General features: G+C 45.4%; 1 protein-coding gene across 2 annotated transcripts; it reads left to right on the top strand.

Moving 5' to 3' along the window:
* Window positions 1-15,914: 15,914 nt before the first annotated feature.
* On the top strand, window positions 15,915-83,297 carry NEURL2 (neuralized E3 ubiquitin protein ligase 2). 2 transcript variants are annotated; one of them, XR_011205469.1, is made up of 4 exons: window positions 15,915-16,713; window positions 45,841-46,347; window positions 51,968-52,046; window positions 83,153-83,297. XR_011205469.1 is itself a non-coding variant. In XM_069243507.1 (2 exons), exons 1-2 carry the CDS (start codon window positions 16,026-16,028, stop codon window positions 45,954-45,956), a joined length of 804 nt encoding a protein of 267 aa, XP_069099608.1. In that variant the 5' UTR covers window positions 15,915-16,025; the 3' UTR covers window positions 45,957-46,423. The 2 variants fall into 2 exon arrangements, 1 of the variants encoding a protein (XP_069099608.1); XM_069243507.1 differs by lacking the exons at window positions 51,968-52,046; window positions 83,153-83,297 and having other exon boundaries at window positions 45,841-46,423.
* The last annotated feature ends 49,735 nt before the right edge of the window (window positions 83,298-133,032 follow it).

Below are 133,032 nucleotides of genomic sequence, written 5' to 3'. Positions count from 1 at the left end.
CTGTAAATCAAATGCTACTAATGGGCCTACAGTACTGATTATGCCAGCTACATGAGTAGCCCTGTAGACATGTCTAAGACCTGCCATTGCCATTTTGATCTGGCAAGTGTGCGCTCACTTGCCAGGCCAAAACTTTCCCTTCTACTGCATGTAAGTCACCCTAAGATTGGCCCAAGGCAGCCCCCTGGGCAGGTTGCAGTGTATTTCAAGGTAGGACATGTACTGGTGTGGTTTACATGTCCTGAGAGTGAGATACTGCTAAATTCGGTTTTCACAATTGAAAGGACTGCCTCCCTCATAGGGTAACATGGGGATTGCCTTGAAATATCTTTTAAGTGTAATTTCCTGTTGGGAGCAGAATTAGATGTGGGGTTTGGGGTCTCCGAAATTACAATTTAAAATACAACTTTTGGTGAATTTGGTTTTCGAATTGTACGGTTGAAAATGCCACTTCTAGAAAGTGGCCATTTTCTTGCTGAACCATTCAGTGCTTTTGCCTTTCTGTGGAATACACGTCTGGGTCAGGATGACAGTTCGTCTGTTTGTGAGTTCACTCTAGGTAGTCACATAAAGAGGACTGAAGTGTGCTCCGTATTTCCTGATGGGTCTTCCTGAGCTAGAGTGGTGGGAGAAGATGACACTTGCATCTGATTAGGGCTGTGCCTGTCCTCACACAAACAGTCTCCAAACCCCTAGAAGTACTGGACCTTTGACACCACAAAGTTAGAACAGTTCTGGACTGAGGACGTTCTGCCATGAAGAAGGGCTGGATGCTGTAGGAGGGACTGTTACTCTGCCTGTTGATCTGTTGTGCTGTCCTGCTGCTTCTGTCCTGGGAATGAAAGGACTGGACATTGCTTTCTACGTCCTACTTTCTGAGGTTCTCCAAGACCTTCTACTGAGCCTGCCTCCCGTTAGAAGTCTCTGAGACCTCAAAGACTTCATCTCAAGCACCTGGGCTCTCTTGCTGAGAATCCTGACTTGCCATGTGCTGCCAAATTTAGTCCCTGGGCCTTTGGAAATTAGTTCTAATGCATCCCAAAAGGAACTTACCACATCGACTCCACAGCAACTTCAGAACCGGCGTCGCTGTGGTGAATCCATGTCCGATTCTGTGCCACTGCCTGCACTGGAGCCATGGTCCCTGCTGAGTGCAACAACCGCAACCTCCAACACAGATCTGATGCAACAGCAGCGCCTCCAATGTCCTGCCACGGAGAGAGCTCCGTGTCACCGACGTTTGTGACACCCGACTCCTCAGCACACCCATTGTGTGATCGAAACACTGCAATGTCGACACCTTGCTTCTTGACCTGCTGGATTCATCGACTCTGCCTGGTCATAAGGAACTAATGCCTCACCCTGACACCGCTTTAGCTCCCCTGCAACCGTAATGAACCAACCCCTCACCTTCCCGGTAGCAGTAAGGTATAGACGCAACACCGCCTCCAGTGATGCCTCACCTCCCAGACTCCATTCAAGGCCATTGTTTCTGCATCATGTTCCAAGGTACTGTACCTGGGATCCGTGTGACTCCGGGACCAGCCCGCACTTCCTTGTGAGTGGCATCAGACTGTTGGGAATGACTCCATTAAGATGCCGTGATAGCCCCAGTCTGAGCTATGGTGTTTACAGGCGCTATACTAAGATTTAATATTTGAAAATTTGTATCTTTACTTGTGTGTTTTGGAGTTTTGTTTTTGTTTTACTCAGATAAATATTGGCTATATGGGTGTAGAGTACTTTTGTGGTGTTTTCACTGTGTTACTGTGTGTGGGTACAAATACTTTACATATTTCCTCTGAGAAAAGCCTGACTGCTCATGCCAAGCGATCGAGAGGCGAGCAGGGACTATCTTAGCTCTGTGACTCCTTTCTCTGAGTAGAGTGAGGGTCCCTACTTGGACAGGGTGCAAACCACTGCCAACTAGGGACCCCATTTCTACCAGGTACTTACCGTCAATCTGGTAATCAGTATTTGTAATATCTTTGTGGTTATTCACCTCAGAAGCAAAATAACGTAACATTTGGAGAAACAAAGCGAAGAAAATACTTCTTTTAGGTGATGAGACTGTTTAATATGGACCAATAATAAGAGACTTTGTATAGTAACATTGTTTTGATACCTCGAAAAAGCAACATTTGTTTAATCTTTTTTAGTTAGTCTTCCCTTGTATAGGATGAGGGAAGATTTTTCATGGTAGTCATTTGTTAAGTGGTGGGCTTGCAGAGAAAAAAACAATGATTATATTTGTGTATATATATTTTTATATTTGGACTAAACTCAACCTTTATTCCTTAAGGTCCTCACCCTTGAGTGTTAAGGACATAGTACTTGTTGGGTGCTGTGTTGTTAGCAGGGATTATAAGAATTCTGGGTAAGAGTTCATAATTATGTGTGAATCATTTGTTAGCTGAGTACAGAAGTAACTTGGAAAGAATAATAGTGTAATTTCATATTCTTTCAGATTACTGTTGCTAAGGTGGTTGTGAATTAATGCAGGGTTCCTGGACTCTATCCACGGAGCTGGATTGTTCATAAGTGTCTCTACTACCCTCTAATTCCCTCTTCCCCCTGAGGGCTGTTGTAACTTAGAGAATGACATAATCCTCTTGGTTACAGCAGGGCTAGGGAGATGGGAGAAGATGGCTTCTGGAGACTTGTCTTGCTCCTACAAGATTTCAACGAGGCCATTCATCTGTTGTGGGTTACATCTTAATGTTACAGTACTACTGAATTAGAGTAGCACACCAGTGTCATGTATTCAATGGAGGTAGTGGGATCTGACACTACCTTGCACTTGAATTGCTGGTGCTGCTACTCAGTAATACAAACTTTTACTCAACTCCAGCTTCCACCTTGACATGTTTTTAAAAACATATATTTATTGAGTTTTGCAGCAATACAAAATATGAGTTGTACTGTACTTGCATACATTGGACCACAGTGCAACATATATTCAGCAAGCAGTACATATAAACTCAGTACAGATTAGAAACCCAGGGACTTTGTAATAGTCCAAAAATATAAAAACAACAACATTGTGCCTGTGTCCTTGATGTTGACTAGTGTGCGTTAGGAGTTTCATTTGGCTTGTGACTACACGGGTGGAAGCACTGCTACCTTGATGAGTGTTTGAGTTGGAGAGTATCCCATGGGAAGCACCATACTATAGCCTACGCCATGCTGGTAGCCTCATCAGCCGTTATGGTGGTCGGGTATCACCATTCTGCCTTGAGTGCATAAATGAGCTAGTTCTGGTTGCTACTATGGAGCGCCTGCATAGGAGATGCAGTTCCTCCCGCCTCAGTGCTACTGAATGTATCTCTGCCCTTTAGTCAAATTATCTGAGGGTGCGAGGCCCTGGGAAGTACCATTGCTTCCCACCACATCGCAATTACTTGTCGAGCTAGTAACACCACCAAATCAATGAAGTGGGTGGTGGCTGCCATCACTCGTTTCCACTTATAAACACTCAAGACACAACTGTCTACGTTGTTGAGATCCTGCCAACCTGTCACTCATGGGAGCATCAAGCAGTGTGCCAGACGTTTCTTGCAGCGTGACAGTGCCAAAGCTAATGTAGCATGTCAGCATGGGTGAGCAGCAGAGGCAAGCAGGTGATGTCTCAGGATAAATTCTTTGGAGTCTGGCCGGTGTTAGATAAGCTCTGTAGAGGATATTATGTGGAAAAGTTTGAAAATGGGCATTGCGGGACACCTTTTGTGGATGTATAAGTTCCCTTTGCCAGGGAATGTCTCTCACTATCCAATATACAAGCCTTGGTCCCATGATTTATAACAAGAGTGTTTGTATGAGCGGGTGTGTGGCCCGTTCGTTCACTGATTCCCCAGATCCGTTCTAGAATAAGGACAAGGCATCTGTGTGTCAAGAACTGTCCTACCAGAAGGCCATTTTGTTCTGATAACAAATCAAAAGGGGTTAGGCTGCCTCTTGAAATAGATCACCCAGTGTGCACAGACCCATTCCACCTTCACATGTTATGTTATGTCAAACGCCTCTTAGAGGAATTTGACACAGTCTCTCGTGCCATTGTTCTGCACCACCTCTCAAATACTGGAATGCTGGGCTCAGGTATTGGAATGAATTCGCTCCATCTTGACAACGGACGGCAAAATGTCTGGATTGTTACTTATTCATCTGCTACCAATGCTATGAACCTGGGAGTACCTCTGAGCTTATCTCCTAGTCTGACATTATTTAACATATATATGTATTCTCTATTGGCCTCACTAGTTGAGTTCCTTAGTATTAAGATAATCTTGTGTGCAGATGAAAGTCAGCTCCTCCTTTCATGTGAGAATGGCACTCCCGCTGTTTAGGAATCCTTTAAAGTGTGTTTAGGAGCAGTTAATAACTGGATGAGGACCAAAACTTGCAGTGTAATTTTGACAAAAGAGCAGTATTTCTTTTTTGGTCCCTCGCCTACCTCGTGGTGGGAGAACTGTGGTCAATGCCTCCTCCATTTCCTACGGTGGCCAGGAACTTGGGAGTCAAGTTTAACCAAAACTTCTCCTTTCAGCCCCAAGTGGCGGCTGTGGTGGTCTCTTGTTTTGCATTAATGAGTGCTTTAAAACATTTCAATTACCATTGGACTCTCAGGGAAAGGTGGTCCTAGCTTTGATTACTTTGCAGGCTGCACTATGCTAATGCATTCTATATGTGCCCGGAGAGCTTTCTTGTCAAGGACTTGCAACTGGTTCAGACTGTGGCTGCAAGTCTTTTATTCAAATTACCTCATCAGGCATCCACCTTTGCCCCACATATGGAGTTGCATTAGACAGCAATTAAAAAGAGAATACTATTTAAATAATTGGTGCTGGTTCACTGTGCTTTCTATGAGTCAAGTCCTCAGTACGTATTTGACAGAATTAGTCCTTATTGCCCAGCAAGAGCTCTTTGTTTAGATGATGCACCTTTGGCAGCAGTTTCCAGAATTAAATGATCTAGGAAATGTAGTTCTTCCTTCTCCTTGCTAGGTTATCACTGGTCAGAGGGATCATGTAAGCGCTGAAAGGGGTAGGGCTGAGCGATGAACCTTTAAGCATTCTGTAGATGTGTTTGAGAGCTTCTTAGGAGTAGGATGCCAGGCTGACATCTTGTGTTCTATCTGTTGAGAAGAATCAGATCCAGCACAGAGCTGCCAATCTCGTGCAGCCGCTTGATGATAATGATAGGGTGTGAGAATGTGTCAAATGCAACAGAGAGATCAAGGAGGATTAGGGCTTCTGGGCCTCTTCTGCCAAGGGTCATGCGGATATCATCTGCGCTGGTTCTGTACTGCTGCTGGTCCTGAACCTGAACTGAATGGAGTTGAGGAGATGGTAGTTGCTGAAGCTGCAGGTGAGGTGTCAGATGAATAGTTGCTCTAAGACCTTGGTCAGGTATAGTAGGAAGGAGATGGGTCTGTAGAGGCTGGGTCAGTGAATGGTTTCTTGAGCCGGGGTTTGATTGATGGTGGGTATCCAGGTATCTGGGACTACGGATTAGTCGATGGTGGTGTTGAAGATGAGTGTTAGTGCTTTATTGATCATTAAAAGCCCTTTGGTGAAGGTATGGTGGGTCAAAGGTCAGATGGGTCTCCCAAGTGGATGGTCTTTATGGTAGTGGTAGTTTCATTAGGGGTGATGGCAGGCCTCAAGGTCAGGGTTCATTTTTGGGCCATGATGGGATGGTGAGTTGCGATGATGATGGGGTCTGGTTGGGGATTGAAGCTGCCGTATAAAAAGGTGATTCTGTTACAGTAGAATTCCAAGAGCCTTTTGCAAAGGTCTTGTGAGGGAGTGAAAGGAGCAGGAGACGTTGTGAAATCTTTGATGATGGAGAAGATTTCTTTGCTGCTGTTTGTGCTGGCGTTGATGTGATCTTGCTGTGCACTTGGTGTTCTGTATCTTCTAGTGGTAGCACCTTCTTTGCCCATGGTGTCTTGACTTGCAATAGCATTTCATCAGCCTGAGTTCCTCTGTATACCAGGTGGCCTGTGGATGGGCTCTCAGCATTGGGTTCACTTGGGGGAAGACATGGTGTCGGCCAATACATTTTCTAGCTTTTAAGTTTCTTAATGACTTTCAGCAAACAGCTGGTGTGCTCCGTCTGGTGCGAGGAGATGATAGAAGCCCAGTCCTGAGATGCCTTTCCAGTTGCAGCAGACAGGTCCGGCAGTGGTGCAGGATGGGTATGCTTAAACTGACATGGGTATGGTCTGTACAGGTAATAGTTGCTGGCTTGTTGACTGTGATGTTGCTGCTTGAGGAGAAAATCAATTACAATAGGTGTCCAGCTGTGTGGGTTGGTTCAGTAATGTGCTGAGGAAGGCTGAGATTTCCTAGAAGGGCCGTAGAGTTTGAGTCAATGCAGTCTCCTTAGTGAAAGTTAAGGTCTCCAAGAAGGATGAAGGTGCTGCGTTGATAAGGGGTCTGAAGAAATGTTTAATATCACTGGGAAAATTGGTGCAGGTTCCTCATGATATGTATACAAGATTCTGCACAAGAAGTTTTCTTGGATGTGTATCTTGAATGTGAGGCATTCCGGGTAGTGAGGGTGGCAGCTGATGAGGTCTTTATATATGATGTCAACTCAATCTCCAGGTTTCTACTCCGAGCTTGCCCTCTTGCTCTGTAATTTTTGTGGTCAGCTAGGATGGCTCAATAATGTTTTGTGCAGTAGTTGGGTTTAACCATGTTTCTGTGAGGAAGAGATCGTCAGAGCTTGGTCGTGGATTAGCTCCTATATTTCTGTGGAATTTTAGAGAGAGATTAGGCATTCAGAAGCATGCACGGGATAACAGTGTAAAGGTTCTTGCCTTAGTGAAACTCACCCATCCACCATTTCCTGTGTTGTGGCCAGCTCCTTTGACAGCAGGACCAGCTGAATACCCCAGTCTGAGGTGACTACATAAAACACCTTGATCTGAAAGAGCAAATCTCACTGGAGACTCTGGGCTTTGAAGCCAATGACATCTGGCCAGCCACTCACAGTATCTTCATCCAGGTTTGGAAGAGCAGATAAATATTTTAATTTTTTAGATGCTCTGGTCGGCTTTGGCATCATGCCTTGAGCACTAGAGGTTTAAGCATTGAACTCATCAGCCAGTACACATTCAAAGCCATTATCTTTGCAACTGAGAGGCATGGACAGCATATGAGAAGAAGAGACAATGGGTCGGGAGTACTTACTCTGTAAGGTTGCTCTCACTAACCCAGCAAGACTGGGCCCAAGTCTGAGAAAGCCTGTGGGGATACATTGTTGCACTGACCCAGGAATAGAAATAACTTAGGAGCTGAAAGCTTCCTGCCAGAATCAGTGACCTAATCACACACAAAATCTGCATGCTGTGCAGCTGACTGAAAGGACCAACATGAGGACAGCCCCAAAGACTGAGCTTGCTAAGAAGCCCCAAGGTCACCCAAGACAAGCTACCTAGGAGGAAGAAATAATGCCACTTGGGTAAAAGAGCTGGCATACTCTAATCACACTTTGAGAAGAATGAGCCTGTTTGTCTCCCACCCATCACATTCCTGTAGGTTGCTTATGTCCCCCTTCCTTCAGCCTCAGAGGACACAGGATAGAGCCAGTTTTCATAGCCCAGGTATAGGTTCCAGTTGCTGGGTGAAGTCTTGATTGAAGAACAATTTTAAGTAACTTCCAAGCCTGCACAGTTACACAAATATCAATGGTTGAAGCTGATCAAAGTCAATCCTGAACTGACCAGTTAATACCCAGTGGGTAAAGTCACAAGTGAACACAGCAGTTTGCTACTGGCACCACGAGTGTCCCTGCCAACCATATTCGTGATAATGACATCCTAAGATATAAGTGTTATAGACTGCTACTTCAGGCCCAGGGTTTGTGACCGATTAACTTTGTCCTCTGCCCTTAGTAGGGTACCATAACAAGGATTTTATTGCATTATTTATTTGCCCTGGAATAGTATTTATGTACCTAATGTTGATTTGTTGAGCAATGTATGTATAAGCTATTTAGAAAGCAGAATTCTCTTTGTGTTGTGTTTTATGTGTGTGTAATTCTCAAACTTAATCTCACAAACTTTTTGGGAAATAAATGCAATCTGCTCATACATTTTTATTAAGTGTAGCACAGTATAAAAGCCCAGACATTAGCTTGTAGGCAGAGGTGTTAATACAGGACAATCTGAAAGAAAAGCACTAGATTAATTTCCTTAAGGACCTGCGGCAAATGTGAGGATGCACTCACAGAAGGAAGCTGGTCAGGTTTTTGTGTATTGGTTGATCTGTTTAAAATCAGAATGTACAATGCTACGTTGGGGACATTTCTTTCGTTCTCAATTGGTAACGTGACCAGACAACTTCCTTATGCCACAGATGCAATTAATTTATCTTGGGCCTTTTTGACCATGGCATTCAGGTGTCTTGGTTCAACTAGAATGAACGAGGACTTCAACTTACACAATTAATCAAGTGTGATAACCTCTGACAGGAATATTGCGTCCTTGGTGGCATGAATTTATTTGTCAACCTCAATGGCTGTTGCCACCTCTGGCATCCCTTGTAAACAAAAGATGCTTATGGAGAATCTGGGGCTCAACACAAAAGACAAAAGTAGACTGTCATATCACGTAATTAGTAGCAGCAGTGGACTGGGGACTGGTTAGTGGAATGTCAAGTGAAGCCTCAGTCTGAGAAGATTTGAGCGGCCATAGCATAAAACAGGGGCAGATTTGTTTTTTAAAAATTCCTGGCTTCAGCAAAACAAATATACAGCTGTGCTGCCAACCTCATTCTTTGAAGTGAAAGATACACTAATCTTTTGACAGGCAAAGCAGATGCTCGCAGTGAGGCATACATCAACAGACTCAAGAATAATGAGGTGGAAATTCTGTGCCTCATCGTGCTCAGAGGTGGGTGCTTACAAGTGATAGTATGCCTGTGGTGCTGCAGTCACTTTTGGATTGCACGAGAATTGCAACCTATGCCCTTTTATATGTCAAACTACCACACATAGTCGACTCTGTATGAAGTATAACAACATATACGGATCCAGAGGACAGAATATACTTCCCGCTGGCAGCTGCTAAACGTAATTTGCCCTTCCGGTTAAGATTGAAGAGCCATATGAAGAATCGTGCAAGACTAGGCCTTCTCCCCCATATCAGACTGTACTGGAGTGGTGGATGGGTGGTGATGCATGCAGCGATGGAGAATTGAAAGGTAGTTACTGTAGCAGTTAGACTGGAGGACACTCGAGCACAAAGGAGCATGGGCATGGCATAACATCCTGGTCGGAGACAGAGAAGTTAGGCACTTAAGAGACTAGCACGCATTAAATAGCAATGGCAGCACAAGCCTAACCACGGACCTCAATGAGAGAGACTGCTGAGGGAGTATGGGGCACAGGCTGGGGAGGCACCGATATGCCTTGAAAATAGACCATGGGGTGAAAAGTGTCAGTGGGTCAAGAATGGCTTCGTCCCTGGTGACTAGAAGCAAAGCGCAAGATCGCTCCCACCACATACAGTGACTGAGCTGGTTGCCCAGGGGACACAAGAAAGACTGTGGTTGCGGCAGCCTTTGTGGCTAAAGTATATATCTTCTGGCAAGCTAGTGCAAGCCAGGCTGCTCAAAGAACCTCAATCCCGGGAGCACAAAGTATGCCTACATGTGGGCACAAAGAAAATCACACCAAAGCAGGGTCATGAATGGTAGTAATCCTTAGAACAGAAAAGGGACCTTAAAATGTGGATCACGTTCAGTTTTTGGCCAAAGCCAAACTTTTTCCCCTACGAGGTAATTAGGTTTGGGAGTGGATCCATGTTGACCTTACTGTTTTTTTCTTCCTAATCTTGCCTGTCTACAGACTTGTTTTAACACTGGCCCTCATAGTTTCTAGATGCTGCAAAAATACAGAAGCTGAAGGTAGAGTCATGTAAAAAGAGTACACTGTTCCTAAAGAAAGACACACAGGTTCAAGAAGAGGCACTTCTTTTGTCAGAAGCAAGGGCCCTCACACACCCAATGGGTGTCATTCTTCATCATAGGGCAGCTCCTTGTTAGGCCGGCGATGCAATACCTAACGGGCCCCACAAGGGGGAACTTTACTGGAGATCTTTTCAAATTGAAGGTGTACGGCGTGAAAAAAAGTAGAACTACATTGAAGTCTACTCTCAAGAGAAAAGCTGGAGAAAAAGAAAACTTAAAATTGTCTTTTAAGGCTCCAAACAACTGATTAAATTGGTGTAGAGACTCTAGGTCAATAGTAAAAACAAGGGGGAGTGGGAACGGAACAAGGGGCCAGATGTAGCAACGGGTTTTTCCCATTCTGTGTCAATGGGAAAATGTGTTCGTACATATGGCCCAAGGTTCCACCACTCTGCAACCAATAACAGCCTACACAGGGAAAATATCCTGTGAACATGGCAAAGAGACAGATACAATACCATTTTTGTGACTGGGAGCATAATGAATAAGTCCATAAACTACTCAACTTAGAAATTTGGAGGGTAAGGTAGTTGTTTTCTACAAAAATAAGTGAATATTTAGCATTTATTCAAATAACCCGATTGCCAGCTGAATGAGTTTAATGGGAAAACTGACTGAATCCAAGGGGATATTGCCGATTAATTTGGGTCTATAACTGAACATGGCCCCGGGTCCAGATAGCCTCATCACCCAATTATGGAAAACCATTGCTACTAGCACAGTAAATGCAATGCTCATCCTGTGCAATTCTTTGCACATAAGTCCGGAGCGGCAAGCTCAAACCTGAGGTAGAAATAACTTTTGTTCTCAAACTGCAGAAAGACTTTGAAGATTGTAGGTCATACAGAGCTATACCTCTCCTTAAAGTTGTTGCTGAAATCATACAGGATCCTCAGGCTCTGGTTTAACAAGGTGTTACCCTACCTAATTCCACTTGACCAGATGGGATTCCAAAAGAGCAGTGAAGCTCAGAATAACATTAGGAAAATGGCTCCCCTGATTGAGAAAGCCAGGAGAAGGGGATTCCCTCTCTTCTAAAGTGACTGGGTGCCGAAAATGCATTTGATTGGAAAAGAGCTAACTATCAAGCTTTGGAAATGTGCATACAAATTAAAAGTGGTCTTCCTTGCAGAGTGAACCTGCAGCAGAGTTGTGCTGTTTGTCTTAGATAAGGGGCCTCACATACATGTCCTGGCACACCATGGGATTACGTGTAATACAATTTTGGATGGCAGATCGTATAATTAGCTTGTTCACAGACAATGTTCACATCCTCTTTCTGCACCTAATATTTTGATCTCAGCCGAGCTAGCAACACTGAATCAGTCCGAATGGCTTCAAGATTAATAGAGGCAATAAATTCTTAACATTTCAATTCCATGTGAAAGGAAAGCATCCTTTGCAGAGCTCACGACCCTCTCCCTAAAACATCTCAGGGTCACACTCACGAATGATGTGTGTGGCTGCAGTGTAGCTAACTGTCCGTCACTGAAAATCAGATGGTAGTGGATACAGGGACGTGGCATTCTTATTTAAATTTGAAAATGACTGCTTTAACTTGAGAAAAATAAATGTGGTACAACATCGGTCATATTTGCTCCAAGCTTTAGCACCTGCAGCACGAATGCTGAACTTCGGGGATTATGAGATTTAAGTTTGTCTTGGGATAAATGGGGTCAGGAGTAGATTACCAGAATACTGATGACATCGAGGACTGCACTGGTGCCAGGTGACCCGGACCTCCTCAATTACTATCAAGCTTCTCAATTTTACTGTGGAGTTGTGGCATCGTGATCTAGAGAAACAATGGCTTTTCCTGGGGTAAGCATCTGTTGGTAAAACCACTGGAAGACACACCGGTGCTTCTGAAATGTTAAGAGAATTAGTAATCTCTATTTGTCTGATGTCATGAAGTCATTCTAAAAGAAGCACGACCATCTTTGGGCTAGAGGTGGCCTCCAGACATCTTCCTCGCCACACGTACAAGCACACTTCAACAATGCAATGGAGAGGAATTTAGCACATGGTGGAAGGGTGAGAGCCTTATACTAATGGTCATGTTCCTGAAAAGTCATATCAGGACCTTCAAAGAATGTAAAAGGAATCTAAAGCAGTGGAGCTTTATAGGATGCAGTACCTTCACCAGAGATTTGGGGTTTTCCATTCCAACCCACCCAATAAGAAAGCAGGTTTGAGATCTGTTACTCCATTTGGGAAACTAATGACCACTTTTGATAGAATGTGGGATCTAATATCGCACTTACATCTTAACTGACAGAGAGGAAGCCACGACGACCTCATTCCGAGTAGTGGATAAGTGTAGATTAAATGATTTTGGGGTAGAGAACCCCAAGACAGCTTAAGAGGGTGCACCAAAGAGTGGGTTTCTTATTGTATTTATGCCTTTGCCTTTTTATCTGATGTATTTAAGTCGGGCACATTTAACAACGCCATATATATTTAATTGAGTACAGGAATACTATAAAAATTCTAATAAATGTTGAAATATAAAACTTACTTTCTAAGTTGCCCACCACTGACACACTCTGACGGGACCAATGCCAGTGGTTCTTAACCTGTTGTATGGGGACCCTGCGGGACTGCAACGCAGACCCAAAGGCTCCACAGCTGCTTAGAAAATTAAATAATGGTAATAAATTAAGTGTACATACATATAGAAGGAAAATGCGAAAATATTTTTTTTTTAATGTTCTGTAAATGTTACAGAATTTTACATTTGAGGCTAAAAATTAAGAAGGGATACTCAGAATTATTTGTGGTTGTAATGCAAGTGCATATAATAGACTGCTGTATGGACGATGGGTAACCTCAATTAAAATCAGAAAAGTGCCAATCCTCCTATCAATGTTAACAATTGTTTTTTTGTATTTGTTTGTCAATTAAAATAAAATATTTCATCATTTGTACATTTGTTTGATGAATGCTTGTTTCCCTATGTTTGTGTATTGTTTTTGAGGTTCAATTAATCTGAACTGGTTAGACCGGGGTTCCCGGATTCCAATAATGACTCAGTGAGGGTATCCAGCTTAAAATATTGATTCAATGGAGGTCCCTAAATTTAAAAAACGATTAAGTGGGGAACCACTGGGAAGTCAAAATGTTAAGAACCACTGCGTATGCCGTTCAGTTACAAGAATTTTGGCAGCACCAGGCAAAGCAACATTTTGCTGTTAATGTGCTCCTTCTCCCCAGCAACAAGAACAATATTTAGCCTTTTGATGAAATGTGACAGCCTACTGTAAAGTCGTAAAACAGCTGCCTAGAATGGCATTAATGTATCAACAGCCCTGCCCCTAATCTTTTAAAGGGGTGAAACTATTTAACTAATACGAACATCTTCTTACATATATTAGCTACTAAGTCAAAAGTTTTACAGGCAGCCCTGAAGATATCCATGAACAGCACAATCAACACTGACTCTTGAAAGATAGCTTTTTTCATATTTCAACAATAGTATACCAGTTATTATTGGACTAATGGTATTTTACCACATTTCATTTTAGTAGAATAATTTCAAAAGTATCAGACGCTTTAGGAAATAAAATCAATATGCACCATTCCTATACCACAGAACTGTGTGAACATGAACAAAACTGTGTCTACATACAATTGTTTGGAAGTGATGGCCATTGTGTAAATAGTCCACATTGTGTGGTGCGTCATTCAAGTAGTCCATGATAGACAGACCAATTGCCTTCTATCCAAGTTATCTCACACGTGCTGTGGATTTCAGGATGATATTCTTCCTGTTCTCTTATGCTTTGTGGTATCTCGAGGACACTTTGCAGAAGAAAATATGTTGATGCATTTCGGCCTAATTATTGCTAGAATCTTCAGGGCTATCTGTATAAGGAGTGTGTATCCTTTACTGATGCTTTATGTAACACCAGTCATTGAGAACAGAAGCCATATGTCGTCAAGGTGAGACCAGCCCATTCTCACTATGTCCACACTCAAGTGCTCTGTAGAATTTGCGGTCCGTCCGCTGGGATGAGAAAGTGTCTAAATCCCAATTCATGGCGGCGGTGTCTCCCTGTTGGATGCGCGACCACAAAGGATGCTGGATACATGCTGTGTGGTAAATCTTGCTTGGGCATATTTCCTTCTACAAGGAGTCCTCAACAAACCACAAAGCGTAAGAGAACAGTAAGACCATCACCTTGAAATCCACAGCACGTGTGAGATAACTTGGATACAAGGCGATTGGTCTATCTACCATGGACTAACTGAATGACCGAAGACACAATATGGACTATTTACATAATGGCTGAAACGTAATAAACCATTATATATAAGGACAGTGTGCAATGAATTAAACACTGCATACTAAATTATTTTATTTTGGTGATATGGTTATTTGTAGACACAAATAGTTAGTGTTGTGTTGTTCACTGATATCCCCAAGACTCAAGAGGGTTAAGCTGTGCAACCCCGCTCTTTTCTTCTCTGCAGAAGCAATTATTCTGTGTGCTTATGAGTGTCAGTCGTTCACTGAGTGCTTCTTTCAAATGAATTGTACAATGTGAAACCAGGAAACATTTGCAAACACCCCACTGTCCACACTAGACAAAAACTGTGCTATCCTATTTTAAGTTTACAGTGCCTCTTTTCCCTTGAGTGAACAGTTTTAGAGTATTTTAATTCAGTTCAGCATGTGTGCTACAAAAATGCCTTGTCTTTCATGATTAACCAAGCATTATGGTTGGTTCCACTGAACAACAGAGGCTTATAAGGTGTCTATTTAACAGTGAAATGTTCACTTGTTGACTCATGACAACAATGACAAGGTACATGTATGTACATACCTATAACTGAACCAAACAGGCTTGTATATTGACTTCTGCTCTTGTGCTTGGGAATTCTAAGGTTTCGCCAGATAGCGAATGTGGTTGCTTGCAAGACATTTTGTTTACCAACAGGGGGCTTATATTCCATTTACAGCATTCCATTGGTTGGCTTTTTTGTAACACTCATTTCCTTGCTTCTCTTCAGCGAGTGCCTGCTTCCCTTCCTCCTGGTTTTCATGTCCCTAACCTGGCCCATTGCCCGAGTACAGCTTCCTTGTTCAGAGTACCATCCTTCCACTGTTTGCACTTTCTCAGAGGCAATTGTTTCTTTTTTACTTGCAGCATGCCATAACAGTACGTGTATTTGCAGGCCATCTCCCCCTTCTTGTGTCGTTGTTTGCCCTTGTTTTCTTACTTGCAACATCCCCCATTGTTGCTTGACTTATCCCCTGACCTCACTTGTTGTCATTTGCGCCGTTTTCCCAACCTCCACCCCCCCCCCAATTATCTCTTGGCACCTGCCCACTCACACCAAAATAAAAGAGCGCTATGACGCCCAGCACTAGCACGGCGCTTTTTGGTTCCTAACTTTTAGAAGCAGAGCTCTGTACAACGTGGCTATTGGTTTTGTCAGTGCTTGTTTTCAACCATGTCACGGCCCCACGTTACTTCTCCTGTGCTACACCACTCTCCGCAGTTCCGATAGTTCATTTTTTTGTAAAGTATTTCCAAAATATGGATTTTGAAAAGTTAAAGAGAAGTAGAATCTTATTTGTGATACAACTTTAGTCTTTTCCAATCGCTCACCCGATGTCCCTCGAGTTATAAAATGTTGTTTTTCATTGTGAGGCCTTTCTTATAAATTAAGTAACCATTGCCCTACAACTTCACAGCAGCAGCTGTTCACAATTGTGGAATCTGATCAGCTTGTAGTGACTAATCGTTTCCAGTAAAATCACCCGTTCAAGAACACAAAGTTGCAAACGCGTGGGTATCAGTTTCATCATCTGAATAAGATTAGTGTCTGTACGAACTACAACTCTTTACTTGCTCCAGTGTAAACATCACTGAGAGCCTGGCACTAAGACCCTGCAGAGCGTGGACAGAAGCCTAGCTTCACTAATGTCAGCTTTCTCCCCTCACCAGCTGTCCCGGCCTGCGCTTCATGTTAACCAGACAACTTTAAAAATAGCCCCACCGAGGTTGGCACACGAGCAGGCGTTTCAAGAAACTAGCCTCCATGGCGGCCTTCTGGCAGCCGGCGTCCCGCTTCCACAGGGTGCACGGAACCAATGTCAGGATTGACCCCACGGGGACGCAGGCCACCAGGGTAGACAGCTTCGCCAATGGTCTGTGCTTCAGCCAGGATCCGCTGCAACCGGGCCAGGTATTCCTGGTGGAGATAGAAGAGAAGGAGCTGGGCTGGTGCGGCCACCTCAGGGTAGGCCTTACCGCCCGAGACCCCCGCAGCCTGGAGGTGGTGCCCGAGTACTCTCTCCCGGACATGGTGAATACTGGCGACAGCTGGGTGTTTGCCATCACCAGGAATCACAATCGGGTCACCGCGGAGGGCGAGGAGCCCCCGAGTCCGGAACCGGGCAGGGGAATTCTGTCCGACCCCTACCTGCACGTGGAGAAGTACAAGATCCCCAAAGACAAGCTGGTGGGCAGGAGTCGGCCGAACAGGTACAGCCACATCCTCGACAACTTGTACAAGACAAACGTGCTGCCCCCCACGGCCCGCCGCAGCAGGATCGGGGTGCTGTACACGCCGCAGGCGGACGGGACCGGCGACATGCACATTATCATAAACGGGGAAGACATGGGCGCGAGCGCGAGGGCCCTGCCCGCCCAGCAGCCGCTCTACGCCGTCGTCGACGTCTTTGCGTCAACCAAGAGCGTGCGCGTGGTGCAGGTGGAGTATGGCTGTGAGTATCTGTTGAGAACTCTTTCCCTCTCGTCCGAAAATCATGTCATCAGAGGCCTAGCAATCTAGACAATGAAACAAGCAAAAAAAATAGTTGTTCTGTACCCCACTTGTAGGTTAGTAAAAAAACACCAGTTTGGGGTGCAGTGGGCTCCTTTTATCCAGGGTCCCGGGTGTCACTATTCCTGCAGCACCAATAGTAGCTATGCCGCTCAGTACCGTCTATTTGTACATAACACCGTTCATAGATGCCAAGATTTCAGATGGCTATGTCTGACATTTTTATAATCTTAGTGTAATTATGTGCGACATTTCAACAACTGTTAGTGACACTTTCTCGTGAGCAAAATCAAGCAATGAAGACGCGGGAAACATAAAAATATCAGAAATTGCACCCATTTGAGCAACGAGAAACAGTTAAATCCTGAAAGCACCCAGAAATGGAACGCATCAACCTAGTGCTCTTGTTACCTGATCAAACTGTTAAACATTAAATTAGCACCAGGGCCACTGAAATTATGAGTCACTAGAGGGCCAAATTATGTGGCAGTGTTAAGTAATTATGTGGCAAGAACAGCCAAATTATGGGCCATAGCACAACAAATTGTAGTAGTATTACTATTTCATTTTTAAACTTAGTAACACTATCTGCGCATTGGGTGCACCTCAGTACTAGTTTAATACCCAAATATAGCAATAAGCATTAGAAAGGTGATCAGTCCAGCTTTGCAAAGGGGTTTCCACCGTACAGCAAACTATGCAAGACCATACCATACCATACAATGGCAGGTCATAGCATACCAATAACAGGCCTTATCATGCCACAGCATAGAATGACGGAACATAACATACCATACTGTACAGTGACCGGGGCCATACCATGCCATACTGTACAACATAACTAAAAAAAACATTGCCAAAGCCCATAGATCTCTCCAAGGCGAGACCTATTGGCTTTGCCAATGCTTTATTTATCTTTTTTAAACTTTGTAGTCTGCAGAATTAAGATTATTTTCTACAGAAGGTGCCTTGACTCACTTGGATATCATCAGTGCTTTAAATGGAAATACAGAAGTTTGGGTACTCACTCTTTAGAGTACCTGTTTGTCCCTTAGATGTGCCAGTGCGCTCCCATTCAATGTATTGCAGCAGAGATGAAAAGTGCAGGTACTCAGTACCAGAGACTACCTACCCATTTAATGCACTGGCTATCGTGCCAGTTTGCTAGCAGTTATAGCCAGACAGCTCAGTGTATTAATGTTCATAATATTGATATTTTGGGGTGAATGATAAAGGTTCAGATCTCATTGAAGCCTTCTCGGAATTTTGGCCTATTAAGGTCAAGGGATACTACTGAGTTAAATAATGACAAGGGTCGCATTAGGAAGGCGGGCAGTCAGGAACTGTCCGATGGGCGGTACCTTAGGGTCACATGTGGGCCGGTTTTATTAGGGCTCAGTTAATCAGCCCACAGAGCCTAACAGTCTTGCAGCCCCTCTGCCAGACCACTGTAATGTGTAGTCATCTTGGCCACAGCACCCCCCCCCCTACCCGGGGCCCTATCAATGCTGGGGGTCAGGTGAGAAAAATACCACTTGGGGCATTCTTACCTCAGACCACCACCCCACCCTATGTGTATGACCCGGCCCAGCAGCAGTTTTTTCCCTGATGCCTCCCCGCTGGGTCACCATGTTCTGGCCTTGGAGACCAGGGAAGAAGGGAGTTTGCAGAGGCCTCGCTGAGGGCAAGATGTTGTCACCTGGCTCCAGTGTCTTTTGGGCCTTGGAGGGGGTGTGCTTTTGCACAGGCCTCACTGTGACACCTTTCCCAGAGATAAAAAAAGAGAGGCTGTGAAGTACTTTCTATTCCCAGCATCAGCTCAGCATCCTGTGATTGTGTGCAAATAAATAATTTTCCCAAGGCCTAAATAAAAATGAGTTTGATCATGTGCAGTTTAACTAGTGCTCATGCAAATCACTCCAATGCCTTTAGGCTGGGTTCACCCTATATAAAACTACACAAACAAAAAATAAACGGCTCGATTCTCCAAAAAGCCCGAGCCATGATAATTAATGAGGATTCGGTTTACATTACAACATCCAAATTGCTTTTTAAAATTGTTTTTTTTGCCGTTGTCTAGGCTTAACTCACCTTTAAGAAAACATTTTAATCTACTATTGCATTACTTTTGCTTTTAAAATATGTAATGACCAGAACAAAAAATACCTGCTGTGGGTGATTTTCTTTTTTTTTTCGTACCAGCTAGGACATTAAAATACCGGTCATGCTGGTAAAAAAACAATACAGCCAGGTGGGAAGCATAGCCAGATATGTGGTTGTGGCCATTTTATTTCACCTCACCAGTCTGTTCAAACTGCAGTGCTTCTAGTTTTTTTTATTTTTTATTAATTATTGCATGCGTACAGAACAAATACAACGCAACCGGCCCTCCATTTACAACAACAAGGAAAAACTCAAAGCAGGCCCCCTCGTCCTCAGAATGAGTCCAGCTCGACAGGGCTCCAAGTTCCCAGCAATGTGCTTCAAATTCTGTAGCATTACCGCCGGCCCTGGTCATCAGCCATCAAAAACCAGGACAGCCCACATGTAAAGTCCAGGAAGGATATCATAACCAATATCAAGGCCAGTACAACAACAAGAAAAGAGTAGCAAAGAAGAGAGACAAAGAAGGCAGGCAAAGCGCGCAAATCAGAGTGCACCAGCCAGCATCAGCCACGCACAGACCACAGTACGAACGGGGGGAGTAAGGGAGGCCACATAGCGCGAGCAAACACACATCATTCCTCCTGCTCATTTAAGGACGCCAGGTATGCACCAAGGAGAGCCCAGATATCCTTCGGTCTAGAGCCTTCAGGCATAAGTTCCCAGAAAATCATCAGCTGATCTTGGCAAAAGGCTGCATCACGTAGCCATTCAGACCTCCACGGCGCTCGTCTCCTACCCCAACACATGGGAACCCTATGCTTAGCTAGCAACAGAAGCAGTCCCACCAACCTTCTGTGAGGCCCATTAATCTCGTTCACATACCCAAGCAGCGCAAACCTGGGGGCGACGGGTATCTCTGATCCCGTGATCTCAGCAATTATATGCAAAACCTCCACCCAGAAGGCATAGACCTCGGCGCAGTCCCATGCAAGATGCAGAAAACCAGCGTCCGGGGCACAACAGCGCTCACAGACCCCTTTGAATGAAGCCCACTAGGTGTGTAGTACAGTCGGTGCAGGAACTTAAAATGCAGCAGCCGCAGCCTATAATTCGGGGACAGCGCTCTCATGTGCGCGCAGCAACTCCGCCACATTTCCTCCGTAATAGGTTCACCCACATCCCTCTCCCATCGGGCCCTGGAAGACGCCCCAATGCCACCCCGCTGCTCCTGAATGCAATTATATAGCTTGGGGCCAGATGTAGCAAGAAAACATTTTGCGAGTTGCAAATTGCGAGTACTAAATGTAATGCAGAAAGGTGTCTCAGACACCTTCTGCGACTCGCTATGGGGTCGCAAAGACCCACCTCACGAATATTAATGAGGTGGGTCGCAGTTTGCGACCCCATAGCGATTCTAGGCACTCACAAGGATGGTGGCCTGCTGGAGACAGCAGACCACCATGTCTGTGACTGCTTTTTGAATAAAGCAGTTTTTTTTTTCTTTTTGCAGCCCATTTTCATTAAAGGAAAACGAGTTGCAAAAAGAAAAAATCCTGAAACCATTTGGTTTCGTTTTTTTCAGAGTAGGCAGTGGTCCATAGGAACCATCTGAAAAAATATTTTTATTTGCATTCACAAAGGGGAAGGGGTCCCTTTTGCGAATGAGTTCCCATCCACTTCAAGTGGATGGTAACTGCGAGTTGGTTTGCGACCGCATTCGCGGTCCCAAAGCAACTCTGCATGGCGATGCGGTCACAAATAGGAAGGGAACACCCCTTCCTATTTGCGAGTCGCAGCCTCAAATTGCGAGTCGGTACCGACTCGCAATTTGCGGTTGTGCATCGCGTTTGGCCGTTTGCGCCTCGCAAACTGCGTTTTTTCGCACTTTGCGAGGCGCAAAAGGCTTGCTACATCTGGCCCTTGGTAACTAGTTTCTGCGGCGACTGCACGCAGCACAGCACCTCCAACACACGACATTCCGGTGGAGCCGTTGGTGCACCAGGGTACCGAGCCCGCAGCATAGCACCAACCCTGAGAGCGTACATCCGCTGCAGCGCAGTGACGCTCCCACCACGAGTGCCTCAGAAGGAGTAATCAATCGACCATCCACAAACCAATCTCCCGGCTCCGTTAAGCCGGCATCCCAAAGAAAACCACGCACTCCCCCATCCCGGAACATCTGGGCATCAGCAACCGCCATAACAGGCAAAGAGGGAGCAAACGGTGTGTCAACTCCAGAACACTACATCAGCATCCCCCACGCCCTCGCCGTACATGCCAACGTGTCAACACCCCTGGGACGAGGCCGAGCCGACCTCCCGAGCACACGCACCAATCTATCCGGCCACACCGCGTCGCTCTCAGGTGCCAAGTGCGGCAGATATCGAATCGGGCGCAACCAGTAATGAGCAAAGTGTGCTTGCGCACAGTCCAAATCTGGAGCAGCAAGCCCACCCAACTCAAACGGCAGCGTCAGCCTCTCCCAGGAAACACGAGGCTGGCTACCCGCCCACATCCAAACAGATCAGGGCGGAGCGCAGTCGCCGCAGGAAACCTCTCGTAAGCGGAAGCGGGAGGTTGACAAACAAGTGCAAAAACATGGGGAGAACCACCATCTTCAGAATAGCAATATGCCCAATCAACAAGAGTGGTAAGGCACGCCATACCTCAACCTTCTCTTCCAGCCACGACATTGCAGCACCGTAATTAGCTTGCCAAAGAGTGTTGACGTCACAACTCAACTGGACCCCCAGATATCGCACCGGACCCTCCCGGGCAACAGGAAATGGGGCCAACACCCTCTCATTTAATCGTAGCCGGGCAGTGGGCAGGGTGTACAATAATCTAATCAGCTTCACAAATCACGTGCTGAGGCCTACCCAGGCCAGCAGTGCGAACATATACTCCCATGCTAAGGAATCAAAAGCTTTGGTGGCATCTAAAAAAAACAGCGCTGCACTGTCAGCCACCTCCAACAAGCCAGATACCGCAAAAAACCTACGCAAGTTATGACTTGTAGACCTCCCGGGAACAAATCCCGACTGATCCGGAAGCACCAATCGCGGAAGCAGCGGCTGCAAGCGTGCCACGATAATTTTGGCCAGAATTGTATTGTCGACATTGATCATGGAGAGCGGGCGGTACGAATCACAGCAAGTCGGGTCCCTCCCGGGTTTGAGGATCGTAACTATCAGTGCTTCCCGGAGCGACGCTGGGAGGATCCCTGCCTCCAATGACTCCGCATATACCTCCAAAATGTGTGGAGAAAGAATATCCGCGTACTCTTTATAAAACGCAGGGGTCAGACAATCTGTACCAGGGGATTTGTCGCCAGGCAGGCCGCGAATTGCCGCGGTCACCTCCTCCACAGAGAACAGAGCATCCAAGTACATCCGATGAGCCTCATCAAACCACACCAGCGCGATATCAGCAAAATACGCCTGCGCAGCCGCTGCGTCCAAACCCACCGGGGCCGCATATAGCTGCGTAAAATACTCTGTAAAAACTTGCATGACGCCGCTCATCCTCAACCCCCACAATCTCAGTGACGTAGTTACTTGCCCAGGGCCTGCGCAACATATCTGCGAGTGTGCGCCCAGCCCTCTCTCCCTTACCGTAATGACGGGCCCGGGCGTGCCTCCCCATAAAACAAACTTCTCTGAGGGAGGCCTCCTCATACAAGGACACCTCTTGTCAGAGCTCCGCCAGCACCTGGCCCGACCAATTCACCACCAGACGCCGCTCCAGCACTGCAATCCTCTCCTCCATAGCAACCAATTCCCACCGCAGGGTCCTCAGCATTCCATTTTGTTTCGAGAGGCATATCCCCCGAATGACCACTTTGAATGCCTCCCATAATGTACCCGCCGACCTCACAGAGCCACCATTTTCAGCAAAGAACAGCTCAATAGCCTCACGCACCTCCTTTCGAAAGGCCGGATTCCGAAGTGCCCCGCAAGGCAACCGCCACATAAGCAAACAGCCCATTTCGCTGGGTATCTCCAGCACCAGCTTAACCAGCGTGTGGTCAGGCAAAGTGCGAGGGAGGTGCTCCAAAGAGCCCGTCCAGTCCTCCACGTCTCTGGTGCCCAGCCAACGATCGATACGGGACCAGCTGCAGTGGGCGTAATTCACACACGTGCCCTCTCTAACATTCCTATGCCTCTGCCTCCACAATTCCACTAGAGCACCTCCCTGCATCACCTCCGCCAGTGCCCTCGCTGCTGCAACATGCTGCACTCTAGTCGCACTCTCGCAATCCATCCTCAAATCTAGGATCACATTAAAATCGCCGCCCCAAATCACCGCACTGGCTCCCATAGACTCCACCAAGCACCACAGTTCACGGAAAAACTTTGGGTTGTCCACATTGGGACCATAAACAGCAACAAGCCGGCAGGCTCTATCTGACAGCGTGCCACTCAGCAAGACATATCTGCCTTTGGGGTCGACAACCACCCTGCGGGTACGCCACTGTAAGCCCCTGCGCATCAAAATTGCTACACCGCGCTCCTAGCTCGCGTAGTTCGAGCAGTGCAACTCGCCAATCCATCCAGCCCTCAGCCTGCCCAGCGTTGACTCCACCAGGTGAGTCCCCTGTAGCATACAAATATCTATTTCATGCCGTTTAATGTACGCTGCCACCAGCCGCGCCTTCCGCCTATCATTTAGCCCACGCACATTCCACGTCGAGCAACGAACCGGAGTCATACTTTTCATTCCCGCCTCTCCCCCCACGGACCCACTGCACATCTCCATAGGGCACAGCCCGCCTGCCAAAAGCTTGAGAGAAGATAATAGAAATAACATAAAAAACAGAAAACAAGCAACACAACTGAGCCCACCTCAAACCCCTCCAATGCCGACTCCCCAATTGGGTCATAGCCGATACCCACCCTCCCATACCCCAACACCGCCCGTTAAAACATAAACACAGTGATCAGGACTCATCCTCGGGCGATAACCGACCTATCAGCTCTCCGCCCAGTTCTATCTGGGGGAGAGGGGCACAAGGGCCTAACAGCGAGTAAGCAACAGGGCAATCCGATGGGCAGAAGAGGAGCTCCATATTCCATCATCCTCAGCCGCCGCCACCATCTCTGCAATGCGTTGACTAGTCATTATCACTCAAGGCGGCTCTCTCAGATCTGGAGCCGTCCGGACCTGCAGCCTCCGGCCTCCTAGGCAGACGTCTAGCAAACTTGGCAGCTTGTTTTGGATCCGTAAAATACAGTACCTTTCCTTCATGCCGCACCCTTAACTTAGCGGAATACAGCAGGGTGAACCTAACGCCCGCCAGATTCAACAAGCGCTTAGTCGTCAAGAAGGCAGGTCGCAACGCCTGCACGCCTGGGGTATAATCAGGAAAGAAGCTGAGTTCAGAGTTTTTATACACCAGCGGCTTCCTCTCCCTCGCCAACCGGAGAACAGTGTCTCGATAGTTCAGCAGGCACGCTATAATTGGGTGAGGTGGGGTACCCGGCGGGGGCCGAGGCCCCAGAGACCTATGGGCCCTTTTGACCACCAGCATTTGGGAGAGGTCGCCCGCAAAAAGGTCTGACAGCATGCTCTCCACAAAGTCCTCCATGCGACCCATATCAGTGGCCTCCTGCAGCCCAACGATGCGAATATTGTTGCGTCGCGACCGCACCTCATTTTTATTCCGTATCACCTCCAAAATGCGCTCCATTTGCACGATCTGATCTCTGTCCCCCCGGCAGGCATCCTCCATCTCCGATGTCCGCGTCTCCAGACCCTCAAATCTGGAATCGTTATCGTCAACACGAGCTTAAATGCGGTCCAGCTGCTCAGTCACATGGTCCAACTTCGCCTCAATACCAGCCAGGCTGTTCTTGAGCTCTAAGAACATGGACCTAACTGACGCCTCCGAGCTTCCCTCCTCAGCTCCATCGCAACTGGACATCAACGCAGGAGCCCCACTTCTCTTGTTCCCATCATCAAAGGTGAGCTTTGCCTGCCGCTGGTCAGCCTTACCCATGATCTCAGCCCAATCTTCGGCTGACTCCACCACAAGAAGAATGAGACAAGGCGACGTCCAGTCCAAGAATCTCCCACCAGCGAGGAGCTCCCCCGCAGCCACCCAGATCTCACCTCTCCTGCCAGCTGGACAACGTACGGGACACCGGGCGGGCACTTATACACCTCGCGCGACAGTCCATTCAGCTCCAGCGCAGCGGGTCCTCCGGGCATTAACCAGGGCTGGTTCGGCCCAAGGCCAGCGCAACAGCACGGGGCTTCTCCTGCAGACACCAGGCCCCCGCCAAGCCACCACCAGCTCAGTCCGACTCACTCGCGACAGGCCGCCTCCTCTGTCTTTCTAGTGCCCCGCCGCCACTGCTATGCCCAGCTGCATTCCGGCAGCCCGCACATGCCAGCAAGTCCTCCAGGCCAGCCAAGGGATCCAACGGCACCTCGCTCCTCGAGGTGCTCTATGACGCAGCTCCTCCGATCTCCTTCGCGCCAATAGCGCGTCCCCTACATACAGCAGCACCCGGCGAAAGCCTCCTGGACCCCAAAGGCGGTCCGTCATCCCAGCAGTGACCGCCCGCCGCCGTCCCTCCGCCCCTCAGGCCCAACGCCGCCCCCGCCGGCGCTCGTCCACTCCACCAGGCTTCGGGGCCGATAAGGCCACAGGGACGGCAAGGGCCGCAGGAGCTGCGGCCCGATCCAGCCGCCGGGGGCTCCGTCACCAAGGGGGGGGAACCCCCCGGATTATCCACCTGCTCCCGGCGCTAACCAGCCACCAGGAGCGTCTCTGCTCAGGGGAGCTCGAACCACCAGAGCGCGTGTGCGTCTTTCCGCACCGCACGGCCCCTTCTGCCGCGCGGGGAGCTCCGGCGCCAGCAGCAGACCGCTGCCGCAACCAACGCGTCGCCGCGGTCCTCAGGAGCCCGCGCTCCAGTCCTCTGCCACCTGCATCGCCCGTCAGGGGTAATAATCGAAGAAACGGCTTGCGGCCCGGCAGAGCCTCACAGAGTGACAGCCATCCTGCCCGGCGGCCAGGCCACGCCCGTGCTTCTAGTTTTTGCCAACTTTACCGGCTCTATATGCTTTCAAATGCTTCATTTAACACAATTTCTCTAAAAAATGAGTCCAATGGACTAAGCAAATGGTGATCAATGGAAAGGATGCTCCGGGAATGTGGGCCACTTTTTGGGGGAGTGCCCAGGCCTAATTCCGATCTTAATCCGACCCTGTTAAAGAACCTTTAATTTTTTGGGGTACTTAACTGAAAGACCATGGTTAAAATGTGTACATTCCAATACCACACCGCTAGTGTCCAAACGGTCAAAACATCCAACATTTCTAAATGTTTATCAGTGATTGTTGGCAGGAATAAGAGGTATTTTTTAAACTTGATGGCCTTTGTAATGCATATTGTGCCTCACTCTCAGCACACTTACTTCTTTCGAGGGAGGCAACAGGCTTGCGACAAGCGAGCAAGCGCTGCAGCAATTGGTAGGTCCGCACTGGCCACAAGCAACGGCTGAGTGACTTGTGCCGTGGACTGTCGCCCGCGACTGAATCCCATCTCCGAGTCCTGCAATTCTGCTGTGCTCAGCCTCAGCCATGAGCTGCACACATGTTGGTGGCGCTGGTGGGGCCAGGTCCGGATACCAAGGGCGTGTGAGAAGCGAGCTCTGCCAGTTATGCCAACTAGACTGAGTTCCCCAGCCAGCAAGTTCTCACAACGAGGCCCGGAAAGGGGGTTGGATCTGTGACCATCGCAGAATCACACACCACGAGCACTGCCATCATAATACATTTGCCCAGCAGCACAACAGTCAGGGCAGCCACAAATTAAACGACAGAACAATTGCGTAGACTGCGACCATCTATTACTTGTGCAACCAACACTCTACTCACAATTAGTAGCCATTGGGCGCACTGACTCCTACCCATCCTCCTGACCCATATTGTGGGGTGCGGTTTCGGGTGTCCTTAACTAAGTCAGTGTTACACTGTAGCACCACTGTGGAGCTCAGCTCCAGCAGATGAGCTACAGAGCCCCCGAGCCGACCAGAAGCAGCATGAATCATGCGCTGCCACTGCAGCTTGTATGGTGCTTATTATAGCAGTCTTGACAGCGGAGGAGATGCTATAATGTGTGATATTGCATTTCAATGCGGTGATGCAGACGACCACATTGAAATGAGCTAGTCTAACGCCTGATGCGTGGTACTTGGCAGGGCTCACCATAGAAAGCATATATACAAACATTTTCAAAGTGGGAGATTTTGATAAAAGAATCTGGAGAATATATTTTCCCAAATGCCTTATATTGCAACAGAAGCAATATAGGCAGTGGGAGACTCCTAAAATAAAGCCACTTTTGGCTTTAAACAACGGGAGTTTCCTGTCTGAATAGGGACTATTAACATGTATGAGAATGCATGACTTAGGCTAGGCTTACCAGATGACTTCATGTCAGTCACCTTGTTTCTAATTATTGGCACTTAATGAATAAACACTCCTCGCTGGTATTTGTAGAGTCTGTTCTGTTAAAGGTTCCACAGTTCAAACAAGAGACCTGAAAACAGTCATGTGTAAAATGAAATACGAGGATTAGAAGAGGTCTCTCCCTGTTGAATCCAATTATCTGGTAACAGTACCTGAGAATTAAAAGGTTATCTTGCAAGGGGCAGGGAAAGTATTATCAAATGACCCATATCAGAATGAAATTAAAAGTCTATGGGTACAAGTCAATGGCATACGGGGGTGGTATTGCTCTTGACATAGAAAAGTGTGTTCATGCCATGTATGGACATGTGTTATCTAAGAACAAAGGTGTAATCATATAACACAGGAAAATCTGTGATCAAGACAAAACCATGGACAGTGATAACTGATTAACAAATGGATTTGTGATATAACATTATGTAGGGTAACAGGATCAAGTGAAAAATAAATATGCACTCACCAGACGTGAAGATACGAGTTAACTTGCAAGATGTACACATGCAGTCATGTAATGTAAGGAGACGCAGCACTTGGGCCAATAATTTGACATCCGGGCTCGAAAAATACACTCGACCACTCGCATTGTCTTATTTGATCAGGTCGAGTGATTTTTAAAACTTACGGGCAGTGGCGGCCCGTCCTTTAGGGCGAAGGGGCCATGCCCCCACAACCTTTTGCCCCTCACGAAGAGTGTCTGTAAGGCTGAACAAAGGTCAGCCTGAAAGACACTCTTTATGTTCAGGTCAGGCAGCCAGGAGCAGACATGCGCGATTTGCGCAGACTACTGGCTGCCTGAGCTGAACTTTGCTGGGCTGAGGAGGTCACAGCTCCTATGGGCGTGACATCCTCGGCCCAGCAAAGGTGCCTCAAGGCCCTCCCCTGGGTAATGAGGACAGCGTCACCCATTGACACTCACCCTGGGTGCTTCAGGTTTAAGCCCTGAATCGCCCAGGGCGAGTGTCAATCAGTGACACTTCATCACAGAGTGTGGTGGGGTCAGCAGTCTCACTGACCCCATCCCACTCTGTGACGAGGCTGGGACTGCTGCCTTCCCTCACTGGCTGACCTCAGGCCAGTCAATGAGGGAAGGCAGCAATCCCAACCCTCCTGGGACCTGGAGGCTGAAGGTAAGTGTGTGTGTGTGATGTTTTAAATTGAATGTTTGGTGCGCGCGTGCATGTTTGAGTGTTATGAGTGTTGTTAATGGATGTGCGTGCATGCATGTGTGTGTGAAAGAATGAGTGTTTGCGATCTTTTAAAATGAATGATTGTTGCATGCGTGCATGTTTGAATGGTATAAATGTTGTTAATGGATGTGCATGCATGCACGTGCGTGTGTGAAAGAATGAGTGTGTGTGATGTTTTAAAATGAATGTTTGGTGCGTGCATGCATGTTTGAATGGTATGAGTGTTGTTAATGGATGTGCGTGCGTGCATGTCTGTGTGTGAAAGAATGAGTGCGTGTGTGTGCCCCGCCCACCCCCCTCCCTCCTAAAGCTGCCAGCTGACACTGCTTACTGGTCCCTTCTGGTAGCTGACACAGAACAGGTGTTCTGTTCAGTTGAAAAGTGGAGGGGCAGTAAAAGATGCCTTTAAATCTTGTTCTTGTGTCACATTTGCTGTGTGTTCACAGACAGAGGTCAAAAGTCAGTTTTTCTTACAATTAATTTTCCTTCTGACTGTAGAGTTCCTGACCTTTGTAAGGTGAACTCTGTGAACTGCTGCGTAGAATGTAAAATAAAAGAATATGGGGTGTCAGGTTTTTCCTAACACACAGCATTTAATTAACCAAGTCACTGTGCAAACATTTCAAAATCTATTTCAGTAGTTGTGAAAGCCCTGTTTATATTTCTGTGTGATGAAACAAATATTTTAATAGGTTGAAAACAAATCAGAGTACTTTAAGTGACGATGTGCAAAGGATATATTTTCTGAAACCAACATAAATTTTCAAAGATTGTTAATACACTAGATAGGTTTATCAGTAAAGCTACTGTGTGTAGAGGACAATATGTTACCACATCATGGTTTAGTAATATATTTATTAAAATTGAGTGTTTAAACAAACTGAGAAACACTCCTGCCCTGATGGCAATGTTGTTAGCAAACTAAAAGAAGCCCTAGGTTATGTGGCCTAGACGTCATGGGTATGTGGGCTAGATTCTTGTGATGCATGCAGCAAACATTAGCCTACTTAATCAAACAAAATAGTTTTTTTGTACTGCCGAAATGCTGAGCTTGCATATTTGAAGGTGCAATCATGTGTCAGAATGAAGAAAAAGGCGACTCTGTAAACTATTTCCCTAGGATCACACAATTTGAGACCAGTTTACGGGTCAAGTACATTACAGTTCGGCCAAGTAGAATATTTAATTTACTTGACCTGCAGTTCTAGTAACATGTTTATGATTTTTCGAGCCCTCGACATGGAAACTTCATATCCTGCTACTTTGAAATGTGGCATCGGAAGAGCTCCACAGGGAGGCAAATTTATATTCACATGGAAATATGAGGAAATAACTTTGGTGATAATCACAGGGAAATTAGTAGTCTTGAACTTAAGTGGAGAAGCTGATCTAAAAGTACCAGAAAGGACAGCAAAAACTCACAAGAATAACTCACCTTGGCGAGGTACAATTTTTTAAATGTATAGTTTATTTAGGCACAGTAAGGTCCTACTGAAAAAGAACAATTGAAAGATTATCGGTACACACAGTTAATTCAATTGCACGTTTAAGGTAATATACAACTTTCTTTTAAAAGGAAATTCCAATTATTAAAATCAATAAATTAAATTCTTAATGATTCTATCTGTTTGACTGTGTGGATTACAAAACAAAGCTGGCAGTACACTAAAGTACATGGTTTCTGCACACCACACCATTAAGAAAATACATTTTGCAGGAATAGGGGATCTGTGAATTAACGCCATAACAGATTCAACATTAGCACACACGACCACAAAGGAAGGAGTCAGCAAAGAGGACAGAGGTCTGTAGTTGTAAAGTTGTTGCTCATGCAATTCACTGCAAGCACTTGAGTGGACCAAAAAGCATACAACCACATAGGCAATAGCAATAGGTGAGAGGGGTGAGCCAAGATTTGATAGACAAAGTCTCAAGCTAATGGCTGGAAGAGGCTGGTCAACAAAAGTATTGTTAGCAAATGGTCTGTTTGACAACTGCATTTTCAAACCCCATGACCACTGATTAGGCCCTGTACTGTAAAACAATTAAAGAACAACAAGTTTGATTTAATTATCCAGCCCACATATTTCACTGACCCCAATCAATCAAAAACGTATTTTTTGTAATAGGTAATAGATTGTCACCACCCTGCACCTCAACAACATTTGCCTAAAGAGTGGTCTTGAACAATAACTAATTTCTTCCAAGATGAAACTGCATATTGGGTGAACAAGATTTCCATTTCTATAACCATACAATGCTCATGCCTAGCTGTTGGCCAGACCCAAGTTTGGGGTTAGGGAACTTCCATTTTTAGCCTTTTCCGTTTTTTGCCTCATCAGCTAATATGCCATAAATAATATGTTTCATTCGCAGTTGATAGCAAAGGGGATGTTATATCTTGATATCTCCCAGTTTTAGGTCTAGTTTTAGGAACTGCTAACAGCATATATAAAGTGGGTTTTGTGGCCATATTCACTTGTTGGCTTTCTTCAGCCTGTTTGGGCCACTGGCTTAAGCCTTGTCAATCACATCAGTTGACTATTCATCTCACCTGCAGGAGAATCGTTTTGGAGCTCATGAGATGCTTCCTATGTATGTGTAAGTTGGTGTATTTTTCCATCTTAAGTGTTAGTCAGTGAGGAAAACATAACACAATTTTACAGTAAACTCAGGAGAAAACAGTACTTCAAGTTTCAGTGCTCATTAATACATGACCAAAAAACATTTGTAGGGATGTGGGAAACTCCGCAAACTAACTGAGGCCAATAAATTGGTATTTGACAAAGGAAAAAGTTACCTACCCAGTAAGCATCTGTTTGTGGCATGTAGTGCTGTACATTCATATGCTCTTCATGCTCCTGCTGTCTAATGTTGGGTCCGAAGAGGTGCAAGTTGTTTTTCTACAAAGAAGTGTTCTGAGTCACAGGATCAAGTAACTCCTCCTCTCGGTCATAGTGCACATGGGCATTGATTCCTTTGCTGGATTGATTGCCCAGAGGCGGATGAGTAAAGTAGTATAGGAGAAGTAAAAAAAAAAGAGATGTCCATGCAAATTTAACTGCATATGTACAAAGATATACAAATTTAATGTAACTGCAACATCCACAGGTGTCCGGGGAGGAGGGAGGGTGCATGTGAATCTACAGCACTACATGCAACAAACAGATGCTTACTGGGTAACATTTTCCGTTCAATGGCATGTGTGGCTGTAGATATACACAGTGCTTAATTTGTGCTTGTTGTTTCCGGTGCTGAGCACCGGCACTTAATTTTGAGGGCCGGGGCTTATTCTTCTGCCTCAAGCATTTGCTGTGAGGAAAATGCACATAAGGGAAAGACGGATGAAGGGGAAAACAAAAAAGCGTCACAATGAGAAAAAGCAGAAAGCTGCAGGTGTGAGCTGAAGTGGTGGGTAGTGGCTTTAAATGGATTGAAGAGGCCCGAGATGGCTTCAGGATTACGCTTCCTGAGTATTCCGTGTTTACACATTTAATTGCAGCAGCCACGTGTTTAAGGAGGGCTTTGAGCACCAGCACCTTTTTATTTACAAATTAAGCACTGGATATACATACGCTGCATGGACTGTAAAGCAGTCCCTCAATAAATGCAGTGGCTAGCCCACGGGAGTTGCAGTTGACTGGAAAAGTGTTCATAGCACAGCTTGACCTACGTTGGCTGGCTGACGTGCTAGTACAGCCACACTGTAATGTTTTGTGAATGTGTGTGGTGTAGGCCATGTAGCTGCCTTACAAATATCCGCTATAGAGATATTTCCCAGAAAAGCCATAATGGCACCTTTTTCCTAGTAGAATATGCTCTAGGAGTAACAGATAATCATCTCTTTGCTTTAGCATAACAAGTCTGTATCCTGTGACAATTTTGAATACTGGACTTCCTTTGTGAGGTAGTGAAAAAGCTACAAAGAGCTGTTTAGTTTTTCTAAAATCTTCGGTTCTGTCAAGGTAAAACATGAGTGCTCTTTTAACATCTATAGTGTGGAGAGCTCTTTCCACAACAATCTCAGGATAAGGAAAGAAGACTGGTAGCTCAATGGATGGGTTTATATGGAATTGTGAAACCACTTTAGGAAGGAACGTTGGGTTCGCAAGAAGGACCACTTTGTCTCTATAAATCAGGAAGAAGGGTTCTTCCAAGGTTGATGCCTGGGGCTTACTGACATGCCTGAGTGATGTGATGGCAACTAAGAAAGCTATCTTCCAAGAAATGTACTGAAGAGGACATGAATGAAGGGGCTCAAAAGGTGGACCCATGAGCCTGGTAAGCACAATACTGAGATTCCAGGATAGTTCAGGGGACAAGTAGGAGGCTGGCCTGGCTTATAGTGGGTAACTTGTGGTACTTACACCCTGTGTCAGGTCCATTTATCCCTTATTATTATTAGAATAGAGGTGTTTCTAGCAGCTTAGGCTGATAGAAGGTAGCTATGGCAAAGCAGCTTAGGCTGAACTAGGAGACATGCAAAGCTCCTACTATACCACTTATATCATATAGTACAATATCATAAGAAAACACAATACACTGAGTTACTAAAAATAAAGGTACTTTATTTTTATGACAATATGCCACAAGTATCTCAGTGAGTACCCTCAGTAAGAAGGTAAGTAATATACACAAGTTATATGTACACAAACCCAAAACAGGTAAGTAAGAGTAAGAAAAGTAATGCAAACAGTGTAGAATTACAATAGGATGCAATAGGTGAACATAGGTATAGGGGCAACACAAACCATATACTCCAAAAGTGGAATGCGAATCACAAATGGAACCCAGACCTATGGGAGCTTGTAGAGGTTCGCTGGGACTGTAAGAAAACAGTCAGGGTGTCCAAGATACCCCACCCCAAGACCCTGAAAAGTAGGAGTAAAGTACACCTACTACCCCAAAAGGACACAATAGTCGTGATAGGAGGATTCTGCAAGAACCACAAACACCAGCAAAGCACTGAAGATGGATTCCTGGACCTGAGGACCTGCAAGGCAAGGGAACCAAGTCCAAGAGTCGCGATAGTGTCCAGGGGGGGCAGGAGCCCAGGAAACCCCGGCTTAAGTTGCAAGGAAGCTGCCTCCGGATGGAAGTAGCTTAGGATTCTGCAACAACGAAGAGAGCTAGGAAGTTCTCCTTTGGATGGAAGATGTCCCACAGCGTGCTGAAGGTTGCAGAAGTGTTCCTATGCAGAAATACAGCGAACAAGCCTTGCTAGCTGCAAGGGTCGCGGTAGAGGTTTTTGGGTGCTGCTGGGGACCAGGAAGGACCAGGATGTCGCCCCTTGGAGGAGGAGACAGAGGGGGTGCTCAGCAACTCAGAGAGCCCCCACAGAAGCAGGCAGCACCGGCAGAAGTACCCGAACAGGCACTTAGAATATTTATGAACTGGAGCTGGCTCAGAGTGACAAAGGAGGGTCCCACGATGTCGGAGGCCAACTAAGAGGGTTGAGCACTGCAGGACGGAGTGCTGGGGGCCCAGGCTAGGCTGTGCACAAAGGAAATCCTGGAGGAGTGCACAGGAGCCGGAGCAGCTGCAAATCACACAGTGTACAGGTTTGCAGTCTAGCATGGGGAGGCAAGGACATACCTCCACTCAACTCAGACTGAAGGATCACTGTACTGTGGTAGTCACTAGGATAGAGTTTCTGTGTTCCAGGGAATAGGATGAGAGGGGACCCAGACGACCGGTGATGCAGTCTTTGTGCCTGCGTTAGCAAGGGGGAAGATTCCGACGACCCACAGGAGATTTCTTCTTGGCTTCCAGTGCAGCGTGAAGGCAGGTGACCCGCAGAGCATGCACCACCAGGATACAGTCGAGAAAGCTGGCAGGATGAGGCGCTACAATGTTGCTGGTAGTCGTCTTGTTACTTTGTTGCGGTTTTGCAGGCGTCCTGGAGTAGTCATCGGTCGATCCTTGGCAGAAGTCGAAGAGGGAAGTGCAGAGGAACTCTGGTGAGCTCTTGTATTCGTTATCTGAAGAATTCCCCAGAGGAGAGACCCTAAATAGCCAGAAAAGGAGGTTTGGCTACCAAGAAAGGAGGTTTGGCTACCAAGAAAGGTAAGACCCTATCAGAGGGGGCCACTCACAGCAGTCCAGTGTGCCCCCAACACCTCTGTTTCCAAGATGGCAGAGGTCTGGGACACATTGGAGGAGCTCTGGGCACCTCCACTGGGAGGTACTGGTCAGGGGAGTGGTCACTCCCCTTTCCTTTGTCCAGTTTCACGCCAGAGCAGGGCTGGGGGATCCCTGAACCGGTGTAGACTGGCTTTTGCAGAGATGGGCACCATCTGTGCCCATCAAAGCATTGCCAGAGGCTGGGGGAGGCTACTCCTCCCCAGCCCTGCACACCTATTTCCAAATGGAGAGGGTGTAACACCCTCTCTCAGATTAAATCCTTTGTTCTGCCTTCCTGGGCCAGGGCTGCCTGGACCCCTGGAGGGCAGAATCCTGTCTGAGGGGTTGGCAGCAGCAGCAGCTGCAGTGGAAACCCCAAAAAGGCAGTTTGGCAGCACCCGGGTTCTGTGCTAGAGACCCGGGGGATCATGGAATTGTCCCCCCAATACCAGAATAGTATTGGGGTGACAATTCCATGATTTTAGACATGTTACATGGCCATGTTCGGAGTTACCATTGTGACGCTATACATAGGTAGTGACCTATGTATAGTGCACGCTTGTAATAGTGTCCCCGCACTCACAAAGTCCGGGGAATTTGCCCTGAACGATGTGAGGGCACCTGGGCTAGTGCTAGGGTGCCCACACACTAAGTAACTTGGCACCCAACCTTCACCAGGTGAAGGTTAGACATATAGGTGACTTATAAGTTACTTATGTGCAGTGAAAAATGGCTGTGAAATAACGTTGACGCTATTTCACTCAGCCTGCAGTGGCAGGCCTGTGTAGAATTGTCTGAGCTTCCTATGGGTGGCAAAAGAAATGCTGCAGCCCATAGGGATCTCCTGGAACCCCAATACCCTGGGTACCTAAGTACCATATACAAGGAATTATATGGGTGTACCAGTGTGCCAATGAGAATTGGTAAATTTAGTCACTAGCCTGCAGTGACAAATTTAGAAAGCAGAGAGAGCATAAACACTGAGGTTCTGGTTCTCAGTGATACAGTTAGGCACCACACAGGGAACACATACAGGGCACATACTATGAGCACTGGGGTCCTGCCTAGCAGGATCCCAGTGACACAGGGGCCAAATAATACATACATACAGTGAAAATGGGGTTAACATGCCAGGCAAGATGGTACTTTCCTACAGGGCACCATGGGTGGACAACCTTTTTAATGTCTCCCATGAAAGCTCTAATGACTAGGATACTGAACAAAGACCTATGTTGTCAGTTCTGTAGATATGCAGCTACACCTGTGAGATGTAGGTGAATGGAAGTGTAAGCTAAAGTTGCTTTTTACAAACGGAGCAGATGACATATGATCTCTTCAAGAGCAGCTTTCATGGGGTCAATACGTTTTGAATTTTGCAGCATACATGCTCTAGTTGTGGATCTACGAGCTTCCTTGAGAATGTACATGCATTCCGCTGGCATTCCTAAGTAACCAAACTCTATGACCTCAGGCGCCGTATCGTTGAGTGACTTGGGTCAGAGTGTCTGATCGGTCCTTGTTTTTGCGTGAGAATGTCTAGCCTGTTGGGAAGCTTCTTGTGGGAAACTACTGATCGGTCCAGAAGTGTGGTGAACCATGGATGATGCACCTAAGTGAGCGCTACAAAGATCACGGTGAGAGATGTTTGCTTGATCCTCTGAACAAGAAATGGAAAGAGAGGGAGAGGCAGAAAAAGCATAAGCAAATATCACCGACCAGTTAATCCATGGACTTTGCCCTAGAGGTTAAGCTTTAGCATTTTTGGTGTTTTTTTTGCTTGTGCAAAAACGTCTATCTGAGGAGTTCCCCACTTTGCAAAGTATGGTTGAAGGACTTGTGGGTGGAGTTCCCATTCGTGGACTTGTTGCTGCATCCTGTCCATCCCAGGGATATACTCTGCCACCACTGGAATGTGGTGGTGGAGAGCCCACTTTCATATTGTCTGACAGAGTTGTGACAAGTGGTCTCTATGACCTAAGGCACAGGGTCCAGAAAAGGCCACACCTTTAACAGGTTGGTGGTGTTCCATCATTGCAGAGAGCGGTGAGTCTAGTGGTCTGGCAATACTATATCTTCGAGATGACCATGTGACTGAGACAATTGACGAGACAGACACTGCTGTAAGGGATGCATGTGTAGTCTGGCATAGGTAACTATGGCAATGCAAGACGTCATCATCCCTAACTGTCTCATAATGGTCCTGACTGTGTAGGTATGATTCTCCTGAAATTGAGGGACTCCGAAACTCAGAACACTGGTTGGAGTATGCTAACCCTAACTCTGCATTGAGAATGGCTCCCAGATGCAGCTGTACCTGAATAGTTTAAAGGTGGGACTTGGAGAAGGTCAGATTAAACCCAGTATGTGAAGGAGATCCACTGACAACTGGGTGTGATATTGGCACTGTTGTAAGGTGGTGGCTTTGAAGAGTCAGTTATTCAGATAAGGGAAGATATACATGTTCTGCCTTCTGAGGTGTGTGTCCACCACTACTAAACAGTTTGTGAATACTTTTGGAGCTGTGGTGATCCCCTAAAGGCAGAACCTTGAACTGGTGATGTTTTCTTACAACCACACATCTTAGGTATTTTCGGTGTGCAGGGTGGATGAGAATATGAAACTAGGTGTCATTTAGTGCTAGAGCTGTCATAAAGTCGCCTTGCTGTAGAAGCAGAATAACATCTTGAAGAGTTACCATGTGAAAGTGCTCTGAAAGGATGTATTGGTTTAAGAGTCAGAGAGAACTGTCCTTTCTGGGAATTAGGAAGTATAAAGAGTATAACCCTGACACTTGGTGTTGCAACGCAACAGGCTCTATGGTCTCTTTGAGAAGAAGGGATTGGCCCTCTTGTTTGAGAAGAGTGAGGTGTTCCTGAGATAGTCTGTGGGTGCGAGGAGGAGTGGTGATGAGCTCCAGACAATATTCATGTTGGATATTGGAGAGGACACATTGGTCAGTGGTGATGTTGGCCGAGAGCACAAGAAAATTTTGCAGCCTTCCCCGACAGGTGTAGGATGAGCGGGGGGAGATAGAGGTAGCCACTGTATTGCAGTGGAGAAGAGCCTAAGGAGGCAGTGCTCTTACTTTGTCCCTTATTAGTGTTGCCTCTAAAGGAACCCCTGTAGAAACCTCTCAGTTTTTTGGATCTGACCCTGGCCTTGTGGCAGTAGTGGTACGGCGATCTCTAGAAGGGGCCTCAACAGTCTTGGGGTGAGCAAGAGAGGTGACTGTAGTCATAGGTTGCACCTAGGTGATTTTGTGGCTCTCGATATCCAACTGGATGTTGGAGGAGTCCTGGATGGAAAGGGCCTGCTCTTTCTGCGCAGGCTCCTCCTGTGCATTACCTCCCCGAAGATGTCGGGGTGTCATCCGGAGTCTTGTGTGTAATTTCCAATCAACGTGCCCTTCGTGCCCGCATTGTCTTCTCCAATCTGAATGATATGCAGGCATCGCAGGTAGCCTCTTGATGATCAGGGGAGAGGCAGAGATTGCACACCAGATGTTGATTGCTGTCGATAAAGTTAGCATGGCAGGAGGACAAAAACAGAATGGAGTCCGTTCCATCAGATTGGCATTTCCGTTGGTGCTGTGTGGTAAAGTAGGTCCGAATTGGGTGAAGACACCCCGAAGGGTGTGCGGTCAGTACCCAGACCGACGATTCAAAGCAATCGATATGGTGGAAAAGCACAAGTAGAAACAATACAGTCAAAAGAAGGTACAAAGACACATGCGTCCGACCCCAACAAGAGAGAGAAAACAATCTAACAAAGGAGTTGATTCCCATATTCACTAAAACACGAGGAGTCACTCGATCCTGTGACCCAGAACACTTCTTCAAAGAAAAACAACTTGCACCACTCCAGATCCAACACTAGATGCCAGGAGTATGCACAGCATGTGTATCTAGAGTCACATATCATCAAACATATATTTGCAAAATATAATATTTGTACGACCCAGAGCCATTACCCCAGAGATGCTATGGATGGAGGCACAGATGACTGAAACTCAGCCTTCAGCGGCTGGCAATTTAAACTCTGTCATGGATGTCCTGCCTGTAATCGACTCTTAGCTCTTCCATAAAATGTGGCAGAACAAGGCAGGCACTGGCACAGACTAGGGAAGATGAGGAACGATGGAAGGGGAAAGTGTAAGTAGCGTAGAAGAGGTCATGGCACAGAGACAAGCCTTATTCAAGCTGTCAGTATGAGCAGCAACACACATGTGCCTTTTGAAGAGCATTCTGGAGCTTGCTGCAGCTGGAATGGGTCTTTGGCAAACGTCCACAACTGGTAAAAGAAAGCTGAAGACTGACATATTTCCGGGAAAACAACTTAAATCAATTCCCTATAGGTTTTGTCAATTTGAATTTACATTACAACCATAGTCTGAAAATCGGTCCCAGATCCGGTCTTTCAAGACCTACGTTGAATGCCCTCACCTAAAGCACTGTGGGGTTGCAGGGATTTCATTATCTGATGCACCTTTTGAGTGTGGACAATCCATTTATGATGAGCACATTGCACCCATGCAATCTGAAATGGTCCCACTACAGATCTGACAAGTATTTGAAAAAGGTGAGTTTCTCCGAGTCTTTGATTGTTTATGCTCCATTTCATGGCTAATTGGCTCAGAATGGATTTACAAACGAGGTCTAAGGCTAGAGTACTGGAGTAGGCAGATCACTGTAACATGTTGAAGGCAGTGCTTAATTTCTAAATAAAGAGGTGCCGGTGCCCAAAGCCCTCATCTTAAACACGCATCCCACATGCTTAGATGCATCCATGTATCCTGACCTGGGTGCGGGGTCTGGGGCATTACAATAAAGCATTTGACAGAGCCAGGTGCACGCGTGTGACTCCGAAGTTTAAGTCAGTGAACTGGGCACCTTGTTTATGTTATTTTCAGTGCGAGAGGCCTGGGAAGCGACCCTAGCACACTAGTGATGAGGAAGCTGACCTTGTCCCTCCAAAGACCGTTCAGGTGCCACACAAGTTTCCACCCACCGCCCTACAGACTGAGCCAAGAGACCTTCCCTACCTCACACACGGCACTTACAGCACCAAGTGCCTCAGTGTCCCACCCCCACAAGGTCGAGGGGGTGCACAACTCATCCAAGGCTGCAGGTCAGCTGTCCTGTGGAGCCAGATCCTCCACCGAACTGGTATGCCTCTTGACAAAATACTCCCCCTTACCCGCTCTCACAAACTCTCGAATGACCGAGCTGAGCAAATGGAAATTGCGTTCCACAAACTGTCAGCAAAGCAAGAAGCTAACCATAGGCCAATCGAAACTGAGGGTGCAGCTATCTCAGCAGGGCCTTCCAGGATGTCTTGCCAGGGACAGCCTCATCAGGCTCCCAGATGAGGGATCTGTGTGGATACCGCAAGTTCGCCTTGCATCAGCTGTAGAATGCTGGGGCCTTGGGAAGATCACGCAGGCTTTCTCTTACCTCTTCAAAGGCCTAGACGTACTACAAGGATCCCCTGTGCTCCCTCCACATCGACACATCAAGAAAGCCCCTAGCCCTGCTCCCGTTCCCCCAGTCCCCCGCAGTCAAGAGCGAGCTGTGGAAGCTGGAAGATGCTGGAGTGATCAAGAAGGTGGCAGGCCCCATCCTGTGAGTCACACCCATGGTAGTTACAAGCACGCCATAGCAGTCAGGTGGGAGAGCCACATCTGTGTCAACATGCGACTACCCAACAGGGCAGTCAAGAGATAGCAGCACATCACCCTGACTGTTGATAACCTGATTGTGGACCTCAAAAGGTTTAGGAGGTTATCCGAGTTGGACCTCAACACAGGCTATCACTGGCTGTAATTCCATGAAGACTGATGCTACCTCACCATCTTCTCGACCCACATGGGGCTCTGCCATTACCACAGGCTCAACTTTGGCATATCCTCTGCAGCGGGGGTATTCTAAAACGCCATCCGGGAGGTCTTTGCTGGCCTGGAAGGAGTCATCAATATCAGCAATGACATCCTCGTACATGACCCCACCATCGAAGTCCTCCAACATCGACTCATTGCTGCACACCCACGGATCAGCAACACTGGCTTGACCCAGAATCCACAGAAGTGCAACTTCCTAAGTCAGGAAAAGGAGTTTTATGGCTACATATTCTCTGAAATGAGGATTCTTGTTGATCCAGAGAAAGGAGTGGACATCAAAGAAGCTAGAGCCCCTGTCTTCCCAGCAGAGGTTTGCAGCTTCCTTTGAGAGGGTCTCTCCACAAACTGCAGGAGAGTCATACCTAACCTAGCAATCATAGCAGGTTTCCAGAGGTGCCTCACAAAAGCCACTGTTGCCTGAATGTGGGTGCAGGAGGAGGAACAAAGCCATCAAGGAAGCCCTGCTGCAAAACCCGGTCATAGCGTACTTCAACCCCACCAAGGAGTCAGACCTAGTGGTGGGCGCCAGCCCGATTGAGTTAGGTGCTGTACTCTTCCAGCATTTCGGAGATGACGAACTGGTGCCAATCACAATCACCAGCAGGGCTCCCACGGAAACTGAGAAATTATACAGTTACATATAGAAAGAGGTGCTCGCTATCAAGTGTTGGTGCAGCCATTTCCACCTCCAAGGTCACCTGTTCAAAGTAGTGACAGATCACAAGCTACTCGTACCTCTAGTTGCAGGCACAGCACTGCACCTCCCCACCATGGATCTAGAAGAGGAATCTCCAGAAATACCAGATGACTGTTGGATACAGGTACAGAGATGCACTAACCCGGCTGACTATCTTTCGACACACCTCCGTCGATTGCAGGAGAATAAATGCGATCCCACTGCTTGGGCAGATGAGTATGCCAACTGGATCCCGGACATTGGATGCTATCCAACATTAGGGTTGTGACATACGCAGACATGTGTCTCCTGAAAGCAATTAAGCCATCTTGAGAAAACAAGTGGGAAGACTTCCTCAGGCACAGCCACATCAGTGACGTCTCCCAGCGAGACTTGACAACCCTGTAGAACATGCAGAGCAAGCTATACATCACAGAGAAGTGCATCCTCCTGCGAGGGCCCCAACTCATGATCCTGCAACAACTGAGACAGATGATGCTCAACCCAGTCTACACTGGCCAACAATGTGCATCCTAAACCAAAGCCCAGTTGTGACAAAAGATCTGCTTCCCAGCCATGGACATTTCAGTGGATGAACTGGTGGTGACATGCCACTGGTGTCAAGCCAGTCTGAGCACTGAAAGGCCACAGACCATCCCAGCGATGGTACCTGGACAGACATCAGCGTGGACTTTGGGTCCCTACCCAATTGGCACCACACACCCTTTTTCTATCAGATGCATTCTCCAAGTTACCTATAGTGGAGTTGTTCCCAGGTACAAACTTCGATCACTCAAGAAGAGCTCTAGATAAAGTTTTAGCAATTTTCAGCCTCCCATATATAGTGAATAGTAAATACAGCCCACCATTCTAGAACCACGAATTCCGGGAGTACTTGGAAGCCCAAGGAATCAAACATAGGAGGATGAAGCCAGTGGAGGAGTTGAAAGGCAGATGAAGACTCTGAACAAAACAATAAGAATAGGACTAGAGCAGCAAGAGAACATTGAGGACATCATCCAGCGAACCGTGGGGGCCGACCGGCGCACCCCACACAGCACCACCCACTGGGAGCCTGCGGATATCCTGTTTAGGACAGCCGCAGGAGACACCATCCCTCGCCTGCTGTTGGTATAACAAGCTTGCCAGTGCCGCCGAGAGTGGAACAATGTGAGAGCCAGTAGGATAGACAAGCAAAAGAGTCCGGCAACTGAGAGGGTGACTAGGTGCTGGTGCTGAATCATCAACAAAGGGGGAAGCAACCTTGCCACTTTAAAAGTCTGCTTCCCACGTAACCCCGGGACAAAGGCACGTTGGTCAGTGAGGAGAGAGAGGGCAAGAGTGAGTTGCAAGGAACATCTCTGGGTTTATCAAGTGGCTCCCCAACAAAATGGGTGCCAGCTGAAATCTACACTCTTGAGCACCCAACCGAGAACAAGGGAATGATTAAAGTACCATAGAGAACAGGGATGCCTCAGTACCACAACAGGTAGGTCATCCACCCACCACTTGGGATGAAAATCCCAGACCTGAGCCTCAAAACACTTGCATATCTCCAAGTAACCAGGACGTGGGGAGGTGTTCCATGTATATCCTCAGGCCACATGTCCACAAACCATGGAAGCTGCAGGGCTATGTATGTGAGTAATAGATGACACAAGGGACTTGGACAGTCAATGGACAGCAACAGCCACGGCCAAGAGATTGAGGACTCTGCACTGTTAGTAGTGTTTAGAGTTCGTTTTGAAGAAACATTTGAGAGGAATATAATACTACATCAACAGGCGCTCCCCATGATGTCATGCGTGCTTCCTGTCCCCAGGAACGGGGTCAGGGGAATTACAATAATCAGTTGACAGACCAGGGCACAAGGTCTCCACAGTCTGAGTCAGTGAACTGGGCCCCAAGTCTTGGTGGCACACTTAGCCCTGGTGGTTGAGCTGGGGGGCGAGGTGCACCCAGCACATTCACCAGGTCTAAGTTTCCCACTCATGAACTTTAATGTGAATGCACGCACTTGTTCTGTTTGTCACAAGCTTGTGACTGGTATATTGGATTTTCATACAAATTCGGTTGGCAGCGTGCTGTGGCATGTTTTTATTTTGCCCGAAACTACAAATTAGGGGTAAAAATACAAATTTCTTTGTGACTGTTGATTTTCCTTAATTAGTGAATGATAATTTTAAAAAACTTTGTGCCGGATTTACTGCCGCTACCTAGCACTATACATTATCTAATATATATATATATATACACACATGATAACGCTTTCCCCATAAATTGTGTTGGTTCCTTGCCACACATCATGTGATGATCCTCTATTGATGACACTCTGGTACTTATCTTACACCAATTTTGTCTGCCGTTGAGGCATTATTCCAATGTGTCATGTGAAATATGACCCTGAGGCCATAGTGTGATAAAATTCCTGTTTTGTATGTTAGCCTTATCTTCAAATGGAAATGTAGGACACCTCTCTATTGTCTGGATTTCTGGCAAGAACTTGTGGCAGAGTAGGCAAGGGAAAGAAAATATTGGTAACAGTGCTGGCCAAGATAGCACAGGGAGGCAGGGGGGAAAGGGAATCCAAAGGGGAAGCTCTGCACAAGCAAACAAGAACAACAAATCACATAAGGCAACTCAAAAGGCAATTCGACATCCAGAATAACTAACACCCAGGACATGTAAAACATACATATGACAACATTAACAGTAGTTGGATTGTGGGGTAAAACACTCAGGAACTTGCCACAGTTAAGACGGAAGGTCAGTAAGTTCCTCACCACAACTGCTGTTACAGTTACTGACTACAAATACGCACATACTGAATATATATGCAAAGCAGGGTTAGTGGGCTGCTTACTTTAGTGATGTTATAAAAGTAACTTAAAGAGAATACTCACAGTGAACAAGAAACACCACCTAGGACGACAGCTTTTCCACTGACTTCCCACAAACCATGACGATCAAACAGGAACACACACATGAACATGTAAGTTAGTAAGTGCCTGGAAACTAAAATACACAACTACTAAGTTAAAGAGGATTAGTATTCAACAGTAAAGAAGGGTAAATGGTAAGTCTTGGCACAAAGCAAATACAAACCACACTAAGAAACTTGAAGACAATGCTGTAGGGATAAGAAGGCTGCACACTGGAAAGTGTAGTTATGGAAGGAAGAAGCAAGGCAGGAAGTGGAGAAAAAGGTAACTACCGAAAGAGTGAAAGTTTAAGAAAAAAAGATACACTACAGTACTGCTGGCTTAAAAACCAAAGAAATGCAATGCAGGCCTGGGCTAGTTCAGGGAACCAGGAGTAAATTATAAAGTATCTGAAATCTATTGGAAACAAGGATTGGCAATTGCTCAGGAACTCTGGAAACATAGGGTCTATCAAACAGAAACACTGCTATAATAACGTATGCTGGCTTGAAGGAAACTAGGGCGTAAAACAACTCACTATGAACACATGCGTCAGGGTGAGCAGGCTTGCACCTGCCAGACATAGGTGTGCTGGATCCATCCACCCATCCTTGGTCTCCAGGGGTGGGTGGAGAATAGTAGTGAACATGAAATTCTGTGTGTTGACGTTGTTAGCAAACAAAGCAGATTGGCTTCTACAAAACCAGCATGGCAGTCATGGGTATAGTGGAGCGTCTGAAAGCTTAGTTGAACACTAGAAAGTCCCACAGGTTAGCCTCATTAAGGTGGGTACGACAGTGCAGGAAGCAAATCATGCCAAATGTGTCATCTGTCAACTTATCTGGGACCTTAATGCGGTGTTATGACCTGAAGTAATATGTAATATTCTACAAGGGTCCTGGTGTAATGACAATACCCTATTTCCATAGTACCCAGTAGGCACCATGTGACAGTTTTTTATATCTGATAATTAAGTGTGATGTCCTGATGTAAGGAGTGGGATCCATCAGCTGGTAGAGAATCAGAATAGTTAGTTTCAAACATTGTGGTAACATTGACAACATATTCCTCGTCGATATTCTGGGTACAATATTTCTGTAGCATGATATTTGTGCTCAATATTCTGACATGCAAAACCTTCAAATAAATGGGATTCAAATCGTCAATGGTCGGGATGAAATCTTCATGGTGGAGCCAACTAAAGTGAAAAATGATATCGTAGAAAGAATCACAAAGAAAACCTACTGAAAAACACTTCAGACATCACTGCAAACATATTGAATTTGATAAAGAAGAAAACTGTACTGTTTTAGTAAACACCAATGGGAAGTGGTATAAAGCATAAGGAGCTGCCTGCAGACACAGGGCCTCTTACAAGAGCCCCGAGAGCCCTGTTATTTGTGGAGGTGTAGCACACCCAGTAAATACAGATACCGTAGGATGCAATATTTAACTGGTTCCATATTACCCCATTTCAAGCTCCACACTTCGGAATAGCCGATATCATGTTTAACCCTCAGCTTAATTGGGTAGATAGTCGTAGTGACACTTCTGCTTGGGCTGGTAATTTGTAAATGTCACCGTAGTTCTTGATTCTTACCTTTATTTTTTTGTTCTACTGAGGGCATCCTCACAGTTGCTTTGCTAATGTTCTTTTATCTTTCTCCTGTTTTTTCAGTCCCGTCTCTACAGACCCTCTGTCGAATGATCATACAGAAGCACATTGTCCACAGGCTGGCCATCGACTGGCTTGATCTACCCCCAATTCTCAAAAACTTCTGCAAATATGAGTGAAAGCTATTACAAGAACATGATACCCTCTTGCTCATAACGTTCACAAGACTACTGCGTCCTTGCATCAAAGTAATTTCACTGAAAGACAAATGAATTGTCTTTACACCGTCTTCTAACCAAGGCAATGTGGCCTTGACAGCTCATTGACGTAATCGTGACGATTGGCCTCTCCCTGGGACAGTTCTGCCAAAGAGTGTGTACACTGCCGGGGGAGAGTAGGCATTCTACTGGATACAACACATAAAACATAAAAAGGATACTTATCTGAACAGTTGACACATTGTTATGGGTCTGGGGATCTGAAGCATGAGAGTTTACCTGGTTTTCAAACATATCTTATTAGAAGAAGCGCTTATCTCTCACCACATCACTTTGGAGAGGCCTTTTGGGGGTAAGAGTGAGCACTGAATCTGATCTGTGAAACTGGTTTTGATATGTTGTGTGCCAATAAAACAATGCTGCCTGTCTCATGTTTTCTGTTCTACCTAACTCAGTCTAGTCAGTCATTTCATCCAGGATGCGATGGTTCCAAATTGTGATCTAGATAGGCCTTTAACCCACCTTCATGAAAGGGGCCTTCAAATTGAAATGGAGTAGAGAGCTCCAAAAAAGGTCTTGATCATAAAAAGTCATCATGTTATAGAAAAAAATATTTTTAAAGAAGTGGAAATGTAACAGTCACTGTGATATTAATACTTGGTTGCATCATGTTCCATCTCACGATGACACAGAAAGACTTTTTCATACTTCCATGGTATGGATTATGTGCTGAAATGAATCTGCAGTCGTTTCTGGAATGGAACTGATATTTATTTGAAGGCAAGTCTGACTTTTCTTTAAAAAACCAGCAGTCAAGATATATCATGTAATTATATATTTTTATTGTTTCTAATGAATAACCAGACAACTCTTCAAATGCTGATTCAAGTAATAGTTATCAAGAAACATTGGATGTACACATGTACACTAGCAATCGGAGTTACAACTTTACACCCTGCCACCCCGTTACCTTCTATAGCCTCCCTCACATTTTAAGTTTGTATTACTGTTTGTATTTAATTAGGTATTTTGATAAAGCTCAAGCTTGTCGCCTTTGGCTGCACTGGAGAATACAACAAAGTGATGGATGGAATGCTTGGATTAATCTGAGCCATTGGTAATTACAGTTGCTTTGCTTAGTGAGATTCGGACATGCGAACCTCAGATGTGAGACATCTCAACTGAAGAAGCATAGGGGATGAGAATAAAGGACTGTTCCCTTTAGAACGAGGGGCAGTACTGACCTGCGCTAGGTGGGCCTCTGTCTATAGTGGCACATTGGGCAATACAAAATGGGTTAGAATGCTACCCAGAGTGACTGCCAGTGGTTAGACTATTTCTTGGCATTCATCCCAACACCTTTTGGGCCACCAGTATGCTTGGAAATCTGAGACTGATGCAACTTTCCAAGCCTACTACTACCAAAGTTTGTGAATTCCAAAAAGTAGTAAATTCGAACCCTTTAAAGAAGTACTTGTATGGGTGCAGATTTAGTAAGTTCTTTCACTACTTTTTCGGTGCATAGGTCACTGCACATATTTAAGTTCCTGATCAAAGAATGTACATGTTAAACCTCTACTAGAAATCAGGATGGTGAGGAAAAACAACACAGAGCTAGCTACCCTGGCTTTTGGCCCCCAGACTCAACATCCAAGCCAAGAATGAATGTGACACCTTAAACACCCACCCTGAAGTTATGCCCCTGGGTAATTACTTGGGCCACACCCCAATGCATCGTTTTTTGCCACCACTTTTGGATTTTGTCCCTTTAATCGTTTTTCAAATGTACTGGAACAGTTTTCAGTTTTGATTTGTAACCGTTTTTACATATCTATGGAGGAAAGTACCCTTGTTCTTGGCTTGGTTACCCCCTTTTTCTGCCTGATGTCAGTGTGTTTGACTGTGTTCACCAGGACCCCAGTGATTATGCTTTCTCTCCCAAAACACCGTATTCATCCCACAATGGCATAGTGGTGCCTCCAGGTAAGCCTCTAGTATATGGTACCTAGGTACCCAGGGCACTGGGGTTCCAGGGGATCCTTATAGGCTGCAGCAGTTATTCTGCCACCCATAGGGAGCCCATGCAAAGGGTTCTGCAGGCCTGGCATTACAGTCAACGTGAACCGGGTGCATGCACCCGTTTTCACTATAGGTCACTGCACTAGGTCACTATAAGTCACCCCTATGGTAGGCCCTCTCAGCCCAGAGGGCAGGGTGCATGTACCTGTGTGTGAGGGCACCCCTGCCCTAGCAGAGGTGCCCCCACAAACTTCAGACCCAATTTCCTGGACTTTGTGAGTGTGGGGACACCATTTTATGCTTGTATTGGACCTAGGTCACTACCTATGTCCAGCTACATAATCGTAACTCCGAACCAGGCATGTTTGGTATCAAACATGTTGGAATCATACCCCAATACTTTTGCAAGTATTGGTTGTATGATTCCATGCACTCTGGTGGCTCCTTGGAGGACCCCAGCATTGCTTCCACAGACTTCTGAGGTTTTCCAGGCAGCCACAGCTGCTGCCACCTCACAGACAGGTTTCTGCCCTCCTGTTGCTTGAGCAGCTCAAGCCCAGGAAGGCAGAACAAAGGATTTCCTTTGGGAGAAGGGTGTTACACCGTCTCACTTTGGAAATAAGTGTTACATTGCTTGGGAAGGGTAACCTTCCCAAGCCACTGGTATGCAGGGAACTCTGGGAGCATCGGAGTGGTCAGGCAGGTGACGTCAGAGCCCTCTCCTAATTGGTGGTCACCCAGGTAGGTGGCCAATTCCCCTTTCAGGGCTATTTAGGGTCCCTCCTTTGGGTGGTTCCTCGGATTTGGCTTGCAAGATTCCGGCAGGATTCCTCTGCATCCCTTATTTAGACTTCTGTCCACAGAAACTGCACCTGGACTCTCCATGATCCGACAATCTGCATCAAAGACAAAGACTTTGCCTGTAACATTGTTTCTCTGGCTCCTTACAGCTTTTGCAACATTTCCCCAGTCATGCATCCTCTGAGGGCAGCCCATCTTCAAAGAAGAAAAAGAAGAAGGAATCTCCCTTGGAGTGAAGGAGTCACTCCCCTGCATCTGCAGGCACCAACAGCAGTGACAACTGGCTGTGTGGATCCCCTCTCCTGCTGAGCTGCGTGGATTCTGCAACATGGGTGGTGGTCGGAAGTGGTCCAGACGTCCTCTCTACCAGCTGTCCAACTTGGGTGGAGGTAAGCCCTAACTTTCCCACGCAGGACAATACTCAAGTTCACTGCGTCCTTTGCAGCTGCCAAGGCTTGTTGGCACTTCTTCCAAAGGGTCTTCAGTCTTCATGTAGCTCCAGCCCCCAGCACTCCTTCCTGCAACGCACAACTCTCTGAGTGACTCTCCTGCGACGTGGGACTTCTTTTCGTAGTGCTGCGTGGGCTCCATTTGCACCTTCTGTGTCCCCATCCTGTGGGTGCTGCCTGTGCTTCTGTGAGCTCTCTGCGATGCTTAGGGTCCCCTCTGACTCCCCTCCCCCTCTTGGGTTGAGTCCTCCTGGGTCTTGCAGGTCCCCAGCGGCACCACTTTCAGCCAAGTGTGAGTGTTGCCTGCGCCAAGGCTTGTTTGTGGAATTCGGATATGCAAACCTGACTGCAATCTTCCTTCTGGCGTGGGACATCATCTGTATCCTCTAGGAACTCATCTCCAACTCCAGGGCTGCAGTGCTGACTTTCCTTCTGCACTGTTGACCAACTCCTGCAATCCTCATCTTGTTGGGTAGGGGCTTCTGCCCCCACTTGACTCTGCAGTGTCTTCTGGACTTCATCCCCTCTTTCCACAGGTCTTTCTCTTCAAGAATCCACCATTGGTTTCTTGCAGTCATCTCTGGGTTTTGCAATCCTCTTCTTTTCATGTAAGTGGGTGTTCTGGGGTAATTTACCCATGCTTTTCTGGTTGCTAGGGGGTGTTGTGGTACTTACCTTTGTTCTTTCCTGGTACCCCCAGCAACCCTCTACACTCTCCACTTACTGGGTGGGGTGGCACTCTTGCATTCCATGTTTTAGTATATGGTTTGTGCTCCCCCTAGGTCCACTATTCTCTATTGTGTTTTACACTATTTGCCCTGTTTTCTAACTATTCTTATGCCTATTTCTGACAGCTAGTGTATATATCTTGTGTGTTACCTCCTAAGGGAGTATTACATCATAGTCATTTTGGTGTTGTGTTACCATAAAAAAGTACCTTTATTTTTTAACACTGAGTGTATTCTTTCATGTGTCAGTGCTGTGTGACTATAGTGGTATTGCATGAGCTTTGCATGTTTCCTAGATAAGCCTTAGAAGCTCATCCACAGCTATCTCTAGAAAGGTTTGCTTCTAGACACTGCCTACATTTCATTAATTGGGGATACCTGGACCTGGTAGAAGGTGTAAGTACCTTAGGTACCCACCACACACCAGGCCAGCTTCCTACATCCACTCATTTTGTTTTAGCAAGGCATTAACTTTCAATTTCCACCTTTCATTATTTAAGTCTCAGACTACAAGACAGCACAGCTGTTGGTTTGCTTAAGACATCTTGGAGACATTAAGAATGCTGACCTAGGAATGCATTATTCCCATTGCTTGCCATTGGCTTTGTGGTTTCTAACTCACATTTTCTTGCTTTCCATTTGCTGGCTTTATTTGTTTTAGGATGTCCAGCTTGAGTTCATGCCTAAGGTTTGGCCCTTGCCAAAACCTTAATTACAGTATCCTTCCAAGTGCTCCCTTTCTGTAAACAGGCTGGTAATTCTTGGTGCTGTGCATTCAAAGACTGAGGTCGAAAGTCGGGCGCTGTCTTCTGAGGGCGCTTGTTTACTTTTCCTTATCAGATTTCAAAGTGAGTGGATTCAAGTGACAATCTTGCTGGATACTGGGAGAAGGAAAGAGATTGTTTCTAGCACATGACAACATTTAAATGAACTTTGTATGTATTTCAGAATATAACAGAATCAGTAACACAAATTAAGCACATCTGTTGGTATTTCTGAAGTGTTTTTGAAACAAATACTTTAATATGATCAAAACAAATCATTACACTAGGTGATGCAATTTCCACATATTTGCATCTGTGAACTGCATAGTTTTATTAGTAAAACTGCATGTCTGTGCAAATGTAATGGTAATTTCAATTGAAAATGTGTTGTCTGCATGGCAGTGTGCTTCCACTCCATGAATACTCCACTCTAGGCCACTGTACTCTGCTTTGCATCACTCCACACGTCTTGATGCCACTGCACTCTGCACCACTTGACGCTATTGCACTCTACACCACTCTACTCCATGCCACTGTACTCTGCGCCACTCCATTCTGCGCCACTGCACTCTATGGCAACAAAGAAAATATAGAAAAGAGAGAAGTCCACTTTGCTAATGCATGGATCAGTAGGAAAAAGTGCATAATTGTATGTGGTCAAAGACAAACATAGGCCCAAACTGTTCACGATGTGAGAGACGAGTTGTAGTAGATAAAATAATTAGAAACATAGCTGAAACAGGTCACAGCATGAATCATAGGCTACATTGTATACACATTTCCGAGAACGAATGTAGTTTGCAGAACAGTAAACACGTAGGGAGGGAATGCTGATGTGCTTCAGCGCATGAGACTAAAAGACGCTGTGCTTGCTAGCAACATCTATCAATAGCAGGTGCACTACAGTCGCACTCTTGCAATGTGTTGTTAGATATTTTGCAGAGAACTATTGCTTAGTGCAGAAATTATTCGAGATAACAATGTTAAGCAAGCATTTGAAGTAATATGCATGCCACCGATAAATAGAGTTCATTGTGGTTTTGAGTCTATATAAGACGCTGCCTGTTATGTTGCAGTTTGAGTGCAGTTCATTCACAGAGTTGATCTATCCTGCCAGTGATATTCGATAAAAACCTATACTACATTCCCAACCAGAATTGTGTCTCTTCTTCATTTCTCTTTTTGGACAACATTTGGTGTGGCCGAGCCAGGAGCAACTTCCCTTACCCGGACTGCAGCTGAAAGAGGCACCACCTGCACTGGTTGAATAGAATACTACACAGAAATCAGGTGAGCATACACTTGCCTATTCAAACAGGTGGGCAAGGTTTGGAAATGCATGCCTGATTTATGTTTTTTTTGTTTTTCAGAATTCAATGTTATGTTACAGAAATGAAACATGATTTCCCAGTCAGACAGGAAGACTAGATAGTGTGAATCCCCTTTGATACAGAAGGGAGGAATAACAGGTAGTAGTGTATTACCCAGTGGGCAGCTCCTGGAAGAGACATTATTTTGGGAGTGGCCGACAAATATTCCAGTTAGATCCGGAGGGCCAAAGTAGAAGTATTAGGGTGGACCGGGTAACAGGTGTGAACTCTGATGTGGCAAAGAGACGATCACTTCACCGGCCCTGGCAGACCTTGCTCTGAATAAGTCAGACACCCAGATTCCCAGATATCTGGAAGGTGTCTTTAAAGGAGAGTGACCAAGACTGAGGCATCAGTGGGGAGTATGACGTTTAAGTAAGGGGGCAATCAGATAGTTGGTGTCAATTGATTTTGTCCAAAAACACAGTCAGACCCTTGACTGCAAATTCAAAAAGTGCAGTAGTATCACATAGATATCTCCCCATGAGTAAATAGGGTGACATAAAGAGTACAGTATTCCACATTCATAAGGGCCAAAATATAGAGAAGTAGCCGGGGTCCCCTCTAGCTGCCATACAGTCTGATATAAGCGAGGAAGAAAGGGTGCAAGATCTTTGCCATATTTTTGACATTCCAATAGTGTCCTGGAAGTTGGGAAACATTTCAGATAAAAACCCGGGGAGCAACAATAAAACATCCCAAGACAAGTTTAAAGATTAATAAATAAATCCCTATGAATGAGACTGAAGATTCACTGTGGCAGCAAACAGATATAATTTAATTAAAACTAATATTTCAGTGGGCCAATGGACAACCACAAGTGCCCATGTAACACACCTTGGTTTGAAACAATAAAACAGTCACCTATAATAAAGGCTCTCCTTGATGTATTTCTCACAGACATTCACAATTCAGGACTTTAAAAATGAACAGGACACAGGTCTCTTTTTGACGTCTCAACTTCTCGATGAACCAAGGCTCTGAGGGTGAAGATGTGCAACACTTGTGGTATTTTCCTGGGGCCAGACGTTTAAGTGAAGAATTGATCCAATGATGGTAGGCTTCTGCAACCGCATCAGGATCCCTTGGCGGCTTAGGAGAGGTTTGACCAAAAACTGGTTGAGTAGGTCTGGCTTAACAGTGTTCCATGGACGAGATGGTCTGAGTGCTTCTAGCTGAGAAGGGACAGTAGTATTCATTTTTTATTTGAAGAGTGAACATGACTACGAACTAGTGGGAGAGAAGGGAGGCTTGAAAGACATGGATTGTCTGAGAAAACACAATCTAACAGGTTGCCGGCGAAATGTCTAGGTCCTTTGACCTGTAGTGCTAGACCAATGATAGACCATTAGATCTATGCACTCAGCGGCATCTTTATTAATGCCGTTTTCTAAATAAACATTAACATCACCAAGGATGGCAAAATCTGGGGAGCCGACTTTGATGTTTAAAAGTTGACTGAGTTTCAAAGTAGAGGCATCCAAGGGGCCAAGTGGCCTAAAAACCAGAAGGCCATTGAAGGAAAAATTACTAGTGAGTTGAATTTTAAAAGGGTGCTTCTAACTCTTGGGAGCCGGATAGGCCAGAGAAAGAGCCTTTGGACCGGTTATGATAAATGACTGCTTGACCACTGCCTCGTTTGTTCATGCAGTCTAGTCTGAACATAGAGAAATCATTTGGTATTGCAGTGCGTGGTTCTGGGTTGGAAGCTACATATGTACAAAGATTCAATAATGAAGGCAATGTCCAAGTGCTGCAATGGAAAAAAACACTGTAAATTCGAAGGCATGCCCGATGAGTGACCAGGCATTAATAAGAGTGCAATGAATTGTCTCTATTCGATGAGAGCATTTGGAAGGAGTGGAGTGGTCAGGCTCCTAGTTTTTCCGTCCAATACTGTAATACTGCAATTGGGGCAGAAGAGACTCTCTGAAGAACTGTGTAAACATAAAGTTGAATCCTTACATTGCTTCCCTGGTGTATCCAGGCTGAGCACCTCATCCCTGGAATAGTGCACCACAGGACTGGGAGGTAGGGGGAAACTGGCATAGTGGCTGGCGCTAAACACGGACCGAGCACAGACAGGCACGGACGGGCTTGCTTTGGCGTGCCATTGGCACACCCCGTTGCATTGGCGCGTTTTGCATCAATTTCAAGGTCTGCATCCACTGGGGCATGTCAAGGGAGTGGGATGACATGGTCCGCAGCGGCGCTTCCTAAAAACAGTGCAAGGTGTAAAATTAAACTTGGAACCAGGGTGCAGCGACCCCGCATGATCTGCAGTAAGCTCCCTTACGGACAGACACTACTGCTAAATAAAAACAAACTAACAGAACAGAGGAATAAAAACAAGCAAAGCATAAAACAATCAGAAACAGTCCAATATGTGTTGGGCTTGCTGGCCCTCTTAAGATGGCGTTCCTAGGGCACAAGCGGAGCCAGGTGCCTCCAAAAGCGCACTCTAGTGCGTACAAGGAAACAAACAGTGCAGCTACCTCCAATGAGGCTGCACAGATGCGCTTTTGTGGTCAGTTTCAAGGTCTGCATCCACTGGGGCATGTCAGGGGGTGTGGTGACAAGGTGCTCGTGGCTCTTCCTAAAAACAGTGCAAGGTGTAAAATAAAACTCATAACCTCTCTACGCCACTGCACTCTGATACTGTACTCTGCAACATTGCACTCTGCCACTGAACACTGTGCCACTCTACTGTGCACTACTCCCCTCTGCGCCACTTCACTCTATGCCTCTGCACCACTGCACTCTGACATTAAACTCTACTCTGCACCACTCTATGATACTCTACTCTGCACCACTCTACGCCACTTGACTCTACGCTGTGCCAATGCCCTTTGCATCACTCAGCACCACTCTATGCCACTTGACTCTACGCTGTGCCAATGCCCTTTGCATCACTCAGCTCTATACCACTCCACAGTACTATGCATGACTGTAATCTACGCCACAGCATTTTATGCCACTGTACTCTGCAACAGTCCACTCTACTCCATGCCACTCCAGTGTAAGCTATTCTGTGCAACTTCACACTATGCTAATCCAATACACAACAATATGCCACTCCACTCTACAACACTCTATGCCACTCTGCCATTCTACTCTACAACACTACTCTCTACGTCATTAACTTTTAGGCATGCTGAACAGAAGCCACTGTGGTGTACAAAATGGCTAAAACACATTGACAAAGCCAATAGCTCCTGCATGGGAGAGACCTATTGGCTTTGCCGATACTTGTTTCTTCCTGAAATCAGGTTTACAAGTATTGTTAAACTTGAAAAGTGAAGATGGTGTAAAAAATAAATACAGGCTCTTCATCAATCAAACGAATCTCTCTACACCATGAGTCAACTTGGAAGCTTTATGCTAGCAAAATCAACCAACAAAACATACAAACATACCAATCTTTTGATGCCCACTCAACAACACTACAAGTTTCTCAAAAACGACTTCATGGATTTAATCCAAACAAAAAACAAGCAGTTGCAATGCAATGGGTCTCGCATTTGCTGGAGTTAGAGCTATTAGTGTTGTAAAATCCTAACCAGAATTTTCTAGCCACATAAATTGAAAATGAAAAGTAATACAGTTTCACATAAGCAATCTGATTCACAGCGCCAAGCCATGAGCATGAAGGTGCACACAAAAGGAAAAAAAAGATCGCTCTCAGTCAAACGTACTGGCAAAAGTGCAATTAGGCTTGTAACAGGGGCGATGTCCAAGGTGGTAACTAAACCTCCCCAGGGAGGGACAAACGTAAAGCATTTACAAACGAAAATAAAGGATTTTCGAAGGGCAAGCCCATGAACGAGTGATAGTGATGGGCATGAGGAGGGCGTAGTTAAAAGCCCAGATACATACTATCAAGTCGGAAAAGCAGTTTTTGCGCGCTCCTATACTCGACCTAAAAAGCACAACTTCTGAGTAATAATTTCTACTTTAATTTGAAGTCTGATGTAATTCTGTCATTTTTGTTGTGGCATAAAATGAAAATTCAGACGGGAGCTAAAATGCAAAAACGTGCTCCTTTGGCATAAAGCGTGGCATGTCAAAACTTGGCTAGGGGAACCCAGCGAGTACCAAATTTTGCGCATATTCAGTAAAAAGCCCCAAAGTTATTAGCAACCCACCTAATACCTTTTCAATATAAAGTACATCTACACCATAATGACATAGTAGCTACCTCCAACTGTGCATTATTTTACTCATGTGTACTGCCAGTCTGACAAGTATGCATCGTGCCACTCAAAAAAGGGTGTTATAAGGATCCCATGAGGATCCCATCATTTACTCCTTTTGCCAAACTGCACAAAACAAAAAACGGCCTCCTATGTCATAATTTCACAAAATATTTGGGAGACTTTGTGTATTGCAGCATTTATATAAAACTTATTTTCAATAATTCTATCCCCCTAGAACTTATTTCCTCACCTCAATCCCCCATCATGATGAAGCATTTCTGATTGTTACCCCAACATTTTATATGTATGATTCAGACCCTCTACCCATTCTCATTACTTGTATAAAAATTTGCTACACAATTGTTTTATTTTTGTATTTTGCTACAAAGGTACGAGTTACAAAATGCAATAAAACCGAGCCAGTGGCTGTGATGCTGTTTTCTAGAATTAGATGACGTCACTAACAAGCTGTGACACGTTCTAGGACGGCGACGTAAATGGCAGACATGCTGCTTCTGGAACGAGGCGACATCACTGGCTGGGACGCTGATTTTAGAATGCAGTGGCATTAGCGCCTGTGATGCTGTTTCTAGAATACTGTGATGTCACTGCTTGTGATACTTCCTCTTTGTGATCCATATTCTCACAAGCTCCCCAGTGGTCTGCGGTCATCACTGGGTTAATGTCACAATTCATAAAAGAACACCCTCCCTCAAATGTTTTATCTTCGAAACAAGGTAAGCTGGTTTTAGTGCGGTATCATCATCAGAAAATTAAGGCAACGCTCGGGCCCAATCACAAAGGGTAAAATAAATACACAGGTTTATGATGAGCCCGTCACCAGGCGTTCTGTTTCTGCCATCAAATCAACCCAAACCTATCTAGAAAGGCCTAGAAACGGATCTCGAGCTACGATGATATACTTGGCAGCACTTAGCACTAGGTGCCAGCACTACCACCTGCGCTGTAACTTGAAGAAAACTAGCGCGGAAGGGGGATCCGGGATACTGTATAAACACATTCCAGAGCCCCCAGGCGTCCCGTCCTCCAGCTGGCAGTCTGACAGCATGCGGGCCTAGTGTCCAGGCGCCTGAAAATGAGCCGATATACGACAAGGCTCTGAAACCTCTTTACTACAGGCCCCTGCAAATAGACCCCCATGCCGGAGTTGTGAGGTGGCTGCCGTTCAGATCTTATCTTTACAATGTTTCAAAATAAAACGTGTATTCTGTTTTTAATTATGACCACACCCATGTTGTGTGTACATTAGGACAGTCGGAGTTCAATGTTACTGCCGAAAATGTGTTTAGAAAAAGTCACATGCTTAGGGCCCAGCATTGTTGACCTCCCTTAGGTCAGTCAGGGCTGTATTTACATTAAATCACTATAGCTAGAATAGCTACCTAAAATGGCCACAAGAGGGAGACTTTGCTGGTAGGAGACTAGGATCACCCAAACATAAATATATGTGTTTAGGTCAAGCATAAGTGTAGGACCTCTTGCATACTTTTAAGAATACTTCTTCTGTAGGGCTTCAGCTATTTCATTTAGTTTCAGTGTCATTTAAAAATCATTGCTTGGTAGTGGTCAGTCATGCCTCTTTGTCCCTCCTTCCTCTGTGTGGGAACAGAGACTACCTGATGTATTATTACGCTTTGTCCTGTTTATCTGGTCGGTAGGGGACTTCTTTTTTTACTTTGTTTCTTGCTCCTGTCCAGAGACACTTCCCTTTTCATTTGCATAACATTCTTGCTCTGAGCTTAGCTGTAAACAAGGCTATGCATCAGGCTATCCTGGTCACATCTGGTCTTCATGGGCTCTCTGCGCCCTCTCTCAGCTGCCTGTCTCCTGCCCTTCCTCGGCTTGGATTTTCTTAACCAAATGTACCTGCCTTTGATCCCCAGAGTGGAGGATCACTTGTAATTGCTTATAGCCTATGTACCCAGCTCTACCAGGCCTCCGCAATACATAGAGACAGTGCCCACTTCTGCTCAATTCTTGGATCTCACTCGCAGTTCCATCAGTGCACCTCAGTTCACACACTCCAAGCGCCTCAGCTGTGCCAGAACCCCACACACGCTGTCTGCCAGAGCACCTCAGTTCTTACAGTCAGTACACGCTGATGTTCCAGTACTGGGACCATGGGTGCAGCTCCATCAGTGCACCTTAGTTCACACACTCCAAGCGCCTTAGCCGTGCCTGTGCCAGAACCCCATACACGCTGTTTGCCAGAGCACCTCAGTTCTTACAGTCAATACACACTGCTATTCCAGTACTGGGACCTCGGGTGCAGCTCCATCAGTTCTACCCCGATGAGGTCACCTCCTTTCCTATATTGGGACCCCGCTCACATACAATTTCATTACAGCAGCTCAATTCTAATATTCGGTCCCATTGCCAAGCCAATACTGGATCCAAAGGAGCAAAACACAGCTCAGCCAGTGCACCTCAGGTCTAACATCCAACACCACTGTTGGTGGGAACCACCACAGCTCCGCTGGAATCTATCAATTCTAACATTCAGTGCATGTTTCTTCTCTGTACTAAGGCTTATACACATGCCCCTAGCTTCTGTGGTTTAGAGGCAAAGCCACTCCTATGCTGGGCCCTACTCGCAGCTACACCAAGGCACCTCCAAGCTAATACTATGCAACACTGGCATGCCAGTACTAGGTTCCACACATAGCTCCATTAACATACCTCACTTCTGACCTTGTGTGCCCATTACTATTCTAGTACTGCAGTTCACATGCAATACTGTCAGTGCACCTCAACCCTGGCCTGCAGTGTACCGTTATTCCAATACCAGGAATTACACAGCACTGCATTTCTCATTCTTCTCCCGCTACTTTTCTGTGATTCCAACACTGGGCAGGGACACAGCGCTGTCTATACCCTCAATCCTGATCTGAAGCACCCCAATATTGCTGTACTGGAGTTCACATATAACTCTGCTAATGCTCCACCTGCTGTTCTGAGGTGCCCCCTCTGTTCCACACTCTGACTTCTGTTTGAGGACATGCAGGAGCCAATTAAATCTATTCTTAGCTGCCATCTTTATTTAAGAGGGTCTCTTTCACCTGTCTCACTCCATTCTTTCATTTACTCTTGTTTTCTTTCATCCTCACTTTTCTCTTTCCAGCTCCTAAAATCCACACGTTAAAAGTGTTGCTCTCTTTCAAATGTTTATTTCTGCTACTCTCCTTTTTTTAAATTTCCCTCTTCCTAAGTCCTCTTTCAAACTCACAAAAAATTGGTTATTTCTTTCCTTGTTTCATTCCTCTCTTTTTTCTTCATCAGGCATTTGATTTTTCACTATTTTTTCTCCCTTCATTCTTTTTTTTGTCTTTTTTATTTGCTCTTTCCTTTGTCTCGGTATGCGTCCTTTCACCTTTTTTTTTTAAAGATTTTTCTTCCTTCCTTTCTCTGGTGTGTTTCTGATCATTATCTGTCAATTCACGTTTTATTACAAATCCCTCTTTTCCCCGTCTGTATGCGGTAGCCACAAGTTATATGTGGGAACTGTATCAGTACATACATGCCCCGGTTCTTTCTCTGCTTGTTTCTCTCACCATCTCTTTTTTTTCTGTAATGTTCATTTTTCTCTTTCGTTTCACACTTCTCTCATTTTTTCCTCTTTATCTTTCGTTTGCTAGCTTCCTTCCCTTTTTTCTTTTGTCTCCCATGCCTGCTCTATTTCTTCTCTAAGTTGTGTTTTCATTTTCTCATTCTTCCTTTCCCTTCTTTCATTTCTTTGCAACCCTTTCTCTTTTTTCCTTTTGTGTGTTGTCTTCCTTTTGCATCTCTTTTTCTGCTACATCCGTCTTTTTCCCAGGAGGCCTAGTTATCAATAGTGCAACAGTTGCAGTGGCATTAAAGCTCAGAGACCTGGGCACCTCACTCAACTCTATTTACTGTTCTATTTTCCTACCGAAATTTTTTACTCCAAGGCCCTTGACACAGTTACTACACGACTTTTCCTCTCCATCTTTACTCACTACTCCCGCTTTTCTTTCGCCCTCAGATCCTTCCAAAATGACATTTTGTTATGGTGTTTTGAGCATTACACTCTAATGCAAAAAGTTTATTTAAGATAAAGGCTTATATGATAATTGTATATGTTTTAAGATAGAGAAAGAAGGTACATGGAAGTGCTTTAGTTAAGTGCTGGGCCACTGGAATTGTATGGCAGGAAAAGACAACATTATGAGGCAGGGTTGACCAATTTATGCTGCAAGAAAAAGTCCAGTTATGAATTTACAATGCCAGTAGTTCTAACCCAAGAAAACGTGAGACCTATTGCATTACAAATGCTTGTTATTGTTTTGCAAAATCCCCTCCACTTAACTGATTTATAGCTTCAGGCAACGTACACTCCTAGGTCTGAAGCATAAATCCTATGAAAATACAGACACCTCTAATCATAAGCACTTTTCTAAAAAAACAGTTTTTTAAATCCTACTTTAAGTTTAGCCTATACGTTATTATTCCTTATGCTAATGGTTGATTTAAAGGATCAATCAGTCATCTCTGTACGTGGTTGGCAGGACAGCACCCAAATGAACCATTCTGTTCATTTATTGGGGAAGAACAAGTGACTTACCTTCGGTAACGCTTTTTCTGGTGGATACACTAGCTACCTGTGGATTCCTCACCTTATGAATTCGTCCTTGCGCCAGCATCCGACGGGAAGTCTTCTTCCTAGCTGTCCACGTCGACGAGGACGTCATAATGGCACGGCTCCACGTGACTCCGTCTGAAGTCAACATGCCAATAAGAGGTCCTCATCAGCGTACTGACGTCAGTTTCACCTCATTTTTTACGTGCCTTTGAGTCGAACTGGTGAGAATGGACCCATCAAAAACCGTAAAGAAAAATATATATGCACAATAACATTTCCCATTAAACGCATATATTTACATAAATATATAAAAACATATATATATATATATATATATATATACACATACATATCTCCAGATAAACAAAAATCAACCATTTACAAGATAACTGTGAAATCAGGCAGGCAACGGGGAGGTGGGAGGAATCCACAGGTAGCTAGTGTATCCACCAGAAAAAGCGTTACCGAAGGTAAGTAACTTGTTCTTCTGATGGATACAACTACCTGTGGATTCCTCACCTTATGAATAGAGTCCCAAAGCCGTACCGCACTCGGTGGTGGGTGCCCATCTGATTACACCAAGAAATCTTGTAATACCGAGCGAGCAAAATGACCGTCCCTCCTCACTTCAGAGTCCAAACAATAATGTTTTACGAAGGTATGGAGGGATGCCCAAGTTGCCGCTTTACAAATGTCCACTAATGGAACTCCTCTCACTAGGGCCGAAAAGCAGACTTAGCCCTAGTAGAATGGGCCCTGATACCTCCAGGAGGAACTTTCTTCCCCACAGAGTAACAAACTTTTATACATAGGATGACCCACCTGGAGATTGTTCGTTTCTGGACCGCTCTGCCCTTCCGCTGTCGAACATACCCTACGAACAGCTGATCATCCAGACAAAAGTCTTTTGTCCTCTCCAGGTAGAAACTCAGCGCCCTCTTAGGGTCCAACCGATGGAACCTCTCTTCATCCTTAGAGGGGTGGGGAGGAGGGTAGAACAAGGGAAGGGTAATAGCCTGCCCTATAAGAAAAGGAGTGACAACATTTGGCAGAAAAGGCGCCCTGGTTTTCAACACAACTTTATCAGGGAAAAACATGGTAAAAGGAGGTTTAACAGAAAGGGCTTGAAGCTCCCCAACCCTCCTAGCAGAAGTAATCGCAATCAAGAAAACAGTCTTTAAGACCAAGTATCTCAACGGGCATGAATGCATAGGCTCGAAAGGCGAAACCATCAGAAATGTCAATACCAGATTCAAGTCCCACTGAGGCATGAGAAAGGGCGTGGGAGGAAACTTATTAACTAAACCATTAATGAACCTATTTACAATCGGAGATTTAAATAAAGAAGGTTGGTCCGGAAGGCAAAGAAAAGTCGACAGAGCCGCCAAATAACCTTTAACCGTAGCTACCGTACAGCCTTTCCTTGCTAAATCAAAAGCAAACAAAAGAATATCTGAAAGGTGGGCCTTTAAGGGATCTTTTTGATTCTCTCCGCACCAAACCACAAATTTAGCCCACCTACCGGCATAAATGGATTTAGTGGAGTGTCGCCTGGACGATAGAATAACATCCACTACATCGGGTGGGAGAGAAAAAGAACTCAGGTTGCCCCATTCAGTCTCCAGGCATGAAGGCGCAGGCTCTGGAGGTGGGGGTGTAGAACCTGCCCCTGCGACTGCGAGAGGAGGTCTGCCCTGAGCGGGAGACGGAGCGGAGGGCACTGAGAGAGTTGAAGCAGGTCTGTATACCATAGCCTTCTCGCCCAGTCCGGAGCCGGAGATGACTTGGGCCCGGTCTTGACGAACCTTCCTCAGAACCCGAGGAATCAAGGGTATGGGGGGGAAACGTATAAAGCAACTGGCCGCTCCAGGACATCTGAAACGCATCCCCCAACGCTCCTTGCAACGGATACTGGAAGCTGCAGAACAACAGACAGTGCGCCTTCTCCCGAGTGGCGAACAGATCCACCTGAGGCGTACCCCATATCCCGAAGATGTAGAGGACCAGGTCCCGATGGAGACGCCACTCGTGATCTACTGAGAAGTGACGTCTGAGAACGTCCGCACGTACATTCAGTGCTCCGGCCAAATGATTTGCTATTAAGCAAATCTGATGGTCCTGAGCCCAGGACCAGAGTCGCAGAGCCTCTCTGTAGAGAAGGTACAACCGTACTCCTCCCTGCTTGTTTATATACCACATCGCGGTAGTGTTGTCTGTCAGGACCTGAACTGACTGACCGCGAAGGGAAGGGAGGAAGGCCTTGAGCGCCAAACGTACCGCCCGCAACTCCAACAGATTGATATGCAACATCTGTTCCGCTGGAGACCAATGACCCTTGATCTCCAGGTCCCCCAGATGAGCTCCCCACCGTAGAGTGGAAGCATCCGATATTACTGTGGCCACAGGAGGTGGTAGTGAAAACGGTTTACCTAGGGAAAGATTGCCGTCCACTGTCCACCAATGAAGATCCGCTACAGCGTCCCTGGAGATCTTTACTGAATCCCCGAGATCTCCTTTGTGCTGGAACCACTGCCTGCGGAGGCACCACTGAAGAGCCCTCATATGCCAGCGAGCGTGAGTGACCAACAGAATGCAAGAAGCAAACAGACCTAGCAGGCATAAGACCTTGAGGACTGGAACTGCCGCTCCAATTTGAAACATTGGAATCAGTGCCTGAATGTCCCGAACCCGCTTAGGGTAGGCCCGAAACAATGTTGTGTCCAGTACTGCTCCTATGAACAGGAGGCGTTGAGACGGCTCCAGGTGAGATTTGGGCACATTTACTGAAAAACCCAGATCGAACAACAACTGAGTTGTCATTCGCAGATGAGACAACACAAGCTCCGGAGTCTTGGCTTTGATCAACCAATCGTCCAGGTAGGGAAACACCGCTACTTCCCTCCTTCTGAGATGTGCTGCAACAACCGCCATCACCTTCGTAAAAACCAGAGGTGCTGAAGTAAGTCCAAACGGAAGGACCGCAAACTGGTAGTGTTGCGTCCCAACCACAAACCGGAGATACTTCCTGTGCGACTTGATTATTGGAATATGAAAGTACGCATCCTGCAAGTCAACAGACACCATCCAGTCTCCTTCGTTCACCGCCAATAGTACCTGCGCTAGGGTCAGCATTTTAAATTTCTCCTGTTTGAGGAACAAATTCAAAATCCTCAAGTCTAGAATTGGTCTTAGGCGACCGTCCACTTTGGGAATCAGGAAATATCTTGAATAACACCCCTGACCCCTTTCCTGCAACGGCACCAACTCTATTGCGCCCTTTGACAACATGGTCATGACCTCCTGTTGCAACAACAGAAGATGGTCTTCTGAACAAAATGAGGGACGGGGTGGAAAGGGAGGAGGGGACTCCTGAAAGGGGAGAGCATATCCTTTTTCCACAATTCTTAACACCCACAAGTCCATTGTAATCGACTCCCACTTTTGGAGAAAAAGCCTCAATCTTCCCCCTACAGGAGAAGTATGAACAATAAAGTGGGGAAAACTAGGGCTGCTTCTGTCCACCGGAGGAGGAGGATGAAGATGAAGGCTGCTGGGCTGGCCCTCTAGCTCTAGCTCTACCCCTACACCGCCCTCTAAAGGCACGATAGGGTGGATTGGCAGGTTGCTGGGACAAGTATTGGGACCTCCGAAAGGGAGAGCCATGTGTAAACCCCCTAAATCTGCGAAAAGGTCTATAAGATGCTGCATCAGAAGTCTGTAAGCCCAAAGACTTAGCTGTTGCCCGACAGTCCTTAAACCGTTCAAGGGCAGAATCCGCCTTGTCTCCAAAGAGCTTTTCTCCATCGAATGGTAGATCCATTAAGGTGGATTGAACGTCTGATGAAAATCCAGAGGACCTTAACCAGGCATGCCTCCTAGTAGCCACAGATGTTCCCATGGCCCTGGCTACCGAATCAGATGTGTCCAGGCCAGACTGTATAATTTGTTGTGCAGCCACCTGCGCATCCATAAAAAGAGACCCAAATGACCTTTGCATCTCCTGTGGCAGATCCTTGGCCATCTCTTTAGCGGAGTCCATAAGGGCGTGGACATACCTGCCCAGCACACAGGTTGAATTAGTTGCCTTGAGCGCCATACTACAGAATGAAAAGATTTTCTTCGAAGACTGCTCCATCCTCTTGGATTCCCTATCAGTTGGGACTCCAGAGAATGTTCCAGGAGCAGACTTCGCGGAGCAAGACGCCTGGACTACTAAACTTTCAGGAGTCGGATGTCGTGACAGGAAAACCGGATCTCCTGGTGCGTCCCTATGTCTCCTCGCCACTGCCCTGTTCACTGCAGGAGTCGTAACTGGCTTCCTCCACAAGTCCAATATAGGCTCAGTTAAAGCCTCATTGAAAGGCAGCAAAGGATCAGCACTGGATGCAGAAGGATGCAACACCTCTGTGAGCAGGTTAGTTTTCACCTCCGCCACAGACAAAGGCAAGTCCAGAAACTCTGCTGCCTTCCTTACCACCGTATGGAAGGATGCGGCCTCTTCTGTAAACTCCCCCCGAGACGCAATGTCCCACTCCGGGGAAGTATCCAGCCCACTTGCAGTGGCCAGACCTTGGAATTCATCCGAAGGCTCAATCTCACCTTCCTCCAGCTGTCTGTATTCTTCCTCCTCCAAAAGTCTTAAAGCCTTCCTCCGAGACCAAAGATGAGTCTTCAAAGCCGGCGTCGACAAAGAATTCATCAACGCCGAAGACTTCGAACCTCGGAAAGGCCCAGGAAGAGATGGGTGACTTCTGGCCTCACCCGGCGCCGGCACCGACACAGAGTCTAACGATGACCTCCGCGGATTTGGTTGGCAGGAAGGCGATGGAGCCGGTCTGGAAGGAGACATCATCGAAGTCGAATGGCGCGGCGATGACGTCGGCTGACGCGATGGTGGAGCCACCGTCACAGGTGGTGAACTCCCACAAGGAGATACCCTCAGCGCCGATCCGACACTCTCCGCTGGACAAAAGGGCATGAATGGAGCCGCCTCATACGGCGCCGGAGAGCCCAAATCAAATAACAATGGCCCCGTGGGACCCGCCGGTGCACCAGCAGGGGACATAGATTGAAAAACGGCATACATTGCATTAAAAAATGCAGCCGGATCCTCCCCTGGAGCCGGGAAAGCAGGGTACTGCTGAGTCGAGGACTGCTGTACCTCAGGCTCCCTCGACGCCGGCGAAAATTGAGGGCTATGATGAGCAACCTCAAAGACAGACGGAGCCGGCGACAACTCCCGACTCCTGGGCTGAGGCGTCACAGTAGGGCTCATCTCCCATGTCTTCTGGCGTCGGGAAGACCTCGACCTCGATCGGCTCCGCTCCGACCGGCGCCGAGAGTCATGACGGCGCCGTGAATCATGATGACGCCACTTCTTATGCTTTTTTGGTGAAGCATGGGAGGAATCCCTCTTATGGCCCCTCTTCTTCGCTTTCGCTAGAAAAAGCTTCGCCTCACGCTCTTTTAGAGCCTTAGGGTTCATACTCTGGCACGATGAGAATCCTTCAACATCATGCTCAGAACTAAGGCACCAAATACAATCAGAATGAGGGTCGGTCACTGACATCCGACCCCCACACTCTCTACATAGCTTGAAACCGGACTTCTTTGGAGGCGACATTGTAACCACCAAAAGACGCAATAGTAATCAACGAGCCAGGAAGATAAACCGTTGGCATCAAAGGCACGGAAAAAAGGAAAACTGGCGTCAGTACGCCGACGAGGACCTCTTATTGGCATGTTGATGTCAGACGGAGTCACGTAGAGTCGTGCCATTATGACATCCTCGTCGACGTGGACAGCTAGGAAGAAGACTTTCCGTCGGATGCTGGCGCAAGGACGAATTCATAAGGTGAGGAATCCACAGGTAGTTGTATCCATCAGAATATTTAACTATGGTATGTTTCCTCTAACTAGATTGATGTTTTGCACAGGTTTAAATAAGGTCTCCTAATAGTTACCATCAGCCAGTCTACCCCTAATGTGCTCAACCTTCTTTATTAATAGGAGGACAACTGGATAAACCATGTGGGATATTAAAACTGCTTAAGGGTGCAGAAGATGGGTTATTTCCATCATTTGTGCCGCTGTTCTTTTTTTCTGCGTGTAGTGGTATGGCACTGCGCACATATTTTTGTAGGTTTTGGCCAGCTAGTACATGGTTTTTCGGGACTCCAGACAAAATTATATTTTGCCATTTTACCACTCTGCATCCACTAGTGAAAATGCATTTTCTGAGGCCATATCTTTCATTTAGTTGGTGTTTACTGGCAAATGGTGGTGGGGCCATGCGCCTTCAGTAGTGCTAATTACCACTAACCCTGGACTTATCTACCTTCTATTCTTGTTTTATCTGGTTTTTGATTAGTCAATATCAGCTACGTACAAAGCAACGTAGTGATCAAAAAATACTTTCAGCTTGAATTTAATGGCGATTGGAATACATTTTAAGTTCCCAAAACATTATGAAATAAGATTTTAGTTTTTTGCTGATTTTTCCAATCATATTGTAAATCTTGATTAGGTACGAAAATGATGCTGCTGAGGTATGCTATTTTACCCCATAATTGTTAACAGCAGTGTTTGAATCCACTCTCATCCAGATTTCAAAATATCTCTCTCAATCTGGCCTTGTAAACTGAAAGATTTGTGCTTGTGTCATGTAAACTCAGTGCACACACTGTGATTGACCCTATACGTATACAGGACACACCCTGACTGCCTTTGTATCACCCAGCACACACCCTGACTGCCTCTATATTGCCCAACACTCACCAACTGCCTTTGTATCACCCAGCACACACCATGACTTTCTTTGTATCTGCTTAACATACACCCTGACTACCTTTGTATCGCCCAGCACATATTATACGGCCTTTGTCTACACAGCACACACCTTGACTGCCTTTGTATTGCTCAGCACACACCCTGACTGTCTTTGTATCGCCCAGCACACACCGACTGCCTCTGTAATCTGTCCAGCACACACCTTGCCTCTATATCGTTCAACACACACCAACTGCCTTTGTATCGCCCAGCACATACCCAGACTGCATCTGCCGAGCACACACCCTCACTGCCTTTGTATCTGCCAAGCACACATCCTGACTTTCTTTGTATCACCCAGGATAGACCCTGACTGCCTTTGTATAGCCCAGCACATACCCTGACTGCATCTGCAGAGCACACACCCTGACTGCTTTTGTATCGGCCAGCCAATGCATAGCACACCCCCAGGACAACAAGGAGTTTCTGAATTCCTGCTTGCTCCCCTCTGCAGATCCGCCCTTGGTCTTGTCCGCCTTGACCTCTCAACCTCGCCTCGGGCAGCAGTGGCTGGCAGGGAAGCACAGCTGAGTGATTGAAGGTCTGCTTTGACCAGGCAGGGGTTTTGGCAGGGTGAAGAGTGGTGGGCTCCATGGAGTCGGCAGGGTCAAAAAGCATTTCCGTTCTGGTTGGTTGGTTTGTTTTAACATGTGTTATATAATTCCTTCTCATTTTTCTTTATATTATTTGGCCAGTAGATGGCAGTATTGGTTCACTGTTGACAGTAATAACTTGTGGTGTTCCTCCGTAGTGGATTCTGTTTTTCCCAATATACTATATATTCAGTGCCTGTTTGGACCAGGTGCTGTAGGTTATTTTGGAGGTTTCTTTTACCTGGTCGAAAATATTTATAGCTTTCGCACACTCACAGGATTATTTGTTTGGTTTTGAGCTGCTAGGGGGCTGTTTGCTGTAGGGCATTTTTTTTAAATCTAACATCCCACTGAAACAGGTAAAGCGTGAACTTGATATTGAAACGGTTTTGGTGCGCCTGGATGCCATGGACCGGGTACTAGCCTCATACAACGAGCCCTAATCTCACTTGCACAGGAGGCGGCTGAAGGCAGTCAGCAGGGTGGCCAGACTCCAGCAGTAGACGAAGACGCCTCAGTAGATCGGGGCAAGTGCCTAAGGCGGGCAGGGGACTCACCAAAATCAACATTCCCTCTGGTTCCAAAAAGGGCTAGGAAAGTTACACCCAAGGTGGGAGGAAAAAAGAGCACCGCAAGGGGGTCAGTCGCTGTGGGGGCACTGGTCCTCTACTATGGACAGGTCGATATACAATCAGAGGTCGCCATTATTGAGGCGGTACCAGGCTCAAGCTTGGGAGGGACCAGTTTGGTAAATGAGCAGGGCCCGGGGGGGGGGGGGAAACATGGTTAGCAGCATAGCAAAAGTGTTGCCCTGGCTGTCAAGATTAGGCAATGCCCCACAGAAGGATCTGGCAGGAGAAGGGTCAATACTGGCAACCTTGAGGGGCTTGGCAGAGGGAGCTAGTGCAAAACAACAAGGAGGCACAGCAGAAACGCAGGAGGCATCTAAGGCCCCAGCCACCACATCACATGAGCCCCCACTACGGTTCCTCTCGCTACCCCAGCAGTAGGTGTGCCCGCTGCAAGTGCATCACCAGCAGAGACTAAAGGTGACGGCGCAACCCAATCGGGTGGTATACATGTGCTTTCTCCTAGGGATCGGCTGGGGTTTCACCTATCTAATGAGATGAGGGCAAAAATTCAAAAGGGGGTATATGTGGATATTTTTTAGATAACCATTGTGAAGCCCTCAGAGGAGGAGAGTAAAGGCAGTAAAGACTGTTACCAAAAATGGAAGAAGCCCAAAGTTGATGAGACTATTATTAATTGGATAAAGGGGTTTACCATTTATCAATCCATCCTGCTACAGAAATTCCAAGAATTTGGTCCACAGACTGTGTATTACTTGAATACGATAGTGGGTTCACATGAGGAATTTGGAGGGTCCAGTTGGAAAGAGTATGGTAAGGCGTTCAGGTTGAAAAAAGTGACAAACTGCTCCATGTGTTGGGATCAGACTGATGTGAATGCTTGGTTCCTTTGTATGATGCTAAAGAAACTGGAGGCCGATGGCTAATCTCCTTTTTGGGGGTCTGCGGCCAGCGGAGGTCGCAAAGGGGCTTGTTGGGCATTAAAAAAAAACGGTATGTTCTAGACCGCAGGTGTCCTGCAAATTCAAACACAATTGCTCCTTTTGTGGTATGGCAGGACACCCTGAGCTCAAATGTTTTAAGAAATCAAAAGAAAGGGGTGGGAAGAATTGAGGGTGACTCTTCCTTGGTCCTTGGGGATCCAACACCTGTGTCTCTCTTGGCAATGAACCCTTGGCTCAATTTGTACTCACGGCATGATGTTTCCCAACTGTTGTATGACGGTTTCCGTTATGGTGTCAGGATCCTAGCATCAAGGGTGCAGGGCACATAGTTTTGCAAAAAACAGCAGTCCTTAGACATGGCACAAGGGGTAGCTGAAGGGAAGATATTGAAGGAACTGGGTTTGAACAGGATTGCAGGCCATTTGACCGCCCCCCAATTGTTGGTTTTGTCTGCTCCATCCTAGGGCTGGTACCCAAAAAGAACCCTGGTGAATTTCGGTTGATACACAACCTCTCAGCTCCACGCGGAGCATCTGTGAATGACGCAATTGATCCAGCGCTCTGCTCATACAAGTATGCATCTCTTGATGGCGCCCTGTCGCTACTAAGGCAACTGGGTCAAGGGACCCTCGTGGCAGGCTTTTACCAATTCACTCTGATGATTACCATTTGTTCGGTTCCATATTCAGAGGGAAGTTCTATTATGACAGATGCATGCCCATGGGTTGTTCAGTTTCTTGCGCATATTTTGAGCAGTTTAGTACCTTTTTGGAGTGGGTCTTTGCACAAGTATTTGGGTCATCTGTTGTCATTCATTATTTAGATTATTTCTTGTTCTTGGGACTGAGCAGCTCTGACAAGTGTACTAGGTCCTTGGCTACATTCAAGTCCCTGATGGCTGAATTTGTGACACCTTTAGCTCAGGAGAAGACAACAGGACCAGTCACAACCTTGGTATTCCTGGGAATCTAAATTGATTCAGTAAAAGGGGAGCGTAGTTTGCCGCTAGACAAGGTCCTTGCTTTCCAGGCAGCCCTAGAAGCCTGCCTAGTTGCCAATAAAGTCACCCTGCACCAGTTGCAGGCGTTGGTAGGTCAACTTAATTTTGCCTTGCGGATCTTCCAATGGGTCACCCTTCCTCCCGCTCTATTGCTCAAGCCATGTCTGGTTTGAAGGAAAAACACCATAGGACAAGTTTGTCCGCCAAAGTAAAACATGACTTAAGGATTTGGTTGGCATTCCTCCAAGACTTCAACGGGGCAGTTGTGTGGCTGGCCACCCTGCGGTTCAATCAAGAACTTGGTTTATTTACGGACTGGGCAGGTAGTAGTGGTTTTGGGGCCATTTGGGGTATCAAGTGGTGCACCCAGGCCTGGCCCCAGTCTTGGCAGGGATCAGGGCTGCTCAAAAACATCACCTTCCTTGAGCTATTTACCACAGTTGTGGCGCTACATATATGGTTAGTCCAATTTCGCAATCTGTGGTTTTTTGGTCCGACAACATGGCGGTGGTCCAATGTATTAATTTCCACCATGCAAAATGCAGAAGAGTATTAAGCCCTGCTGCACTGTACAGCACATGTACAAAGTGGAAAACATTTTAAAGAATGTTTTAGCATAAGGTTTAGTACTGGAAGGATATCCTTCCAGTACAAAACCTATGCTAGACATCATGCACACCCCACAGGTGCAGTGATGTAAGACAGTGCACCAGCACTTGTGGACAGAGCAGCAGCCATATCTTTCTGTCCTGCTCTCTACCTCTTCCACAATATAGTACAGCAACTTTGGCTGTTGCTCTGTGTTGTACGAAATATTAGTAAGTCTGCCTCTACACTTAAAATTAACATCATGCACCAGTCAGTGTTAAGATCTGCAACTTGGTTGTAGTCCAAGTAACTGATTTATTCGCCAAATCTGCTACTGGGTTGCAGACAGGGGAAAACATAGCACAGAGCCATATCCATTAACAATGGCCTGCTGCTGCTATTTTCCCCCTGCGCCCATGCTCTTAAACATTACCTTATGCGATGCACAGCTTCCTAGAGGTGAGTGTGCTCTGTCTAGCATAGAATTTGTACTGGAAGCATAAACCTTTAGATAAACGTAGAAGGCTGTGTACTGTGAGCTTCAGCAGGCAATACAATGTGCAACATGCTGTTTGCACTGAAAAGATGGCATCTTTTCAGCAAAAAGTACCTTTTGAGGTGGAATATAAATATCAATAAGTTGCTTTGTGCCGTGTTGCGTAATTGTGTGTCACTTTATAACAGTGCAAAGTGCTAATAAATTTGGGTCAGTGTGTCACAACCACTACAATCACTCCCAACTTAAAAAAGCTGTATTAACCAGGTGAAAAACGTCAGCTAAAATTGGACTGAGTTATATTGATATTAGTTCTAAATTACCATTGCTTTGCATTTGATTCTAACAAAACTGTATTGCACACATTTGTACAAAATGTCCTAATGAGAATGAAAGTTTGTGGACTATTCCTGCTCAGGGGCACCTCCCTTCTCAAGCATGTCTCGCTGCAGTCGGTGCAATGCTTGAATGGCAAGTGTCAAAGTCCCATTGTCCATATCATTGCGAGGTATAGAGGTGAAGCAGGATGCGCCGATCTTGGCACACACCTCACCCTCCATTGCAGTCATCAAGTCCAAAACATACCAATGTTGCACCACCATGAGGCGAAAGGCTCTTAGTACTTCTTTGATGGCATTAAGGCTGAGCTCAGTACTGTTCATCATTTTGAGCATCTCCCACCGTGTTATCTGCAACCAGCAGGCATTTGCTTTTGTCTGCAAGGTGAAGACGGGTATAGCCTCTCCTGCCATTACTTGAACATTACTGAACAGTCTATACTCCTCAGGAATGTCCTATGACTGAGCCCAAGCAAAATAATCAGCAGCTCTTCTCCTTCAAGCCTGATGCAAAGTGGTGTTTCCTTCCTCAGCTGGTGTTGGTACACTTCAGACAGCTCTTCTCTGGGGGTGTCTAGGGTTGGGGTGTGTATGGTGATGAGGGAGCAGAGGCCACGCCGTCCAGGGATGAGCTGGGTGAACTCACCGCACTGCCAGTAGATGTCCATCAACATGAAGGAGCCCCATTACAGATCCAGATTGTGCAGTATTGTGCCACAATTATTGTTCATGTCCAGGTCATTTGCCTTTGAAACATAAGGAATACAATCTGAGATTCTGTACAATTAAGGTTAGTCATCCACCCCACCCCCTTCTTTTATCCACTATCTGACTACCTTGGTGTCCCAGATCTCCTGACACGGGGTGCTTACGCTGTAGTTGAACCCTCCCCTACGAGACTGTAGGAAAGTACCATCTTGCCTGGCATGTTACCCCCATTTTTCACTGTATATATGTTGGTTTAGTTGTATGTGTCACTGGGACCCTGCCAGCCAGGGCCCCAGTGCTCATAAGTGTGCCCTGAATGTGTTACCTGTGTCATGACTAACTATCTCACTGAGGCTCTGCTATCCAGAACCTCTGTGGTTATGCTCTCTCATTTCTTTCCAAATTGTCACTAACAGGCTAGTGACCAATTTCACCAATTCACATTGGCATACTGGAACACCCTTATAATTCCCTAGTATATGGTACTAAGGTACCCAGGGTATTGCGGTTCCAGGAGATCCCTATGGGCTGCAGCATTTCTTTTGCCACCCATAGGGAGCTCTGACAATTCTTACACAGGCCTGCCACTGCAGCCTGAATGAAATAACGTCCACGTTATTTCACAGCCATTTACCACTGCACTTAAGTAACTTATAAGTCACCTATATCTCTAACCTTTACCTGGTAAAGGTTAGGTGCAAAGTTACTTAGTGTGTGGGCACCCTGGCACTAGCCAAGGTGCCCCCACATTGTTCAGGGCAAATTCCCCGGACTTTATGAGTGCGGGGACACCATTACACGCGTGCACTACACATAGGTCACTACCTATGTGTAGCTTCACAATGGTAACTCCGAATATGGCCATGTAACATGTCTATGATCATGGTATTGCCCCCTCTATGCCATCCTGGCATAGTTGGCACAATCCCATGATCCCACGGGTCTGTAGCACAGACCCTGGTACTGCCAAACTGCCTTTTCAGGGGTTTCACTGCAGCTGCTGCCAACCCCTCAGACAGGTTTCTGCCCTCTTGGGGTCCAGCCAGGCTTGGCCCAGGATGGCAGAACAAAGGACTTCCTCAGAGAGAGGGTGTTACACCCTCTCCCTTTGGAAAAAGGTGTTAAGGCAGGGGAGGAGTAGCCTCCCCCAGCCTCTGGAAATGCTTTCATGGGCACAGATGGTGCCCATTTCTGCATAAGCCAGTCTACACCGGTTCAGGGACCCCTCAGACCTGCTCTGGCGCGAAACTGGACAAAGGAAAGGGGAGTGACCACTCCCCTGACCTGAGGTGCCCAGAGCTCCTCCAGTGTGCTCCAGACCTCTGCCATCTTGGAAACAGAGGTGCTGCTGGCACACTGGACTGCTCTGAGTGGCCAGGGCCAGCAGGTGACATCAGAGACTCCTTCTGATAGGCTCCTTCAGGTGTTGCTAGCCTATCCTCTCTCCTAGGTAGCCAAACCCTCTTTTCTGGCTATTTAGGGTCTCTGCTTTGGGGAATTCCTTAGATAACGAATGCAAGAGCTCATCAGAGTTCCTCTGCATCTCTCTCTTCACCTTCTGCCAAGGAATCAACTGCTGACCGCGCTGGAAGCCTGCAAAACTGCAACAAAGTAGCGAAGACTACTACTGCAACTCTGTAACGCTGATCCTGCCGCCTTCTCGACTGTTTTCCTGGTGGTGCACGCTGTGGGGGTAGTCTCTGCACTAGAAGCTCCGAAGAAATCTCCCGTGGGTCAACGGAATCGTCCCCCTGCAACCGCAGGCACCAAAGAACTGCATTACCGGTCCCCTGGGTCTCCCCTCAGCATGACGAGCGAGGTCCCTTGAATCCAGCAACTCTGTCCAAGTGACTCCCACAGTCCAGTGACCCTTCAGTCCAAGTTTGGTGGAGGTAAGTCCTTGCCTCCCCACGCCAGACTGCATTGCTGGGAACCGCGTCTTTTGCAGCTACTCCGGCCTCTGTGCACTTCCGGCGGAAATCCTTTGTGCACAGCCAAGCCTGGGTCCACGGCACTCTAACCTGCATTGCACGACCTCCTGAGTTGTCCTCCGGCGGCGTGGGACTCCTTTGTGCAACTTCAGGTGAGCACCGTTTCACTCCTCTTCGTAGTGCCTGTTCCGGCACTTCTGCGGGTGCTGCCTGCTTCTGAGAGGGCTCCTCGTCTTGCTGGGCGCCCCCTCTGTCCCCTGACGCAATTGGCGACATCCTGGTCCCTCTTGGGCCACAGCAGCATCCAAAAACCCTAACCGCACGATTTGCAGCTAGCAAGGCTTGTTTGCGGACTTTCGGCGGGAAAACACTTCTGCACGACTCTTCACGACGTGGGACATCCATCCTCCAAAGGGGAAGTTTCTAGCCCTTGTCGTTCCTGCAGAATCCTCAGCTTCTACTGCCTAGTAGCAGCTTCTTTGCACCCACAGCTGGCATTTCATGGGCATCTGCCCACTCTCGACTTGATCATGACTTTTGGACTTGGTCCCCTTGTTCCACAGGTACTCTCGTCTGGAAATCCATCGTTGTTGCATTGCTGGTTTGTGTCTTTCCTGCAGAATTCCCCTATCACGGCTTCTGTGCTCTTTGGGGAACTTTAGTGCACTTTGCACTCACTTTTCAGGGTCTTGGGGTGGGCTATTTTTCTAGCCCTCACTGTTTTCTTACAGTCCCAGCGACCCTCTACAAGGTCACATAGGTTTGGGGTCCATTCGTGGTTCGCATTCCACTTTTGGAGTATATGGTTTGTGTTGCCCCTATCCCTATGTGCTCCCATTGCATCCTATTGTAACTATACATTGTTTGCACTGTTTTCTAAGACTATACTGCATATTTTTGGTATTGTGTACATATATCTTGTGTATATTTGCTATCCTCATACTGAGGGTACTCACTGAGATACTTTGGCATATTGTCATAAAAATAAAGTACCTTTATTTTTAGTATATCTGTGTATTGTGTTTTCTTATGATATTGTGCAAGTGACACTAGTGGTACTGTAGGAGCTTTACTCGTCTCCTAGTTCAGCCTAAGCTGCTCTGCTAAGCTACCATTATCTATCAGCCTAAGCTGCTAGACACCCTATACACTAATAAGGGATACCTGGGCCTGGTGCAAGGTGTAAGTACCCCTTGGTACTCACTACAAGCCAGTCCAGCCTCCTACAGAGACACATTTCCCTTCATCTCATTGAGATGGATTGTGGATGACCCTGTATTAAAACTCTTCGTCTGGTGTCCATTTGTTGTTAACGAAGACAGTCCTTGACACGCTGAGAGTCACCATGGGACAGCAGATGGAAGTAGGAGCAGACATGTTTGTACACCAGTTAGGTAATTTAGCTACCCCTAAGAATCTCTTGTGAAAATCCCAAGGCAAAACTGTGTTCTCCTTTATAGCCCCCTTCCTGTGCATCCTGCCTAGCTCAGTTTCGATGTCGCTAAGCTAGGTGAGAAGGTACAGTGCTGTAGAATTGGTCTCATAGTGAGTCATATTTACCTCTTCCCTATGAGGCTTTAATCTAGTAGGTTGCATTGTATCCCTTAATCTACACAGATACAGATGGAGCAAGCATTGTGCTTCTTCAGGGGTTACCTCTTGGGATAAGTACAATCTATCTGCACCTGCTGCATGTAGTATCAGCTAACGGACATAACATGATCCGCCTACTGTCTTAGAGCCCATGGTGGTTGTGTGGTGATACCACATGTTACATAAAAGGGCTCTATGTAGTGCGTGTGGGATGCTAGTGTTTGGTGCAGTGTCATTAAAGATGACGTGAGTGAGGTCCATATGTAAGCTTGACAGTTCTCCAATAGAATCCATTAGATTCGACTGTTCTTTGGAAATACATGGATGTAGTAGCAAACCTAGCACCAGAGCATGTATAAATGCAATAATACATAACTTTTGTACATCTTGGGATGCGTCTGTTGGGGGGAATGTCTGTAGCCCACTAGTGGGTTGGGTTTGATGATTTCGAAAGTTCAAGGAAAGATCACTGTGCAGTTTGTGTGGGTTGCGATTTGGAAGGTTTCACCCTCACGTCAGAAAGGTGGACCTATGCACCTCTCATATCCACCTCTAGGGTGGAAGGCATGGCAAAGATTACTCAGTAGGGTCCTTCAAATTGGGTTTGCTTCCATTTTCTTACAAAGTTCAGAATGTAAACTTTTTGACCAAGTTGATGTATGTGCCACAGTAACTTTTCGGTGGTGCACTTGAGCTCCGATGGGTGACCTATTTGGATTAGAACTTTGTGGTTTTGGTTAGCTCTGAGAGATACACGTGCAATTCACCCCTCCCCCCACCCCAATGCTTGAGAGTTAGCCTCAGTGCTTAGTTTCGTAAGGGTTTGGTTTTGGGGATGGGTGCCCTCTTCAGTCTATCCGTTACTATCTGGTGCTGTGTGTGGTGCTGATTGCAGCTGGGTGTGTTCCTCAGCACGAATAAGGCTAGCGGCAGGTAGTGGAGCCACTTCTTGATAAGGCTTCTGCAAATTGTACTTCTTTTGTTTATTAGAAGGCTGTTGAGCCTCTCAACGACATCATGGCTTTGAGGGTGGTATACTGAAGCTAATTTATGGGTAATCCTTAATAGGGTACAGATATGGTCAAACATGGATTTACCGAAGAGCTTTCGGAAGTCCGACAAGACGATGTCTAGCTATCTCCATCTAGGAATTACCTCTCTGACAAGGAACGCTGCCACTGCCTTGGTGTTGCAGAGTACAGAAGGACTAGCTTCGATCCACCTAGAGTATGGCCAGAACACTACAATCAGGTACCTATAGCTAGCACATTGATTGATCATATCAATAAAGTTAATGTGTAACGCCCTGAAAGGCCCTATTGGTTTGGGGATAGCCGATGACATGACCTTGAGAGTGGGTTTGAGAGAGTACATTTGGGAGACAGAGTTCAGGTACATTGTTCCTATTGCAGAGAGGATGGGAATGAACCAGTCGCTTTAAAGCTCTGCCACCATGTTGTCCTTGGCTGTGTATGTTGGTAGGTGTAACTGGGGAAAAGCTATGTTGACTAAGCTCTGCAGGTTTCCCTGTGTGATATCTCTATTTTGAGTATTCAGAAGACGTTGTGCATCTCAGGTGTCCAGGCTAATTCCTCATGGTCAACTTTTGCCTTTTTCATTGCCTCGAGTAAGGGCGCAATGACCATGCTCTAATCGAAGACCCACTACAGAAAGTAGTTGCACTTACCTAAAAACTCTGCATGCCTTTTTTGTTTTCAGTGGCAGCATAGTCCGGATGGAGTCTACGAGCTCCAGTGTGATCCCCGACTGGCCACTGATATCTATTGGCCTAGATAACTAACCTTCTTTTGTACATACTGCATCTTTGCCTTCTCTACTTTGTACCCTGTGTCGGCAAGTGCAGTCAGTGGGTCTATTGTGTCCCAACGACATAGGTCCTTGGAGGGACTACATATCAAAATGTTGTTGCCATACTGTATGTGAGTGCTATCCGATCGGAAGTTGGTGAGGTCCTTCCTCAGTAACCTATTGAAGATACTTTGGGGACTTATAGCTCCCCTGTGGTAGTGTCTGATACAACAGCTCGGAAAGTGAACACAGACAGGTAGTAGCTGTTGGTGTGCAGCAGAGTGCTAAAGAATGCATTCTTGATGTCTACCACAAAGAAATCCTGGGCTTCTGTGGGTATGTTGTAAGTATGATGGAGGGGTCTGTCACCACGTGGAATGCCTAGACCACAATGTCATTGAAGGGATGCAGGTCTTGCAAACAGGTCCCTCCCTTACTCTTCCTGATGAGGAGAGAATATAGGTGTACTCCAGGGGGGGACCCCCATGTAGAGGACCCCCTAATCAATTAGTGTCTGTAATGTAGATGCTATCCCATCATCAGCTTTTTTGAAGAAAGGGTACTGATGCTCCTAGGGTAGGATAGCCAATTCTCTCAATGTTATCCTCACTGGCTCACCGGTGCTGATGAGCCCTATGTCATAGCTGTGGTGGAACCACTGACAAGTCTTGCTACTGTCCTGTTGTCAGCACCACCATAGGCGCTGGAGCCTCGGTTCCCAGCTCCACTCTAACCTTAACCGAGTTGGCAAAGATGATCCCAGAGGCTCCTGGACACTTGCTGAATAGTTGTTTATCAGTTACCTCCCGCACACTAAAACCAGGTGTGACAAAGATGATGCATGCCCACATGACATTCGCTTGGTCAGTGGCCAGCAGGACCCCATATTCAGACCGCACCTTGATGGCCTCTAAACAAATCAGTGCCTCCTCTCGGGGTTCTGCATCAAGTTGATCCTCCTAGTGTAACACAAATTCGCGGGGCAGCTGCAACTTACGGCTCAGCAGTCCCAGTGCTTTAGCACTGATTGTTAGGACCGCTCTTATCGGCCGGACTGCACAGTGTGGGTGGGTTAAAGACATACGTTTTGAGTGGGTAACTCCAGGGCTTGAACAGGTCATTGTCCCATCCTCAGAGAAATGAGTGGTCATATGTAGTTTGACCATTAAGTCTTTTCCTACGAGATTAGTTGGGGATGAGTAATGATAAAGCAGCTGTCCCTTCATGCAGCTGCCTCCCACGTCTAACTCCAGAGGTTTCATGAAGGGGACCATCAAAACCGCACCTGGGAATCCATTTGCACCCAAAGAGTTCTTTGCACAAATGCACAAAACATTCCTTTAAGCATGATTTCATAGCTTCTGTACCTATTAAGAAGCCATAGGGGATTGTTATTTACCAGTACTAACACAGTAGGCTCTTCTTCAGATCCTCGAGTTACTGACAGTACAGGACACGCAGGAGCGGGTGAGTGTGCGTCACCTACTTGACATACAACTGATCCATGTCAGTCCCGCAACTTATCTGATTCTGGCAGCAGAGAGGGAATTGTGACCTGGTACTGGGAGTCCCTCTACAACCTCCACGAGTCCTGTTACTACGCGCTTTGTCTTCTCTGAACCTCTGCGGTGGTACCCCTGTTGGTGCTGCCTTCTGTGCCATCGCGGTCACAGCTGTACTGACCAGAATTGTCTGCTTCCAGGCAGAGAGCTGGTTCCATCCTAATCACTTCTTGTTCTTTTTCTCTTCCCTTCTTCCGTGCCCTGAACTTGCCTTCTCTCCCACTTTATGAGGCAAGCTGCATGTAGGGGGAAATTCCAGTCAGGATTTCCATTCCTGATGCAGTCATCTGCCACAGCCATATCCTGTGGCTCGAATGCCCCTCACTTAGGCCAGGTCAAAAAAAAAAAAAGAGAGAGAGACAGAGAGAGAAAGAGAAAGAGTTTTCCCTGTGTCATTGGTGCTCTGTTTGCTGACTGTGACGGATGAGGGGGGTGTTTGAGCTTTTGGGGTACTCTAGTGCTGGACTAGGGCAGGGCAGAGGGTGTCGGGGCATGCTGGTCTACCACGCCTGGACCTAATAACCTGCTGTTCGGTTGGGGCTCCTCGTCTTCCTGAAGTGGCAGGTTAGTGTAATCTAATGCAGGAATAGCAGGCTGTAGGGAGAGCACCTCCATACCTATGTATGGCAGGGGAGGTGCAGACACCTTGCTTACCGCCGGTGGGTCAAAGCTGGTGCTGTGTACTTCCTCAGACGGCCCATAGTACCAGCAGTGCTTCCCCTTTTTCCTTCTATTGCCCTGTGTATTTCATATGTACACATGTTCTTGTATGCTCAATGATGTTGGTGTTGAGTGTTTCCTCTTTTGGCTAGGGAAACGTGTGTGTTTTGGTGTGCATGTGTAACTCAAGGCTTGCTAAGCTTTTTGGCCCAGGTGGGGAACTTACTCTGCATGTGTTCTAAAGGGGATTCCATGGTAGAAGTTGGGTAGTCTTTTTAGAGGCTAGTTGCTCTTGTGGGTTCACGTTTTTAGGGGGTTTAAGTTACATGCATTTTAGCTTTCTATTTTTATAGAGTTTTCTCTCTTAAGTTGCCAACTTTTATGTTTTTATGGGTTTCTAAATATTACTTGGGTGACAGGAAAATATGTACAATGGTATTACTGGCTCTCTTCGGTAATGGGGAACTGTATACACAAGGGGTTTACTGAACCTAAAGTGGTGGTGGAGGATATACACATGGAGATTTCTAGATCTAATGAGCTCAACGTTATTCACAAATGCATCAAAATAAACATTTAACAAACAAATGTACGAAGACACACAACCCTAGTAAAAAAGTGAAATTGTTAGTTTACAACAGCCTGCAAGTTGCAGACAAAATAGTGATCCTTACTTTGACACCAAACAGCACTTTGTGCAAATTAAACATTTTCCTCATGTATACATTAAACATTGACAACAGCACAACACTCAACATTCAAGACGAGCATAGTCACATTAGTATACCAGTACCATAATATCAAAACAACACCTTTTCAACTAGCAGGGGAGATGTTGAGTAGGGCTAAAACAATTCAGGGGAATGGCCCGCCCGCAATATCCTAGCCCTGCCAACTACTAGCACACGTTAACCAGTCACCAAGGGAGGCTCTCAACTCTGTGAAGCTAGGGGAGCCTGATAATATTTGTTGATACCAGCTTGAGGAAAAAGATTTCAAGAATTTATGTGGACAAAGAATGGACCTACTTCAATAACCATAGACCCTTCTTGGCAAAACGCAGCAATGCCTAATCTCTGGGATCCCAATCACTCTAATACCCTAATGTTCAAATCCACCTATGTCACACCCAGGGGTTCTCTGTACCATCTGTGTCATGCCCAGAGGTCCAAGTGAAGCACACTTCTCACTTCTTTCAAATACCACCAGTGTTAAGAAACAGGTGGCACTGAGAAAACCAGGATAGCCTATTAAGATTGAGATGCGGGCCCTATATCACACCCAGAGCCTATGCGTACCAACTAAATCACACCCAGCGGTCCGAGCGAAGGCACCTCCTAAAACAGAGAGCTGGCCCTATGTTACACCCAGAGCCTTATGCTACCATTTGTGTCACGCCCAGTGGTCCAAGCGGCCAGCAAACTAAAAACCCTGTATTACACCGAGGGGTCAGGCTGTGTTCCGACCAGCGGTCCAAGAGATCACCCTTCCCGACAGTGACAATCAAGAAAGTGACTTCTGTGGATTATGATTTTTCCTAGTTTGCCATGCGCCAAATGTTAGGAGTAAGGCCCTGATTTAGTCTCTTACCCTTGTGATGGTGGCTTCAGGATGGACCTCTGCCCGGCTGATTCAATTGATTGTTGTGTCTGCTTACCATTCTTGTTGCGCGAATGTGAATCCATCTGAGTGGGGTCTCCTTCCTTTGGTCCAGTCGAGTTTGAAGAACCAGCACCTTCCTGGCTGGCTTTCCAAAATGTTGATCGAATGAGATTTGTTTTAAAAAACAAGACGCATGTGGCAAAACAGACATGGTTTGCTTATTTAAACATTATGGACAGGCAAGCAGTTACTGCACCATGGTCTGGGGACTGTCTTCAGCAGCACACTGAAACAATCCACGTTTTATACATTTCTCTGGGAGCAATAAACACATAAAACAATCTTTCCCTGGTAAAATATGCGAACAGTTGACAGAGTCATAGAAACAATTTCCAGATAGGGAATGCAGGTGGGCCTGGACCTAGCATGGACACTATGTGGGCCAGCGAGTACTTGTGCAGATGTCTGGCGTGAGGGGCGCATGGTCACTGCGTGTGCTGTGCCGTAGTTCGCTAAGTGTACCTAACTACACATGGCATCTCATTTCATGGTATTGTGGGAACGCACACATCCCTCTGGCCATTTGTGCTTTTTGGAACCAATCTCCGGGGACCATTGTAGCGTTGCTGCCTATTTGTGGGATATGATCTAAGCTTGTGTGTTTAGCTGTCGTCTAAGTGTTACCCCACACTATCAGTCATTAATCTTGAGGCCTGGGCAGCAGAGCTTGCCTGACCATGTTCCTATGGGCTGAGGTTGATGGACAGTCCATGACAGGGCAATCCAACAGGGGTGATATTACTTTTTTGTGTGTATGAAAATGTATCGTTCGTGGATAAAGGTGTATTGTGGTCGTGTGTATTGATTGATCCAATATCAACATGTGTCGAAGGCAAGCTAGTGCTACCAACAGAAAGTCCTTCCTCTGAGTCTGAATCCAGTCAAACATACCTTCTTCTTTTCACAGGAAATCCAGCCAGTCGAATACATGACTCACCAAACAACTCCGGAGGTGGGCAACAGCTAGTGGATCGACCTTCCACGCCTGAGCCCTACCTTCAAAGCTACACCACCAAAGCATGCAAGGTTCCGCAAGCTATATCGGTTATGCCGATGGCCAGAATGAACTTATATTATGATAAACCAATGAAGCCTCCTGGAGGCAGGACGACCCAGCTATTGGCCACCCATCCCTTCCAAAGAGGTGTGGGGCTCCCAGGAAGTAGTTGGGGTCTGCGGCACAATGACCACCGTACAAGACACCCACAAGAGTTCCAACACAGTGACCAATATGAAGATTCAGGCTGGAATTATCCAGCAAGTACTGACGATTCCGGGCCAGCTAGCCTGTCCAGCGGGTTTTATCACAGTTCTCCTTACACACCAAGCGCTTTGGGACATCCGGTGACCAGGAAATATCTTGGAGATATGGGTAGACCTATGGGTGATTTCCCGATGCTTGTATGGGGTCTGCCACAGGGCCCTAATTTTGTAATGCACAGTGATATGAGCAAGCCAAGGTTGAGGGCAACCAACAGGAGTACCACCCCCAACATCTGCATCCTGGCCCTCGCTATGATGATTGCTGGCATACCAACTGTGCCAGTGCCAGGGGTGAGGGAGGAAGACATGATTGCTACTGCCCAGGCCTTCATGGAAGGAAGGCTGAACATGGAGACAGGGTTGGAGTACAGGTGGCGAGCAGAGCACCCCACATCTCACGGCCAGCTTACCATCGTGGAAGGCATCCCAGGGTCACGAGATGGTCCAAGGACCAGGAACAGAAGCTCACCCTCACAGTACATCCTCTCTGGGGAGTTTTAACAAGGACACAGACATCTTATTCCAGTTTTATTAAGATCATCAGTTAAGGCTTTAAGTGATCATTTCAATCAGGGTTTTAGTCAAAAATATAATACAGTGCGTAAGTGCTCTTTTCAAATATCATGTGAAAAAGAAAGAAATCCAGATTAAAAATGCTTCCTCTTTTTGAAAAGGATCTCTGAATTTTTCATGTCTGCACACCACAAGCAATGGATTCTATCATAAAGACATTTTGCTATACTATGGTATAGTTAAGTTAGAACAGTTAGGGCACCAATGCCTTTGAGGCTCGCATATATGAGGACGGTTACAGACTTGACAAAAATTGATGGGTTCCCTGTCCACCATTCTTTTGGTTTCCTAGCCTCATTTTAGAAGGGAAAAAGGCAGCTAAGATGCTGACAGCAAAGTTCAGGGGCAGGTTGGGACTGGGGTGATGGAGGCAGTAACAATGTTAATGCCTTAAAGAGGGAAGTATTTTCTGTTACTTGGCCTTGAAGCTAGGTACAAACACCCTCAAAACATAAATCAATAAAACAATAATCCCAAACAATACTGAATTATATGTTAAGTACTCAAAAATAGGGGCACACAAAAGCATCTGAATACTTAGGCTGCCCGGTACCTACCCACCAGTCTGGTGGTACCCACAGAAAGCTTGAAAAAACACCGATAAAGCTGTTTTATTGGGGGGGCTTTGATTCTAGCAACAAAATATTTTAGATGGAATTGGACATCTAACTAGGCACATATTGCCATTGTAGGAGACACACAGTAACAGAAACATGGTGGGTGCTTACTGAAGTAGTGCATAATATGAAATAATACCTAAACCAAATCTCGCTTTAAATGTATGTTTAATTACTAGGCATTGATAATTGGAAACAAACCCACTTCATAATTGCCAATCTTGCAGCAGCAATGAAAGTCAAAACGCTGCTACAAAGATTTTCACAAATCCATCAGATGAAGAGTGATGATTTTCTCCTAATTATCTTTTCCTGTCTTGTCTCTCCTCTCCTCTTTCTATGTGTTCAGGTCTCTAGTTAGTGGCCTCTGCCTCTATGTAGTAAGCAACGGAAGAGGGAAGAGACATTAGAGGGTCACAGAGGATGGTATAGCATGAGTTGAAGTATCAGGATGTGCGAGGTAGGGATGAGGCAGAGAGAGAGAGATGACTTAGGGAGAGACACAAGGTAAAGAGAGAAGTAGTAGTAGAAAGAGGAAGAAAAAGGAAGTAAAAGACCAATAGAGTGGTGGTAAAAGTCTAGAGAAAGGCAGATATGAACAAGAGAGCCAGAGATAGAAAAAAGGAAATGTTAGGTGAGAAAAAGGGGTGGGGGAATACATGCTACGGGGATCTATGTTTATCTAGCAAGTTCTAGGGTGTAAAACTAATTGAGATCAAATTGTACGCCGTGTCCTCGGTTGTCATGAAACAAATATCCTTGAGGGTGCACCGAGAAATGAGGTAGAAAGAGGTAAATTAGGAAAATGTGAGTTAAAGAGAGGTGGACAGGTAGAGAGGTGAGGTAGTGAAATAGGTATAAAAAGGTGAATGGTAACGAGAACGGTGAGATAGCCCCTTCGCTGCCAGGCCTTTTCCCCCTCCTGGGCCGAGCCTTTTTTTTGCTATTTGGGGCAGTTCGCGCTTAGGCCCTCATAACTTTTTGTTCACATAAGCTACCCACGCCAAATTTGTGTCCTTTTTTCCAACATCCTAGGGATTCTAGAGGTACCCGGAGTTTGTGGGTTCCCCTGAAGGAGACCAAGAAATTAGCCAAAATACTGTGAAAATTGATTATTATTTTTTTTTTTTAAATGAAAAAAGGGCTGCAGAAGGCAGCTTGCGTTTTTTCCCCTGAAAATGGCATCAACAAAGGGTTTGCGGTGTAAAGATCACCATCTTCCCAGCTTCCAGGAACAGGCAGACTTGAATTGGAAAACACAATTTTTTAATACAATTTTGACATTTTACTGGGACATACCCCATTTTTACTATTTTTGTGCTTTCAGCCTCCTTCCAGTTAGTGACCAAAATGGGTGAGAAACCAATGCTGGATCCCAGAAAGCTAAACATTTCTGAATAGTAGGCAAAATTCTGAATTCAGCAAGGGGACATTTGTGTACATCCTACAAGTGTTTCCTACAGAAAATAACAGCTGAAATAAAAAAATATTGAAATTGAGGTGAAAAAAAACAGCCATTTTTCTTCATGTTTTACTCTGTAACTTTTTCCTGCGATGTCAGATTTTTTTGAGCAATATACCGTTACGTCAGCTGGACTCTTTTGGTTGCGGGGATATAGGGCTTGTAGGTTCATCAAGAATTCTAGGTACCCAGAGCCAATAAATGAGCTGCACCTTGCAATGGGTTTTTATTCTATACCGGGTATATAGCAATTCATTTGCTGAAATATAAAAAGTGAAAAATAGGTATCAAGAAAACCTTTGTATTTCCAAAATGGCCACAAGATAAGGCATTGAGAAGCAGTGGTTATTTGCACATCTCTGAATTCCGGGGTGCCCATACTAGCATGTGAATTACAGGGCATTTTTCAAATAGACGTCTTTTTTACACCCCCTTACATTCGGAAGGAAAAAATGTAGAGAAAGACAAGGGGCAATAACACTTGTTTTGCTATTCTGTGTTCCCCCAACACTCCCGATAAAAATGGTACCTCACTTGTGTGGGTAGGCCTAGCGCCCACGAAAGGAAATGGCTCAAAACACAACGTGGACACATCACATTTTTTCTGTGGATTTTGGCCTCTAGCTCAGTCGGGACCTGGGGAAACATGCAAACCAGCGCATTTTTGAAAACTATACACCTAAGGGGAATCCAAGATGGGGTGACTTGAGGGGCTCTGACCAGGTTCTGTTACCCAGAATCCTTTGCAAACCTCACAATTTGACCAAAAAAACACTTTTTCCTCTCATTTCGGTGACAGAAAGTTGTGGAATCTGAGAGGAGCCACAAATTTCCGTCCACCCAGCGTTCCCCCAAGTCTCCCGATAAAAATGGTACCTCACTTGTGTGGGTAGACCTAGCGCCCACGAAAGGAAATGGCCCAAAACACAACTTGGACACATCACATTTTTTCACAGAAAACAGAGGTGTTTTTTGCAAAGTGCATACCTGTGGATCTTGGCCTCTAGCTCAGCCGGCACCTTGGGGGGGGGGGGGCAGAAATGGCCTAAAATAAATTTGGTCCCTGCCTAAAATCCGCCGATGTGCCCCCAAGGGGGAAGAAATGGCCTAAAATAAATTTGCTCCCACACCCCCCTGGGGAGAGACCCTTGCCCACGGGATCGCTCCCCTGGCGTGACGTTGGCGCAAAAAAAAAAAAGATCCCAGGTGCCTAGTGGTTTCTGCCCCCCTTCGGGGCAGATTGACCTCAAATCGGCCGATCTGGCCGAAATGGCCTAAATACAATTTTCCCCTCCAGGGGAGCAACCCTTGCCTAAGGGGTCGCTCCCCATCTGTAAAACAACAAAAATCCACGGTGCCTAGTGGTTTCTGCCCCCCTTGGGGGCAGATCGGCCTAATTAAAATAGGCTGATCTGCCCCCCAGGGGGGGCAGAAATGGCCTAAAATAAATTTGCCGCCCAGGGAACGACCCTTGCCTAAGGGGTCTCTCCCCTTGCGTGAAATTCACGAAAAAAGAAAAACTCCCTGGTGTCTAGTGGTTTCTGTCCCCCTTGGGGGCAGATTGGCCTCATAAAAATAGGCCAATCTGCCCCAAGGGGGACAGAAATGGCCTAAATATAATTTCCCCCCCTAGGGTAGCGACCCTTGCCTAAGGGGTCGCTCCCCACCTCTTTAAAAAAAAAAAAAAAATATCCCCTCTGCCTAGCGGTATCTGCCCCCAGGGGAGGCAGAAAAGGCCTTAAAAAAAATGCCCAAGGGGTCGCTCCCTCATGCCAATTTCCTTTTGTAATAGAAATCCCTGGTGTCTAGTGGGCATTTCAAAAGCCGGATTGCTTTACAATCCGGCTTTTGAAATGCTCAGAGAGACTTCAAAGGGAAGGAAATTCCTTTCCTTCCAGGTGAAGCCTTAGCTTCCAGCGCGATGGGAGGAGGCCTCTGTGGGGGTGGTGGTGGTGGTTAGGGGGGGGTTTGGGGGACAGGGGGAAGGGCTTCCACTTCCATCCCTGTCTTGGGTTCCCTCTGGGCTCTGTGCCCAGGACGTAATGGTTACGTCCTGGGCACACGAGCACTGTGCCTCAGGACGTAACCATTACGTCCTGGGCACAGAAGGGGATAGAGAGAGGCAAAATGAAGCAAGAGATAAAAATATGGGCCAGGTAAAGACAGCAGTGATGCAGAGAGAAAGGTCAGAGATATGGCGAACCGTAGAAATAAAGATGATGTATATTTGGAAAAGAGGTGAAGTAGAGGCAGAGGTGAGTTAGAGAAAACATGAGGTTGATACAGAGAAAGAAAGAGTGAGAGAGATGGGATGAGCCAATTGTGTGAGATAGAGATGTAGATAGCTAAAGAGACAATGGCTGAAAGAGATGAGGAGGAAAGGGTGTGTTAAAACAGAAAAGGTGGTGCAGGGAGAGAAGGTAATGATAAAGAAAAAAGGGGTAGAGGTAAAGAAAGAGAGGCAGTAAGAAAGACATAAGATGGGGAGGAAGGTGGGGTAGAGATAGTGAAGTAGAAACAAAGTGAAGGAAGAAAGAGAGACGAGGTAGCCACAAATGGTGAGGTAAAGTGAGAGATTTTGTAGACCGACAGAGGTAGGGGGAGGAGACAGGGATAAGGTAGATAGGCAGATGAGAGGCAGAGAGAATAAGTGTAAGATGAGTGAGACAGTGATGAGGTAAAGACAGGGCTGAGAGAGAGATCGAGAGGTTAGGTAAAGATGGCAATTAATTAGAGACGTGTAATAGATGAAGTAGAGAACTGGTGGTTAGATGGATAGGAGTGATGCTCATGGACAAGAGATAGCTAGAAATGTAGATATAGGCACATAGAGTAGTAGAGAAGGTTGTGAGAGTGAGGTAGAGGTGAGTAGAGAGTTAAGACAGGAAATAGGTATAAATATATGTATAATTAAGTAGAATGAGAGTTACGGATAGGTAAAGGTAAAGGTGAGACCAAGAGAGACATGGAAACACACAAAAGGGGACGGAGTAATGCTTGCAATATGTCTAACCACTGGCAATTGCTTGGGGTAGCATTTCAACCACCCGTTTTTGATTCAGCCATATATAAATCAGGCTTGACTCTGCTCCAGCAGTAGTCCAGCCTGAACCACCAGACCAGGTCCTCCTTAAACAGGAAAACAAGCAACCCTAGATTGGCCTCTTCAGTCGGGTGTAGCTTGGTTCCTTTGGCACAGTGAACTTTGGATGAACATCTAGGCATACTTTTTTCCACTAAAAGCATTACATCAAATACCAAAAAGGTGATGGGAGGAATGCTTGTAATAAGTATGACTACTGGCATTTGCATTTTTCCCACCATGCCAGTTTGATATGCAAATCAATATTGATCATGCAAGCATCCACCCATCACCGTTTGTTAGTGGGAGAAAAGAGACATGTGACAGACAGAAAGATTCTATTTTAGGTCTTGCTACAGACTGCTTTTACAACGTGATGTTGATGACCTGTTTGGTCCCCTCTAACTTTTGACCTGTTTTTGGCTCTTTCCTGTCACAAGCACTCGGCTCACCTACACAAGTGAGGGATCATTTTTACCGGGAGACTGAGAGGAACGTTGGGTGGTAGGAAATTTGTGCGAGTATGGTGATTCCACACAGAAATGAGGAAAAAAATTGATATTTTTTTACCTTAATTTGAGGTTTTCTGAGGATTCTGGGTAAGAAAACACAGGGGGATCCACGCAAGTCACAATTCCCTGGATTCCCTCAGGTGTCTAGTTTTCACAAATGTTTGGGTTTGGTAGGTTTCCTTATATGGATGCTGGACCCAGGACCAAAAACAGATAGTTTTGTATTTGATAATTTTGATGTGTCCATGTTGTGTGTTGCGGGCACTAGGCCTACCCACACAAGTGAGTTACCATTTTTATCAGGAGACTTGGTGGAATGCTGGGTGGAAGGAAATTTGTGGCTCCGCTCAGATTCCAGAACTTTCTGTCACTGAAATGTGAGGAAAAAGTGTTTTGGGGCCAAATTTTGAGGTTTGCAAAGGATTCTGCGTAACAAAACTGGTGAGAGCCCCACAAGTCACCCCATCTTGGATTCCCCTAGGTGTCCAGTTTTCAAAAATGCACAAGTTTGCTAGGTTTCCCTAGGTGCCGGCTGAGCTAGAAGCCAAAATCTGCAGCTAGTCACTTTGGAAAAAACAGGTCTGTTCTCTTTGGGAAAATGTGATGTGTCCATGTTGTGTTTTGGGGCATTTCCTGTCGTGGGCAATAGGCCTACCCACACAAGTGAGGTACCATTTTTAGCGGGAGACTTCGGAGAACACAGAACAGCAGAACAAGTGTTATTGTCTCTTGTCTTTCTCTACATTTTTTCCTTTCAAGTGTAAGACAGTGTGTAAAAATATGTTTATTTGAGAATTGCCCTGTAATTCACGTGCTAGTATGGGGACCCCGGAATTAAGAGATGTGCAATTAACCACTGCTTCTCAACACCTTATCTTGTGCCCATTTTGGAAATACAAAGTTTTCCTCGATACCCATTTTTCACTCTTTAAATTTCACCAAACAAATTGCTGTATACCCAGTATGCAATGAAAACCCATTGCAAGGTGCAGCTCCGTCATTGGCTCTGTGTACCTAGAGTTCTTGATGAACCTACAAGCTCTATATATCCCCGCAACCGGAAGAGTCCAGCAGACATGACAGTATATTGTTTTCAAAAATCTGTCATGGCAAGAAAAAGTTACATGGAAAAACGTGGAGAAAAATGGCAGTTTTTTTTACCTCAATTTCAATATTTTTTTTTATATTTCAGCTGTTATTTTCTGTAGGAAAACCTTGCAGGATCTACACAAGTGACCTCTTGCTGAATTCAGAATGTTGTCTTTTTAGAAATATTTAGCAGTCCGGGATCCAGCATTGGTTTCACACTCATTCCTGTCCTGGAAGGAGGCTAAAAGCACACAACAAAAGTAAAAATGGGGTATGTCCCAGTAAAATGCCAAAATTGTGTTGAAAAATTAGGTTTTCTGATTCAAGTCTACCTGCTCCAGAAAGTGGGGAAGATGGTGATTTTAGCACCGCAAACCCTTTGTTGATGCCATTTTCAGGGAAGACACCACAAGCTTTCTTCTTCAGCCCTCGTTCCCATATTTTTTTTTAAACAAAAAATTTGCTGTATTTTTGCTAAATTCTTGGTCTCCTCCTCGGGAACCCCAAACTCTGGGTACCTCTAGAATCCCTATGATGTTAGAAAAAAAGGACACAAATTTGGCATGGGTAGCTTATGTGCACAAAAAGATATGAAGGCCTAAGCACGAACTGCCCCAAATAGCCAAAAAAAGTCCTGGCACCTGAGGGGGAATAGGCCTGGCAGCGAAGGGGTTAAATAGTTATGGTTATAACCACAATGTGAGTTAAACCATCTCTAATTGGACCACGTCAACATTCTAAATTAGTCGACTATGTGAAATGCCTTAAAAACAGCAGGGAAGTTCTAGAAATAAACATCTCCATTTTATAAATGTCCACTCACCCGGAATTTGCCTACTGCACTGCATAACAACTATTTAACTCAGGCACATGCCTAGACATCTTCTGGTGGATAATTTATTGTCAAAAGAAGTGTTGACTTTTCTCACAGATCTTCTGTAAAAGGCTTTCTCTTTAACCCACAACTAGCTTTGAAACATGCCTTTGCAACCCACACTAGGTGCACTCTGCCTTTATCTTGGAGTACTGCGTGCACATGAAACTTTACTGACAGGTAGATCAGTCACTGTATATATTTCACCAACTGTACCCAACCTCCAGCAGCAACCCCGGGCTGTGCACTGTAAACACCCAGCATAATAGTGGCTGTCACCAGGGTATGGTCTATGGCTAGACACCTTTAACTTTTATTTTTTATTTATATTTGATCCCGTGATACCAAGTTGGACAGGCAATCCCACACACCAAATGGGTCCAGAGGATCCAGACGATGGAATTCACAGGTACTAGTGACAGATTTCTTTATTTTTGTAATTTTAACTACTGGAGTGTCCACTAGGGTCGTCCCACCTGAGCCGGGGGTCAATGTGTGCTTACCATACCTCCTTATATCCTCTTTTCATTAAAGTATATGGAGATTGAGTCACTGAGCCCTGCAATGGTGGTCACAGCGGTTTCCTACCTCTTGTGGCCAGCAGATCAGATGGTTCCAGTACAGTGGAACATTTTTGTGATCTGTGGTACCAAACGATCGACAGGAGTGAAATCACTCGCCCTCAAAATCAGTTTGCTCAGGAGTACCACAGTACTCAAAGGTCCAGATATCTCTTAACTTTTTCGTGGGTTAACCATTTTATGTCACTCCCAAGCTCCCTCTAAATGAGCTGTTTTTTTTCTGTATCTGGGAGCAAACTAACCACTGGGAATTAAAATGGGAAATCACACATTTAGGGCTCCATTTTTCTTGACACCCACTTTACAGAGCAGCGCAAAACCTTCTTTGAAGGAGCCAAAGAGGATTACATTGTTTGTAAACTTTACTGCAGATTTTGACCAACAGCCCCAAAGAAATTGGACTGGCTTGAACATTTTGCTAGGACTGATATTGATTTCCGGTCTGGCTTTCCACTGGACTAGTATGTGAATGTGAATGTGCTTTTGGAGGAGAGACATCACTTCCTCACCAATTTGAATATATGGCTCTTTAATTTTCCTGCTAGTGTGAAGGGGCGAGTTGAAGTTGTAGTTTGTAGAGATGAAAAGATGCCTGTTTACTCTGCACAGCACAACTTCTTGAAAAACGATGGCTGTCTATGGTTTATGTGGAACAATGTGTACACATAACTTCATTATTGTTGGACTTAAAGTGCATTGCAGAGTAATAATTCCTTACAGTGAGCTAACTGGTCACACTTGACAGTATTAATGTGCAGCTTGGCCAGGACATCTACGACACATCCTTCATATTCGAAGAAGTCCCCATAGTCTGCTAGAATGTTTTTTAGGATAAGATGCCTCACAAACTTCACTAGTTGATTCACAGTCCAAGAGGCCATCAGGCTGACATTGATCATAGAGAACCTTAACTGTATCATATGGTGTGCTAGTGAGATGCCAAGCGTGAGGCCACAGATCTTAGCAGCAACGGGTGTGTGCCTGAGACACACTTTCATTTCTATGTATAGACATGTAGATGTCAGGTTGACAGACGTTACAGTTTCAGTGACAAACTTCTGGCAAACATCTTCATCCAAAAGTGCATTAACCTAACTGCTCCTCTGGGGTTGGGCCACAGGCCACTAGAGACCAATACCATGTTGCAGAGCAAATCATCTTTATTTGATGCACTCCTCCACAGCATCATGATCAAAATGATGACCCCACATTTGGTAGGCTACATCATGGTGCCTCACTTTCCACTCTCATCTGGATTGACAACTTCTCCTGCCGGCCCCTCTCAAGGTGATTGAGTCTGCTGCACTTTAAACTAGGCATGCTTATGCCGAGCACCTGCGTTCATGTATGCCTTAACTACACCAGTGTCACATCTTTCAGCCAGCAAGACCCTACTTTGTGATTTTCACTTGGGGTACTCTACTGTGGCAACCGCCATTGGCCATGAAGATGTGCATACCCAAGAGACCTGCTCAACTGCACTCAGGTTACCTGGCAAGGTCCCCTCCCTTGACACAGTTCAAGCAAACACCAGTTTGACAGCGAAAGTCCAGTTTGACAGCGAAAGCCATGTCCAGACCTTTGTCGCCAAGGCTTGACATGGTGACATCCTTGAATGACCAGATCCCTTATCCAAATGCTCATGTCTTGTTGGCAGCAAAGTGTCTCAGAAATGCTTAGAAACTTTCAGTGGAATCATCTAATTGCCTTTTTCAGGCCCTTTACAGATTGAACATTTCAAAGTCTGTGTTCAACTGAATCCCAAAAATCCACCATTGTTGCCGTCAACGTATCTTATGTTGAGTAAAGACTTGAAAAATGTAATTAATTCCCCCTCTGACATGAGCAGCATGAAACACACCATCACCACCAATATAAAATAGTTCTCTTGCTATTCTAATACACATCATCTGAGTAAGAGGAAGATGTATGCAGGGACATTGAATGAAGGTTTTGACATCAGAGGAGAGTAGTATATGATTTTGTCCAGGAAGCCACTTCTACATTCTTCCTTGAGATGGTGCTGCCACTTCTCAAGCACTGACTTCATAAAACTTACCAGCAGACTACCCCTTGATTCAGATGATGGACAATGAAGTATTCACATGAAGCTGCACTTAAAGCTGGCAGGTGCAGTGAATTCAATTAACACACTGGCAGAGGTAACATGATGGCTCGCTGTCCCTGCCTGTGTGGAAAACAAGCCTGGTTTATTACCAGCCGATATAGGATATACGTGGGACTGCCACCTTTCTCAGAAAAACATACCAGCCATTTTTAGATTAAGCCTAGCTGGGCGTATCTGCTGCTTTTCCGACGTGTGGGTATCTATGTGGGCTTTTAACCACGTTCACCTCACACCCATCACTTTCACTCATTCGTGGGTTTGCCTTTCAAAAATCCTTGATGACATTGGTAAATGCTTTACGTTTGTCCCGCCTTGGGGGCCGACCCTGTTATCCGGATATTTGTATGTTTGCTGGAATGTTTGACTGTGAGCGAACTTCTTTTTCCTTTTGTGTCTCTCCTTCATGCTCACGGTGGCCGTGCCGCTTTGAATTGACTTGCTTATGTCAACTGTTTTACTTTTCATTTTTTTTCATATTTTTTCTTCTGTCTCTCTCTTTTGCGCTTGCGGTCATGGCGCTTTGAAGTTTTTCGCAGTGGCATCACTCGGCACCTCGTGCCCAGCCCTCACTTTCCTGTTCGTGTCTGCCGTCCCCACCACCCCTCTCATGTAGTTGCTTGTTATACTACAAAAACTGTCTACTGCTTATCAATTATTGACAAAATTCTTCATAAATGTCAGCTCCTTACAAGTTTATTTCAACTGTTTTCACAATATCATGCCCGGGAACAAACTGCCATCTTTTGTTAGTTGACACCTTTTTTTCGTTTGGTGCCTCTTCCATGCACGTCTATTTGTAGTCCGTTTTCTTTTTCCAGTGAACTCCTCCCCCATGGTGTGTCCTGTTAATGAGCAACTTATCAGAGTGGTTGTTCATAACCAATTGCTGCCGGCTGTCAGAATGAGGTTTGGTGCGCTTAGTTTACGGGTGTCACCAATAGCAGCTATGGCAGCACTGATGCGTAATCTCAATTTATTTCCCTTTGTAATAAGCACTGCTTTCTCTACTTCCCTAGGGAACAAATATCTGTACGTTTAAGTTATTCCATTTCATGATCCCCGCTGAGGTTACACAGTGAATAAGTCTTATTTGTATTTTTAAACTTAGTTTGATCTTGTAAAATCATGTCCTGTTTTTTTACTTCAAACAAAAGCATCAGGTTCAATTTGCGGAGGTAAAGAGTAGTTGCTAAAAAGCTGCATGTTTTCGATGGCCAGACATAGTGACCTCCTCAGGAAGGCAATAAGTTAGAGGAAAGAGAGTTTACAGTAAGTGACAGTCTCCATATGTGGCTAAATAGCTGTAAAACAACTGTAGTTAGTAGCGCTGCTCTGAAGACAGAATAAATGCATATGCACTGATGTTGTGGTCTCACCAAATACCTGTTTAAAAAAAAAAAGAAAAAAAAAAAAAAGTTCACTGGGTTGACCTTTATCCATTAATTTATTTGCTGCTTTTGCAAATCGCCACAGAGATAGGCAGGCTGTGCCATAGCGTTGTTGCTTAGCGACAAGCTCAAAGCTATGATGGAATACTCTATTCCATTAACCCCATTGTACGGATGACACAGAGAGGCCATTGTTAAAGAGATGTGAATTATTCATTTATTGTGGCCTCCTATCCTTAAGCAAACCATCCGCACAGTTATTTATGAAGTCTCAAAGACACCGTGTCTTGCCACTGTAAAGAAGCTCAAGAACATAATGAACATGCGGCAGATTGTGCCGAAGATCAACGTTTGCAGGTCTGTAGCACACCGAGACATAATGCAGACTCGCTCTTTCATCCTTCCAAGGTTGATTAAAAAGGCACTCCGTTCAGCATCTTTTAGTCCCACTTTTGTTTTTGATGTCTCTTGCAGAGTCCGTGCTACCTGACGCCAGAAGGGTCACGAGAGTAACACCAGCAATAGAAAGTTATTAATAAAAAAAAATAACTTCAAGCACTTTAATCATTTTCTTGTTTCCACAAATGTTCCTTCACATAGCCCCTCAGCAGCCAATAGGAGATATGTAAAGGATAAGGGTGCAGGACAAGTCAATTCTGTGATGTGTATGTAAAGGATAAGGGTGCACAAGGCCCCGTTCACTACCTCCAGTATGTTGTGTCCAATCTACAGAGGAGTAGCTCTATTTAGAGAGCTACCAAAAAGGAAAACCTTGGCAGTAGGAGCTATAAATAACTGTTTAGCATTTTAAGCCTTCTTTGACATCTATCCTCCCACCCAACGTCTGAAGCACCACCCATTACCCATTCACAGTTAGCAATTTTATGACATATGCTATTTTTTTCTTGTTTATTTTCAATAGCGCTGCAGTCAAGTTAAAAAAAAAACTACCAAAAAACTACAAATCCCAGCAGGCAAAACAAAAGTAGCCAATGGGAAACGACATGTAGTTTGTATAATGCACCAATCACCTTCAGGCTGCCCCTATAATACATATCTTGCCCGAGAACAGACCTCTTTTCTTGCTGCTCGCAAGATAAGTATTTTATATTTCATAACCTTATGTGTGTACTGTTTACCGTGTTTAAGCTTTATTCAATATTTTTTGGGACACGCAGGTATGCCTATCACGCTTCTTTCCTTACTTAGTCGGCTTGTAACCGCACGCTCTTTTTGCTCCTCTGCGCTCGCCCTTATTGTTACTTTTTTCCACTTCTCCCCTCAACGTGACCACCATTTTGGGCGACAGTTCAAGGAGAAAAACAGCAATTGCTGTTTACCACGCTGTTTCCGCTTGTGTTTCTTGTGTTTGGCAAACTTTGTCGGACCTTCTGACAGGCATTTTCCCTGGGTTTTCATCCTTGCTCATACAACCACTTCCTTTTTCTCCCCGCCCATAGGCAGAGTTTGAGATTGTTCCTCCGACGTCTGTGAGATTAACCCCTTCCTCACCACTATTTTTATCAACCTCTCAGCTTATAGTTGTTCATAATCATGGACAGCTCCCCTATTTCTTATGCTGTCATGGAGGAGGAAATTAAGGCAAACTTAAATGATATTATTCAACTGTCAGTCGAGCAAGCAGTCTCTGCTTCATTGGAAAAGCTGTCTAAAAATCATGCAACCTCTGTTGTTAAATTGGTTTCCAAAACTATTTTGGCCCAGTTTACAGGGGATAGCAGAAAGCGTCTCTTCTTAAAAAGAAATTCCAAAGCGACGCTATTGATTGGTGAAGGCTCCTCACACAGGATAGAGGACACGAGTCCTCAAAGGCCCCTTTAAGGGAGGGGGTAATTTCAAACAAATCATCTAAAAAATGTGTGTCCAAATCCAAACATATTTCTTCTATTATTGTTACCTCGAAAATACTGGACACTGATGATAAAATGCATGACCCTGACCCCAATTCGGATAATTCCAACATTGATAACGGAGATTCTTTCTCGCGATCTCCTCCTAAAAAAGCCAAATTAGAGGCTCAAGAACTATCGAAGTCATGCAAAGTAACAGATGCAGAAGGGGAACCTATGTTTGACCCAAACGATATTCAGCATCCACATTCCACCGAACGGTTTCCTGCGGATCATGTGGCTGAATATGTTACGTCTAGATTGTGCACTTCTCTAGACAAGCAAGTCAGAGCAAAATTAAAGTCAGAATGTCCTCGCCCTTTTCTACGTTCCAAAATTTCAACAGCTGCTTCTATTGACACTTCCCTCATCACTTTTTACACAAAGTTTGGTAAGGATCTACGCAAAGGAGTGGATAAGGCTTGGTCCACATGCCAAGTCAAATTACTGGATATTGTGGGGCCTTTGACCTGTATTTTTGACATGACAGAAACAGCTTGTTTAGAAAATGCCGTTGTTTACCCTGTTGATTTATCATTATGGGTACAGCGAGCCGTTTGCTCAATAGGCCTCGCTAACGCTGTAATTACTCAAGAACGCAGGATGGGATTCCTGCTCAAGCTTGATCCCAAACTGGTCATCCTAGCAGTTTCAGATCCAGGAGTCGAAGTAGAAGGCCTCCTTTTCGGCGACTCTTTTATAAAGGAGCTTAGTAAATATGTTGCTACATTTGCATCATTAGACAAGGCGCAACAGTCACTCAGGGAGATGTTCTCCAGTCAGGTTTTTGCCCGTGCGGGCAGAGGCAGAAACCGCTTTGCCGGCCATACACACAACAACCATGGTTCCCATGGTGCCTATAACAACGTCTAGCAGGAGTACAGACCTCAATTCTACCCACAGAGAAATCGTGGTATCAGAAACAAGGGCAACCAAGGTTCCAGGTTCTCTTCCCAACCCGGTAAGTCAACCTTCTGGCCTTCCTATTGTAGGAGGTTGTCTTTTACCGTTCCTTCCAAAATGGCAGTCTCTCACAGCAGATCCATGGGTTTTAAACACCGTCCAGGGATCAACTATCGTGCTCTACTCAGAGCCTTTTCAATCAATCTTTTCTCATCCTCCCCAGTTTTCTTTGGAAATGACACACTTGATTTCCTTGGAAACTCAAACTCTTCATAAAAAACAAGCAATTGTCCCTTGCCCCCTCGACCTTTCAGGCTTTGTCAGCTCGGACTTTTTAGTTCAGAAGAAAAACAGAAAAATGCATCCTGTTATCAATCTAAAGTAGTTCAACCATTTTGTCATGTACCGTCACTTCAAAATGGAAACTATACTACATCTCAGAGATTAGTTGCTTTAAGCCGATTGGATGGTTCGGTTAGACCTTCAGGATGCATTTCTCACTGTTCCCATGCATCCGGCTTCAAGGAAGTTTTTACAATTCCAATGGTTCAATTAAACATATCACTTTCCTTCCCTACCTTTCGGTCTTTCTTCCGCTGCATGGTGTTTCACAAAATTCATGAAACTTCCTCAGAGCTTGGGGAGTCAGACTGATCATTTACTTTGACGATATCCTTATCGTGAACCAAAATCGTTTGACTCTTCTTTCTCATGTTCAACTAGCTTACAATTTGTTCACAGACATCGGCTTCATTATCAACGATGAAAAATCTTCCCTAGTCCTGGTTCTAAAGATAGAATGTTTAGGTTTCCAAGTAGATTCTGTTTCAGCCACAATTCTCCTTCCATCAGCAAAAATAAAATCCATCAAATCAGAAATTCTCCAAACTTTACACAGTCCCCTTCTTTCTATCACATCCCTAGCGAGAATAGTAGGTCTTCTGTCGTCATCAATCCAGGCCATTTTCCCAGGCCCATTACATTATCAGGCCCTCCAACGGTTGAAAATTCACCATCTCCAAAAAGGTCTTACTTACTCAGACACTATTGCCTTTGATCAAGAATCTCAAACAGAATTGCAATGGTGGATAGACCATTTAGGCGCTTGGAACGGCAGGACTATCTTTGCATCAGCCCCAGATCTTGTATTAGAATCAGATGCACGTCTAATAGGCTGGGGAGCCCAGTGTAGAAATGCTCGCTGGTTCCATTGCAATAAAAAGCCTGGCAAGAGACAGTTCGTTGTTCAGTTTTTCTCAGGATGGACAACGTTTCAGCGGTCCGTTACATCAACCATTTCGGAGGCACAAAATCCAAACCTTTAGCGGAATTAGCGAAAGAGTTTTGGGATTTTTGTCTTCAAAACAGAATTTCAGTCCATGCAGAGTATTTACCGGGCAATTTCAACTCAGTAGCAGATTGGCATTCTCGTCACTTTCGAGACTCAAGCGATTGGAAGCTCCATCCCGAACTATTCAACACTATTCATCAGAAATGGGGTCCTTTTCACACAGATCTTTTCGCTTCACATCTCAACGCACAGCTTCCACAATTCTTCAGTTGGCGCCCAGATCCCTTAGCTCAAGCCTTTGATGCCTTTTCTCAGGATTGGTCAACCTTCCTCAATTATGCCTTCCCTCCTTTCATTATGATAACGAGGTTGCTAGCACAAGCAAGATGTCAACAAGCTACATTGGTTCACATAACCCCTTTCTGGCAATCACAGGTGTGGTTCCCCACTCTTCTGGAACTGCAAATAGACTCTCCCTTTCTTCCTCCCTCCTTTCCAGAACTACTGTCCAATCCCCTCAACCTCTCACACCTTAATCCTAGAACATCTCCTCACTCTTTCGGCCTGGAAAATATCAGGGAATCCCAGTAATTACCTTCTATTTCTTCAGAGGCTTCAAACTTCATCAAACTCTCCTGGGCTCCAGGAACGAAAAAAAGCATACAAAGCAGGTTGGTCTCTCTGGCATAGCTGGTGTGTGGGAAAACACATTGATTCCTTTACAGCAGATATAACCTTTATCGTTACCTTTTTACCGGCAGAAGCCAGTAAAGGTAAAACTTATCGTACCATTAACTTGTACAGGTCCGCAATCTCTTCTTCACACACATATCAACGGTAAGCGGGTGGGAGAACATCCGTTGGTTTGTCGTCTTTTAAAGGGAGTACAATTTTCCATTCCTCTAAAAACTAAATACAGTTAATTGGGGAATGTAAATGCTGTTTTCAATCTTTTTATTTCTTGGCCAGATGATCCAATGCTTAATTTGAAACAGTTATCTGCTGAACTTACCATGCTATTATGCCTTGTCTCTTTCAAACATCTCACTGATGTTAGAGCTTTAGATGTCACTGCTCGCCATTTTACTCCAACAGGTGTTCTGTTTAATATTAATAGACCTACTAGGACTAATCTTTCGTCAGTATTCTATCCCTATTTCCCTGGCCACCCTAAATTATGTGTAGGCCAATGTTTGAAAGTTTATGAACAGTCAATTTGGGAAATGCGCAGCGTCGCAACTCCTCATTTCTTTCAGAAAACCCTTCAAACCTGTGTCCTCCCCCACTTTAGCTCGTTGGGTCAGAAGGATTCTGTCCTTATCGGGCACTGATACTTCTGCCTTTGGTGCTCATTCAGCCCAAGGGGTTATGGCTTCTAAGGCTTTTTGGGACGCTTCTAGGCTGGAGGACATTCTCAGATCGGGGGACTGGTCCAATGATGATGTATTTAAAGTTTTTTATTCTAAGCAGTTTTCAACCAAGCACTGCTGCATCTCAAGGTGAACGGTCTATCCACTACTAGGCAGCAGTTAGACAATTTTTTTCCAGATATGAAAGCTGGTCAGCTCATGATTTGGAAATGTAAAGACTGGATGTCTGTTAGAAATTGGGTCTCTAGTTGGCAGTCAGTTTGCACCCTGTCCAAGTAGGGACCCTCACTCTAGTCCGGATAAGGGAGATACCCACTTAGATAACCCCTACTCACCCCCCTTGGTAGCTTGGCATGAGCAGTCAGGCTTATCTCAGAAGCAATGTGTAAAGCACTTGCACATAACACACAGTAAAAAATGTAAACACTACAAAAGGACACCACACCAGTCTTAGAAAAATAGCCAATATTTATCTATACAAAACAAGACCAAATACGATAAACATTCAACATACAATAATAAAACTATGAATTCTGCAAGATTTACTCAAAAATACAGTTCCTTGAAGTTGACCGCTCCACCTGGGGCTATCATGGAGTCGTGATCAACAAAACCAACAGTTCAGGCCAGCCGTGGTGTCGCAGGCCAGCTACGGTGTCGGGGAGACGCGCAAACAGTACCTTTGGAATTGCAGGGTGTTGTGATCTTCATGGTGAGCTCCAGAGAGCGGCATCGCTGGTGGCTCGGTGTCGGTTCCGGAATCAGTGCGGGGGTTATCAGGCCCTTGAAGTCACATACATTGCATATCAAACTCTGGGCTGATGAAGGCAGGGGCGCTGGTGTAAACGGCGACAGGGATGCAGTACGAAGCAGAGACGTGCGGTGCCCAAAGGTCACGGTGCAGGCAGCGGCTCAATGACGGCATCCAGCCCGTCGGTGAGACCCTGGCTGCGGTGTGAAGCATGGCAATGCGACGTGCGGTGTCACCAGGTCACAGTGCAGGCAGCGGCGGCGGCGTTGTTGCTGAAGCGCTGTTGTCAGTAGGCCCAAGTCAGCAGTGCGGGGCGGGACTGTGCTTCGTGTACCTCATGAGCAGTGTTCACAGGCCACTGTGCAGGAAGGATGCCTGGTGATGACACTGGAGTCGATGATGCTGGCGTCGGTGGACCAGGGCTGCAGTGCGGGCGGGACGCGACAGTGCTTTGTATACCTCATGAGCGGTGTCCACCGGCAGCAGTGCAGGCAGTGGCGCCGGTGTCAGCAGGAGCGGCAGCGTTGGAGATGCCCGGGCTGCGGTGTGAGTAGGGGTTGCCGGAGTGCCGGCCCACAGGTAGCGGTGCAAGCAGCGGCTCGGTCAAGTCATCCGATGATGGCATCGGTGAGACCAGGGTCGTGGTCTGAAGCTTGGCAGTGCAGCTCCGTGCGGCGTCGGCAGATCATGGTGCAGGCCAGCGGCGTCATTGGCGGCGGCGCAGTGGTTACTCCTCTTGAACAAAACAAAACACACAGTTCCCAGTGCTGCAGGTCGAGGAAACGGAAGTCTTTGTTGTCCCTGAGACTTCCAACAGTAGGCAAGCTCCACTCCAAGCCCTGGGAGAACTTTCTCAAGCAGGACATACAGCAAAGTTCACTATTTGCAGGCACAAGCAGCAACTGCAGGCCAGTCCAGCAAAGCAACACAGAAAAGGGACAGTACTCCTCGTCCAGATCTTCTCCTTGGCAGGGGTTCCTCTTGATTTCAGAAAGATTCTAAAAGTCTGTGGTTTTTGGGTCCACTACTTATATCTAGTTCTGCCTTTGAAGAAGGCATACTTCAAAGAGAAGTCTCTGTCGTTCACAAGATCCTGCCTTGCCCAGGCCTGGCCCCAGACACTCCAGGGGGTCAGAGATTGCATTGTGTGAGGGCAGGCACAGCCCTTTCAGGTGTATGTGACGCCTCCCTCCACTGTAGCCCAGGTGGCTCATCAGGATATGCAGGCTACACCCCAGCTCCCTTTGTGTCACTGTCTAGAGGAGAGGTGTGAACAGCCCAACTGTCAAACTGACTGAGACGGGGAATTCACAAAGAGGCAGAGGCAGAGACAGAGACAGAGAATGGTTTAAGCAAGAAAAAACCTATTTTCTAAAAGTGGGATTTTCAAACTGACAATCCAAAAACCAACTTCACTAAAAGATGTATTTTAAAAGACCCTAAACTCCATGTTTCTATCTTGCATTAAAGTTATTTAAAGGCTGCCCCTATGTTAACCTATAAGGGAGATAGGCCTTGCAACAGTGAAAACTGAATTTGGCAGTATTTCACTGCATGCAAAACAATACACCAGTACATGTTCTACCTTGTAAATACACTGCACCCTGCCCATGGGGCTACCTAGGACCTACCTTAGGGGGTGCCTTACATGTACCAAAAGAGAAGGTTTGGGCCTGGCAAGTGGGTGCACTTGCCAGGTCGAATTGGCAGTTTAAAACTGCAAACACAGACACTGCAGTGGCAGGTCTGAGCTATAATTTACAGGCCCTAGGCCCTCTAGTGCACTTTACTAGGGACTTACTAGTAAATCAGTTATGCCAATAAGGAATAACCCAATCAACAATACACTTTACGAGCATATGCACTTTAGCACTGATTAGCAGTGGTAAAGTGCCCGGAGTCCTAAAGCCAAGACAAACTGGTCAGAAAAATTAGGAGGAAGGAGGCAAAAAGATAGAGGATGACCCTGCAAAAAGGGCCATGTGCAACAATGTCTATGCAGGGAAATCTTGATGATTTTAGCCTGCACTCAAACAAGCAGTAACATCAAGAATATAGCAAAGTGAGAAAATAAATGGGTAACTAATGGAAACATCAAAAAGGAGGTTGTGCAAATGCTGGAGTGGAAGAGATCTAACAAGCATTCTCAGGTTTGGCTCACAGTATTACTTACAGGGCAAAGGGGATCCATTCTGGATTCCTCTGGTTTGACAATCCATAAGATTGAGGGCAAGGTGAGCCTACCCAGAAACTGGAAGTGTATTGCCTCCATTCCTACAGCTGGCAGCAGGAGATCCAAACACCGGGATGAGGGACAGTAGTCAGATGGCTCCTTTTAGTAATACAATTAACATTTTGTTTACAAGCAGCTGCTGACTAGTTGTACTGAAGCACTTCCCTTGGTTAAATGGGAGGGGTAGGACTGCAAATTCTGTTATGCAAAGTTAAGGGAACCCTTCCTTAATCTCACTTTCAGCTGGGATGGCGACAGGTATGTATAGAATGCACACACGAGTTCTGGCACGGATTCTTTTGGCCAAATTAGCTTTAAATCACTTAATACATTTCAACCACGTTTACGGATACACATCTTGTAAGGATGTTTTTAAATAATTTGTTCCATTGCAACTAAGGTGTTAAAATGCCCCATTTATTGGAGCTGGCCTGAAGCCTACACTGACGAGACGGCCAGTAGGGCCCATTTGCACCACATAAGAACTCAAAGGAAACTATGAGGTTGGGGAAAAGGCTGGGCAGCTTTTATCCTGGTTGAGCAGAAGGTAGAAGCACTGTAGGATGGGCAGATTGCTAATGGTTCATATCCTGTGTCACCAAGCAACAGTAACCCATTCATCTAAAAACTACCATATTTTGGTCTCTCCCTGTCATGCAAAATGTCCCCCAGGATGGATTCCATCCTGTCAGCCATCATTTCCAACCTTTTAATGGAACCACTGAGAGGTCTCCTTGCAGACAGCAACATCAAGATTTTACTGTATGATGATGACACAAAACATACAACTCTGTCCCACAATCTCCTAGGCAAACAACACACAGTGACTCAAACCCATAAAAACATGGAAGTTAAACTATCTGATGCTAAAAACCAAAAACCAAAGAGACTGGTTTTCTTTTGTTTGCCAACACCACCAAACATACTTTAATTCATACATGGCTATCCAACGTAACCCCCAACTGGCTTTACACCCCATCTGACAGAACAAGCTGAATTTTTCAGTTTTGCCTTTGACTCAGGCCTTTCACTAGAAACCCACAGTCAGAAGGAAGAAAACAAGGGTATGATAGCCATCCAATATTTTTTGCACAAAGAATGCTACTTGAACTTACTGAAACTGTTCTTGACAATAATGTTTTTGGACACAATGGTACGTGGTACTGCCAAATACAGGGTGTGGCCATGGGGGCAAAATCCTCCCCTTTCTTTGCTTACCTATACATGGGCTTCTTTGAAATGATACACCTATGGCAAAACTGCCCACCCGAACTGATCCAACATATTTTATATTGGGGCAGATATATAGACGATGCTCTTTTATTCTGGTCCAGTGACTCTGACTCCCTTCATTATTCCATCAAACACCTGAATGACAATACATATAATATCACGTTTTCCAGCCAATTTAGTACCACACGGGATATTTCGTTATTTGTCAGTAATAACAAAGTTGTTTGTAAACTATATATAAAACTTACGGCCTGTAACTCCATACTGCAGAAAGTTCCCACCCTCTTTCACAAATTGAAGCCATTACTTACGAAGAAGCTATCCGAATTAGACGAAATTGCAGTTTGGATAGCGATTTCGCAACAGAAATACAACTGACAAAAAAGCGATTCGTAACAAGGGGCTATTCCATCAACCTTATAAATTTTAGGTAGGATCAATAGGATAAAACGTAATAACTTACTCATCACATCTAATAAACAGAAACGCATAGAAAACTTCCTCTCATCACTCCTTATAGTGACCTAAGTCCTCAAATATACAAAATTCTCCGTAAAAATTGGTCTTTCCTTTTGGCAGATAACACCCTATGAGAGGGCATCATTGATTATATATTCCTTAGACACTATCCGTATCTTTGAATTACGCTATTTCTTAAAACTTGTGTAATTTCTACCACCACCTAAATTGTGTTTTCTTAGCATGCTTCTATTTCTACCCAATTTGGCATATCACTACTTGGTTTGTAGTGTGGATTAGACTTTGCCATTATTCTTTTTTACTTTTTTCCTCTACAACTCACCCTTTCTTTTTTATTTAGAGCTTTCATTTAACCTAGACGGATGTGGCACTTTTAATTTTACAATCTTGGCTCAATGTGGATACCTACGCACCTTTTGTCTGTGCAAATCCAACACAATAATTTTTCTCAAGCATGGCATCATGAATCTACATATAGAAATACATCCCTGGTATTGTAAATACATTTCACCTTTGTTTTATGTACATATTGTTCTTTGCAGCCTTGAGAAAGTCTAGAAGATGAAACACATGTTGGATGCTTGCTTGGATGTAACATGCACTGCTTTCTTGAAGTAACATGCTTTGGAAAGAATAAATCCTAAAATCACAGAACGTGTCTAAGACTGTAATTGAGCTACCCGATCTCATACATGAACATTCTTTAATCTGTTTGGTATGCCCTGGTGACCTTATGAAGTAACTTTGATTGGGTGGTTTTCCAGTCAACGTACACACACCCTTGGCGGTTGGGTGTGTATTCCAGTGTGGCACCCATTTGAAGATCTATGACGATTTGAACATTACTTTTCCCAGTTACTATATGGTCTCTTGGGATGTGTGAACCTGTTAGGACAACCACCTTTGTTTTATTTTAGGCACCGGGGGAGTAGTCTTCCTCGGGATAAAACCACCTGAAGTGCACCTTTGCCCACAAGTATCACTCGCTGGTACCCCCAGCCCCATAAATTGCAGCTCTCTCCCAACCCTAATTTTCCTTAGCGCAGATCATAGCACTTGGAAGCTTTACTTTGCAGCACCCCTACAGTTTCTTTGGTGTCCTGCTTCTCCCAACCGCATGAAACGCGAGTGTAACGCCCAGGGGGATAGGTGACTCTCATGCTTTTTCCAAATGGGATGAGGAATTCTAGGAGGCCATGGAGCCCTCTATATATAGGGCTGTGGAAAAGGTTATGGGCAATATGAAACAGCGCCTCGTACAGCAGTTTGCGTGTGGGCGCGCCAAAATCCCCGAATGTTATGGTGCACCAGGCTCCTCTACTCCTTCCCATCCCTCAGAATCTGATGAAGTTCCACCGAAACACCAAAGTGAGGAGGGAGTTGACCATGATGCTTTTGCGTGCCTCAGAACAGCGTTCTTGGCCCAGATTCCTTCTACTCCCTAGGGTTCATCTGGGCTGGTTAACGAACCACCGTTCCAGGCCTCCTCGACCCCACCAGATGATGACTCCAACAAGGACACGGATGATGAGGCAGGCTCATCCTGGCCTTGGCCTCCATCCCCAGTGACCTCGGATTCAGATCCCAATGGTCCCGACAATGGGTCAGACAAACTGGACCCTGAAGAGATTTTGCACCCCCGTTCTTCAGGGTGGGTCACCTCAGAGAAGGTGGCGAACTACGTAGCAGGACGTATTAGGAAGTCACTGGTGAAGGAAGCCTGTAGCCGTTTAAAGGCTGAATGTCCGCACTACTCTCTAGATAAGAATATTGCCCTAACCCCAGAATGGCCACTTTCTTAACTTAGTTCATGAAAGACCCTAAGAAGGGTATTGACAGGTCCTGGAGGGCATGCCAGGACAAACTTTTGGATGCCCTCAGTCCACTAAGATTCTAGATATGGCAGGGGACACCAAGTCTTGGGGATCCTTAATTTCCCTGGAGGTGCTCTCTGGCTGGGAGTAGTGCGTGGTCATCTTTGTCTGCAAACTGAGAGCTGTCCATGGAGCTTTGCCTCTTATTGTTAATAATGCTGGACCCAAAGCATGAGCACCTTGGTCACTAGCAGGCGGGAGCAATAGCTGAAGTTGGGGGTCTTTGGGGGAACCCTTTATTAAAGAGTTAAGTAAATTTGTGAACACGTTTACTTTCATGGACAGGGCCCATTCGCCCATTTAAAAAAAGTGTCTGCCCACAAGGTTTTCATGTGGGCCAGTCGAAGCAGGGGCAGACGGCAGGCCAAGCTTTCTCTTAGTATTCTCCTAGAGGGCAAGGCTCCAGGCGAGGGCAGTTTCAAGACCAGTCCTTATTCACCAATTTCTATCCAACATGTGGTCGTCGCTTTCCGAGGCACAAACTTCAAAGGATTCAGGGATTCCTCATGCAGGTGAGTGTTCAATCCTCTTCACTTCTAAAGGTGCGGGTCCAATAGCAGAATTCCTCCATGTGTGGAGGTCACTCACTTTGGTTGCCTGGGCCTTCAAACTATTCAGGGGTTTCACACTGAGTTTTTCAGTTTTCCCTTTCAGGCTTTGCACCCAAGACCCATTCAGTCCTCACTACAAGAGGCAGTGCTCGTGGACGCAGAAGTCTCCTAGCTTCCGGCCAAAGGGGCCATCTTTCATTCAGCTCCACATCTTTATCAGCAACCTTTTGTTAGCAGACAAGCAAGGCGGGGTTAAGCGCCGCACCATCAAGTTACACTAATTCAATGAGTGGCTGGTGTACCACCACTTCAAAATGGAGGGCACTCACCTCCATTGAGATGTACTGCGCTCGTTCGAATGGATGGTGCATCTGGACATAAAGGACACCTACCTCTCCATCCCCTTTTTCCCACCTCACAATCATTTCCTTCAGTTCGTCGGTTGCCAGCAGACGTTCAAATTTTCCACACACTGCACTTCGGCCTTTCCTCCGCTCCTTGGTGCTTCAGGAAGGTTCTCAAACCAGTCGTAAAGCCCTGCAGCACAGGGGATGTGCCTCATTTATCTCAACATGCTGATGATGGATCAGGATCCTCACAGGCTATCGCACCATTTCCAACTGGCTGTTACCCTGCTGGAAAGCTTGAGTTTTGCAATAAATAAAAAGACATTCTCCTAATAGCCTCTCAAAAGTCAGTTTTCCTGGGGTTTGTGATAGATTCGGTCTCTGCCACTTTGAGTCTTCCTTCCATGAAAATCACGGACAATTGGAAACAAGCTCAGGAAGACGCTAGTAAGACAGCAGGTCTCCCATTGGCAGGCTGCTCGGATGGTGGACCTCCATCCAGGCCATTTTCCTTAGGATACTTATTTATTAGTCTTCCTAGTTTTTTCAGCTGGAAGCCGGATCCGCCAGTATCTGCTTTTGATGCGTTTCCCCAGGAGGGGAGTCAGGAACCTGGTTATGCGTCCCCCCCCTTTGGGATTATCACCAGGGCCTTGGCCCAGGACTGATCTCAGCACGCGGAGGTCATGTTGATCACCCCGACATGGAGGTCTCAAATTTGATTTCCGGTTCTTCTGAAACTTTCTTGGGATTCTCCAGTCCTTCTCATCCTTTTCCACATCTTCCCAGCCCTGACCAGACCCCACATCATATGGTTCTGAAAGAGATCCCTACGCCTGATGGGCGTGGCGGATTACAGGAGATGACTGGTCAGTCCAAGGCCTTTCAAGATAGGCTGAGGAATCCTTATCCAAGGCCTGGGCCAATAGTACCATCCAGTGCTACAGGTCTTCTTTGACATGTTGGCGTTTGCAACAGGGTTTTGATCCTGTGGTTGCAGATGTAGTGCAAATCCAGAATTTTTTGGACAGTTTGGCAAAGGAGGGTCTGGCATACTGTTCTATCAACACTTTCCGGTCAGCCACGTCTTCAGGACATGTTACTGTTGACAGTTCCCTGGTAGGTAAGCATCCACTTGTCTGCAGGCTCATGCAGGGATTAGCCTGTCCCTTCCTCCTCAGTACTCCGAGCTGTCAATCCGGTACTTAACCTCTTTTTATACTGGCAATCCAACAGTTTTTTTCCATGGAAAGATCTCTCAGCGGAAATTAGCTGTGCTGCTCTGTTTGGTGTCTTCTAGAAGGGTTTCAGATGTTCGAGCCCTAAACATTACCGGTAGAATTTGTTTCTCCGGCAGGAGTGTCCTTCTTGGTTAGCAGGCACCCCAAATCTAACTCAAGGTTTATTGGATACCTGGGTTTTCTGAATCCCCCTAACCTGTGTGTCATCCAGTGCCTCAAGCCCTATGAGAAAAGGTCTGCAGAGTTCCGACTTATGGGTGAACAACAGCTTCGGATTGCTCTCCAGAAGTCACACAAGGCAGTTTCCTCTCCCACCATTGCCCGTTGGTTAAGGTGGTTCATACAGACTCCAAAAATCTTTGAAGCGTATTCAGCTAGGGGAGCTAGGACTTCAAAAGCATTCTGTCTGGGGGCTCGCTTGGAGGATATCATTAATGCAGCATACTGTCCTCAGACTCCACTTTTAAACGGTTTTAAATCAAGCCCGTATTGGATATGGCTTATCTGGTGGTGAATAAGTTTAAGCAAGCATAACCCTCATCTCTGGTTCTGACAGAAATAAATATTTCCTAGCTATCGTTATGAAAAGTTTCCATTCTATTAAGGACGCAGAGGCAAGGATTATCCCACTCAAAGAGATTGGAACCCTGGTGACCCTCCCCGTACATAGTAAGCATTGCTTTTTATGGAACGTCTAATGTAAAGAATATTATTAATATATTATCATGCTGAGCTGAGATGTACACCCATTTGCGGGTGCTTGGTCATCGCTCTTTTTATTCTAGGAACTAAAAAGAAAAATAATAGGATTTGTGAACCTACACAAGCATCATGACTTGCGAGATGAAACAGGCAGTGATGACAGAGGCAAAGGAAAAAGGGGCAAATGTTGACCCCTTGATTGGCTGGACTGATACTGCATCATATTGTTGCCGGTTTATTTTTCCTTATTCCCAGTGACTCCTGGGAATTGTAGCCACGGATGTAACCATTTCGTCCTGGCACCAGCCCATGGTAGGAGAGCTGCAAAAATGCCCACTAGACACCAAGGAGGTTTTTTTTGTGTGTAATTGGCATGAGGGGAGTGGCCCCTTGGGAAAGAGTCGCTCCCCCCCCCCCCCCCCCCCTTCCCCTCAGGGCAGATCAATCTATTTTAATTAGGGGGCCAGAAACCTGTAGGCACCAGGGATGGGTTTTTTGTTTGTTTGTTACTGCATCATATTGTTGCCCGTTTATTTTCCCCCCACACCCCCAACTCCCAGGGGCAGATCAGTCTATTTTAATTAGGGGGCGAGAAACCTCTAGGCACCAGGGATGGGGTTTTTTTTGTTTTTTTTTTTACCAATGGGGGCATCAACCCCTCCTGGGGGGGCAACTTTATTTTTGGCCATTTCTGCCCACCTTGGGGGCAAATCAGCCTATTTTTATTAGCCCGAAACAACTAGACACCAGGGTTTTTTTTTTTTTTTTGTGCCAATTTCATAGCAGGGTCGTTTCCCTGGGGGTCAATTATATTTTAGGCCTTTTCTGCCCTCCTTGTGGGTAGATCAGCCTACTAGACACCAGGGATTTTTTAAATTTCTTTTTTCTTACCGATGGGGAGCAACCCCTTAGGCAAGGGTCACTTCCCCGGGGGGGGGGGGGGGGGTTATTTTAGGCTATTTCTGCCCCCTCTGGGGTCAGATTGGCATATTTCTATTAGGCCCAACTGCCCCCAAGGGGGTCTGAAAGCCCACTAGACACCGGGGGGGGGGGGGGGCTAGAAAGCCTACTAAATGCCAGGGAAATTTAAATTTAAAAATAAAAAAGGGATGGGAGGGGGGGTAAGTGTCTTTCAGCTCCCCCTCCGCACACTAAAACATCTTATCGCAAGGCAAGCAAGAGGTAATTTGATCATTTTGGGTTTTGGTTTTACATTTGGACTATGAGAGCTTGGCTAACTCTCAAAATCGTCCCAACTGGAATGGTGAGGCGTGCACTTTTTGGACTTTCGGACACTGCCATCTAGAAAAATCTACGAGACCTAGACACATCTGAAAAACAAACATTTGGGTGATTCCAGGGTGGTGTGCTTTACATGCGCCTGCACCATTTTCTTACCCGCAATGCCCTTCAAACCTCCAACTTTGCTTGAAATCACACTTTTTTCCCACATTTTTGTGACTGAACCTTCCAGAATCTGCAGGAATCTGCAAAATTCCTACCCCCCCGATTTGTCGCATCTATACCAATAAAAATTCTGATCCACTTGTCAGCCTAAAATATTTTTTTCCCAAACTGCCCTTTTGGTCCCGCTTTGGTTCCCCCCTCAATTTAAACATGTTTTTGGCTCTTCTTTGTCACAGGGCCCACCCACATAAGTGCGGTACCATTTTTATTTAGAGATTGAGTGGAATGTTGGGTGGTAGGAAATTTGTGCCTGTGCGGAGATCGCACACAGAAATGTGGGGAAAATTTTATTTTGTAGCTAAATATAAGGTTTGCTGCGAATTCTAGGTAAGAAACCTCAGGGGGATTCACGCATGTCTGGGTTTGGAAGATTTCCTAAGATGGCTGCTAACCCCCTTGCGAAAACAGGTCATTTTGTAATTGATAATTTTGATGTGTCCACGTGGTGTTTTTCGGCATTTCCTGTTGCGGGCACTAGGTCTACCAACACAAGTGAGGTACCTTTTTTGTTCCCCCCCAATCAGGAGACTTGGGGAAATGCTGGGTGGAAGGATGCACACCAAAAAAAACAAAAAACATGTAAAAATGGGGTATGTCCCAGTAAAATGCCAAAATTGTGTTGAAAAATGCGATTTTCTGATTCGAGTCTGCCTGTTCCTGAAAGATGCTGATTTTAGCACCACAAACCCTTTGTCAATGCCATTTTCAGTGGGGAAAGAAAAAAATGCTTTCTTCTGCAGCCCTTTTTTCCACATTTTGAGAAAAAAAAAGATTTTAGCTGTATTTTGGCTGATTTCTTGGTCTCCTCCAGGGGGACTTCTCAAACTCTGGGTACCTCTAGAATCCCTAGAATGTCAGGGAAAAATGGACGCATATTTGGTGTGGATAGCTTATGTGGACAAAAGGTTATGAGGGCCTAAGCGCAAACTACCACAAATAGACATAAAAGCCTAAGCACAGGAGGGGAAAACGACTGGCAGCGAAGGGGTTAAAGTTGATGAAATAGCTGATGAGGAATAAAGAGAAGGAAGTTTGAGCCTTATCCCTAACCTCCGTGTCCTTAATAGAATTGAAACTTTCCATTATGATAGCTAGGAAACTTTGCATTACAGACCAGAACTATTTTGCGAACACAACCTGGAAGGACTCCTGGCCAGGTTTGGGGAAAATGTGGGAAGATGACGCGCACTCCTGATCTCGTTATTAATCAGGGAGAAAGTGTTTGAAATAACAATGCTACTTAAATTGTAATATGTACTTCAAAACAATTCATAATAGATCTGACTTTTTTATTAATAATAATAAAATAAAAAATAAACTTGCAACAGAATTCAGAACCCTGTAATGGGACGCGAGATCCACTGAAATGGCATTTGGAGCACTCTGCAGAACTAGGCATGATCTCAGGCTCAATTATTGGGCCTCCCAGCTTGTGAGTGTTAATGCCTGGGTACACGCTCCAATGGAAAGTCCTCACATGCACCTGGATAATTAGAACACAGCAGAGGTCGCAACCCCCACAATATTTATATATGGAACAAAGGAGGGACATTAGTACAAGTGACAATAGCAGTGACAGGTGTGGGAAGAGAGCCATTGCCCTTTCAGACTGGGGGCAACCAATCACAAGGTAAATGCCACAGTGGCATGGAAAGATGAGTATACTCTCGACAACTTTCAATAATAGGATGAATTTGGTGTATCTACGTTAAGGGATACAGCAGGGGAGAATGAACTAAACAAATATGGGAAGAGTCCAGTATGACCACCTCCCAGACATTTTGATATTTACAGAAGATGCACGCCCTAGCATCCTGTCCAAAAAATTGGCTGAACCTACCTGAAGAGGTCTCCCAGAGCATTGAGACTTGAGCGAGGGCCTAATTAGAGGCAATCTTGACTACATATAACAATTAACAATGCACCAGACTGTCTACAACTGAGGCAGTCATGGGAGATTGACATGGAACCACTCAAGGACATTAACATGGAGGCTCCACTGATACACCCAAGGGAGGAAGTGATAAGTGATAGTTTTAGGCTCATTCGATTTAAAATACTACACAAAATCGATTACCGTAGATACAGGAGATAGGATTGGCAGCTGATGTGGCAGGTGGAACAGGGCACATACATAAACATTCTGGGGGTGCACTCATCCGGGCCTATTGGGGTGAGAGTGGGAGAGCTGTTGCTGGCAGTGGGCACGGAGGTCTCCATGACACTGCAATTCGTAATACCGGGGATATCCAATGATGTAAATTTACCTAGAAATAAGCTCACAGTCAAGACACTCAAACGCTTGTCCTGTGTCAGAAGGGTGTCATCCACTGTAGTGCAATTTTTCTCGTACTTCTGATTGTCATGTGAGGATCACCTGTCTTGGCAGTGCCCCACCCCAAATTCTGTATGGTCTGGGAAGAGGGACTAGGAGAAAAGAGAAAGGAAAAAAAAAAAAAATCATCTCCATCTCTTACCTTTACAATTGTCCTCACTAACAGGCATTGTGCTTTGCAGCGGAAATTATCCCATGTCTGTTAAAAAATAATCACTATTGAATACTAAATTGTATCTCCGTCTATTGTTTTATACCTCTTTCAAATGATTTCATTTGTGTGATTAACTTTCAAATCGCAGGAAGTCCAAAGACAGTTACAGTCGCCGTCTTTGAAACGGTGGTCGCGCTTGCAGGGCAGCGTCACTTGATCACATCTTCCTCCTCTTGCAGACTGCAAAATCCAACTCTTCATTCGAGAGTGGCTGCCCATTCTGCGGATGCTTCTCACCAGTGACTTACTGTCCCCAGCTGCTACATGGGGTCCAAGGAGAAGTAGCTGCGTTGAAACTTGAAGGGGCATGTGTACCGGTGGGTATGAAGTCGGAATAGTATTTAAAATAAAATACAAAATATATTTTTTTTTAAATCATAAATTATACAATTAAGAAAATATAATTTGCAAAGTTCTCTCGCTCTTTCCCACCGTTTTCCTAAACGACGTGTGCATAAACTTGCTGCCACTTACAAAGTCTTTCTGAATTCCAATTTATGTCCTTTGTTTTCACAAGCATCACTTCCGGTCTGCTGATTAGATCTCTGGGGCTGAAGTTAAGTGTTCATGGCCTGCTGTCGCCATGGTCTTTAGTTTCAAGCAGTTCCCTAGCCAGGTGTGAATGTTTGGGGAGTGATGGCACACACAGCGGTGACAAGGCCGTGTTTGGTGTAAAGGGTGCAAGTGAATGTGGTAGCTTTTGAAACAAGCATTTGCAATGCAGTAGGTCTCACATTTGCGAGAGTTAGAGCTATTGGTGTTTGTAAAAGATAATGTCCATGTGTTTTTGTTTGGTGTGTTGTGGATGTATGGAGTGGAATTACATGATACTAAAATATTGTTTACAAAAAAATGAACGCCTGTGCCTGGTCGATAGGGCTAGGGGCAAAGTAGGCATTAATAAAACATATACATTTAATAAACCACAGTTTTTGAAGAGGCAATAATGGTGGAGATTTGAATGTTGCTGCTTTTTGCAAAGACCAGTAAAGCAAGTTAAAGGTTCTGAATTGCGAGCGGAATGGGTATCCGTTAACACAGGCAAGGTTTAACAACCCAATACTATTTGTTCATAAGACGCTTTTAAGAGGTACCCGACGAAATAATAACAGAAAACGAAATAGAACATGCAGTGGCAGAATAAATTATATGAAATGGATGCAGCGTCTCTTTAAAGTAGTAAATCTGTATAAACAAATACATTTTGAGGACTACCTCTGCCGGGTCAGTAGGTGTGTGGAGGAAGCAGACAGTTATAATTCAGTTTATATAATAAACCGCTGCTTTTGAAGAGGCAGTAGTGGTGGGAATGTTAAATAAACACCCCCTTGCAAAGGCTTTTAAAGCGATATGAAAAGAAAAGGGGACATGCAGGGGAAGAATCAAACATACGTAATGGATGCAGCAATCTCTGAAAAAAGTAGTTGTTTTACAAGATATAATGTGCGGCTACTAGATATTTCTTAGCGTTTGTGAAGGAGGCGCTTGGACACTGCGTTTAAATCACAGGTATTACTGAATCTAGTTACTAATATAAATACATTTTTGTTAAATAAACGGTGCAGGCAAAGGGGAAAAAATTTAACTATTCACTGTGACTATGAGAAAGATTTTGCATAGTAGTGAAGTTTATTGGAAGGAAAAAAAGTAACTTTGCCTGCTTTGTGTCAAGGGAGGGTGTAGGAACTAATCTGGGTGGAAGTAAATAGATTATGTCTATGTGGCTTAAGGGGCATTGCTGTGGAGTTAGTAAGTGTTGAACTCGATTTGTGACTTAATATCACGTTAACATTCTGTGTTTTGGGTAAGTTAGTTAATATCCCTGTGACTACTAAAACAGAATGTGTACTTTAATGTTATTGGTGCTTATGTAAATCACATGCAGTGTCTTGGAAAAACCGGGAAGGCTGTGCAAACGTAAACAATTCGAAAGCATACCTCAGCCCCATCAGTATGGTGGGTGGGAGGGGGATTTGGACAAAGCAGGCACTAATAAAAGCAGTCAAATTTACTAAACTGCTGCTTTTGAAGGGTCAGTGTAGCATTGGTATTTATTATTATTTGTATTCATGTATTGTTTGCATTTGCCTGTGCTTATTGCCTCTTTTCTCTTTTACCTTTTGTTAGTATTTAACTCTGTTAGTTCCATTCCGTTCCTTTAATAGAACTCCTATGTTAAGGTTCTGTATTCTGTTGTGGAGCAGTTGGAGGCTGACTTTCATCCGTTTCAGTCGCTTCTCTGCCTGCCGTGGATCCCTGATTAAACCTTACACTAAACACGCTTCGTTGGTGAAGGATTTGTCTTTCGTTACCCTACATATTTTGGTACCAGGAGTGGGGCGAAGAAAACCCAACATTCAAGATAATTTGCGGAGCAGTTCCACAACGGAGTTGGTGCCTGTCCAAGGATTCACCGACCGGCATAGACTTCACCCTCTACCTTGGTGATTGGTAACGTGTGCATTTTGCGTTTTTTTATGCGCATTATTAAGACTTACTTCTATGCATTTTTAACGCGCCTTTTGTCACGAGCTTCAACGGCCATGCTCGCGCAGCGCCTGTCTTCAGCATTTTCTGCCGTCGCGCGCTGTTTCCCAGGATACTAGCGCGTTCACCCTGCTGACGTCGTGGCATTGTGGTGGTCTCCTAGGATACTGACGTGCCTACACCTAGCGAGGATTTTTAAAGGAAAAGTGTTCCGCTTATACGAACGCGTCAGTACATTTCTAGGAAGTTTGATTTGCCGAATTACGTACACCACGTGTATATTTGATTTTAGGAGGCCGAAAGAGTGGAAGTGCAATTTATTTGATATACTATCCCATATCTTAACAATATAATCTGAACTCAAGCATATTTAAAATAAAGAAGGCATTGTCACAACAGTACAAGCATATTACCTGCATTATTCTGCTGTCTCTTCATGGCATCCAATAATTTGGTAGTACAACCTCCACCATTTTTAACCAAGAGTGGCAAACCGGACATTAAGTGGAGAGAATGGATTAGAATTTTCGAGAATTACTTAGTGGCAATTGATGCCAACGACTTTTCTCCCTCAAGGAAATTAGCTCTACTTTTTAATCACCTTGGTGTGGCTGGTCAACGGGTTTTTGACAACCTACCCATGATCTCTCCACCTGATGAAAGTGGTGGTGATAATACAACATGGAACACTTACATTGAGGCGAAAGAAAGGATTGGGAAGCAGTTCTCGGATGAACACAATGTACTTTTGGAGAGATTCAATTTTGCAATGTACAAGCAATCTGTAGATGAGACAGTGGATGAGTATGTGGCTAACTTACGTGTGCTAGCTGCCAGATGTGATTTTGGCAATCAAGTAGACTTACACATTAGAGACCAGTTTGTGTTTCATTGTTCTTCAAAAAAAATTCAGGAACGGTTGTTAGGTTGTCGTAATCCCTCATTAGAGGAGACTTTAGACATAGCTAAAGCCATTGAGAGATCCATTATTACTTCCAAATTAGTTTCTGGACATGTTGAAGGCATAATGGTTAACCAAATGACAGCAGATTCTGATATTAATTATATAAAGGAGAGAACTACAAAATTTAGTAAGAATGTACCAATATGTTTCCGTTGTGGGTCACACAATCATTTAAGCAACAATCAGTCGTGTCCAGCATTGGGAAAGAAATGCTTGAGATGTCAGAAAATTGGCCACTTTCAGGTTGTTTGTAGGCAACATAACCGTAATTACAAACCTGTTAACTATAATGCCAGAGTTAAAGTCAGTAATGTATATGCTAAATGTGACCAGGTGGAGGATGGTGGTGTAAATGACTGTACAAATATTTTATCTAATGTTGTACTAACTGTGGATGTTACTACGGTTAGAAATATTAAGGGGCCCATTTGTCAGGTTGTTATTGATTCTATTGAAATTTCTGCTATGGCTGATTCTGGTTCACCCATCACCATCATTGCAGAAACCACTTACCGCAGACATTGGCCCTTAAATAAAACACTAATTGAGGCAGATATTAGTCCCAAGGCGTTTGGGAACCATGACATTAATCTTCTAGGATATTTTTCATCTACATTATTTATCTTGACTAAGATTTATGTAGCTGTGGATGGTAGAAATATCGTAGGGTGGAAAGATCTTGCTAAATTAGGCATAACCTTACGTCCTGGATTTGACAATCCTATAGTCTTAGGGGAAATACCTTTAGAAGTATCAGAAATCAGCCTGCCCATTACCAATATTTCAGAAATTTTTACTGTGAAATACCCTGAAGTATTTGCTGACGTGATCGGGGTAGTAAAAGGTTTCGAACATTGCATTAGGCTTAAGCATGGAGCCATTTCTGTAGCTCATAAAGCAAGACCTGTCCCTATCTCTGTCAGAGGGCAACTCAAAGATCTTTTAGAGAAACTAGTCAAAGATGGCATAATTACCCCTACGGATTCCTCGGAGTGGGTTTCGCCCATTGTTATCACTAAAAAAAAAAAAAGGGGGAGTTAAGGCTATGTGTGGACTTAAGATCATTAAACAAGAACATATTAACAATGGAAGGAAACAGCAGCTAAACAAAGGTACATACAAATAATACCTAAACAGAGGCAAGTGCAACAATACATGAATACAAATAATAATAAATATACTAATACATATACTAATATAAGTAATAATCACTGTATTTCGACGGAAGTTTAACAATTCTATGGCAGCGTGTATGTAGAGATTCTACAGCTGGACCAACCGACGAGGATAAATCAGGAACATCCAATCCTTCCTGATGACGGGAAACAAAAACTTGATCCTTGGAATTACTTTGCATGGGATTCGTCCTGTCTTCTTTGTTGATAGGTCTGTCTATAAATATGCCGCTAGAAGTAGCCTCCTCCTCACGTCCAGCATAGACTTGTTTAAAAATGTCAGCTTGTCACAACAGTACAAGCATATTACCTGCATTATTCTGCTGTCTCTTCATGGCATCCAATAATTTGGTAGTACAACCTCCACCATTTTTAACCAAGAGTGGCAAACCGGACATTAAGTGGAGAGAATGGATTAGAATTTTCGAGAATTACTTAGTGGCAATTGATGCCAACGACTTTTCTCCCTCAAGGAAATTAGCTCTACTTTTTAATCACCTTGGTGTGGCTGGTCAACGGGTTTTTGACAACCTACCCATGATCTCTCCACCTGATGAAAGTGGTGGTGATAATACAACATGGAACACTTACATTGAGGCGAAAGAAAGGATTGGGAAGCAGTTCTCGGATGAACACAATGTACTTTTGGAGAGATTCAATTTTGTACACCAAGGTGATTAAAAAGTAGAGCTAATTTCCTTGAGGGAGAAAAGTCGTTGGCTTCAATTGCCACTAAGTAATTCTCGAAAATTCTAATCCATTCTCTCCACTTAATGTCCGGTTTGCCACTCATGGTTAAAAATGGTGGAGGTTGTACTACCAAATTATTGGATGCCATGAAGAGACAGCAGAATAATGCAGGTAATATGCTTGTACTGTTGTGACAATGCCTTCTTTATTTTAAATATGCTTGAGTTCAGATTATATTGTTAAGATATGGGATAGTATATCAAATAAATTGCACTTCCACTCTTCCGGCCTCCTAAAATCAAATATACACGTGGTGTACGTAATTCGGCAAATCAAACTTCCTAGAAATGTACTGACGCGTTCGTATAAGCGGAACACTTTTCCTTTAAAAATCCTCGCTAGGTGTAGGCACGTCAGTATCCTAGGAGACCACCACAATGCCACGACGTCAGCAGGGTGAACGCGCTAGTATCCTGGGAAACAGCGCGCGACGGCACGACGGCAGAAAATGCTGAAGACAGGCGCTGCGCGAGCACGGCCATTGAAGCTCGTGACAAAAGGCGCGTTAAAAATGCATACAAGTAAGTCTTAATAATGCGCATAAAAAAACGCAAAACGCACACGTTACCAATCACCAAGGTAGAGGGTGAAGTCTATGCCGGTCGGTGAATCCCTGGACAGGCACCAACTCCGTTGTGGAACTGCTCCGCAAATTATCTTGAATGTTGGGTTTTCTTCGCCCCACTCCTGGTACCAAAATATGTAGGGTAACGAAAGACAAATCCTTCACCAACGAAGCGTGTTTAGTGTAAGGTTTAATCAGGGATCCACGGCAGGCAGAGAAGCGACTGAAACGGATGAAAGACAGCCTCCAACTGCCCCACAACAGAATACAGAACCTTAACCAAGGAGTTCTATTAAAGGAACGGAATGGAACTAACAGAGTTAAATACTAACAAAAGGTAAAAGAGAAAAGAGGCAATAAGCACAGGCAAATGCAAACAATACATGAATACAAATAATAATAAATACCAATGCTACATCATCTTCCTCCTTCACAATGCAAAAGAAAAAACATTAACAATGGAAGGAAACAGCAGCTAAACAAAGGTACATACAAATAATACCTAAACAGAGGCAAGTGCAACAATACATGAATACAAATAATAATAAATATACTAATACATATACTAATATAAGTAATAATCACTGTATTTCGACGGAAGTTTAACAATTCTATGGCAGCGTGTATGTAGAGATTCTACAGCTGGACCAACCGACGAGGATAAATCAGGAACATCCAATCCTTCCTGATGACGGGAAACAAAAACTTGATCCTTGGAATTACTTTGCATGGGATTCGTCCTGTCTTCTTTGTTGATAGGTCTGTCTATAAATATGCCGCTAGAAGTAGCCTCCTCCTCACGTCCAGCATAGACTTGTTTAAAAATGTCAGCTTGTAAAGGAGAAATAGGGATAATAGAGTTTTTATTCCACCACCCCTTCCCCTCTAAAAGTACAGCAGCTTTAGAAACTCTTAAAACCTTTACAGGTAAAGAATATTTGGAAATTCCTTTGGCCACTTTGCAAGGTTTTTTAATCAGGACATAATCATTCACATTAACTAATATCTCACACACGTTTCTACGAGAATCATAATTACGTTTTTGAATACGTTGTTTCTCAGAGACTCTCTTTTTCAACTCATTAATATCAATCTTCACCTCCTTGTGAGGGATGGTCATCCATGATGGTGTTAATTTAGATCTAGATTCCCTCCCTCTAAGTAATACAAACGGTGAGAGACCTGTGGTGGAATGTGGTGTATTAAGATATGCCCACAGTTTTTTCATTCAAAGATTCTTTAACATTACAGTTGGTGGCGATGGCGGTTTGAATCCCCTCTTTAAGAATGCGATAAGCTCTCTCCACCAATCCATTAGAGGAAGGACGAACGAGTTACTTACCTTCGGTAACGACTTTTCTGGTGGATACATTAGCTACCTGTGGATTCCTCACCTCATGAATACTCCCATGGCGCCAGCATTTGACGGAAATCTTCTTACTAGTCTCTGCACGTCGACGAGGACGTCACTCTAGCCCACGCGACGCCGTCTGACGTCATACAGGCAATAAGAAGTCCTCGCCGACGTGCCGATGACAGTACCAACATTTTTTACGTGCATGAGAATAATAATAATAACCCAATGCAATGAAAGAGCAAAGCAACATCTCTTAATATTGTAAATCACACAACATTGCAATAAAATAGCTGTAGATTTAATATAACCTTTTTTTTTTTTTTTTTTTTTTTTTTTTAAACAAATAAATATATTTATACATACGAATCATGTATATACCCAATATATATATAGATTTATATATACATATACACATATATACAAATATCATACATGCAAAATGTATTGCAACTTTGAAGACCAAAAGGAGCACCCTCAAGGATTGCTTGGAGAGACCAAAAAGGCAACGGGGAGGCGGGTGGGACCGTGAGGAATCCACAGGTAGCTAATGTATCCACCAGAAAAGTCGTTACCGAAGGTAAGTAACTCGTTCTTCTGATGGATACAACTACCTGTGGATTCCTCACCTCATGAATAGAGTCCCAAAGCAGTACCACGCCCGGCGGTGGGTGCCTAAATGGTCAAACCAAGAAATCCTGCAGCACTGACCGTGCAAAATGACCGTCCCTTCTGACCTCAGAGTCCAAACAGTAATGTTTCACAAAAGTGTGAAGGGACGACCAAGTTGCGGCCTTGCAGATGTCAACCACAGGAACACCCCTGGCCAAGGCCGAAGAGGCCGACTTAGCTCTGGTGGAGTGAGCTCTAATGCCCTCAGGCGGATCCTTCTTTGCCAAAGAGTAACAGATTTTAATGCAAAGAACAACCCACCTGGAGAGTGTTCTCTTGTGGACTGCCTTTCCTCTCCTCTTGCCCACGTATCCGACAAACAGCTGATCCTCCAGCCTGATATCCTTCATTCTGTCGATATAGAAGCTCAACGCCCTTTTTGGGTCCAGGCGATGTAGTCTTTCTTCCTCCTTTGAAGGATGAGGCGGAGGATAAAACGTGGACAAAGTGATTGTCTGAGCCAAATGGAAGGGTGAAACAACCTTCGGAAGGAAAGCAGCCTTGGTCCTCAACACCACCTTATCCCCATAAAACGTTATATAAGGGGGTTTAACCGATAAGGCCTGCAACTCACTCACTCTCCTTGCAGATGTTATAGCTACCAGGAATACTGTTTTAATAACCAAATACCTTAAGGGGCAAGAATGCATAGGCTCAAAAGGGGACCCCATAAGGAAAGTCAGGACCAAGGACAAATCCCATTGAGGCATAACGAATGGTTTTGGAGGATATTGATTCAGAAGACCTTTCAAGAATCTGAGAACAATAGGGGATTTAAATAACGATGGTTGGTCTGGAAGACAAATGAAGGCTGACAAGGCCGACAAATAACCCTTAATGGTAGCTACTGCACAACCTTTCTGCGCTAGAGACAGTGCAAAAGACAAAACATGTGACAGACGAGCATGTAAGGGATCAATCTGTCTCTCTCCACACCACATAACAAATTTAGACCACCTATTAGCGTAGATAGATTTAGTGGAGTGTCGCCTGGCCGCTAAGATAACATCCACTACATCAGGCGGGAGAGAGAAGGAACTCAGGTTGCCCCGTTCAATCTCCAAGCATGTAGGTGCAGACTCTGGAGGTTGGGGTGTAAAACCTGCCCCTGCGACTGCGAGAGGAGGTCTGCCCTGAGAGGGAGACGGAGCGGAGGGCACAGTGAGAGTTGGAGAAGGTCGGAGTACCATACCCTCCTTGGCCAATCCGGAGCTATTAAGATGACTTGGGCCCGGTCTTGGCGAATTTTCCTCAACACTCGAGGAATCAAGGGTATGGGGGGAAACGCGTAAAGCAACTGGTCGCACCAGGTTATCTGAAACGCGTCCCCCAACGCTCCCTGCATCGGATACTGGAGGCTGCAGAATAACGGGCAATGCGCGTTCTCCCGAGTGGCAAACAGATCTATCCGAGGAAACCCCCACATCTGGAAGATTAAACAGACTTGATCTGGATGGAGACGCCACTCGTGGTCTGCCGAGAATTGGCGACTGAGACTGTCCGCACGTACATTCAAGACCCCGGCCAGATGATTTGCCACCAAGCAAATCTGATGGTCCTTTGCCCAGGACCATAGCCGAAGAGCTTCTCTGCAGAGAAGGTACGACCCTACTCCTCCCTGTTTGTTTATGTACCACATCGTGGTAGTATTGTCCGTCAGGACCTGTACCGACTGACCACGAAGGGATGGGAGGAAGGCCTTGAGAGCCAAACGTACAGCCCGTAACTCCAACAGATTGATATGAAACACCTGTTCCTCTGGAGACCAAAGCCCTTTGATCTCCAGATCCCCCAGATGAGCTCCCCATCCTAGGGTGGAGGCATCCGTTATTACCGTGGCCACTGGTGGCGACTGCGCGAACGGCTTCCCCTGTGAAAGATTGTTGCCCGCAATCCACCACTTCAATTCCACAGCAGCATCTCTGGAGATCTTGACAGTACCTTCTAAATCTCCCTTGTGTTGAGACCACTGCCTTCGGAGGCACCACTGAAGAGCCCTCATGTGCCAGCGAGCATGCGTGACCAACAGAATGCAGGAGGCGAACAAACCGAGCAGACGAAGGACCTTGAGGACTGGAACTACCGCTCCATTTCGAAACATTGGAACCAATTCCTGAATATCTTGAATCCGCTGAGGCGGAGGAAAGGCTCGACTCAATGTTGTATCCAGTACTGCCCCTATGAACAGGAGGCGCTGAGAGGGCTCCAGGTGAGATTTGGGCACGTTCACCGAAAAGCCCAGGTCGAACAACAACTGGGTTGTTGACTGCAGATGATGCGACACAAGCTCCGGGGACTTGGCTTTGATTAACCAGTCGTCCAAGTAAGGGAATACTGCTATCCCCTTCCTTCTGAGCTCCGCCGCAACCACTGACATCACCTTTGTGAAGACTCGAGGTGCTGAAGTAAGACCAAACGGGAGGACCGCAAACTGATAGTGCTGCGACCCTACCACAAACCGGAGATACTTCCTGTGCGACTTGAGTATCGGGATATGAAAGTAAGCATCCTGCAAGTCGACAGACACCATCCAATCTTCCTTGTTCAACGCCAAAAGCACCTGTGCTAGGGTCAGCATCTTGAACTTTTCCTGTTTGAGGAACCAATTCAAGATCCTCAGATCCAGGATTGGTCTCAACTGACCATCCTTTTTGGGAATCAGGAAGTATCTTGAGTAACAACCTCGACCCTTTTCCTGCTCTGGGACCAACTCTACCGCGCCCTTTGAAAGGAGGACTTGAACCTCCTGTTCTAGCAACAGGAGGTGTTCTTCTGAACAATAAGATGGGCGGGGCGGGATGAGGGGCGGGAACTCCCGAAAGGGAAGGGCGTAGCCTTTTCCCACAATGCCGAGAACCCAAGTGTCCGTTGTGATAGACCTCCACTTGTGGAGAAAACGCTGTAATCTTCCCCCTACAGGAGAGGAGTGAGTGGGAAACGGTGGAAGCCTAAGGCTGCTTCCCCTGCTGCACCCCTCCAGAGGACGAGGAAGAGGCAGAGTGCTGTTGAGAGGCTCCTCTGGTACGGACCCCACCCCTCCCCCTCCCTCTAAATGACCTATAGGGGAGGGAAGAGGCGGGTTGCTGGAACCTCCCCCGAAAGGAAGAGGAATAAGAGCCACGCCCAAATCCCCGAAACCTCCTGAAAATTCTAGAAGAGGCAGAGGAAGAAGGAGCTTGCAGTCCTAACGATTTGGCTGTGGCTCTGCTCTCCTTAAATCGTTCCAAGGCCGAATCTGCCTTGGCTCCAAACAGTCTGTCCCCATCAAACGGGAGGTCCAGCAGGGTCGACTGCACATCCGCAGAGAACCCTGAGTTTCGGAGCCAGGCCTGTCTTCTTGCCACCACAGCCGTGCCCATCGCCCTGGCCACCGAGTCGGTCGTGTCCAGCCCAGACTGGATAATCTGGGTCGCGGCAGCCTGGGCGTCCGAGACCACATCCAAAAGACCCTGGGGAAGCTCCGTGAATGAAGACGAAATATCATCCATCAGCGCATGGATGTACCTCCCCAGAATGCACGTGGCGTTGGTGGCCTTCAACGCCAAACTGCATGACGAAAATATTTTCTTGGACTGCGCATCCAGTTTCTTGGAGTCTCTGTCTCCAGGCACCGTCGGGAAGGAACCAGGCGCTGACTTTGAGGAACAGGAGGCTTGCACCACCAAGCTCTCCGGCGTAGGGTGTCTAGAGAGAAAGCCAGGGTCAGATGGTGCAGCTCGATACCTCCTGGCCACAGCCCTATGAACGGCCGAGGAAGACACCGGCTTCTTCCACACCTCCAACACCGGATCCAGCAAAGCCTCATTAAATGGCAAGAGAGGCTCAGCTGCAGCAGAGGCCGGATGCAATACCTCTGTCAGCAAATTCTGCTTTGCCTCTGCCACCGGCAAAGGCAGGTCCAAAAAGCTCGCTGCCTTCCTCACCACAGCATGAAAGGAAGCAGCCTCCTCCGTATATTCCCCTGGAGATGAAAGGTCCCACTCAGGGGAAGTGTCCAGCCCACTGGCTGTATCCAGACCATGCAGTCCGTCTCCAGAGTCCTCAATCTCTCCCTCCTCTAGGACTCGCTGGTACTCTTGCTCTTCTAAAAGACGGAGAGCACGCCTCCTCGAATGAAGTCTCTCCTCGATACGCGGAGTCGACATGGCCTCCGCCGACGTCGAAGAACGGCGCCGATCTCCAGAAGCATCTGACGCCGCGTCCGGCGCCACAGGCAGCTTCGGCGCCGAGGCAGGAGCCGGAGGACGAGGTCTTGGAGCCGATGGACCAACCGGAGTCACAGGGCAAAATCCTGACTTCGACGGAGGGGCAACCTCCGGGGCCGAAACATCCGAAGCCACCGGAGCGGCCACCGACGCCGGCACCGGCGCCGAGCCCACATTCCCAAAAGGGAGAAAGGGCATAAAGGGTGCCGGCCGAAGAGGCGCAGGATCACCCAACGAAAAGGCCAAGGGCCCCGAAGGACCAGCCGGAGCAGCTCCTGGAGCCATCTGCTGAAAGATGGTATACATCGCATTAAGAAACGCGGTACTATCGGCTCCAGGAGTGGGAAAAGCCGGATACTGGGGTGCCTGGATCGAAGGCGACCCCGACGCCGGCCTCGACGTCTGCGACGCCGGAGAAAACACAAGAGGCTGCACCACCTCAATCACTGACGCCTGACCAGGTGAAGTCGGTGACGCCGGAGAGGGCAACGGCGTCGATGGATGCGGCGTGACCGTGGGGCTGACCTCCCAAGTCCTCCGACGCCGAGCCGAAGGTGACCTCGAATGAGACTCCTTGCTGGAGTGACGTCGTGAGTCTCTACGGCGCCGGGAGTCTCGATGACGCCGGTGAGACCTTGGCGAAGAAGACTTCTTATGATGTTTCTCCTTCTTCTTTGACTTTGCCATGAATAACTTGGCCTCGCGCTCTTTGAGGGCCTTCGGATTCATGTGTTGACATGAATCGCAAGTCGAGACGTCGTGGTCGGAGCTCAAACACCATAGACAGTCGGAGTGAGGATCTGTAACTGACATCTTGCCCCCACACTCTCGACAGGGCTTGAAACCCGACTTCCTCTGAGACATTGTTACCGCAGAGAAGACTACGCAGCAGACAATACACTGTAACCACGAAGGTAACAGTAACTCCCTCGAAGATAACCGTTTCGAATGCACGGAAAAAAGGGAACTGTCATCGGCACGTCGGCGAGGACTTCTTATTGCCTGTATGACGTCAGACGGCGTCGCGTGGGCTAGAGTGACGTCCTCGTCGACGTGCAGAGACTAGTAAGAAGATTTCCGTCAAATGCTGGCGCCATGGGAGTATTCATGAGGTGAGGAATCCACAGGTAGTTGTATCCATCAGAATGTATAAAGCTACGCATGAATGCTTTATGTTGTGTTTAACTAAGAAACCTTCTATTTTACTAGAAATGAATTGCACCCCATTGTCAGTGACAATGTTAGATGGTGGACCGTTACCAATCACCAAGGTAGAGGGTGAAGTCTATGCCGGTCGGTGAATCCCTGGACAGGCACCAACTCCGTTGTGGAACTGCTCCGCAAATTATCTTGAATGTTGGGTTTTCTTCGCCCCACTCCTGGTACCAAAATATGTAGGGTAACGAAAGACAAATCCTTCACCAACGAAGCGTGTTTAGTGTAAGGTTTAATCAGGGATACGAAGCGTGTTTAGTGTAAGGTTTAATCAGGGATCCACGGCAGGCAGAGAAGCGACTGAAACGGATGAAAGTCAGCCTCCAACTGCCCCACAACAGAATACAGAACCTTAACATAGGAGTTCTATTAAAGGAACGGAATGGAACTAACAGAGTTAAATACTAACAAAAGGTAAAAGAGAAAAGAGGCAATAAGCACAGGCAAATGCAAACAATACATGAATACAAATAATAATAAATACCAATGCTACATCATCTTCCTCCTTCACAATGCAAAAGAAAAAACATATTAACAATGGAAGGATTTTTTTTTGAAGAACAATGAAACACAAACTGGTCTCTAATGTGTAAGTCTACTTGATTGCCAAAATCACATCTGGCAGCTAGCACACGTAAGTTAGCCACATACTCATCCACTGTCTCATCTACAGATTGCTTGTACATTGCAAAATTGAATCTCTCCAAAAGTACATTGTGTTCATCCGAGAACTGCTTCCCAATCCTTTCTTTCGCCTCAATGTAAGTGTTCCATGTTGTATTATCACCACCACTTTCATCAGGTGGAGAGATCATGGGTAGGTTGTCAAAAACCCGTTGACCAGCCACACCAAGGTGATTAAAAAGTAGAGCTAATTTCCTTGAGGGAGAAAAGTCGTTGGCATCAATTGCCACTAAGTAATTCTCGAAAATTCTAATCCATTCTCTCCACTTAATGTCCGGTTTGCCACTCTTGGTTAAAAATGGTGGAGGTTGTACTACCAAATTATTGGATGCCATGAAGAGACAGCAGAATAATGCAGGTAATATGCTTGGTCCTTTTAACGCTTTACCTAGGAACATGAGATACATGATTGTTGCCATTGATTATTTTTCCAAATGGATATATTATGACTTTGTAGAATATACTGACACAGAATCTGTTATTGCATTTCTGTCATCTATGTTTTATTTAGAAGGTCCACCATCTAACATTGTCACTGACAATGGGGTGCAATTCATTTCTAGTAAAATAGAAGGTTTCTTAGTTAAACACAACATAAAGCATTCATGCGTAGCTTTATACAGTCCTTCCTCTAATGGATTGGTGGAGAGAGCTAATCGCATTCTTAAAGAGGGGATTCAAACCGCCATCGCCACCAACTGTAATGTTAAAGAATCTTTGAATGAAAAACTGTGGGCATATCTTAATACACCACATTCCACCACAGGTCTCTCACCGTTTGTATTACTTAGAGGGAGGGAATCTAGATCTAAATTAACACCATCATGGATGACCATCCCTCACAAGGAGGTGAAGATTGATATTAATGAGTTGAAAAAGAGAGTCTCTGAGAAACAACGTATTCAAAAACGTAATTATGATTCTCGTAGAAACGTGTGTGAGATATTAGTTAATGTGAATGATTATGTCCTGATTAAAAAACCTTGCAAAGTGCCCAAAGGAATTTCCAAATATTCTTTACCTGTAAAGGTTTTAAGAGTTTCTAAAGCTGCTGTACTTTTAGAGGGGAAGGGGTGGTGGAATAAAAACTCTATTATCCTTATTTCTCCTTTACAAGCTGACATTTTTAAACAAGTCTATGCTGGATGTGAGGAGGAGGCTAATTCTAGCGGCATATTTATAGACAGACCTATCAACAAAGAAGGCAGGACGAATCCCATGCAAAGTAATTCCAAGGATCAAGTTTTTGTTTCCCGTCATCAGGAAGGATTGGATGTTCCTGATTTATCCTCGTCGGTTGGTCCAGCTGTAGAATCTCTACATACACGCTGCCATAGAATTGTTAAACTTCCGTCGAAATACAGTGATTATTACTTATATTAGTATATTTATTATTATTTGTATTCATGTATTGTTGCACTTGCCTCTGTTTAGGTATTATTTGTATGTACCTTTGTTTAGCTGCTGTTTCCTTCCATTGTTAATATGTTTTTTCTTTTGCATTGTGAAGGAGGAAGATGATGTAGCATTGGTATTTATTATTATTTGTATTCATGTATTGTTTGCATTTGCCTGTGCTTATTGCCTCTTTTCTCTTTTACCTTTTGTTAGTATTTAACTCTGTTAGTTCAATTCCGTTCCTTTAATAGAACTCCTATGTTAAGGTTCTGTATTCTGTTGTGGGGCAGTTGGAGGCTGACTTTCATCCGTTTCAGTCGCTTCTCTGCCTGCCGTGGATCCCTGATTAAACCTTACACTAAACACGCTTCGTTGGTGAAGGATTTGTCTTTCGTTACCCTACAGTCAGGAGTGATCTGGATGTGAGATTTGCCACTTCAAGCAAAGGCCGGTAAAACAACCGAAAGTTAGTGAATTGTGAGCGGAATGTGCACCATTTACCTAATGGCAGCAGGGCAGTCCCAGCCTGTGTATTTTGCTTTAACTATGAATGATCACTGCATGTTTCGGCAATAACAGGTAACAACGCGTTCACAGCAGTTTTGCAAATAACAATGGTATGTGCGGATCATGCCTGTCAGGCGTCATTACGTGCACGTCACAATGAAGGTGTGGTGGCGCCCTCCAGTGGACAGAATGGAAAACTGCAGGAATCCTTGGTTGACTCATGTCAGCCAACCACATACCGTGGCGTGTTGAATAACAAATAATCAATGAACGGAAGGATAAAACAAGCTGTGATGAGAGTGTATGTTGTATGATCCTGGTGTTTTAAATATTAGCTAATGTGACCAAGGTAAAAGGCTGATTTATAGCCCTGCTTCCTGAAACTGCGTTGCAGTGAAGCTATGCTGAAAGTAGGAATGCTCTGCAAATGAAAAAGGAAGCTTCATCGAACACAAGCAGGAAATGAAGGGAAAAAAAGTCCCCCAAAGAACAGATAAACAGGACAAAGTGTAATTAAACAGTAGTTGGTCCCTGCTCCCAAAGAGAAAGGGGAGGGACAAAGAGGCATGACTGACACTAGCAAGCAAGGATTTTTAAATGACACCAAAACTAACAAATGAAATGGCTTTAAGTCCCTAGAAGAACTTAAAAGTATACAAGAGGTCGTATGCTTACGCTGGACCTAAAATGGCTGTATTAACAGGGACATTTTAAAGCACAATATTAATTTTATGTAATTTTTCATGCTGTACTCCCTAAAGATAACAGGGGGTGACAAACTGTGTAATATATTTTTAAATACATTTTATTATGTACAACTTTGCATCCATATCAACATCATATAATTACACTAGAGTGTACTGGTCACTTCTTTCCCAATTATGAATTTACAGGAATTAAATTAGCTTTCTCTAACAAAAGAGGTGAACAATCTAAATCGCCACTTCAGCACATGCATGCTTTAAACGTTAAACGACTACAGAAAACCACTCAAAAATGTTAAGGGCCATACTAACAGATTTAAAAAAGAAGAAAAAGTTTCACACACTAAATAATAAGGCAGACTATTGCATCCAAATAAGCGGAAGCTTACCCATGAGGTGCGTGCTCGACTCCAGGGCAGTGGGAGATGCGCTTTAAACCATTTTGAGACCTAATATTTAATTTCAACGTGTTTTGTGTTCCACAGTAAGCCAGTATAAAACTGTGATATCTGGGCATGGAGTCTTCATGTTTAGTTTCTCTTAGATATTCTCTGTTACTCACCTGCCAGCTCACTGACCTTTAGGGCTGTTCACTGGAAGGAGAACTAGAGTCACAGACAATGGATCTGTTCTTAGAGCTAGACAACCATTGTGAGAGTTTGCTTATACAACTGTGTGTATGCTCATAAAAAAATATTGAATCATAAAATAAATATTCATGGATTAAAAAAACGAAATCTCATTAAATAACAGTGTGAAAGTAAAGTTGCAATATAAGCACGATTAACTTGTACCCGCTGTTAGAGATGCTGGAAGCACAATTTCTAGATCATTTAGATAATAGCAAGTGAAGAGAAGAGCGATAAAGAAGAAAAAAGTTAAAAAGCGACCACAAGGGCCAGAGAGAGAAGTGACTTTATTGAAGTACGAGGTATTTCAAATACATATTTTGTAAGATAATGCCAACAAAAGTATTTCTTTTTCAATAAAAAAAAAAAGTAAATTTTCTTTGTCATACTATTCCCTCTATGAATCCACTATTAGACATCCCTCCTCTCATTTAGTACAACTTTACAATTATCTACATACACTCAAGAAGACGTCAGTAAATGCAGCCTGAGATCCTGAAACAGAATCATCTGAAGTGCCACTTGGCAAGCTACTCTGATTAGAATTTGTGAAGATTCTGGCTTAAATTCAGATTTGGGCGACAAGAATGGTGAGATCGGTGCTGTAAGGCACTTTGGTATTAGTTGAGGGCAGAAGGTATCCACCTCAGGGAATAACAATCTGTCAGAGTGAACCTGCAAAGTCACAAAATAAATCTGAGCTCAACCCCCTGCTATCTAGGGGACAGATTAGGCAGGCTTAACTGAGAGGCAATGTGTAAATTTATGCAGTACTAAAGCAGTCATTAAGTGGAAGTGGAAAAAACAATAAAAAAAAAAAACTCAGAATGGCATAGAAAAATAAAGTAACATTAATAAACAAATGGACACCAAGATGATGAAATGTCAATGGTCGCATTTTGACGATGAGTGCAGGTCGGGTCACCAACCAGCTTGGGCTAAAAATGTTACCTTCTGCTTTTGTTCCTTGAAGTCCTAAACCCACCACCGGTGTACACTTCTAAATA

Source organism: Pleurodeles waltl, chromosome 7, assembly GCF_031143425.1.
Source record: "Pleurodeles waltl isolate 20211129_DDA chromosome 7, aPleWal1.hap1.20221129, whole genome shotgun sequence".
Taxonomy (NCBI): Eukaryota; Metazoa; Chordata; class Amphibia; order Caudata; family Salamandridae; genus Pleurodeles; species Pleurodeles waltl.
This window is presented reverse-complemented; position numbering and strand designations above follow the sequence as displayed.

Coding starts and splice junctions, on each gene's coding strand:
- NEURL2 (XM_069243507.1), top strand. CDS start 16,026: ATGGCGGCCTTCTGGCAGCCGGCGTCCCGCTTCCACAGGGTGCACGGA. Junction 16,714..45,840: donor GGTGCAGGTGGAGTATGGCT/GTGAGTATCTGT, acceptor CTGTTTTTTCAG/TCCCGTCTCTACAGACCCTC.